The following is a 144,179-nucleotide window of genomic DNA, read 5'->3' as shown; positions in this document are numbered from 1 at the left end:
GTGGTGCATCTGCCAATTCTGGTATTCTATGACGAATGCCAATCGAGCTGCATGCTGCTGGGCAGTGAGCTCAGGGCCCATTAGAGGACATGGGGCCCTTGGGTCACCCTCATGAAGTCTTTCTGGTTGTTTGGTCAGAGACATTCACACCAGTGGCCTGCTGGAGGTCATTTTGTAGGGCTCTGGCAGTGCCCATCCTGTTCCTCCTTGCCCAAAGGAGCAGATACTGGTCCTGCTGATGGGTTATGGACCTTCTATGGCCCTCTCCAGCTCTCCTAGAGTAACTGCTTGTCTCCTAGAATCTCCTCCATGCCCTTGAGACTGTGCAGGGAGACGCAGCAAACCTTCTGGCAATGACACGTATTGATGTGCCATCCTGGAGAACTACCTCCTGGACTACCTGTGCAACCTCTGTAGGGTCCAGGTATCGCCTCATGCTACCAGTAGTGACACTGACTATAGCCAAATGCAAAACTAGTATATATATATATATAATAAAGGGAAAGACCAAGCAGACAGACATAGGGATTTTATACAATACATACAAGTAGAAGATCTGAACCTAGGATATGTGAGGAATGACTGGTAATGTTGAAATATATTAGTGTAATTTGTGGCATGGATACCTTTTCACTGAGTACTTGATGGGCATTTGTTTTTCTCGTTTCAGACCGGACCTTGTCCAAGTGGTTACTTTTGTCCCCTGGGTACAGCCCACCCTTATTCATTTCCTTGCCCCACTGGATCATACTGGAACAGCTCTTTAGGTCAAGGTGGTGACACCTGCCTGCCATGCCCAGCTGGCTTTTACTGCAAGTCAGTTGCCACCGAAACACCTGCAGTCTGCCCATATGTAAGTGCCAGGGTGCCATTAACATTTTACTGCCTTGTTGACCCTTTTGAATGATTCTGTCTTCGCTGCACACTGTGATCTCTTATCTTTATTGCAGGGGTTCTTTTGCCCTCAGGCAAGTGCCCATCCGGTGCCATGTGAAGAGGGTAGCTATGGTGCCCACCTTGCTCTCCAAAGTAGCTCAGAATGCTCTGCATGTCCAGGTGGAAGATTCTGCAGAGGAACTGGCTTGATGGAGCCCACAGGATACTGTGAGCCTGGCTTCTACTGCACAGAGGGGACAGTCTCAGCGGTATGGTAATGGGTAAGACTGTGACCACTTTCTTTGGTTCCCCCTATTGGTCTATCTAATGCACATTTGTCTTCCTGCAGACCCCAGTGGATGGAGTTTGTCCAGTTGGCAGCTATTGTCCTCTTGGCTCAGCCTTCCCTCTCCCCTGCCCACCCGGTACTTTCAGTAATGCTACAGGGCTTGACCAGCCTCATCTCTGTGTAGCATGCCCCCCAGGGTAAGGAGATGTCTTCAGGAGTCAATAGCAAGTTCTAGAATTTACCTTACTTGTATTATTATGACAACTAAGCTTAATTTTAAGAATCAAAGGAATTGTCTGCTTTGTCTCATTGACTTCTAAGTATCCTGTACCTCTTGCATTTATAGCTGCTTTTAAGCGGGGCTTGACTTTTACACTGCCCAGCCTAGCTAGCATTTTTTGTGGGACCCACACTGGGCCTGACTTGGAATAGCCATTTAACCTAATAAGTTTGTCTTTGGGAATGTGAGAAAAAAAGTGACGTGTCCAACAGAAAATTCACAGACCCAGAGTAACTTCACATGAATCCTTGACATTGGATCAATGTGATGGCAGACCTTACCCGTTGTACCACCATGTCCTTGGATCCCTTTCAGTTGAATCAACATCATCTGGCGATCCTGAAATGCCATTTCATGGTACAGGAGAACTTCATCAGCAAGGGTTCAACTGCCTTTAGGACAGTACCTTCTGGATATCTCCTGACTCTATTGAACTGGTGCAAAGCTTTTGTGATTGTAGTGGCCTTCTATTAATGCTCTCCTTGAGCTTGTGCTTGATAGCAGCTGTTGGTTGAAGATGGTGCTTTCTAAAAGTTCTACCAATGTGTTTCTTCTATAGTTCTTTTGCCTATCATTACTTCTCTCTAATGCAGCGTTTCTCAACCTTTAAGTATTTGCAACCCGAGTTTTCATAACAGTTTTAATCGCGCCCCCCCTAACATTTTTTTGAAATGTAGATGCATATTTTATTACACCTACTTAACTTTTATCGACATTTATCTAACTCTATATTTATTGTTCTAGTATCAGAAGGTAGTTTAAGTTAATTTGTTTTGATTTCAACAGATGTTTTCTTTTCACATCTTGACGCCCCCCTTTTTGTTACTTCGCACCCCCCTAGGGGGGACCGCCTCACAGGTTGAGAACCACTGCTCTAATGGGACAATTGCCTCTGTGGATGCCTTTGGTGCTTCTGCATTATGCACTGCATTGGGACACTCTCCCAGTATGATTTGTGCCCAGTGGAGTATACCAAGTGCTTAGACATTGGACTTCTGCACCTCAATACTCTTCCCTGCACTTATAAATGAGAAAGTCCCTTGTGGGGAGGTTATTATGTGTTGCATTTTTCTCTATCTTAATCCCTTTCACTGACCCCTTTAAATTGGCAAAGTGTTCATTGGGGGTTTGTTATGTTGTGCTGTTAAAATGGGTCATCCTCTTGTATCTCAGTTGCCCTCTGTTAACCATCCTAAATGGGACCGTGCCCCCAAGTGCTATCACATGGTTTAGAGTTTATGCTCCTAAATGGCAATCTGCTAATGCTCACACTTGTCATAGCGCCCTCTGATGGTTACATAATGCTGCTATACACATCTCATTGATCTTCTGTTACCTGCTCAACTGTCATGGTACCCTCCATCCAGCAGGGGGCGTTAGCTCCCTGGGAATGAGTTATTTTGCAATTGCGGCATGTTACATAACCTGAAAGTATATAGATATGAAATAAAAAGGCAATACCCCTCCCTTAGTGATACGACAGTAAGAAATCATGTAGGAGAAATAACTTAGCTTTGATTAATGTCGGCTTACGCTGCATAACAGATGAAGGAAGCCAATGGCAAAACCCAGTTTGGGAGTGGGGACCTGTTGTGTAGAGTCTGCCATTTTCGTCTTTGCAGTGGAAGGATTTTCAAGATAGGATGCCACTATCTCCCATTTGTCCGTCGGCTTCAGAGGTGTGCCAGGCAATGTTCCAAGGCTTTATACTCTTTCTTCACGTGCAGGCCCCCACTTAGGCGAACCATGCTATTCCAAACAAGGCAAAAGAGGATACTTTGACAGGCAAAAATAGTATACAACACTCCTCAGTCTGACTACCCGGTTCTTAGTTCTGTCCATCTGTCTTATCTGATAATGCATGTCTAGCAGTTCCTATATGGTGAACCCCTGTGCTAAATCTGGCTCTGTGTCAACTGTGCATGTGAGTAGAAAAAGGCAGATTTATAAGATATATTTGCATAGAGTAACAGTGACATATTAAACTTATGCTTATTACACCCTCTGAAGGTAACGATTCTACTAAATATACAGTATATCATGTTGGTCTTCTATTAACCCTCTCAGTTGTCTTAGCGCCTGCTGGAGGCTGCATGGTGCTATTGTATGACTTTTTGTGGACTTCTATAAACTTCCCAGTAAAGACAGTACCCACTATAAATTACCTAGTGGACTCACATTAATCTTAGTAGTTTTCTGTTTCCTTAGAAGACGTCCTGTTCATTTTCTATAACCCTCTCCGAGGAGCTCCTTTACCTTAGCATTTTTAATTTAGCATTTACTGATGATGCAGTGTTGCCATGTTGCACATGTGTTAAACATGCCATTAATAATTTCAATGTTTTCTGTACCCATGTCAATAATCTTGAAGTTGGAACTGAATTTATGAAAGCGCCCTATGGAGGTTATATAGTGTTATTGCGCTGTGCTGTGCTTCTGCAGGTTAGGGACTTTCTATTAAATCTCTCCTATACACAACCTCAAGTGCCATTAGGAATGTGAGTCTTGTTCACCTCAAAGGCCTTCCTTGAACTCTCACAATATAGCAGCGATAAGCAGAAGACGCCATGTTCTTTTACACAATATGAAGCTTCTGTATCTCAGTGGTCTTCCCAAGTGACTGACTCTCTTGGGTATGATTTTTACATTTCAGTGCTGTTCTCTTAACCCCCTTAATATGGGTGCCTTTTGGAGGTTACCTGGAGCACTTTTATGGTACAGATGCATTTCCCTGCCGCAAGATGCTGGGCACCCTTGCTAGTGACCGTGACCTTTAAAAGTCTTCATACTCATTGGCAAAACTAAATCTTTTCCACTGTGATGTCCCTCCCTGATGGGCTCTGTTCATGAGATACTGAGCCTCATTGATCACGACCATTACAAGTCCACTTTTAGTCAGTTCCAACTCTGTTCCATTATGATGCGTTTTTAGCATGGCAACATGTTCAGTAACTTTGCATTGACTGATGTTCTTTTGTCCTCTTACAGGTTGTACTGCTCCGGGTCAAACAACTCCTCTCCCACAGGTCCTTGCTCCCCTGGCTATTTCTGCAGTACTGGAGCCTCAACACCAGACCAGCATGAGGTTGCAGTGGGCCATTATTCTCTACAAGGGGCATTCAGGCCTGAGCCATGCCCTTTTGGCACCTTTCAGCCTGTGAGTCCCAACAGAAATCATTTGGGTTTGGGCTAACCTCCCATATGTGTCCTAGCAGTGAATATTTGAACATGAGGTCTCCACCTGAATTCTATGATTGTGAGGTTTATTCCAGATGACAATATCCCCTTCTGTGAATTTTTTTTTTTGTACCCACCTCCCATGAATTCTTAGGTTCTAGTTACCTTATTATTAAGGTTTCTTTTTTTTGTTTTAAAGCAAATCATTACCTTTTCATTCTTGGCTTGATCTGAACTTAACTTCCAGTAGACTTAGCCTTGGATGCACTGCCCCCCAGGCCACTTGTTTAAAAGGGACCTGTCAGGCTGCCACTGCCATAATCAGAACCACCAAATGTTTTAATTTCTCATTGTGCACTCTTCAGTTAGGCTCATCCCACAGAAAGACTCAAAACTCGGACAGACTCCCCTACCGAAATCTACTGCTCTCCTTCTCTGGTAACTAACTGGGGAACTTCTTCATGTTCTTCACAATGCTGCCTCCTAGAGGCATCAAGAAATATTGTACATTTAGTGCCTCTTAGACAAATGCACATTCGTTTAGTGTTGCCCCCTGGTGTTCAATACTTCTCACTGCATGGAACCCCCATCTTTAATATCTTAAAACTAAGGAAGTTCCACAAACAAAGTATAATAACCAATCCATCAAGTCTAGTAGCTAAGATCTCCCAGTGTCTCATCTGGATACTTTTTAAAAGTTGTTGAGATTTCCCCTTTAACTCAGCAGTTCTCCCAGAATGCTCTAAACATTTTGCTTCTGGCTTCCTCTCCTAAGTGCACTTCCCGTCTTTTCCACCAGGTGCCCTCGAGTACTGATCTGAGCGCAGCTCCTTTACTGATCTGGTCATTTTATTTAATGTTTGTTAACTGGCAGGTAGAAAGCCTCACCCCATGCTCTTCTCATTCAGGCTGCGGGACAATCACTCTGCCTGGACTGTCTAAGAGGTCACTTCTGTAACCAGACTGGTTTGGACCATTCACTGCCTTGTCCTCCTGGCCACTACTGCTCTTCTGGGAGCATTCTGCCAACGGCATGCCCAGCGGTGAGGATAATCTTGATAGCTGGCACCTCTCTATGAATGTCACTCTTTTTTTTCTTAATGCTTTGTCTAAATGGCCCCTCTTTTGAATTTTCCTTTCCTCTGAGATGTGGACTTTACCTCTTGTGGGTCCTCCAACAGCTGATTACTCATTTCAGATCTCACTTGGGGCTGTGGATAGAAGCGTGCTAGACTGCTTACCAGTTTGGCATAAGAGGGCACAGTCTGACCTCAGCAGTTATAGCCTCAGACCAAGCAATGAAGGTCTTTGGAAGTTTGTCTTTTAAGACATGATATCCTTGATCAGAGCAACTCTGTTTCAACTGAAAAACGCTCTTTATGGCCTACACAGACTCTAATTTCCTTCTCTCTCTCACACAGGGATCTTACTCTTCTGTGGAGGCCGCCGAAGCAGCTGACTGGTGCCGGCCCTGTGACACCGGAATGTTCTGTGACCGAGCTGGGCTGACCGCTCCCAGCGGCTATTGCCAGCCTGGCTTCTACTGTGGTGGAGCTGCCAACACCCCAGAACCTGTAAATATAATAAACATGGAGTGGATGAGAACGTGTATGTGTGTGAGGGATCAACTATTAGTGTGCATACGTGAAAATGTATTGTGTGCAGGTGGGCTTGGGGAACAATAAATGTGTGTCTGTATACCCCAGTGAGGACGTTACAGATATTTGTGTGTATATGCGTGCCGGTGAGTGCAGGACTGGCTATATGAGGGCTGAAAATGTGTGTATGTCTGTCTTGGTGAGGCTGGTACAGCTATGTGTGTGTGTGCATTTGGTAAACCATCTGAATATGTGCCTGTTTGATGACCAGCTGTGGACATCCATCTTCTTAGCTTGGATGTAGCTTTAGTTTTCGTTTCTTTCGGACCCCCTTTCTTGTTGGCCATGTTTATATATGCTTGCATATACTGTAGTAGTGCCCCTCAGGTTGGATAAATACAGGATATCTCAGGATAATAAGCAATAATATGAAAAATAACACCGCTGTTAGAGGAGCTCCGCTTCAGATGTCCATCTCTCGCAACGGACGAGACCAATTAGACATCCATCTTCTAACCTGTCAGCCCAGTTCAGGGTGTTAGGGAATGGGTGTCCACTGGTTGTTAGCCAGGTGCCAACTCTGCCATATGTGTCCATCCATGATTTTGTGGTGGCTCATTGCAGGGCTCATTCATTCACACACCTGCACTCATTTAAATCATCCATGTTGGTGGTGTGTCAAGAAAACCCACACAGACACAGAACATTAGAACATTAGAACACTCTAGACGAGAACAGGCCATTCAGCCCAACAAAGCTCGCCAGTCCTGTCCACTTGTTTCCTCCAAGAAAACATCAAGTCGAGTTTTGAAAGTCCCTAACGTCTTACTGTCTACCACACTTCTTGGTAGCTTATTCCAAGTGTCTATCGTTCTTTGTGTAAAGAAAAACTTCCTAATGTTTGTGCAAAATTTCCCCTTAACAAGTTTCCAACTGTGTCCCCGTGTTCTTGATGAACTCATTTTAAAATAACAGTCTCAATCCACTGTACTAATTCCCTTCATAATTTTAAACACTTCAATCATGTCACCTCTTAATCTTCTTTTGCTTAAACTGTAAAGGCTCAGCTCTTTTCATCCTTCCTCGTAATTCAACCCCTGTAGACCTGGAATCAGCCTAGTCACTCTTGTCTGGACATTTTCTAGTGCTGCTATGTCCTTTTTGTAACCTGCATACCAAAACTGCACCCAGTACTCCAGATGAGGCCTCACCAGTGTGTTAGAAAGGTTGAGCGTCACCTCCTGTGACTTGTACTCCACACATCAAGGCGCTATATAACCTAACATTCTGTTTGCTTTCTTGATGGCTTATGAACACTGTTGGGAAAATGATAGCTTCGAGTCCACTATGACTCCTAAATCCTTCTCATAAGGTGTACTCTTGATTTTCTGACCGCCCATTGTGTATTCAAACCTCACATTTTTACTTCCTATGTGTAATACTTTACATTTACTGACATTAAATTTCATCTGCCATAAACCTGCCCAAGTCTGTCTGCTGTCTAAGTCCTTCTGTGATGATATAACGGATTCCAAATTATCTGCTAATCCACCTATCTTGGTATCATCTGCAAACTTAACCAGCTTGTTACTTCTATTCCTGTCTAAATCATTTATATATTAAAAATAGCAGCGGTCCCAGCACTGCCCCCTGCTGGTCACCACTCTTAACATTGGCCAATTCTGATGAGTTTCCTCACACCATCATCCTCTGCTTCCTGTGTCTGAGCCAATTCTGCACCCATCTAAAACATCACCCTGCACTCCCACTTCTTTTAACTTGATGCCCAACAATAAATGTATTTCTGATAAATGTATTTCAGATAAATAATATCATAAGCTCCACTTTGATCGTATGCTTTTGTTGCAACCTCATAGAATTCCAACATGTTAGTAAAACACAACCTCCTTCTTCTGAGCCCATGCTGACTGTTCAGAATAACTCCTGTCCTTGCCATGTGTTGCTCAATCTTATCCTTAATAATTCTTTCCATTAATTTTTCTGTGATACATGTTAAGCTTACTGGCCTATAGTTGCTTGGATCTGCCCTGTCACCCTTTTTATATAATGGGATGGTATTTGCCATTTTCCAGTCCTTTGGAATCTCTCCAGTGCTCAGTGACTTCCTAAAAATATGTGTCAAGGGTTTATATCTGCACTCACTAGCCAACTTAAGAACTAGAGAGTAAATATCATCTGGTTCTGGTGATTTGTTTGATTTCATCTTCTTTAATCTGAGCAGCACTTCTCCCTCTACAATTTTTCAAATCCCTCAGTACCACCTTAGTAGTCGTGTTTACCTCTAGGAGGTTATCCACTTGCTCACTTATAAACGCCTCAGAAAAATATGAGATTAGGGAGAACAAGTAAACTAATGACATGACCCGCTGGCAGCTGTGTCACTGTGTACACCTCAGAATGTCTAACAGTGGGTGCAGGTTACCTCAGTGAGGGGGATAAAGTTCTCAGCATGTGTAGAATAGCGTAAACTGCACGTGTGTGTCAATAGGTTTGGCGTTGTGAGCACCTGTATTGATGTGATATATGGGTGTCTGTGTGTGCCTTTGCCCGGCTGGTGCAGGTAGTACCAGTACTCTTGTCACATGCATGCCACTCCTGGTATGTGTGTGTGCATTTGATAAAGAGCATATATGTCCTCATATGTGTCTGCATAGAGTGTTATGGCTGAGCCGTTCTCAAAAAATTAACAGAATCTTGAGACTGGGAAACAGGGTAACAAGGTTGAAGTTGAAGGCGGGAGTCATTCCCAGGAGGATAAGAGTTTTAGTGCAACAAAAAAGATAACTGTTAAGCAAACCCGTAAGAGGAAAGGACACACAAGAAAATGAAAACCAAAAAATTAGAATATAAATGTAGGACACTTTGAGAAGGGTTTTTTTTTATCCAACCATGGATAACAAAATACAGTCCCACCTGTGCATAACGTTGCGTATGGAATCACACCCCTGGCAACCAGGACTAGTATCCTGATGTCAAGTTCATCAAGATAATTCGAAATGACAGACAAAATAGTAAACAAAGTATGTAATAAAAAATATATTTCCTTTTATTCATCATATGGAATAACTACAGAAGCTAATCCCAAAAGTACTTCCAAAAAAAAAAGAAAATGAATAAAAGCCTGGGAAGTCCAGAACATAATGTTAATAATAGTGACATTCATAACATGGAGGGCCTCCTATGTGTGTACATGTGGTAATGTATGTGTGTGTGGGTGAGCCCACAAGTGCCTGTGTGCAGGATCTTTTAACAACGTCTAACTAATTAGTTGAAAATCTCATGGCAGGTGAACAAGGCATTTGGAGATGTATGTCCTGCAGGGTATTACTGTCCTCTGGGCACAAAGCACCCCTTTGAGAATCCATGCCCACCTGGTACCTGGAATGAAGGTGTAGGAGGGCAGAATGCAATGTCTTGCTGGCCTTGCCCCCCGGGCCTTTATTGTGGCAGTGCTGGTTTGACTCATCCCTCTGGGCAGTGTGCTGCAGGTAAGCATATATGTGTGTGTGTGGTTTCTGTGGGTACAGTGCCAATGCAGTGCCCAGTACTTCTTTGGAATTCTAGTCAGAGTATCTATACTTTGTAATCATGAAACACAAAAATAGAAGAAAAAACAAGAGAGTGCTAGGGAAGGGGACAGATTGAGATGAAAGATGGTGAATATGGACCATCATCACCATCATCATCATCAGCAGCAGCAGCAGCAGCTAGGTGACCCCTATGCTTCCAGAATCAAACATTAGGAGTGTGTCCACATGGCTGCTTTCTTTGTGACTCTTTTGTGTTTGGTTCCCCATTGGCCAGTGTGGCACACCACTAGCAAGCCTGTCCAAAATGACCATTACATGTTCAAAGCACACAACTCAGTGGAGAGACACAACAAACTTCAGTTTGTCTCTTTTCTCCATCCATGTTCCCACCAGACCAGTCTTTTGTCCCCCACATTGGCACTTAGTTAAAGGCTGCAGCTCTTCTTCTTCTTTGTTTGGTGTTTATTTGTGGTGCTTCCCTCTAGTGATGCACAACTGTCATTACATGGTCTTGCCTCACCACTGACAGACGTAGTCCTCTTCCATTAGTAGTTTTTGTTATAAGTAATCAGGTTCCATCGCCTGAGTAAGGGTGGTCCAGCTTGCCTATACCTAGCAGTCCATTGTGGGTTATTTTAGGGATGCTCTGATCAGGTTTTCTTAGGGCCTATACTGATTACTGATTCCGCATCACTAGTATTAGCAGATTCCAATGCCATTTATTTCTGTCTTTATAGTTTTATTATATTTTTAAAAGCTCTTGCATAATCAGCTGTGTAGAAGCCTGATGTTGAATGCTAATGTGGTATTTTTACAATTAAACTGCAGGACACAGATGTTACCTGCTCATTTTATTTATTAACAGAGCAAAAATATTTAATGTTAATATTCAATGACCATGAAAACACTAAAATAAATAAAACCCTCTTATAATACATAGTTTTAGAAACATATAAAATATGTACACAAAACATTTATCTATAATACGCAAGGATCGTCAATCCATTAGGAGACATAGTATGAGCACGGGGTGGCATCACCCGAGCAGCATCATTTGTAAAAGTTAAGGGATGCCATTTTGGTGAGTGAAGGGGCACACGCTGTGCAATCACCCAATGACCCCCCATTCCCACCATGTTGTGCTATGAACACTGAGGGGTGCAGTTTATGAAAGTTAAGGGTCACACATTTCATACCTTTAGGTCCTCTCCCAATCCTACTCAATGGGAACCAATGGGCACCATTGGTAGCTCAAGGGGTGCACACTCAAGACATTGATGAGGAGTGCTCCATTTGAGTTTCGGACATCACTAATAATACATATAGCATAAAAGGAAATAAGATGTCTTAATTACAAAATACAATTTTAATAAAAAGATCATAAGATTTTGATCAAAGGCTAACAAAACTAACAAGTTCACAATTAAAATGGACAAAGTGGGATCTTAAGCTAATAAGCCTGTTGTGTACTAAGCAGTGAGGGCAAATTCTTCTTTATCTTTCTTTATTATTATCTTTTTAAATTATTAATTCCAGTCCCATTGTGTTTTGGGTGCGGGCTCCGCCCCTCTCATAAATATTGATGAGTTACCTTTGCGTGGCAAAAACGTATATTCATGACTTTTTTCAGCATAATGTTATTTTATCCACTAGATGGCAGCAGATAACTGTCCCGAGAGTTAATTGGACTTTATGCTGTTAAGCGGATCATCACAATTTAAAGAAAGTTCTGACTGCAAAACTACGTGTGCACTTCCTCAGTACCGTAACACTTTGGGTAAAGGAGCACTTGAATTAAATCACCATAAATCTTAGAAAAGCAAATGTGATCAGCCAACTTCCCAAACACTGAATGACTCCTGTGCAGAGACGGATTTTTGTCTTACATTTTCGGCTTTGCTTTCTCAGTTTTTGCTTTCCTAGTTTTCACCTCAGACAGTTTATATTTGTCATGACCTGTCTTCTGATACGTTTTGTTCTTCTAAGCTGCTGTCGCCCCATGTGCTTGGTACATAATGATGGTCAAACTATTTATGGACATAAATGAGCCCAGCATCAACACAATCAAAGTGATCAAATGGTGTACCCAGATGGTGTTTTGCCCAGAGGGTACTGGGTGGTCTCGTGGCCTGGAATCCCTACAGATTTTATTTTTTTTCTCCAGCCTTTGGTGTTTTTTTTTTTTTTTGTTTTTTCTGTCCACCCTGGCCATCGGACCTTACTTATTCTATGTTAATTAATGTTGACTTATGTTTATTTTTTATTGTGTCTTCTGTTTTTCTATTCTTCATTATGTAAAGCACTTTGAGCTACATTTTTTTGTATGAAAATGTGCTATATAAATAAATGTTGTTGTTGTTGTACAGTGGCACCCCATAATGTTAGTCTTTGCATGACAGAAATATGCATGTAGAGCTATAAATGGGAAATATTACCTAAACAATTTAGTCCAGTATTCTTTCTTTCTTTCTTTCTTTCTTTCTTTCTTTCTTTCTTTCTTTCTTTCTAGGATATTTTTGTAAAGGAGGTTCAAAAACTGCCAGACCAGAGGACAGTAAATGTCCCAAAGGTTACTATTGTCCCCTTGGCTCAGCATCTCCCCTTCTGTGCCCTGATGGCACTTCCTCCAATGTCACAGGTAAGTAAGTGTCCTTCGTGGCCCTCTGCCTTTTTGGCATCTCATGGTGTCTACAGCACGTATCGATTAGAGTCACGTGAGAGAACAGAGAGACATTAAGATGAGCTTTGCTTTACAGGTGTTGTTAATCAAATCAATTAATCATATCTTATCAATTGTCCTTTTAAGAATGATTATTGTTTTTGCTCTCCCTAATAATGTTATATTTCCTTGTATTTGTTAGCATTATTTTTTCATTACAGAATCACCACTAACACTCAGAGGTTTATCTTGCCATCTGTAATTTTGTCTTTCCCTTGCAGTTCAGCCTTCTTAGTGTCAGTGGTTTGTGTTTTAGGTCATTTCATTGTTAACAGTTGCCATAGAGGCTGTCCCCAACCCACATGGGCTCCTGGCACTGTTTTGTCCTCTCAGTTTGCCCATTACTTCCAGTATTTGTCTCCATTATGCTTCAGGTCTAGCCGAATGTCTTGATTGCCCCCCGGGATTCTACTGCTTGGCAGGACAAAATGAGCAGCTTTGTCCACAGGGCCATTACTGTCCAGGCAGCACCGGCCAAGATATACTTCCTTGTCCACCTGGCACTTTCAACTCTGAGTTTGGTTGCAGTCAATTGGAGCAGTGCCAGCTGTGCCCTGCAGGTACTTCTATTTATCCTTCTGCTGGTTAGTTTGGATGATGATGATGTCACCTTCTGTGCTCTTATGGTGGGGTGGCATATAACACTGATTGACACTTTTGGAAATCCTCAGGGATGTATTGTCACGACTGGGGGCTGCCTGCTCCATCGGGACTGTGCCAGGCAGGGTACTTCTGTTTAGCAGGTAACGTGACGATTGGAGAGCATGTGTGTAGCAGTGGGCACCTGTGAGAAAGTGCAAATAAGTCTGTGAAGGTGTGTGTGTGTGTGTGCGTGTCATCTCCATTGTTGTGTGTTTGCATACAGAGCTGGCAGTCACATGCATGTCACCTGTGGGCATCAGGCTGTCCATGTAGATGTGTTTGACTAAATGTCCAATAGAGATGTCCTATGTGTGTGACGGCTGTGCGAATTAGTGGGCATGCACGTGAAAGATGAAGGCATATGCCATATGTCTGTCATCAACAACATCGCGCCATGTGCGTTTATAGTACTGACCAAAACGATGAAACGCCACCATCGTTCTTGGTTTTTCATCAGCCTGTTTTACAGTTTTAAGTGACGGTCCGAGGAATGACAAATCCGCTTATATAACGTCGTCTGAGCGAGTTCGTCGTCTGCCTGGTTTCTTCGTCCCGCGTGTCAGCTTCCACTGCATTAGTTGCCATGCTATTTTTTTGTTATCCATCCACAGTAAGTGGCCCAGCCACTGTAGCCACTTCTGTCTTATTATGCCACTTGCTGTTGGTTGAGCTGTTCTTGCACGCACCTCAGTATTTGTAATTTTCATTGTCCAGTTAATCCTGAGGATGCGCCACAGACGTTGCTGGTCAAATGCATCTATTCTGTGTGTCATGACTTTTGTGGGTGACCACGATTCACAGCCATAGGTCAGTACTGAGGTTATAAGCGAATTATAGAGCTGCAATCTTTCCAGCCCTTGTCCACCATACCAAAGGCGGAGGTGACAGTGGCCAATCTGGTAAATATTTCTTTTAGTAGTGACCCATCGTCCATCACACATGAACCGAGATAGTTGAAGTCGTTCTCTGTACCTGTGAATGAAGGTGTGTGCAGGGTCATCTCTAGCATTTGTGAGACCCCCTAAGAGGTACACCTGTTTTGGGATCTGCAACCAACCCACCATCAATATAACCTTATCTACAGTGAAACCACAAGGGGGCACCACTGAGCCCCAAAGTCCAGACACACTTATGCTCCAATAAAGGGTGTCATTGAGCCCCAACACCTTCTTTACAAGAATAATAATCAAAAACACACCAAGTACAATCCCCCCTCCTCCAAATGCCTCCCGACTCTGACTCTGTATTAAGACCGACCTGGGAATTGCTTCCAGTCATACAGAGCACTTCCAGGTCACGTGAAAACCAGGGCAGTCAACACCCCCCGCCCCCAGACAGCGCCCTCTGGAAAACCCCAAAGACACCAACAGAGTTGCATTTCCGGACTCCATTTCTCATGCAACCCTGTGAATGTCCCAATCAGGTTTAGCCACCCTAAGGAACACTGCCACCTACCATATGGGTGAATGACCTGCTCCTGACGAGTCCTTCTATTATGGCTTCCTGGCCGGGTATGAAACCCTCTGTTATCCCAGCCAGGATGCCTGCCCTCCCTCCTTGGCACCCACTACAGTATATAAACACAGCCTTCAAAAAGTATTCAAACCCCTTGACTTTTTCAAACATTATGTTATGTTGCATCATTTCATCAATCATTTCATTTTTTTCCCTCATCAAGCAAAACTCAATAACCCTGAATGACAAACTGTAAACAGGTTCTTAGAGATTATTGCAAATTTATTCAGAATAACAAACTGAAATTTCCCATTGACACAAGTATTCAGACCCTTTACTTAGTACTTGGTTGAAGCTCCTTTGGCAGCGATTCCAGCCTGGTGTTTAGTTTGGGTCTGGCCTGACAATGCTGCAGACACCGGGATTTAGAAACGTTCTGCCTTTCTTCTCTGTAGATGTGCTCCTGTTCTGTCAGTTTTGCACATTGTTCAGGAGGGATTCTTCCCTCTTCTTCATGGCAGATCTGACAGAGTCCTCTTCTGAACAACAGTTTTCAAATGGTGACACATATCACATTATACACACCCAGAACAGTCCAATCTGGGGCCTCACAGCCCTGAATATGTGTATGACTCATGAGTGTGGGCATGCTGCATTGCTATATGTCTTGGCGCACATACAGTGGTGTGAAAAACTATTTGCCCCCTTCCTGATTTCTTATTCTTTTGCATGTTTGTCACACAAAATGTTTCTGATCATCAAACACATTTAACCATTAGTCAAATATAACACAAGTAAACACAAAATGCAGTTTTTAAATGATGGTTTTTATTATTTAGGGAGAAAAAAAATCCAAACCTACATGGCCCTGTGTGAAAAAGTAATTGCCCCTGAACCTAATAACTGGTTGGGCCACCCTTAGCAGCAATAACTGCAATCAAGCATTTGCGATAACTTGCAGTGAGTCTTTTACAGCGCTCTGGAGGAATTTTGGCCCACTCATCTTTGCAGAATTGTTGTAATTCAGCTTTATTTGAGGGTTTTCTAGCATGAACAGCCTTTTTAAGGTCATGCCATAGCATCTCAATTGGATTCAGGTCAGGACTTTGACTAGGCCACTCCAAAGTCTTCATTTTGTTTTTCTTCAGCCATTCAGAGGTGGATTTGCTGGTGTGTTTTGGGTCATTGTCCTGTTGCAGCACCCAAGATCACTTCAGCTTGAGTTGACGAACAGATGGCCGGACATTCTCCTTCAGGATTTTTTGGTAGACAGTAGAATTCATGGTTCCATCTATCACAGCAAGCCTTCCAGGTCCTGAAGCAGCAAAACAACCCCAGACCATCACACTACCACCACCATATTTTACTGTTGGTATGATGTTCTTTTTCTGAAATGCTGTTTTCCTTTTACGCCAGATGTAACGGGACATTTGCCTTCCAAAAGTTCAACTTTTGTCTCATCAGTCCACATGGTATTTTCCCAGAAGTCTTGGCAATCATTAAGATGTTTCTTAGCAAAATTGAGACGAGCCCTAATGTTCTTTTTGCTTAACAGTGGTTTGAGTCTTGGAAATCTGCCATGCAGGCCGTTTTTGCCCAGTCTCTTTCTTATGGTGGAGTCGTGAACACTGACCTTAATTGAGGCAAGTGAGGCCTGCAGTTCTTTAGACGTTGTCCTGGTGTCTTTTGTGACCTCTCGGATGAGTCGTCTCTGCGCTCTTGGGGTAATTTTGGTCGGCCGGCCACTCCTGGGAAGGTTCACCACTGTTCCATGTTTTTGCCATTTGTGGATAATGGCTCTCACTGTGGTTCGCTGGAGTCCCAAAGCTTTAGAAATGGCTTTATAACCTTTACCAGACTGATAGATCTCAATTACTTCTGTTCTCATTTGTTCCTGAATTTCTTTGGATCTTGGCATGATGTCTAGCTTTTGAGGTGCTTTTGGTCTACTTCTCTGTGTCAGGCAGCTCCTATTTAAGTGATTTCTTGATTGAAACAGGTGTGGCAGTAATCAGGCCTGGGGGTGGCTACGGAAATTGAACTCAGGTGTGATACACCACAGTTAGGTTATTTTTAACAAGGGGCAATTACTTTTTCACACAGGGCCATGTAGGTTTGGATTTTTTCTCCTAAATAATAAAACCATCATTTAAAACTGCATTTTGTGTTTACTTGTGTTATATTTGACTAATGGTTAAATGTGTTTGATGATCAGAAACATTTTGTGTGAGAAACATGCAAAAGAATAAGAAATCAGGAAGGGGGCAAATAGTTTTTCACACCACTGTATGAAGTGTGCACAACTGTGTGTCATCAGAGTGTGCGTTTGTGTCTAGCTGTGTCTTTGTCAGTCAGACACAAGGCATGTCTACATCACACATTTAACCAAAGGACTGCTTCACACACCTGCGCCCACTTTCACACAGATCTGTTTCATTGCACATGTTTGTTGGTGTGCGCCGCGCCATGTTCATGCTTGCTTTTCCTTGTAAATGTGTGCCTGCCACTGTCAGTGCCCATTGTACCTGATGGATTTCATTCTGCCTTAGGGATTAACTTCATAAACCCTGATGGCAACATCAGTACAGGTGTTGGAGGCCCATGTCCTCGTGGGCACTACTGCCCAACTGGCACTAGTCTGCCTATGCCCTGTCCACAAGGCACCTTCTCTGACCGGTGAGTCCATTGTGTGTGCAGTCTTTTTAAGATGCTAGTTGGTTGAAATCTTCATTTCTTTTTTCAAATTTCCCTGAATGTTACAAAAGAAATGAAAAATCATCCCCTGTTCGCAGTGCCCACTTTCTGACTTCACCCTGTTTTGTGCTGTTTCTGGGACAGGCTTCATGTCACAGACGTGTCTGGATGCCACTCCTGCCCACCTGGGTTGTTCTGTGGATTGGAGGGGTTAAGTCGTTCTTCAGGTCCATGCAGAGAAGGCTTTTACTGCGTCTCGGGTGCACAGCTTGAAACAGGTACTACAAGTCAGTTCTTATACTGCTGTCTGGATCTGGGGTCTCTGTAAGCTGATAAAGCTGCACAATGGGGTAGTGACTGGCACAACTGTCTCACAAATCCATGGACTTGTTGTTCAGTACTGTCCAGGTGAGTTCTTCTCTAGTTCCCCCCACATGCCAGAGATGAATGAGTTTAGCTAACTGAAGACTTTAGATTGGATCTTTGGGAATCAGTGTTGGGGGATGCCATGTGATAGACTGGCAACACATCCAGGGTTGTTTCCTATGGTGATCCTGATGCGTTCAGAATAAACCGGGACCTCTTTCAACTTCAAAATGGAAAAGGTTAATGAATAGGTACTGATTGGTGAGATCTGCAGAATTTGTCTTTGTAGTCTGTTTTAGAGTTTTTTATTCTTTATGGAAATTTGATGTTCCAAAATGGCACAGCATGTGCCTTTTCGTGGCTCCCTAATCCACCCCAGGTGCAGATCATATATACTGTAGCAGGTGTATGCAAGTGTGGCATACTAGGCTTTCAGTGAGTAGCATAGCTACCGCCACAAGTCTAGTGACCTGGTTGTAAATTCCATATCTGGATATGTAAAGTCAACATGTCCTCTTGGTGTTTGTGTGGGTTTTGTTGCTGGTACTCCAGTGCAGGTTAATTTAACAAGTGATGCCAGCTTGGCTTGTTATGAGCGTGTGTGTGAAGGTTATTGATGTATTGGCATGCTCTCTAGGGCTGGTACCTGCCATCATTCTGCTTTGACCTGAGTGTCACAGGGCCAGATATTACTCAAAAAGTGAGAAAACAGTGGATGCAGATAGTATTCTGACCCCTTCTCTTTCTGCACACTTATTGTGTTGTACATTTAATTTTAAATGCATACATTTTTCATTTTTGCCCATCAACCTACATTTTAAATGCATACATTTGCCATTTTTGCCCATCAATCTGCATTCAATATCCTATAATGATGAAGTGAAAAATATTTGGAAATTTATCCATCCATCCATCCATTATTCAACCCGCTATATTCTAACTACAGGGTCACTGGGGTCTGCTGGTGCCAGTCCCAGCCAACACAGGGCACAAGGCAGGAAACAAACCTCGGACAGGGTGCCAGGCCACCGCAGGGCATGCACACACCCACAGCACAATTTAGAATCACTAATGCACCTAACCAGAACCCGGAGGAAACCCACACAGACACGGGGAGAACATGCAAACTCCACACAGGGAGGACCCAGGAAGCAAACCCAGATCTCCTTACTTCGAGGCAGCAGCACCACCCACTGTGCCACCGTGCCGCCTTGGAAATATATTAAAAATCAAATTCTCTCATTCATAAAAGTATTCAGATCCTTTAATTCAATATTTTGTGGAAGACCCTTCAGCAGCATTCCAGTGGTGTCTTCTTGGTAACTCTCTACAAGCTTTGCAAACCTGGATTTAGGTGGTTGATCTCATTCTTCCTGGTAGATCTGCTCAAACTCTATTAGATTAGATCTTCAGATCTCTCCACAGATGTTCTATAGTGTTTAAGTGTAGACTTTGGCTGGGCCACTCAAGGACAATTAGAGACTTGTCCCAAAGCCACTCCGGTGTAGTCTTGGCTGTATATTTCTGGACATTGTTGAGCTGAAATGTGAACTCTCACCCCAGTTTGAGGTCTCGGCCAATCTGCAGCTGGTGTTCCTCAAGGACATCCCTGTATTTGGCTACATTCCCTCAATTCTGACCACTCTCTATGTTACTGCCACTGAGAAGCACCCCCATAGCATGATGCTGCCACCACCATGTTTCACTGTAGGGATGGTATTAGGCCAGTGATGAGCAGTGCCTGGTCCAGTGCCTGGAATTCTGCCCATAGAGTTCAATTTTGCCTCATCAGACCGAAGAATCTTTCTCCTCATGCTCTCAGAGTCCTTTAAAAGCCATCATATTCCTTTTACTCTGTCTAGCCACTCTACTGTACCTTAAGTGCCTGATTGATGGAGTACTACTTAAATATTTATCCTTCCAGCAAGTTCTCCCATCTCAGGAGAGGATTTTTGAAGATCTGCTAGAGTGTACATCGGGTTTTGATCACCTCCCTGACCAGGTTCTTCTTGTGTCAAAACAGTGCTCCTGTTCCTGTGTGGTTTCCCTTTGTGACATTAACCGCATATCATTTATAAATTTAAGGCATCTGATTGTAATCAATCTGTAGCAATATAATGGTCCACAGAATGGCCAAACTATTCCAAATACCATAGCTGCTTTAGCATCGTTACTCTCAGTGCACCACTCAGAGTATTTTAACCCATTGTATCTAAGTGTGGTATCACAGCTGTACAGCAGCTAATTGGAAAGCTCTACAGTGGATTGTTTCGAGAACCAGTAGGACTAGCGGGATACAACTTCTAGCACACGCTTCCTCAGCCATGAGTACAGTCTATTTGAACTTATTCCTTTCCTGCAGGGACCTTAAAGTTCAGAAACAGTTTTATCCCAAGAGCTATAAACGCACTCAATCAGTCTGCCACGGTAGAACTTTTTGTACATAGAATTACAATTACCTCACTGTATACTTGCCCTACAACTGTAATATTGCACAACCTGAACCACTTTATGAACCATTTGCACTATTTACACTATATGTACACGTATGTTGTACTCATGCTTTCATATTATATTGTAACATATCGGATCTCATTGCACCGTACAATAAAAATAATGGAATTCAATTCAATAGAAGAGAGCGTGTATTTACAGATGATAACGACTGGCTTCTAAGTCAATTTAGATTTCCAAATGCTATCTTCTTGGAGCACTTGATATCACTTTTAAGATGAAATGCATTAAAATATGTATATTACATTATACAAATACATTTAAGTAATGTATACTGTTAATAATTAAATGTGTGTGCATGGTGGTGCAGCAGTTGCAATGAGCTGGTGCCCATCCAGTGACTGGTCCTGCCTCGTGCATAATGCTTGCTGTGACTGGTGCGAAACTTGACGGATAGCTGAATGGACTTATTAGACATGTACTATGAAGCTATTTCAATGTTCCTTAAAAATTTTGAAGGATCAGCGTTCTAAGCTTACAGATGGTTTGGCATTTATTACAGAGCTTGTTGTGTGGAGATTGGTGACGTGGAGAAAGAAAAGGAAGGACAGGAACTGGGGATTAGTACATTTGAAAAAGACAGTACTACTGCAATAAATTACTTCATCAATGGTTGCTCACACCCCAGCAAGCATCTTACAGGAGGCAGAAACAATCCCTGGATGGAGCGTCAGGTCATTGCTACCACTGCACCACCGTGCCCCCATGTTTAATACATACTTTAATGAATTTCATCATGAAAATGATATCAAATATACATCTTAAAATTTCAATTGCTCAGAGAGCTGTAATATCATGAAGGTAATGTATTCTGTGTCCTGTTGGTGCAAGAGAAAGCCCGTTTAAGAAGCATGTAGTGATTAATACATATAGAGCACATAGTAGAACACATACAATACAAAGCATTTAACGTGCAACTTTAGTTACGTTGAGATCTGAGAACCTCTGGTAAATTAAACATTGATTTTAAGATTAAGTTTACAACGTTTCTCTTTAATGACAAAATAAAATACAAGATTAATGTGGAAATTTCAAGATTAAAGTCAATATTTTGACCCTTATTTCTCCACTGTGTCCCGATTTTTTTTTTCTTTTCTCTGTACCATAATATGCATCTGGTGGGCTACGACTCGCCTTTTCATGGTGACTTTAATATCTAGTGCGACTTTCTGAACTTAATCTTTTGAATGTCTCCGCCACTCTGTATTACTCAATCAACTTCCTTTTGTTGTTTATACCACTGCTTAAGCCAACAAATAGTATAGTAGTATAGTAGTAGTTTTTCCTTGCCTCCACTTCACAAATGCTGAAATTCTTTGTTTCACATGCTTTTGTCATTGTCTTTTAACCAAACATTGGACGGAAGGTAATAGTTATATTGATTTGCATAATAAAATATGCAAAATTCTGGGCTGGGAGGAGTTGGCGTGGGACGGCAGGCGTGTGCATGTGTGTTACATTTCACTCATGGAGCGGAAGTGCGTGGGAGTTGACTTACGTGCAGTTTTGTGCATCTGAATTTTTTTGTGCGTACGCACATTTACACTTTTGTCCATACACCATGTTTTAGTGTGAGTTCTATGCTCATCGTTATATGTTTTCAAACTCCTTTTTGTTCACAATTTTTGGAACCCCTATAGTATGTTTCTAGGAACACTCAAGGCTTTAGAAATGTTTTTTATCCCCTGGCCTTGATGTATGCCTCACCACAGTTTGATGGTGGAGGCGCACAGAGACTTCTGACTTCATGTTTTGTTTTTTGTCCTGATATGCAGTGTGAATTGTTGACCTTTTATATGCTGGTACATGTGAGCCTTATTATGTGTTCTCCAGTCACAGGTGGACTCTTATCAACTTCTCAACACATCTCAAGAAGGTTTAAAGCAAACTGGATATACCTGAGCACGATTTGCAATTCCACAGCAAAGGGTCTGAATACTTATGGGAAGGAGAAATTTCAGATTTTAATTTTTAATAAATTTACAAACCTTTCTGAAGACCTGTTTGCACTTCGTCATTATGGGTTATTGAGTGTAGATTGATGGGAAAAAATGGCAAATGTACCCATTTCAAACAATAAAATGTGTAGAAAGTGAAAGGGTCTTTATGGATCTTCTGTGTGTATGACGCTCTTTTGAACCCAGTGGCTGTAAATTTGTTTATTTTTATTTAATGACATGAATGTTTAAAGTGCTCATGCTTCTCCTTTCCTTGTATTTGCAGGAGTAGGCTCTGAGGGTGGCCTCTGTCCCACTGGCAACTATTGCCCTGCTGGTAGTGCCAGGCCCATACCCTGTGCTGCAGGGACCTACAACAATCTGACGGGTCAGAGCAGATGCCCTTCATGCCCTGCGGGTTACTACTGCCCAGAGAAGACTGATGACTACAGCAGATATCCATGTCCTGCAGGCTTCTACTGTCGAGATGGTGAGGGAAAATGTCAAGAAAAATGTGATGGCTCGATATACAGTGGTACCTCGGTATACATCCTTAATCCGTTCCAGTTCCTTTGACTTATACCAAACAGGGCGTATACCAAACAAATTTTTCCCATAAGAAATAAAAGGAAAATCATTAATCCGTTCCCATGAAAAAAATCCTATTGTTATTGGCATATTATACATTGATGGGGTTGTATAAAATAATTTAAGCATGCTTAATACTAAAATACATAAATACAAAAGAAATTAGTTTAATAAATGAAAATTTTACCTCAATTTACTTTTTAATAACGTCTTTGTTTTTCACAATCGTAGATATCATCGGTCTCGGCATATGGTATGCAGTAGCCATGTCCCGGATACGCATGCCACCTTCATACTTTTCAACAATCAATTCAAATTTACACGAAAAAACACAAAATCACATGAAAATTCACAAAGAGTTATAGTGCTGGTTGTTCACCGAATGCTAGGAACTGGTGCACTGATGCTCGTGGGCAGTCGTGGCTTTCTCTCTCGAGAGAGAGGTAAACAAGGGTAGTGCGTGGTGTTCTAGCATGCAAGTCGTATTCCAAACAAAGGTTGTATACAAAGCAAGATTTTTCGCGTCCAAACAGGTCGTATACCAAGTTGGACTTATTCCGAAGTGGACGTATACCAAGGTACCACTGTATTTAATTTTTCATAATAGTTTTCTTTAGGTTTTTTGCTTATGATGATTTCACAGATATTTAGCTTTGAACTCCAACATTATTTCTTATAGTTGAAAATATTTTATATCTTTTGTTTAGACGCCATTTTATTTCTCACGGGTGTTGCCATTTTAGGGAACTTTGTTTAAAGTTACTATGGCATTGCCAGACTCGCACAACCAGAAATGTGCAGCACATGACATCACAGGTGCAATGGAATGAGGGTCGGTATCAGCTATTTGAGGATTTTTCGAGTTTGCAGAGAGACCTCAGATCTTTGCCAGTGCATTCAACCATCTATTTAGTCTGTAGGGTTAATGAATTAATACTTCAAACTTTTGACTGCAGTTTCGATTGATATTTAGCCTCTAACATCAAATAGTATTGACTAGATGTTCTGACTGACATTTGTTATTGACTACACCTTATCTTCTGGTCCTTAAACAAATGAACTGCCTCATGTGTCTGTGGTATAATTAATGGGGACCAGAGTGGAGTAGAGAGATGACGGCCTTATTTAGACAAGTAGTGGACCTCTCCTGGCAAGGAGTAAAGAGTGCAGAGTGGACCTCAGTAAAGAGATGGAGGTCACCTCTTCTGCAGACCTTACAAAATGGGTGGCATGCCTCAAAGTAGAGGGCTGTGTATTGGACCTTAGATGGCAAGGCATCTTTAGTTAGACTAGTAGTGTGGACATCAGAGCCATAGAAAGGGTAACACAATTACATGGAGCATATGGCACATGCTAAGTAAATACAGTGGCATCAACAGGTTGTAGCACAATGGCTTATAGCTTGTGCGGAGGGTGTTATCAGATTTACGTAGCAAGGAAGCTGCTACACTTTTAAAATGAGGGACGGATAAAGTCAGGCCAACACCTAAGCCCTACCGAATTTCCACCCTGCCTCCCGAATATTAGTAACACCCAGGAAAAAAGCCCCTTAAGATTAAACACACCAAAGACACAAATATATAAAATGATCCTTATTTACTAGAATAACTACTTACAAATCCAAAAAATACTAAATACATCCCACAAACAAAACCCCTCATGACAATGACTACAGTCCTGAAAAAAAAAAAACTCCTTAATGTAAATGATGGGGGTGATTCTGGAAATGGAAACTAGGATTCAATGATGGAAAGAAGTGCGGAACACTCCGATTAATTAAACTGCTTCCCAGAATATGGATAGTGAAATTCTGTCCTACCACCGGAGTCCAGGAGAATAGTCTTCAGAGGCACGCCTCTTATCCAAGAGCATCGAAGGACTGGATTGGGAGGAAAAGAACCCACCGCCGTCCTTACCTCTGGTTGCCGAGTGCCGTCCTTCTCCACTACGAATGTCCAGTAACTGAAAATGTTTAGGAGCTGCTACGGATTAGAAAATGGTCCACTCGAAAAGTCCCGCCACATCCTTCTGGTTTTATTGGTAGTGCATACAAACCACAAACTACAAATCCCACAAGCCCCTCTGCATCAGTGCAAACCTGTTTAAAGACACAGACCCCAATTTACGAACAGAAATCAGTGCACCCAGTGTTGTCATTCACATTTAACAAACTCTCAACAGGACATACTTACATAGAAACAAAAACCCCCTATGTGGGCCCGCTACAAGGTAAGTGGCAAGGTTCATATGCTGTAGAGTTAATTAAGACAACAGTGTGATCCTCAGTGAGAAGGTGGCACAGCCTGCACCAGTAAGAATATCACAAAAATATCACAGTGACATGGACCGCCTCAGTACCTAGGTGTCAAGTCTCACATGGCACAGAGCAAGTAAACACAGTGACATCAGCGTCATTGAGTAAGTGGCAAGCCTTATGTGGCACAGTGGAAGTAAAAACAGTGGCTTGAACTTCAGTCTGTTTGTGGTATGCTTCATTTGATTTACTGGAAGTAAGCACAGTGTCATCCACATCAATATGTGGGCAGCACGCCTCACATGGCACTGACTAAGTGAACACAGTGGCCTGGATCTTAATAGGGATGTGGCAGAATTCACATCATGCAACCACAACAGCGTTTATTTCTATAGTATTGATTTGCATTCTTGGTATGAAAAACTGCTTTACAAGATGCCAAAGTGATAGTAACAAGAAAAACAAATTAAATTAGGTAAAAATTAAAATGAATAAATAACAAAAATAAATCCATACAAGCTTACATAATATCTATATATATAATTCACTAAGTCCATGGCAAGCAAGACGCACGCAAGACAGAGCCCCGCCCAGCAAAGACAGAGCCCCGCCCAGCAACAATTCACTAAGCGGCTGACCATGGCACGCAAGACAGACCATGGGATATGCACAACAGAGCCCCGCCCACCAACAATTCGAGTGAAAGCATTTGCGAAGAATGTTTTCATTAATCAAGAATATATGATTCACTACGCGGCCGACCAGGGCACACAAGAAGCAGCACGCAAAACAGACCATGTGATACGCACAACAGAGCCCCGCCCACCAACAATTCACTAAGCAGTCGACCATGGCACGTAAGACAGATTATGTGATACGCACGACAGAGCCCCGCCCACCAACAATTTGAGTGAAAGCATTTGCGAAGAATGTTTTCATTAATCAAGAATATATGATTCACTAAGCGGCCGACCAGGGCACGCAAGAAGCAGTACGCAAGACAGACCATGTAATACTCACTAAGCAGCCGACCGGGGCACGCAAGAAGCAGCACGCAAAACAGACTATGTGATACGCACGACAGAGCCCCGCCCACCAACAATTCACTAAGCAGTCGACCATGGCACGCAAGACAGACTATGGGATACGCACGACAGAGCCCCGCCCACCAACAATTCACTAAGCAGTCGACCATGGCACGCAAGACAGACTATGTGATATGCACGACAGAGCCCCGCCCACCAACAATTCACTAAGCAGTCGACCATGGCATGCAAGACAGACTATGGGATACGCACGACAGAGCCCCGCCCACCAACAATTCGAGCGAGAGCGAAAGCATTTGCCAAGAATGTTTTCATTAATCAAGAACGAAAGTCGGAGGTTCGAAGATGATCAGATACCGTCGTGGTTCCGACCATAAACGATGCCGACTGGCGATCCGGCGGCGCTATTCTCATGAACCTCCGGGCGGCCAACCAGGAAACCAAAGTCTGTGGGTTCCGGGGGAAGTATGGTTGTAAAGCTGAAACTTAAAGGAATTGACGGAAGGGCACCACCAAGAGTGGAGCCTGCGGCTTAATTTGACTCAACACGTGAAACCTCACCTGGTCCGGACACGGAGAGGATTGACAGATTGATAGCTTTATCTTGATTCTGTGGGTGGTGGTGCATGGCCGTTCTTAGTTGGTGGAGCGATTTGTCTGGTTAATTCTAAATAGTTACGTGACCACCGAGCGGTCGGTGTCCAACTTCTTAGAGGGCTGCTGTCCAGCCCCGTCCCTCGCTCTGGGAGGTGGGGGCGCGGCGGCGGTCCTCCAGTTTTCAGTCGCGGATAATTGTATGTTGCTCTCTCCAAAGTTCCATCCTTTCATTCACTTACAGTCATATCCTCAAACCCACCCCATTTGGACAACTGTGTCTTTCAGGAAGTGTTCACCCATCAAAACATAATTATGTGGCGTATGCTACGCCATGGATTGGCTAGTAGATATATAATTTAGTAGAAAACTAGTGTCCTCAAATACAGTATTATATTATAAGTCTCTACAAATGAGTCAGATGGTAAGGTTAGAGGACTGAGAGGACAGAAGAAACAAACAAACAGTCAAAAAATACTCCAATTAAGCTCAGGCTGGCTTGGGCCTACTCATGAAAATGACCAAAAATCATCAGAACGCCTCACAAGGGAAGGGGCAACCGCTAACCCCTGGCTGGTAAAAAAAAGGCAAACAAAAAAAATCTTTATATAAGAAAAGTTTATTTCCTAACTGTAATTAAAAAACTCAAATGAGCAAAAAGAAACAAAAGGCAGTTGTAAGCAACAAAGTCCCAAATACACAAATCCTAGGAGAAACCAAAAACGAGAGCAGAGAAAAACAGAACAATAACAAGAGCACAAAACTTTCAACACCTTCGCCTGAGCGCATTCAAATGAACCACAAGGGACCACATTACCCATAAGCCCTTATAAGGCTGGGGTGGTCACTCCGCAGAGATAAATAGGTGGCTCCACCTCTTGGGGAACCACTCACAAAATACAGGAGACATATGAGAACAGCAAAACACACCCTGAAATGAAACAATAACTAAACAATATATAGGTAAACAAATAATAAATGAACAGAGAAATATTATATAAAATAATGGAAAATAATAAAATATAATGGAAAGAAAGCACGAAAGACAGCAAAAAGTAAATGAAACATAAGCCGAGAGGATTCCTATCTTAACTATAACAAGGAGTTGTTCACCAGAAGATATATACATTTTAGGTAATGAACACATTTTAGGTAATATGCAAGACTTTTAAAAGCAAAAGCAATCCTGGATGCTAAGCAGCATGAGGCTCCAGCTTTGCAAGTGTTGTGCTAGTGACGTCATGGTCATCACCTAATAACGGGAGCTCATGTCCCATCAACCAGTCTCCAAAATGCCACCGTACCAGTAAAACACAATATAATAAGCAAACAAAAGATAATATTGCTCCAGAGAAATAATGTACAGCAAATACCACAATCAGAAAACTCTCTGGACTAAGTAGCTTTCAAAAGAACACCATCTAGAATCCAAGGAAAAAAGTCCTAGCACAAGAAATACATTTTTAGAAGTTTCCTGACTCGTAGCAAAATGACCTTTCATTGTCTTTGTTGTTTCAGGCACATGTTATGCCACGGAGTTTCCATGCCCCCGAGGGTACTACAATCCTGAAGCTATGACCCAGAGCCTTGACAGCTGTCTGCCATGCCCACCGGGCTACTACTGTGAGAAAGAGAGGCTGACCGCCGTGTCTGGAAAGTGCAAAGAAGGTTAGGAGCGCAAGAGAACAGCAGGACTCAATGCAGAACAGGTGCAGGCCAGGATATGAATTGAGGGCTCAGGCACAGCAACACAGTACTATGAAGAGAACAAGAAATAAATCCAAATTAAAAAATAATCTTTACAATTTGGAATAATTGTGGCGATAGCCAAGTTCAATTAAAATGAAAAACGAACATTCATTTAACCTATTGTGGGGTACAGCCCAGACACAGACAGGTAGACATGATGGTTTCACCTCACATACGTTTATTTAGACTATTTATATTCACAAAAGTGAGCACAACCCAGTGCCGCAGCACCAATCACCCCTCAAGTCCAGGCCTTCTCACTATGCCTTTCACTGTCTGTGGTCCGCCTCCACTCCTTTCCTCTGAGCTCTGTCCTCTTCCACCCGACTCCAGCCATCGTATGGAGGGAGGCGGCCCCTTTTATACATGCCCGGATGGGCTCCAGGTGTTTCCTGGCACTCCTCCGCGGACACTCCCCTGTGTGGCGGAAGTGCCGGCAGCGCACCTGGAAGCACTCCGGGTGTCCCCAGTCTTCTTCCCCCCAGCACTTCCGGGTGTGGCGGAAGTGCTGAGGTCCAGGGCTCCAAAGGCACCGGGGCGCCCCTTGACGGTGACCACAGGCCCTTACAGGGTTGAGCTTCAAAGCTCTGTACCCGTGGTCCCCAAAGCAACCAGGGTGGTCACCCCCACATGGTCTGGGGAAGGTGCAAGCCCTCCTCTGGTCCTCCTGGGCGTCTCGGCCAAGTCGCCACTCCAGCCATCTCTGACACTATTAATTAAAAAAATAGGATAGCAGAATCTCTCCTGGCAGCATAGGACAAAGAGCAGGGTACCAGTCAAGCCAGGCTCACTTGATTCTAAAAGCACATGTTTGGGGTTTGGCGGGGAACTGGAGAACCCATTGGAGGCCACGAGGAGAACATGAAGACCCTACACATATTTTGATTAGGCCAGGATCTGAATTAGAGATTAGTGATCTTTATTGTCACATACACTGTGAAAATATTTGTACCACAGTTTGCATTGGGGATTGTATATGACAGGAAAGAATATACAATCAATAAGGCAATAAGATGATGATGCATAAATAAATACCCTAAATACGACTAACAGACGAATGGCATAATGTACATAGTCCAAAACAGAACTGTGCAGACATGTAGACTGCATTAAAGAGTAGTGGCGAAAAGAAATGTGCAGATGGCAGTCCACGTGTCACATACAGCAGAATTAAACAAAAACCAGCAGGTGGGTACAGTACAGGGCAGGTAAGACCAGGTTACTGAGAGATCAGTGATCTTATGGCCTGGGGGAAAGAAGCTGTCCACGAAGTGTGTAGAACGTGTGGTGGGACTAAAGTAACAGAAGTGTAAACAGAAGGTGAGCTTAGATTGCCTCCATCGGAGATGATGAACTCAACTCTCCTTGGACATCTGGTAGAGTAGAACCTGTTGAAGGTCAGAAGCTGTACAGACAGTCATTCGCTGGAGATTGTGATCTTGGTAAGTCACGTTACCAAACCACATTGTGAAACATCCGGCCGGGATACTTCAATAGGGAAGTGGTAGAAGTTCACTAGAATGTTCTTTCCCATCCTAAAGCTCTTTGGCTTCCTCAAGAAAAAGAGTGTTTGCCACACCTTTTTGAGAATGCAGTGGGTGTCAATAAATCGCAAAAAGGTAATCGGTGATCTGGATACCCAGGAACCTGAAGCTGCTAACTGTCTGAGCAGGCAGAAGGGAAGTAATCATAGGGTCAACGTAATGCAGTGGGCAAAAATAAGAGTTTTTTAAATTGTCAAAAATTAGCACTTCAAATTAAAAAAATAAAATTATTAAACATGTACAATCGATGCCAAATAGTTCTGAGAAATGTGAACTTGAACTTGAACATATACCAAAAACCCACATGTAGAAATCCAGATGTGTTCACACTATGTGTCTTTAAATTTTGTGAAATCAGCCAAAGTGATCAATTGGGAATTAAAGGCAAAAATGTTGTCCATCGTGAGCAGACCGTGCTTTTCATTTCATCTGTTTGTCTGTCTGTATGTCTGTCTGTCTCCTTCTATCCTATTGGATCACATTTCAATTCTGCAGGCTGGTTCTGTGTGTCAGCTGCGTGGAATGCCCAGCCCTTTGACCTGGACAATTACACCAATGCTAACTGCCTGTGCCCCGCCACTGCCACCGGAGGGAAGTGTCAGGAGGGCTACTACTGTCCAGAAGGCAGCTCAGAACCCATCGGTTGTCCCCCTGGAGCTTACTGCAATGGGTCAGGTATGTACACCAGGGTCAGTCAGGGGGTGTATGAGGGAAGTTTTCTTGGCTGCTGAGCCCAAAGCTGGCACCAGGAGATAAAAGTTTCTGTGTTGAAATTAATGCATTGTGTGTGACCCATAGGGCTGGCCATGCCAAGTGGACCCTGTGCTGCTGGCTACTATTGCTCAGGTCGAGCTGCTCGTCCTAAGCCCACAAACCACATTACAGGAAACATCTGCCCAGCTGGCACCTACTGTGGTAAGATTATTTCTCCAACTAGCTCGACAGCGAAGTTGGCAGTGTTTGCCCAACTGCTGAATAACAACAGAAACTCCACTTCTTTTATCTGAGCTGGCGTTTAGCATTGAATGACAAAAATGGAACCTCTCCAAGTGTGCACACATTAAGCAGCTCATATTCCATTATCTTTACCTTTTTGTCTGCAGGTTCTGGCTCAGTGGAGCCAATTCTGTGTCCAGCTGGCACCTTTTCCAATGTGCAGGGTCTAACAGCTGTAAATGAATGCCAAGCTTGCCCTGCAGGTTTCTACTGTGATGTGGCAGGGCTAGTCATGCCCAGTGGTCCATGCCATGCAGGTACGTCAGAAACCATGAGCTTGGCTCATTTGATGAGATTCTATCCATTACTCACACACTTCTTCTCCTTTCATCATTTCAGGGTACTACTGCCCACCTGGCCAGCAGTTAAGTACAGCTTACATCTGCCCGACTGGACATTACTGCCCAGAGAAGAGTCCAAAGCCACTCATCTGTGAGTCAGGATCTTATCAACCACTACAGGCTCAGGCTTCATGCACACCATGTGATGCAGGTAACCTAGAGGACCATCTAAGACATAACTAACTATGTGGATCTGTGTGGCCATGTCTGTCTGAATGAAAAATTTCCCTGGATGATCCTCTGGCTGGTTCAGTCTCTGATGTCTTATCAAATGGCCAACTTCAGACGCATCCATTTCCACTCATCTTTGGTCTCTGTTTCCTTGCCCTGATTTAAGACCCCACTTAATGACTTTAGCCCCTCTTCACACTCAAGCCAAATCAATCTCTGTCATTCACCATAGCCTGAAGTGGCGTGTGTCTCCACCATCATCATGCACCTCTCTACATGATACATTCAAACCCCCAGGACACTATCAGCTGATGCCACCCTTGCAGAGAGTCATTTGATATGTAAGCATTCTCAGACCTCCCTGGATCACTCATGGTTTGCCAGTTTTCTTTAGGGTCCCACCCCACCATGACGTGGGCCAGTCTTGTCTCAAACTCTTAACAGCTAAGGTGAGATGCCCACTCCTTCCCTCTTCAGAACCCCCTGACTGACATGAGCTCTTCCTTCTTGCCTGGCTGATTTCCTAACCCTGCTATGGAGTTGAGGTGCACTACTGCTCACAAGTCACAACATTCCAGGTTTTAAATTCAAGGGGTACATTTTTTGTTTTAAATCTTGATTGTCTTTTTTAGGTTACTACTGTGACAACAGGCAAGGACCAGTCAGTGATGTCACCCTGTACCCGTGCCCTCAGGGATACTTTTGTTTAGCAGGAACTCAGTTTGCCACCCAGTTTGGATGTCCACCGGGGTCATTCAGTCCTCAGAAAGGGCTGCAGGATTCAAGTGGCTGCTTCCCCTGTGCTGCCGGAAAGTTCTGCTCAGAAGTGGGCCTGGCAGCACCTACAGGTGAGGAGGATTTTGAGTCCTAGGGTACATCCTGCACAGTCTTAATGCAGGCCCCCTCACTGACTGTGGCTCTCCTGCTTTTACACCTCTGTCTCATGATAACCTCCTTTTTTTTATCTTTTTTTAATTCCAGGTGACTGCTGGCCTGGATTCTGGTGCAAAAAAGGATCTCAGATAGCAAACCCTGAAGAAGGTCCATCAGGTGGACCCTGCCCTCCAGGACACTACTGCCTAGCAGGTGAGTAGTATGTTCATATCACAGAAGTACACTAGAGATGTGGGACAAATCATTAATGGGTGTCATTCACATGGGTAAAAATGGGCACCAATAAGGTACTCTAAGAAAGAGGAGAATTTATGATAATTTATAAGTGAGGTAAAGTGATTTAGGAAAAAAAATCACTAATTTGTGACACTCTGGGGGAGTCACCTGGGACAAACTGGGAGTTAGTGGAAGGTGACAAAGGGCCAGACTGGCCATCTAGTCTGACTTAGAGGCATCTTTAGGTTCACATTTACTTTTATAATATTATAGTGGTGGGCGACATTTGAATGCAGTGGGTAGTACTGCAGCATCACAGCTCCACAATTCAGGGTTCAAATCTGAGCCCAGTTTGAATGTTCTCCCTGTGTTCCTTGACATGTTACAAAGCCAACAGCTTTGGTATTCTCATTATACTATAAGTTATTTCCTGTTCAAGTTCTTACCGTCCATCCATTATCCAACCCACTATATCCTAACTACAGGGTCACGGGGGTCTGCCAGAGCTAATCCCAGCCAACACAGGACACAAAGCAGTAAACAAACCTTGAGCACAGTGCCATCCCACCGCAGCCATCCATTATCCAACCTGCTATATCCTAACACAGGGTCACGGGGTCTGCTGGAGCCAATCCCTGCCAACGCAGAGCACAAGGCAGGAACAAATCCTGGGCAGGGCACCAGCCCACTGCAGGACACACACACACACCAGGGACAATTTAGGATTGCCAATGCATCTAACCTGCATGTCTTTGGACTGTGGGAGGAAACCCACACAGACACGGGGAGAACATGCAGACTCCATACAGGGAGGACCCAGGAAGCGAACCCGGGTCTCCTAACTGTGAGGCAGCAGCGCTACCCACTGCGCCACCGTGCCACCAAGATCTTACTTACTTATATAATTTTATTAAATTACTGTGTTTTAACCAAGATTAGTAGCCAAATGGAGAACTTATTTCAGTTGCTTTTCAACTTTCATCGATCAATATTGATGTGGATTTTATGCTAATGTTGTTCATTTTGTATTTTTACTTTTCATTTGGTACATTTTGGGTACTGCTCTATTGGGTATACTTTTAAAATTGTTAGTCACAGTCCCTCCGCCATGAACTCACATCAATGGATGCCATCTCTTGATGTTGAATCTGCTGTCCCTGAAAGCTGTTGAGCCACAACAAGCCTGTTTGACCTTCATTTTTAGCTGCAAGACATTGTAAAGTGCTGTTAAAAGTCAGACATTTAGCATAGTCTACTGACTAATGTACAGTAATGACATTCTGTTATCACTGTTATTCTTGAATATGACTCATTGTTCCAAAAATATTTCCTAAACAAAATGTGATATCTGACTCTTTGATAAAGCATTTAATTCTCCAACTTTCATGTCAGTTATTTTAGTCACTGATCGCACCTCAGTGTTACACCATATGTACATTTTCTAACTCTGTTATCATATAAACCACAATAAAGCTGCATTTTTATGGTTGCAAAGAGTCTGGAATGATTTTTAAACACGCACCGCTCGTGCTAACACCCAGTCGTCATCTTGGTCATTCCCAGTACACTTTGTTGATGTTATATTCCAGCCAGGGTGTTTTCCCTGATTCAAGGATGTCATTCGTTTAATTATTCTTTATGTAAATTTAAGCTATTTTTCATATTATGTTATTAATTCAGTTTTTGGTTTTGTTTGGTCTGAATTATATATATTAATTATTTTACATTTTGTGTTGTATAAAGACTATATGTAGTGTGTTTTGTGTCTGCCCTGCCTCCTTTATATGGAGCCCATGGAGGCAGGGCCACCCAGTGACACAGCTGAGGTGACTGTCCCAGCTCTATACAAGGCAAAGCTACTAATCAGGTAGCAGCGTCATGTGACTGAATTTGTTGTGACCACAGGACACACTGCTAGAACTGGGACAAGACAGAGTCAGTGGCAAAACTGAAATCTCCATAGAGAGACTTTTCAATGCAGCCTTTTCATTTCTTTTTTTGCCTTTTTCAGGGACACCCTATCCTCTGCCTTGCCCAGTGGGCACAATGTCTAACAGCACAGGTCTGAAAACCTCAGAGGAATGTCTTCCATGTCCAGGTGGATCTTTTTGTGGCAGATCAGGCCTCACCAGTCCATCAGGGCCTTGTTTTCCAGGGTATGTACTCTCAGTCTTCTATTGGTTTTGTTTGTGGGTATTTTCATTTAAGTGGTAGCTCCTTCATAAAGCAGAAGTTCCATAAAAATGCTTTACACTTCTTTAAAGATTTGCCATTTTGGTTTCTGATGATCTCTCATTGTCTTCTGGAATCCAAGATGGCTGCAATGTAGGGACGTTTTCATGATGACTGACACCATATACATGCATGAATGAAAATTGCACAGGCTATTTTCCCTGTTAAAGAAGACGTGGATAAAGTAAATTCATCAGCTCTCCTGATGTTTACAGGAAAAGCCTAATATGTCATGGAGTTTGTTGCAATTTGTATGTGTTTGCCTGTGTACTTTGACTGTTTTAGGGATACCTTTAATCCTTTAATGCTGCGCCTCATTCACTTTTTCAAACATTTCGGTATTCATTTTATGCTCATTTGGAGCTACTTGGCTTAGGGAGGCACTCGTTTATGGTCATTTAGTAAATGAAGCAAGTCCTTGAGGGTTGTTCCTTTGAATTTGATTTTAGAGGAGCGTACGGCCAGATCTTAGCACAACCAAGCTAAGCTAAGACCCCCAGACCACACAGAGTAGAGTAATGAAGAAGCTTGAGGGCTTTGAAATAAGTATAATACTTAAACAGCCAAAAGGCCTACAAACCGCTCAGGACACAAGTAAGAATTTGTAATGCTGCACAATGTTTTCCTGTTGTGCTTCCAGATTTTTTTGCTTCCTGTTGCATTAAAACTTACAGAGAATAGCAGCTCCTCTTCAGGCAAAATATGCTTTACAGTTTATGTGGATATCCCTTAGTCTTTTATTTTTCAATATGCATTGTTATGGGGGATTTGAAGACTAAGGAACAATAAGTTTTTAATTTTTTTTTTTAATTATTTTTAAGTAAAGGGCGACACGGTGGCGCAGTGGTAGCGCTGCTGCCTCGCAGTTAGGAGACCCGGGTTCGCTTCCCGGGTCCTCCCTGCGTGGAGTTTGCATGTTCTCCCGTGTCTGCGTGGGTTTCCTCCGGCGCTCGGTTTCCTCCCACAATCCAAAGACATGCAGGTTAGGTGGATTGGCGATTCTAAATTGGCCCTAGTGTGTGTTTGTGTGTGTCCTGCGGTGGGCTGGCACCCTGCCCAGGATTGGTTCCTGCCTTGTGCCCTGTGTTGGCTGGGATTGGCTCCAGCAGACCCCCGTGACCCTGTATTTGGATTCAGCGGGTTAGAAAATGGATGGATGGATGGATTTTTAAGTAATCTTGTTCTTCTGTAGCACAGTTTTGTTTTTCTGGGGGAGTCACTAAGACGTGAGTTGCAGTTGCTAAACTATGTCACCTGAACATCATGTCATGTGACATCACTAGCACGTTGCATTGGGCTGTTGGTTGAAGGTTTTGCATTCACTTTAAACATTTACTGTTCTGTTATGTGTTATTTTTGAAAGTCCGGTTAATCAATTAGTTTTTGACTCTTTTGAAGTCTAATGTCTTGGCACTGGTTACATTTTATTTCTCTGTTTCTTGAATTACTGTTCTATTACTTGACTTGAATCTTAGTATTTTAACTTCCTGGTTGAGGACTTTTGGTTGCCATTTTGACTATAATACATCTCTCAATTCTAATGTCCAATCCTATGGCTGCCTCTCCTATGGAGTCAGCACCCTCTTTTTGCTTTGCAGGGCTCTCTTTAATAGTTGCAGCTATGACAGTGCTGTGTTGTGGTAGGGTCCTAGGGAGACCTGAGTCTCACCCTTATATTGTTTATTATGCAGACCATAAGAGAATGCATCAAATCCTATACGCTTACCACACTGTAAGTGTATGGGCAGGGGGGGTGTAGAGGTTAAGGCTTTGGACTTCAAACCCTGAGGTTGTGGGTTCAACTCCTGCTACTGACACCATGTGACCATGAGAAAGTCACTTGATCTGCCCTTTGCTCCATTTAGAAAGCCAAAAGAAATGTAACCAATTATGTCATAAATGTTGTACAACATAAGTTGTCTTGGATAAAGGTATCATGTAAATATAGTTCAACACTTCCCCCATCTTATTGCAGGCAATTAGGACAGACAGGAGGACAAGTTACACACTTATTCTTTATTATAGATAGTAAGCTTTAATCTTTAAATATACGGTAATATATCTAGTGCCATAAACAAATCCAAAGAGGCTTTGCAAAGCATACGACCTGATAGTGCTAGAGGAGCTCTTTCAGGTGGTGCATAAACTTATTGTAGTTACACTTGATTCTCTTTATGTGATGTTATCTACTGTTGAATTCTGCTCTGTACTTGTAATATTTCTATTGCACTATTGTATTGTATTGAGGATTACTTGTGTCCTGTTCTGTGTATTGTATCGTATTGACCCCCTTCTTTTTTGACACCCACTGCATGCCCAACCTACCTGGAAAGGAGTCGCTCTTTGAACTGCCTTTCCCAAGGTTTCTTCCATTTTTTTGCCTACAGGGGTTTTTTTATTGGGAGGTTTTCTTTGTCTTCTTAGAGAGTCCTGGGTATGACGTTAATCTCCATCCAGCCCTGCATGTAGGCCCTCCAAACTGCAGGGAAAGACCTGGGGGTTGGTGGCAGAATTGACCCTCCAGCCACCATAAAAAAACCTCACACTGTTCCACTCCATCTGAACTAGTGTGGTGCTGAGGTGTCACCCATTGCATGGCTGCACTCGGGTCCTAATCATGGGATCCTGAGTTGGTTTGTCATGTGGTGGGTGCAGCAATGCGCAGTATCTGTGTGTGCTTCTAACCTCCTCCTCCTCCTCCTCCTTAGAGAGTCAAGGCTGGGGGGCTGTCAAGAGGCAGGGCCTGTTAAAGCCCATTGCGGTACTTCTTGTGTGATTTTGGGCTTTACAATAATAAATAGTATTGTATTGCATTTCTCTTCAGATCACCATCTGGACTGCTCTCCTCTTTAGGACCTTATCTAGTCTGTTCTCTTCTTAGCCTGCTCATCATCTGACTTTATATAAGTTTCTTCTTTAGTGACGTGTTCCACTCACATTTGCTGGAATCATAAACCTAAAACCTGTCTCTCCTCCTTCAAAATGTCTTCCTGTAGGAGGAAGGAGTATTTCAAGGTCCAACCCCTCCCCAGTCCCAGTACTCTTGTTATCAAAAATCACATTCCTAAAAGCCTGGTTGTTTAGTGAGAATAATTACAGTGGCCTACTTCTATGTTCCTTGCAATTTGAAATTATATTATAGAAACATTTGCAGTATATTGTTAGACATTAATAATAAAAAATATTATTCATCTTTATTTTTATTAGTAACCTTTTTACTACATATTATTCACTGTTACACAAATCCAAAAAAGGCATATCTGATTTGAACTCTTTTCTTTAAAATTTTGATAATGTTGGTTTTCCTCATTTCAGGTTTTACTGCACTCGTAATGCTCAAACTCCTACACCAATGGATGAGCACACTGGTGGCCCTTGTCCTGCTGGCCATTTCTGTCCCCTGGGCAGCAGTAAGCCAGTTAGTTGTCCTCCAGGCACCTATACTTCTGAGAGACAAGCTTCTGAGTGCCAGATGTGCCCTGCTGGGAGCTACTGCATTGATGGGATGAGGCCCTTGTGGTGTCCAAAAGGTTTGAGACCATCTTAATCTTGCCAGTTAGTTGTTGAGGCCTGAATGAATGACCAGAATTGTAGGAGTTCATATTAGTGGTGTTGGATTCTCCTGATCAAGACACAATTGCAATGAACCAGTGACAGGGAGCTGCAGCCTTTCCCAATAATATTGACTATAAAGTCTTGATCTTGTATTAAGGGAAAATTTTGGCAACCACAAGTGCCATTAAGGCATCTTGGAAAAATGTATTTACCTTCTCCTACGAACCAAAGGCAGCCAAACTAATGGTTTATATACAGTATATATATATATATATATATATATATATATATATATATATATATATATATATATATATATATATATATATACAGTAATCCTCGATCAAGGGGTTGTGTTCCAGAACCCCCCGCGATAGACTAAAATCCGCGAAGTAGAAACCATATGTTTGTGTAGTTATTTTTATATATTTTAAGCCCTTATAAACTCTCCCACACTTGTTAACATTATTAGAGCCCTCTAGACATGAAATAACACCCTTTAGTCAAAAGTTTAAACTGTCCTCTATGACAAGACAGAGATGACAGTTCTTTCTCACAATTAAAAGAATGCAAATAGATCTTCTCTTCAGGAGCAGTGAATTTCAGAGGGAGAGAGAGAGAGAGCTCGCAAAGAAAAGCAAACAATCAAAAAATCAATACTTGTGCTTTTAAGTTTGCAGCGGCATTTTTTAAAGGAGCGTTAGTATCTTCTAAGCAAACAGCCTCTGTGCAAACAGCCCCTCTGCTCACATCTCCTCCGTCAGGCGCAGAGAACGTCAGAGAGAGAGAGAGAGCGAGATTAAAGCAAACAATCAAAAAATCAATCCGTGTGCTTTTAAATATGCCGAGCACCGCAATAAAGCAGCATTTTTTTAGAGGAGCGTCGGTATCTTTTAAGCAAACAGCACCTCTGCTCACACCCCCTCCGTCAGGCGCAGAGAATGTCAGAGAGGGTGAGAGAGAGGCAGAGACAAGCAAACAATCAAGCTCCGAGCGGGATGCATATCTTATAGCATTGAGGAGTTTTAGTTAATATGTAATACATGCTCTGATTGGGTAGCTTCTAAGCCATCCGCCAATAGCGTCCCTTGTATGAAATCAACAGGGCAAACAAACTGAGGAAGCGTGTACCATAAATTAAAAGACCCACTGTCTGCAGAAATCCGCGAACCAGCGAAAAATCTGTGATATATATTTAGATGTGCTTACATTTAAAATCCGCGATAGAGTGAAACCGCGAAAGTCAAAGCGCGATATAGCGAGGGATTACTGTATATGGCATTGGTAGTCTGAATCACAATCTGATTGTATGGGTGGTTACCTACCAGGTAACGCTTGTGGTTGATCTGCAAGCCAGCAAACATCCGCCACGGTGCCCTCTTTCAGTTGCGAGAAGCAGATCATAGATGTTGCAAAGAGTACGCGGCACGTGTTTCGCCCTAATTCTGGGCTCATCAGGCGTACACACTCACTGCACCCCCTCTCGGGAATTGAACCTCGGACGTCAGCGGCGAAGCCTCTAACGTTGCGCCATGGCGTGTGGCTCGTTTATTTGGCAGCATGTAGATCTGGGTAATTACATTCATGGCATTCGTAGTCTGAATCACAATCTGATTGTATGGTTGGTTACCTACAAGGTAACGCTTGTGGTTGGTCTGCAAGCCGGCAAACATCCACCACGGTGCCCTCTTTCAGTTGCGAAAAGCAGATCATAGATCATATGCTCATCAGGCGTACACACTCACTACACTGAATCGAACCTCGGACCCCATACAATCAGATTGTGATTCAGACTACGAATGCCATGAATGTAATTACCCAGATCTACATGCTGTCAAATAAACGACCCACACGCCGTGGCGCAACGTAAGAGGCTTCACCTCTAACGCTGACGTCCGAGGTTCGATTCCCGAGAGGGGTGCAGTGAGTGTGTACGCCTGATGAGCCCAGAATTAGGGCGAAACACGTGCCGCGTACTCTTTGCATTATTTGACAGTAAAACTTTGCAACATATATATATCTGCATATATCTGTCGGTGTATAATAGGTTTCTGTTCAAATGTTCCTACTGTAACCAAAGACAGGGTTAAAGACTAAAAATGACCATTCGTACACCCCTCTTAAAAGATATCTTCTAGGCACATTTTTCATTATATTACTGACCTATCAGGGCACCTTCCTGGGTTATTTTTTAATAGCTTTACCAACACTTACAATTTCATCTCATCTGCAGTGGAAAAAAATATGCAAAGTGGGACGCAGATAGAAAGCATGCTGCAAGCATTTCATGGGTGCTTCTTCATTGTTACACTTCATTGACCTGGGCACATGGCCACCAGAGGATCTTCAGAAAGCTTGGCTTTGCTTATGGAGTTGGGGAAAGTGAGTGCAGATGATGTTAACTCTGACTGCATATGAGCAGTGTGAAGTGGAACTGGTGAGGGAAATGTGTAGACAGACAGCAACGCAAGGCCAATACAAGCACATGCTGCTGCAAGGAAGGAGACCAAGAAAACGGTACAACAACAGTGGAAACATTTTTTCCTAGAAAGTAATATTCCTTGCTTTCCACCCTAAATAATTTGGATAACCCTCAAAAATCTAATTTTAGAGTTATTCATTTCAAAGTTGGAAAATCATATTAGAAACAAATTTTAAGCTGACATCACGTTATGCAACTTCTAGCCATTGGGTATGTCAAACTTAGTGACCGGTTGTTGATTTCGTTGCTGGACCATGTCAGTTTACATGACTGAAAATTGCTGGGCTTGTCAGATTTCATGACAGCATGATGACTTCCCAGCACAGTCGTGTTGGCCCCTTTCTCTGGCAGCCAATAATGTACAGTACTGCCTAATGGAGCCTATACCGTGTGAAGGGTTTACAGGTATGGTGAGCTTAGCCAAAGTCTCTCCTCTTTATTTTCCATTCTGCCGGGGTGCATAAAATTCGAGACTTTAGTCAGATGACCGTTGATTCTGTTTGTGAGGTCCAAAACACCTGCATTCCCTATTCCTTGTTGCTGCATTGTATGCATTGTACTTCCAGATGAGCATTCATTGGTGGTCAGCTCTCATGTACACAGAGCCCACCCCTGTGGATTAGTTGGACCGAGTCACTAAGTATGTCACATTAGGTGACTGGCCTTTACGGGAGCACACGGCCAACTGCCTTTGACTCTCTAAGATCATGTAAATGAAGGCCATGATTGTAAATTGGCACAAAACCCATCAAATGTGCTATGGCCTTTAGAGGCACTTTTGCTAAACTGTATGTAAAACGAAACTCTGTTGCTTCACTCATCACTAGTTTGTGTAGAAAAGCAAATTGGAAGAATTGAGAAGATATTTTATGTTTGATGCAAGAAGAAAATTTCAATTAACAAATCAATTACAAATGTGACCCAAGTAGCAAATATGACCCCCGTGTTCAAAATGGATTCTAGTAATTACAAATAAGTCTTACTTCTGTGCCATGCAAAATTATGGAAATGCTGTACAATAAGAAATAATTAATTGATAAAAACAACATGCTATATAACAGGCAACATGGGTTGTGTTGTTGAGAGGAAGATCTTGACAAACCAATCTTTTAGATTTTTGTGAACAGGCACCTGCAATAGTTGACAAAAGCAAAGCATGAAACATAATTGATTTTGACTTTCAAAAAGCCTTTGACTCAGTCCCACACCTAATATTAATTCTGAAACTTGTAGCTGTAGGCATCAGAGGAAACCTACAAAACTGGATGTCAAGGTGGTTAACCAGCAGGAGACAAAGAGTATAGATAAGAGGAGAATGCAGTGGGGTCATCAGTTGTGTTCTTCAGTGGTCTGTCCGTGGACTGTTACTTTTTCTGATTTAAATTAATGACATTGATTTTGTTATTGTTACAAAACTTGTCAGATTTTCAGATGACACTAAAATTGGAGGGATGGCACACGCTATGGTGGCAGCAAAAAAAAAGAATTCAAGCTTTGGAACTGGTGGAGCACTTGAAAGATGCAGTATAATGTAGAAAAGTACAAAGTACTACATTTGGGCAGAAGGAGCATGAGGTATTCATGCAAGATGAGGGACACTGTCACACAGCTAGCAACCTCTGAATAGGATTTAGGAGTTTATGTTGACACAACATTTTCACTGACTAAGCAATGCACAGAAGCATTTAAAAAGGCAAATAAAATGTTAGCTTATATCAAACAAACTGTTGAATTTATGTCATGGGGTGTTATGCTCAAACTACTGTATATAATGCACTAGTAAGGCCACATCTGGAGTCCTGTGTGCAGTTCTGGTCATCACACTACAAGAAAGACATAGCAGCACTTGAAGCTGTGCAGTGGAGAACAACCAGGAGCATCTCAGGAGTTAAGGACATGTCCTACTGTGACAGACTCAGTGAGTTAAACTTGTACAGTTGTACAGTTTCGAGCAGTGGAGGCTAAGTGAAGACCTCATCCAGGTCTTTAGAATTCTCAAAGGGATTGGTAAAGTAGATCCAAGCAGAATTTTTTCAAATTAATGGTGAAACGCCTACTCGAGGACTTAAGTAGAAAGTATGGGAAAGTGCATTTAGTGCTCAAGCCAGGAAACACTTCTTCATGTGAGAGGTGTAGGAATGTGGAACAAACTATGGAGTCATGTAGCTGCAGCAGAATCCTCAACAAACTTTAAGAAGTAGCTAAATGAGATATTGGGACATCTTAGCTATTAGCTAAACAAACAAGCCTGATAGACTGAATGGTCTGTTCTTCTCAGTCAAATTTCTTGTGTTCTTATGTTCGATGATTGTTTTACCATATAAATTGTGAATCCACTCTTTCTAGTAAGTTAATGTTAAAATGAAAGTCGTCTGTCTGCTGCACCTTCAGCAGTACCCAGAGATCAGCTACAAGGTCATCAACACAGAGCCCACCACTCTTCTGTGCTCCAGTAACAGGGACATCTCCCCGACACTCAATCTAGTTGCATTTTCCTCAGTTAAGGCATCGGGCACAAAGTGACTTGCTTACCTGGAGTCACCTCCTAACTTTGATACTCCATTATGTTTGACAAGCTTTGAGTGTCAACTTGTGGATGGCTGATCCAGAGTAAAAAGGAAGATTTAGAGGAGCCATCATGAAATAGTATTGAAATAAAAAAATAATAATTAAGATTTGCCGAGGCCAGGCACAAAAGTTATCCAAAGTCACTAAACAAAAACAAAACTCAAATAACAAACAACACAATAAACATGAGCACGGGGCACTTGATCAACAGATTTCATAAGGACAAAATGCACAGTGTTAAAGCAAATGACTCTTTTCAGGCTCTCCTCTTTATTTCCTTTGCCTGGTCCATCATGTGACTATAGCATGATAAGTTGCCAGGCAACAGATGGAGATGGGCGGGGCCAGATGAAAACTACATATGAAGGGCTGGGCCAGTGGAGGAGTCTGAACTCCATTCTGAGCTAAGAGGTTTTTTGACTCCCATATTCCACTTCTTCTCTTCCTACTCCATTGATCCCTGTACTATCACTCCCTCTTACATCCTTCAGGAGGTTGAATGCTGATGTACTTGCTTAAAATTTAATCTGCAACACAGTAAAGTTTGTAGAAAATCAAGGGGACTGAATACTTTCTGAATCCACTGAACAACACTCTTGTAATCCATTTTAAGGGTCTCCCCACACTTTCTCAGCAGTCTGCAATTTTTAAACATGAGGTCCTTACTTCACATAGTCCTGCCCATCTCTTGCCATTACATGGCAACACCTTCCATGGAACTATGTGATGAAAGTCATGAGATCTAAGAAGGGGGCACCTATATTTAGTGCTTTGTTCTAGTGGTGTGTCATATTGCCTTTGTGAAAGGCGTTATAATTATCCATCAATCCATTTCCTAAACCACTTATCTAGAGCAGGGTTGCAGGGAAGCTATGGAGGAATATTTCGGACAAAATGAAATAAATAAATAAATGCGTAAATAAATAAAAGTACTGAGAAATGTGAGCATAAATAAATAAATGTGTCATGAAATGAGAGCCTTAATAAATAAATATGTCATGAAATGAGAGCATAAATAAATAAATGTGTCACGAAATATGTTTTTCGTTGCTTATTTATTTATTTATTTCATTTTGTCCGTAACATTCCTGCAAACCGTCATGAAATACGGCTTGAAATAAAACGGTCACTTTCACTCGTCAAAGTTGAGAGGGTGGGCTCTAACACGCCCTCTAGTTACTGATTGGTGAATCGATAGCACAAGAGTTAATTAGAAAAATACTTACTACTGCCGATGAAATGGATTCTGCCGAAGATATTACGTATTTCAGAGAGAGAATTGAAGATTTATCGGAAGAAATTACAATGTTGGCGGCCCTTTTAGAACTGAGTATTTGACCCTTGTTTTACGAGTAGAAAGTCAGTTGCATATTCGCAGCTACTTTTTCAAACAACTGTACAGCTCTGATCAGTGGCAAAGTTGTTCAGTTCAAAATATTAGGTGGAGCTGCTTTGGGCATTCCATGTCAAAGTACCTAAACTAATACAGCCGTTGCAGCTTACCGTATATCAAACTGGCTCATTCGCCTTGTGATCGTCTTCTCTGATACACCATATAGATCTGCAGTCTGTCGTCCTTTTAAACCGCATAACAGAAGGTGTTCTATTGACTCGGCTGGAAGTCAAAGGATGGACGTCCAGAGCAGGGTACTGCATCACCTGAACTGGAGTGTAGTAGAGTCCGTTCCACCTGTTCTTCGATAATTTCAAAAACAGTTTAATCTATATCGGAGTCTAAAAGGGCCGCCAACATTGTAATTTCTTCCAATAAATCTTCAATTCTCTCTCTGAAATACGTAATATCTTCGGCAGAATCCATTTCATCGGCAGTAGTAAGTATTTTTCTAATTAACTCTTGTGCTATCGATTCACCAATCAGTAACTAGAGGGCGTGTTAGAGCCCACCCTCTCAACTTTGACGAGTGAAAGTGACAGTTTTATTTCAAATCGTATTTCATGACGGTTTGCAGAAATGTTACGGACAAAATGAAATAAATAAATAAGCAACGAAAAGCATATTTCGTGACACATTTATTTATTTATGCTCTCATTTCATGATACATTTATTTATTAAGGCTCTCATTTCATGACACATTTATTTATTTATGCTCACTTTTCACAGTACTTTTATTTATTACGCATTTATTTATTTATTTCATTTTGTCCGAAATATTCCTCCATAGGAAGCTGAAGCCGATCAAGTGTAAGCCATCCTGTTACAATTCAAGCCATGTTTAATTATAGGCAGCAAGTTCATTTTGAAATAAATGAATAATTAATAACCCTAACAGTGAGTATGCAACACCACTGGTTAGTACTCCACTTTGCCTTTTGCAAATCTCATAATCGAAGAAAGTGACTTCTAGCAACCTCTCCAAAGCTCTTCTTTCTTCCTCTGCGCGTGTTCACTTTCCATAATTCTTTTTTACTTATTTCAGGAGGGTGTTGTACTCTTTGGTCACTTATGCATTAACACTCCTCCAACATATGTGGTCACTGCTGGCCAGACGAGTAAACTGGCTGACCCTGCATGCCACTTAGAAGATTTCAGCCTTTTCTCGTCTTACTTCCCCTCTTTGTTAAATGGCCTGGAGCTCAGCTTTGTATGAAATCCTTTCTAAGAGCTAATTGCTTTATTTTATCACCTTGCCAGGATTTTACTGCCCACCAGGAACTGGATTTGACTGGAAACCCTGTTTGGTGGGGACCTACAGTCCTGAACCTGGGCTGTCAGAAGTTTCCCAGTGTCGCAAGTGTGATGGGGGAAAGTACTGTGCCCTGCGGAATGCCTCTCGGGTCACTGGAGAATGTAGCCAGGGGTTCTACTGCTTACTGGGATCCACTAGCCCTCACCCTGACCGAGATGTTCCAGGTAGCAACAAAACTCTTTAGTTGATCGTTTAAAACTGCAAATGGCAATATTAAAGACTTGTGATCTTGTACCCCACCTGGTCCAGAGGAGACTACCCAGTATTGACCGAGCACTTCATTCAGTAATGAAATCCTTTAGAATGAATGGCTTTAGGAGCAATAAAGCATCAGTTATTTGCTTACTGTTGTGAAAGAACAACAAAGACATTGTTAAGGACCTTGACATACTGTAGTGGCAAGGCAAGTCACGTTTAATGTCAGGTGCACTCAGCACAAGGAAATTCTTACTTGCATGTGTCCTCAGAGCAACTGACAGAAATGCAACACAAAAAATAAATAAATACAAATTATAAAGAGCGTGCAACATATACACCAATCAGCTACAACATTAAAACCACCTGCCTGATATTGTGTAAGTCCCCCTTGTGCCACCAAATTAGCTCTGACCCATCAAGGCATGGACTTCACAAGACCTCTGAAGGTGTTCTGTGGTACCTGGCACCAAGACGTTATCAGCAGATCTTTTAAGTCCTGTAAGTTGTGAAGTGGCACCTCCATGGATTGGATTTGTTTTTCCAGGCATATCCCATACATGCTTCACTGGACTGAGATCTGGGGAATTTAAGGCCAAGGCAACACCTTGCACTGTGTGGCAGGGCTCATTATTCCCTCAGGGAATACTGCTGCCATGAAGGGGTCTCTAACAATCTTTAGGTAAAAGTAACCTCCACATGAATGCCAGGACCCAAGGTTTCCCAGCAGAACATTGCCTCGAGCATCATACTGTCCCCGTCAGCTTGCCTTCTTCCTATACCATCCTGCTGCCATCTCTTCCCCAGGTAAATGATGACACACACACCCGGCTGTCCACATGAACTGAAAGAAAGCTTGTTTCATCAGACCAAGCCACCTTCTTCCATTGCTTCATGGTCCAGTTCTGATGTTCATGATCCCATTGTAGGTGCTTTTGGTGGTGGACGGGAGTCAGCAAGGGTGTTCTGATTGGTCTGCCGCCCCATAAGCTGTGACATGCTGCCTGATCTGAAACTTTTCTCTCATGGCCAGCTCTAAGTTTTTCAGTGATTTGTGCTACAGTAGCTCTCCTGTGGGATTGGAGCACATGGGCTTGCCTTCGCTTGTCTCATAGCAGTGACTGACTAACTGATTCACTAGAGGTGACCCTTAGTTAGTCTAAAGTGTGGTCATCTGTGCTTTCTAAGACTCATAAGGCCAAGCTAAACATAGGTCTAATTTGTACTGACATTGTAATAACTGACAGATTCACTGTCATGGCGGCTTTTTAAACCTTTGTGCAGGTTTATTTACCTGACACTGGCTGATGTGACAAAAAAACACTATATGAGCACCGACCCGACACAGATAGACACGGGAGGCACACTTCTAAAACAATTATTTATTTTCTTTGTCTGTGGGCTATGTCTTCCCCGGACCCACAGACACAACACAGTCCCCACATCACAAAAGCAAAACACAAATCAAATCTTCTCCTTCTTTCCTCCACTCCTCCTGGCAGCTTTGTCTCCCAACTCTGGCTCCTGGAATAGTGGCTGCTGGCTCTTTTTATAATGCACCCGGATGTGCTCCAGGTGCTTGATGACTTCATTTCCGGCAGCACTTGCGGGTGTGGCGAAAGGACTGCCCATAAGGGCTCACCAACTCCAGCTGCAGCAATCCCAACAGGGCTACACCAAACTCCTAACTCCCATGAAGCCCTGCGGGAGTCAGAGACACTGCTGCAGCCCACTTAGCATCCCGGGGGAGGTAATATACTGGCCACGCTTGCTCCCCTGGTCCTCCCAGCATGGAGGCATCCTGGCTGGACAAGGGCCCCGGCCGCACACTACACTGACTAAACAGATACACTCCAGGAATCCTCTAGGGTAGTGTTTCCCTACCTTTTTTCTGTGGTGGCGCACTTTTTGTAACACAAAAGCATCCCAAGGCACACCATTATTCTACTAACTACAAAAACATTAAATCTCATACACGTGCTAAACTGACGGAAAGTACGGGACTACCAGAGAAGCCAGTAAAAAAGCAGCTCTGAGATCAGCGTTCACAGATACAACACGTTGTAAGCACTTTTGTAGAATCTCCCAGCTGCTTCATTCCTGTCTACCTCAGAGGCAACATGTATGCCCACTATCCACCAGCCCTGTGAGACTTGCTGGCGACCACATGCCCAAGCAGATGAATTGTAACAGCCAAAGAGCTCGGAGTGCCGTGTCTGCAACATTGCGATTGTGGAGCTGCTTTTATGCCAACTCCTCCAGGTAGTCCTGTCCTACTCAGACAGGTCTTGCCTACATACAGTGGTGTGAAAAACTATTTGCCCCCTTCCTGATTTCTTATTCTTTTGCATGTTTGTCACACAAAATGTTTCTGATCATAAAACACATTTAACCATTAGTCAAATATAACACAAGTAAACACAAAATGCAGTTTTTAAATGATGTTTTTTATTATTTAGGGAGAAAAAAAAATCCAAACCTACATGGCCCTGTGTGAAAAGTAATTGCCCCCTGAACCTAATAACTGGTTGGGCCACCCTTAGCAGCAATAACTGCAATCAAGCATTTGCGATAACTTGCAATGAGTCTTTTACAGCGCTCTGGAGGAATTTTGGCCCACTCATCTTTGCAGAATTGTTGTAATTCAGCTTTATTTGAGGGTTTTCTAGCATGAACCGCCTTTTTAAGGTCATGCCATAGCATCTCAATTGGATTCAGGTCAGGACTTTGACTAGGCCACTCCAAAGTCTTCATTTTGTTTTTCTTCAGCCATTCAGAGGTGGATTTGCTGGTGTGTTTTGGGTCATTGTCCTGTTGCAGCACCCAAGATCACTTCAGCTTGAGTTGACGAACAGATGGCGGACATTCTCCTTCAGGATTTTTTGGTAGACAGTAGAATTCATGGTTCCATCTATCACAGCAAGCCTTCCAGGTCCTGAAGCAGCAAAACAACCCCAGACCATCACACTACCACCACCATATTTTACTGTTGGTATGATGTTCTTTTTCTGAAATGCTGTGTTCCTTTTACGCCAGATGTAACAGGACATTTGCCTTCCAAAAGTTCAACTTTTGTCTCATCAGTCCACAAGGTATTTTCCCAAAAGTCTTGGCAATCATTGAGATGTTTCTTAGCAAAATTGAGACGAGCCCTAATGTTCTTTTTGCTTAACAGTGGTTTGTGTCTTGGAAATCTGCCATGCAGGCCGTTTTGCCCAGTCTCTTTCTTATGGTGGAGTCGTGAACACTGACCTTAATTGAGGCAAGTGAGGCCTGCAGTTCTTTAGACGTTGTCCTGGGGTCTTTGTGACCTCTCGGATGAGTCGTCTCTGCGATCTTGGGGTAATTTTGGTCGGCCGGCCACTCCTGGGAAGGTTCACCACTGTTCCATGTTTTTGCCATTTGTGGATAATGGCTCTCACTGTGGTTCGCTGGAGTCCCAAAGCTTTAGAAATGGCTTTATAACCTTTACCAGACTGATAGATCTCAATTACTTCTGTTCTCATTTGTTCCTGAATTTCTTTGGATCTTGGCATGATGTCTAGCTTTTGAGGTGCTTTTGGTCTACTTCTCTGTGTCAGGCAGCTCCTATTTAAGTGATTTCTTGATTGAAACAGGTGTGGCAGTAATCAGGCCTGGGGGTGGCTACGGAAATTCAACTCAGGTGTGATACACCACAGTTAGGTTATTTTTAACAGCGGGGCAATTACTTTTTCACACAGGGCCATGTAGGTTTGGATTTTTTTTTCTCCCTAAATAATAAAAACCATCATTTAAAAACTGCATTTTGTGTTTAATTGTGTTATATTTGACTAATGGCTAAATGTGTTTGATGATAAGAAACATTTTGTGTGACAAACATGCAAAAGAATAAGAAATCAGGAAGGGGGCAAATAGTTTTTCACACCACTGTAGCTTCTCCCTCTCAAGTTCAGCCCCAGGAACGCTACACTATTATTTCCACGTCATACCTTGGTAGCTGTTTAGGTGTACCACTGTGCCGCAGCACACGGGTTGAAAAACGCTGCTCTAGGGTTAAGTCACTGGCAGTCTATAAAGCTTATTAAGACCAAACAAAACACTGCTTCAGTTCTAGTTCTGTCCTAACAGAACTATTAGTTGTCTTCAAGTTGATCCTCATTCTGAATTGTCTTTGGTTTCTTTAAATGACTGAAGACCAAACTTGACACGTGTCACTAACTGACTAATATGTCGGTGGCTCTTACCCTAGTCTTTTACCCTAACATTTTCATCAAACGTTTCTTCCCTAATAGCCTGAGCCTCTAATCCACACTGAGACAACAAGCTACTCCAAAGTTTCTCATGTCATGAAGACAAAGCCTCTCTGCATTCATTAATAAGAGCCTTCCTCCCAACCAAACCAGATTAGTATGGCAAGCCGAGGGCTTCTCAGTAAGTCACATGCTGTCCTTTCTGAATATTCTTGAACAGAGAGCCCACTTTGGTGTTTCCTGAAGTGCACTGCATTTACCTCAGCCTGGATGTCTCAAAGCAAAAAGCACTCTACAAAACATAGATTTGTTCTGTTTTAGGGGAGGCTGGACCCTGTCCTGCTGGTCACTTCTGTCCACCAGACACTGCAACTCCAATCCCTTGTCCACTGGGGACATTCAATGGCAATTTAAGGAGTATTTCCAAGGTGGGAATTTTTTATCCAATCGCAATATTGCTAGATGTAAGCAAACCCCTATGGATGACTAAATGTCTCTTGTTTTTCAGGACGCTTGCTCCCTTTGCCTGCCTGGTTACTTTTGTGATTCAGTTGGCCTGTCCATTCCAACAGGGAAATGCCAGGAAGGATTCTTCTGCTCCTCAGGAGCCATAGCTCCCAGTAGTCAAAACACAGATGAACGAGGTGGGCTGTGTCCGAAAGGTGAGCAAAAGTCAATAGTTTTAGGGGGATGAATGGGACAAGCTGTGGCATCCACCTCCCAGAGTGCACCTCTCATTTTCAGGAGCTGACGTGACTGTGTGCTCTCGGTGCTGAGACTCACTGGCTGCTCTTTCTTCCTTTTCAATAGTCTGTGTTTCTTTCCTCCATAGGACACTTCTGCCTGCAGGGCACATCAGTCCCCCAGCCATGTCCAGAGGGAACCAGCAGTACACAGAAAGGTCTGGCAACCTGCGCAGCATGTGACAAAGGGTACCTCATTTAAAACTCTAAACATCACTGGGACGTGATCAGCTATTAAATATTGAGGGTGGTCTGTCCTGATGGCACTCATTCTAGAATTGACTCTGGCAGCCCGCAGCTAGAATTAGCAGGTTCATATAAAGGATGGATGGCACATACGTCCTCTTTTTAGACATTTTACACTTTGAGGTGCATTGGCATATAATGTGAAAGGCACCTGCTGCAGTTGCCATGTCTGTGTATCTGTCTGTCTCAAACAATTTGGCTCTGGGTGGATGGATTTTGTTGAAATTTGGCAAAATTTTTGTTGACATATTTCAAATACAGTGTCCTGTACAAAATCCTCATATTTCAACGTCACACAGAATGTCTCTCTGTGTAGACGATAGATAAGTTTGCAAATGTGCTAATGCTTTTCAATGGGAGATTTAGAAATTTCAAAAAGTTGAACAGCACGCTATATTTGAAATATCTTAAAGACTAGGGAGCTTTGCCCCTGCTCGCTTCCCTCGCCAACCCCTGAGCCAGCGCTATGTGCAAATCACTTTGCAGTTCTGCCACTCGCATATGGGGATGTGGATGTACAATTTAAACAGATTGCTATTTTCTTGGGAATTGTTACATATGCATAATAGACCAAACTATTTTACATTACAGTGAGTAATTAAACCTACTAAAAAATGTAAAACGTAATAAATTGAAAGAAAATTATGTTTCACGTTGCATCAGAGGTATTCCTTGTGTTATACGATTTTGTTCTGTTTGACTTCGAAATTAACGCACAAATATTTTCTAACAGGAAACGGTTAACATTTAAATATAAATGGCATGTCAAGATCTTCTTTTGTTGCCTAATATTATCCGGGGAAGATGTACTACATTACCTTTCTTGGATACATCCTTCTTTGAACAGTAACTCAGGTGGTGGAAGACTGGGTGATGTTAACGGTTGTAGTTATTCTTCAGGATATTGTAAGTTGATGTTTTCATCTTCTGCACCAACACCACCGACTGTTTCAGCATAGTCTATTAATACGCATTTAACCAATTTGCCATGTAATCGATCAACAGTTTTCACATTAATTTGTTTGACTTTATTATTTCTCGGTGCTAGGATTGCCTGTGTACTCATTTCTTCTGTTGAAATTCTTCAGTAAGATTTAGACATAATAAGTCTTCTTTAATTGGGAACTTAAAGTGAGGAAAATGTTAAAATTTATAAGAGCTGAGAGAGCAGGAACTGTGTCTGTCAAAAGCATTCACACGAATGAGAGGTGAGAGGACTGTGGGCATGTTCGAATGTGGTTGAGAGGAGGACGGGACTTGGAAAAATCTCATGGCCAAAGTCTCGTCTCGCGGGACTTGAAAAAATCTCTTGGAAAAAGTCTTGTCTCGTCTCAGGATTTTTTTATATAATAGAGAGAAAACTGAAATTCCACAATACTAATTATTAATTGGGAGCCTAGTTGTTTATTGTGAACAGACAAAGAGACAGGCATTAAGGGCAACTGCAATAGGTGCTTTTCATATTATATTATATTATATTATATTATAGAATAGAATAGAGGTATGGAGTAATGGTTAACATTGGACTTCAAACCCTGAGGTTTTCAGTTCAAATCACATGACTGACACTGTGTGACCATAAGCAAGTCACTTCATCTGCTTGTGCTCTAATTTGAAACATAAAAGAAATATAACCAGTTGTATCTCAAATGTTGCAAGCCACCTTAATAATAATACCAGGAGGTGCTATGCAGATCAAGAGTGAAAGAACAAATCTACTAAAGAGCATACAAAGTGTTAGAACAGGGTAAAGGCAGTGTGGTGTTGTGGTTAAGGATTTGCACTTCAGCCTCTGAGGTTGTGGGTTCCTGTCCTGCAGCTGACTCTGTGTGACCCTGAGCAAGTCAATTAACCCGTCTGTCTCCAATTGGAAAAAACAAAGGCAATGCCATCAATTGTATCTCAGATGTGGTAAGGCATCTTAGATAAAAGTGTCAGCCCAATAATTGAACTTACATAATACATTTTATTTACATAGCACCTTCCCCATGTTCAAAATGCTAAGTATACATGAACACACCTAAAGACGCTAATGAAAAATTTAAATAACGGAGGTAAAAGTTTAAAAACCAGAAAAAGTATGAAAAAATTAACAGTTAAAAATGAATTTTTAGGGAATTTATTCATACAGTTGGAAACTTTATTTCTAATTCCCTACCATCATACTGTAAATAGGGAAATGGCCGATGACTTCATGGAGATGCTACTTTCTGTCAAGAAGTAAAAAGGTAATCCTGCAATAACATCTAGAAGTCTAGAAGGCTCCATAACTTCCTCTGGAGTGGCGGTGCAAAGATTAACCAGAAGAAGAACCTGAAGAGAAATATCATCTATGGGAAGAAACGTCTTCTGCCAAAAAAAAAAAAAAACAAATAAAAAGCTGCCTGAGACCACCAGGACAAGCCTGGAGAGATCAGGAAGTCTGATCTCTGGACAGAATGGCCCAAAATTAAACTATCTGAGTACAACGAGTTGGAAGCCTTGCTGTTTCTTATGAACAGACAAAGAGACAGGCGTACAGGGCATCTTCAATAGGTACTTTTCATAAGCCAACATGGCTTACCACCAACAAAACCCTATCAAATACGGAGATCAAAATGTCCTTACATGGGATTGCTTATTTTACTCTAGCCGTTACCAAGCTGAGAGCATTGAGGAAATCATGAATTCTGAGAAATGGCAATGAATTCTTGAAAAGATTTTAAGGCCATTAGTTTGGGAGTTTAAAGTGGATATTTCAACACGATACTGGTGGTACGGCCAGCAGCCAAATCCCATGCACTTCAGAATAGGTGATCCACCTAAAAATAAGCATTTTTGATAAGCCAGTATGTAGAAGATTATTTAGGAAAAGCTTGGTTGTTGCTGGAAGAGGTGTTGCAAAAGCTAGCAGGGGGCATCTTCCCTGTGGCCCCAGTGCAGTGACCTTCAGATGAGGTGTAAAAACTGAGGTCCTAACTCTTGGTGGTCATAAAAGATCCCATGGCATCTTTTGAAAAGAGCAGGGTGTCCCCCAATGTCCTGGATAAGTTACTCACCATGGCTTGGTCATTCTGGCCCCCCAATCACCTCCTGCCCTTTATTAGCTAACTATCTTTCTCACTCATTCATCAATTAATAACTAATGTGTGGTGAATGGATTGGTGCAAGAATGGCTGCCTCTTGCATCATCCAGGTGGAAGTTGCACATTGGTGGTGGTTGAAGTCGCTCTCCACTGTCTATGTAAAGCACTTTGAGGTTCAGATGAAATTTCCAATGATGACCACCTTGAAGGGCTCACTAACTCTCAGGACTGTTTTATTTATTAAACAGGTATTTCTGCCCCCAGAACACCTCACATTACGAAGATAAAGAGTGCCTGGCAGGCCACTATTGTCCTACAGGGACTAAATTTGGGGATGAATTTCCATGTCCCATGGGAACCTACAACCCAATTCGCAGGAGAAGCAGTGTACAGGAGTGCCTCTCGTGTGACCCAGGTGATTAGAATTCTCTTTACCCATTTAGAGAGAAGAACTTTGGCTTTCTGGGTGCAGTGTCCTTCTTGTGTGGTCAAAAGGAGCTAGCTTGGTACCACCTGACATATTACTCATGAGTTGGAGTGAAGACGAACAATTACTGATGTCCATTTTTCATCTTCTTATTTTCTTGTAGGGTTCTACTGTGCCACACCTGGGTCATCAGAGGCCACTGGCTACTGCACCGCTGGATACTACTGTCTGGGCGGAGCTGTGACACCCTTTCCTGCTGATGGCGTTACTGGAAATGAGTGTCCCCTAGGTCATTATTGTCCAGAGGGCTCCAGCACTCCACGGCCCTGTCACCCTGGCCACTATAGCAACAAAACCAAAAACACAGCTCAGTCTGACTGTCTCCCATGTCCCTCAGGTCTGTGGCCAACAAAGAAATGCTCCTCTGGGGAGAGTGGTGGGTAATGGCATTGTCCAGTAGACTCTGTGGCTGGGGGGAGCTAAACACAACTTTTTTTATAAACTGACTACAGGCGGCAGGCACATTGGTAGACTACACAATAGTTCTTTATAGGAGATTACAGTAATCCCTCGCTATATCGCGCTTCAACTTTCGCGGCTTCACTCTATTGCGGATTTTAAATGTAAGCATATCTAAATATATATCACAGATTTTTCGCTGGTTCGCCGATTTCTGCGGACAATGGGTCTTTTAATTTATGGTACATGCTTCCTCAGTTTGTTTGCCCAGTTGATTTCATACAAGGGACGCTATTGGCGGTTGGCTTAGAAGCTACCCAATCAGAGCATGTATTACATATTAACTAAAACTCCTCAATGATATGCTTCCCGCGCGGTGCTTGAATGTTGGCTTTTCTTGGTCTCTCACCCTCTCTGACATTCTCTGCGCCTGACGGAGGGGCTGTTTGCCCAGAGGATACGGACACTCCTCTACAAAATGCTGCTTTATCGCGGTGCTTCTGTATACTTAAAAGCACGTATTGATTTTTTGATTGTTTGCTTTTCTTATCTCGCTCTCGCTCTCTCTGACATTCTCTTCTCTGCTCCTTTGAAGAGAAGATACTATTTGCATTCTTTTAATTGTGAGAAAGAACTGCCATCTCAGTCTTGTCATGGAGCACAGTTTAAACTTTTGACTAAAGGGTGTTATTTCATGTCTAGAGGGCTCTAATAATGTTAACAGTGTGGAAGAGTTTATAAGAGTTTAAAATATATAAAAATAATTATACAAACATATGGTTTCTACTTCGCGGATTCTGGAACGCAACCCCCGCGATCGAGGAGGGATTACTGTAATACATGACTGATCAAGGAGGAGATGTCCATTAACTCAAGGAATGCATTTCTAAAGGTGCCAAGTTTTGCATTTTGAATTCAAAGAGGACATAACTGATTATTGAATTATCAATAATTTGAACCCATCCTCAGTGAGACCCTGTGCAGAAAAGGTAGTAGAAGTTCACCCCATAATTCAGCTATTCAGAAGTGGCAGGCAGTGTGATGTGATGGTTAAGGCTGTGGGGCTTCAGACCCCGCTACTGACACCGTGTGACCCTGAACAAGTCATTTCACCTGCCTGTGATCCAATGAGAAAATCAAAAGAAATGTAACCAACTGCATCTTAAACGCTGTAAGCACCCATTCGACAAACAGCAACATCAACAATATTTATTTATATGGCACACATGATGTAGCTCAAAATGTTTTACAGGATGAAGAAAGAGAAAAAAGACAAAATATAAAAAATAAAATTAGGCAATACTAATTAACATAGAATAAAATTAAGGTCCGATGGCCAGGGAGGACAGAAAAAACAAAAACAAGGCCACAAGACCACCCAGCCCCTGCTAGGCATTCTACCTAATTTCAATGATCTCAATCGGTCCTCATGGTTTTCAGGCTTCACATGGAAGAATTTGATGATGATGATGATGATGGTCATGTGGATCCTCTGGCCTTCAATCTATCAATGTAGGGACAGCACGGTGCTTAAATAAAATATAATAATATGATAATAATATTATTAATATAATAATCATAATGGCAATATGATAAAGGTGCCAGCCAATAAAGTAAATAATAATAAAAACTCATAATGAAATAATACAAATCCATTGGGGAATCTCACCTCTATAACAAGCCATAGTGCTCAACAAGCATGTTCACTGCAAGTGTCGAAGCTTAAAAGTCATCAGCAGTTGCAGTTCCTCAGACTGACCTCTGGGGGGCAGTATTGACAAAGATTGTCAGGTGTCTGTTTTTACCTTCTCACAGGTGACTTCTGGGTTTTGGACATGTATATTGATATCATTGCCTGGCAATTGGCAGAATAAAACTGAGTGCTTTGTGGATGAATGGGGCTGTACTTGCCCTCCATGTTCTTCCCCTTTTCCTGGTGCAGCTAACTGGATAAAACTTGCTTTCTTACAGGCTTTGCTTGTGCTGCTCCTGGTCTAACTAGCCCTTCTCACACTTGTGAAGCTGGTTTCTTTTGCCCACTTGGCCAGGAGTCTAGCAGGCCAGATGTGTTCCTGTGCCCAACAGGACATATGTGCCCAGCGGGAAGTGCGGTGCCAGTAGCTTGCCCTCAGGGGGCCTACCAAGATCAGCAAGGACAGGTGAGAAGATAACAGTCTGCTCACAGGTTACGGGCCGTATTGACCACCATCACGTGTTTATCTGTCTTTGTACCTACAGGCAAACTGCAAGCTTTGCCCACCTGGATTCTACTGCACAGGTGGCATGCCAGCGCTTCAGTGTCCTAAAGGTCATTACTGCCCCCCAGGTGTGTGAGACTCAGAAGTTATGTGTATGGTGAATTTATTGAATCAGCTGGAGATTGGGGGAGGTGGTAATTCACCATACAGAAGTGACAGGCCTGGCACATGCATGTTGCTCCTGCTTTGACCCGACCCTGGCTTTTCCTACTAGCAGCTTGATGTGCAAATTAGTATTTTCTTCATGGTAGACTGTCTGGAATGTTGTTTGAATTGTTGTAGGTACCAAGTCAGCTGTGCAATTTCCTTGTCCTCCTGGCACCTTCAGCAACAGAACTGAGATCTCCGACCATACAGAGTGTGCACCCTGCGCCCCTGGGAAATACTGCAGTTCGGCAGGCTTGGCTGAGCCCACAGGAGACTGCATGCCAGGGTGAGAACTTATAGTGTACTTTTAATGCCAGTGCTGCTATGATTTGGACTCAGGAGTAGAGCAAATGAGGGGGTGAGGTCCCCAGATAGCATAAATCCTAACTCTACTGGCCTGCTTTGGCCTACGAAAGGAGCCAGAGCTTTAAAAATAACTGAATTGTCCTAAAATCTCAAAGTACCTCTTGAGGTTAAGAAAAAAAAATCTTCGGCTGGAGAAAACAGCCCTCAAAATAATTTTCAGAAATCTAAATGTTTATGTAAATATAACAAAAATTGTCAAAGAGCCAAAAAAGAGGCCAAAGGAGCTGCCTGAAAGTCAGTCCAATAAGAAATGAATTCCATGATCCTAAACTAGCTGTCCCCCCGCGGCTCCCATGCATAGTAGTGAAACAGGACAAACTTTAAAACTCAATGCAAAACAAAGGGGTATCGCTAGCTAAGCAGAGGTAGACCGACTCCCCACTCCTGACGTCCCGCTTCCTCCTCCCCTTGGCCCGCAGCCTCTGTCTCGGATTAGCATGAATATTTCATTCCAACTATGATTCTTAGCACGATGAGAGAAGTCACAAAATGAATCAGAATGTTCAAGCAAATTCTAGAAAAAAAACTCGATCTAAATCCATTAAGTAGTTCTCTTGTGAAAAGCGGACAGACATACAGACAAACAGCCATTGGATTTTATATAGAGAGAGATGAAAGAAGAATCCAAGAAACAGAAAAAGTAAGCAAAATCACTCTCGAAGACTTCAGTAAACTCCATAATGCGCCACTTCTGAGCCCTCGACTGCATTGTCTTAAATAGCCGGAGGGGAGCAGCGATGTCTGGAGACCCCACCTCTTGGGGTACCACCCACAAAACAACATAGGAGAACATTACATAATGCTTAGAAACACAATATATCTCAATTCAATAATTAAAGAAAGTATAATCAATGAAACATACTTTCTGGGCAAATTTTAGGACCATACTAATACTGGGAAGGGCCTCCTTCTGCTCTCAGTTCTTCGTGGCATGGATTACATAGGATAATGGAAACATTCCTTTGAGATTCTTGTCCATGCTGACGTCACACGGTTCCTGTACTTTAATGCTGTGAATCCCCCACTCTATCACATCCCAAAGGTGTTTTGTTGGATTCAGACCTGGTGACTGGAAAGGCCACTGAGGAACATTGAACTCATTGTCATGTTCAAGAAACCATTTTGAGGTGACTTTTGTTTTGTGACTGAAAGTAGCCATTAGAAGATGGGTAAATTGTGGCCATGAAGGGATGCACATGTTCTGCAACAATGATCAAACAGGACATGCCATTCAAGTTTTGATTGATTTTGTATTAACCAAGCAAAATTATGTCAAGATAACATTGCTCTCGTCGTTACACTGCCACCAGCCTGCACTGTTCACACAAGACAGGTTGTGTGAATGGATTCATGCTGTTGGTACAAAATTCTGAGCCTTCCATCAGTGCTGCAACATAAATTGAGATTCATCAGACAAGGCAACATTTTTCCAGTCTTCAACTGTCCAGTTTTGGTGAACCTGTGCCCACTGCAGCCTCAGCTTTCTGTACTTGGCTGACAAGAGTGGAACCCAACATGGTCTTCTGCTGTTGTAACTCATCTCATCTACCTTGAGATTCAATGTGTTGAACATTCTGAGATGTCTCTCTGCTCACCACAGAGTGGTTATCTGAGTTACTGTAGCCTTTCTGTCAGCTCAGACCAGTCTGGCTGTTCTCCTCTGACCCCTCTCATCAACAAGTCATTTTGGTCCACAGAACTGAGTTTCACTGGAAGTTTTGTAAACTTTAGAGACTGTTGTGTGAAAATCCCATGAGATCAGCAGCTACAGAAATACTCAGACCAGCCTGTCTGGCACCAACAACTACGCTCCAGTTGAAATCACTGAGATCACATTTTTTTGCCATCCTGGTGTTTGATGTGAACATTAACTGAAGTTCCTGACCTGCATCTGCGGGATTTGATGCATTGCACTTCTGCCACGTGCATTGGTTGATTAGAAAATTGCATAGATAAGCAGGTGTACAGGTGTCGCTATTATTTTACATAAAAGAAAGCAAAATACAGAAAAAATGAAACGTGAAAACCTAAAAAACAACAAAAGCAGTAAATACAGTATACCAAAATAAATTTAAGTCAGTATAATAATCCCAAAGAGCCATACTAAATGCTAGAACATGTTCACTGGACACCACCTGTCTGGGTTAAATTAAGGCATTGATGCTGACTACACCGAGCCAAATGACTCACTAGGCAGAGTTTCTGTGCTTCTAGGTGGAGACATTAAGGGCTTGCCAGTTATCACTTTGGATTTATGCCCAGCTGGCAGAACAGCACATCCTGCACTCACCTTTATCAGGGATGTGATGTGCCAACGGGCTCACCCTATAGTCCTGTGGTTTTCAATACAGTTGGCTTCAATATTGTTTTCATTTTAAATATCATTGGGCTGCTCTGGCACAGCCCTATCTTGGCACCAGTATGTAGTTCAAGTGGCTTGAGTGCCAACTCTTGTTAGGCAGATTTCACTCCCTTACGTCCTTCTCCTTCCACAGATACGTTTGTTTCCTTGGTTCACTTACCGCTCGCCCACTGGATGGACTCAGTGGGAGAAAGTGTGCGGCTGGCTTCTACTGTCTGAAGGGTGCCCATCATATGATGCCTTGCCCAGTGGGAACATTTGGCCCTCAGGAAGGTGAGGCCATGTCCAGCTTTTAGAACAAGTCTTTTGGTCCTCTACCCTCTGTACTGTGGTACTTACAGTATGTCAGACCACCTTCCATACCATATGGGTTATCACTCCTTTACCTGGTACACTTTTCCTTATGAGGATTCCCATTTACTTATCTTATGAACTTCTTTACATCCCATGTAGGTAAATTACCATCTTCTAATCTTTTGGACACACTTTAATACCATCTGAGTTTACCCTCCAGTAGCTGGAACACTCAGTCCCACGTAGGGTGCCTTGCACCATATACCACACCAACCTCTTTTATCTGGGAGTACTAACCACCAGCTGTGAAAGGGTGTCACATACAGGGAAAAAAACATTTAAAGTCTACTAAATGCCCCAAAAAAGTGGGCCAGGCCCTTACCCTAGGGTGCCAGACTCCAACTTCTACCTGCAGGCTTTGGCCTACACAAGCTCAAAATGGTGAGCTGGCTTCAAAAGTTTAAATTATCACTAATATTTTAAAAATATGCAAACAAATGCCCTTAAAGGGTGGGGGTGGCCATAAAACTTTGATTTGTTGAGACATCCCAAAGAGCAGCATAGTTATAAATGAAAACATTTATTGAAAAAAAAAAAAAGTAGAATATGCCAAACAGCATATGGGAAACAAAGATTTTTGTATTAAAAGCAATCTAAAGCAAACAAGTCCCAATTCAAATTACAAACTGCGTAATAACAGAAGAGAAACATCCATCCATCCATCCATCCATCCATTTTCCAACATGCTGAATCCGAACATAGGGTCACGGGGGTCTGCTGGAGCCAATCCCTGCCAACACAGGGCACAAGGCAGGAACCAATCCCGGGCAGGGTGCCAACCCACCGCAGGAAATATCCATAAAATCAGAAATATTAAAGAAAAGCGATACGGACAAATGAACTTCTGCCTCACCCAATGACAACTGTAGGGAAGCCAGGGCCGGATTTTCCTATAGGCTAACTAGGCTTCAGCCTAGGGCCTCAAGATCAAGAGGGGCCTACATTCAAATTGTTAGCAATTTGAACAAACTTAAAAATGGGAGGTGAAAGGGCCTCGTAAGTGGAATAGCCTAGGGCCTCTTTTCATCTAAATCCGGCCCTGAGGGAAGCCATTGCATCCACCAGAATATAAAGATAGAGGGCGGTCTCTCAGGTGAGATGTCATGGTGGCCCCGCCTCTTGTGGCCCCACCCACAGAACACAAGGCACATATACTGCACAAACTTAAGATACATTAAGGGTACGTAAATACTAAATATTAAACAAACGTAACAAAAATTAAATGAAAACATGAAAAAACTCAAATTTAACACAAACAACTATAAATCAGAAAATGCACATAATCCTGGTTTAAACACAACACCAACCCACCTGATACACCCACTTTAGTTTCCTGTGATCCACTTGTGCCAGCCCCATTTACACCAACTTTAAAAATCATGTGGGTTTCTCCTCACCACCCAATCCCACTCTATCCCAGATATTCCCACTCCAGTACATGACTGGTGTCTCACACTACCATCACTTACAGCAGCTTCAGTCTTTATGTCACTCACTCTTCTACTCCACTGTCTCCTTACTGTCCTTTCTGTGTCATTCTTACTTTTATGGTATCTTGGCATTAGCCTTACTTACTAAGCATGTCCTTCTAGGTGCTGTGTCTGTTGCCGACTGCTTGATATGCCCTTCTGGCCATTACTGTCCACGTTCGTCCAAGTTATCTTCTCTTAGCTCATTCTGCTCCTCAGGAATCACTGCAGCAGCAGGCGCTCTCAACGCTACAGGTAACCTTTGGTTTTGAGATTCTGCAATGTGGTGGGTGGAAGACGGTGAGCGGTCAAATACAACTCGGTCACCTCAGATGCCCTTTTATTGAGTGTCCCCAGTCCATGTCTTTGTCCATGTTTTTATTTAGTTTTCATCTGGCTTTCTGATCTGTACAGATTTTGGGGTTTTTGAGTCCTAAGTACCTTATTTTTGTATGTGGTTTATTGGATTGTGGAACAGCTGTGACAATCGAGTTACATCTTCACTCCTGCAGTGCAGGCTGAGATCTGTCTCACACAAAGAGCATCGCTTGAGAACTCTTTAACATTCTCTGTATCGTAATCAGACAAGATGTTCACAGGTGCTACACTGGCTAGCACTGCAATCTTATTTTGTCAGGATTCTGGGTTCAGTTCAGGTTTCATTTGGACTTGTCTATGTAATCCTCCAGTAAGCCAAGTGACTGCTTGGAGCCCAATGGCTAGAAGAAGGCCCCAGTCCACACAGTGAAGATAGATGGCAGTCCTAAAATGGGCACAAGGGATTAGAGAAGCAAACGTCCTATGCAGTCTTAATGAACAGCTGTTACTCTTTCAGCTTCCTCGCAGACTTCCAGTCCATCATGTGAAGAAGTAGATGGGCACACCTGTACCACAGTTAGTGTGTTCCCACTTCCCTGCCCGGCTGGTACATATCGCCCAGAAAGTGGGGCAATCCAGGAAACTGACTGTGCACCCTGTCCAGCTGGTAGGTTGTTGCCCACTTTATCTCTCTTCTTCACCCTCCTCGATTTACTCACTGAACGCTCAGGTGCTGCTCATCATTGCTTGTTTTTGAGCTCTTTAGAATGCAGAAGGTGGAGTGCCATGGCTTGTCTCCTGCTGTCTATAACATCTCTTTCCTGCTTTGTGCTATCTGCTCAGGGTTTTATCAGGATCTTCAGGGGCAGAGTGGGTGTAAAAGCTGTCCGCCTGGATTTTTCTGTGGTATTCAGACCCTGGCACCCGTAGGAGCTGTAAAGCCTCAGCTTTGCCTGTTTGGCTACTTCTGCCCTGGTAAGACAGGGTTCAGCACCAGGTACCCCTGCCCCAAGGGAACACTCAGCCAGCACCAAGGACTGACCTCTGCAGGTAAAGTACTGTGTGATCTCAGTCACATTTAAGTCATTAAAACAAGGCTTGGTGGAAAGCACTGAGACCTAAAGGGGATGAGGAGTCTCATGAAAGATTTGACCTTCATCTACCTTTTTGACAGGTAATTAAGAGGCATTACCCTCTTCCTATGAAGTCAGTAGATGGATTGGGAGAGCATAGGGGTCATGAGGTCATGATATCTATGTAAAGGTCAAAGGTCCAAGTCTTTACAGTCCTGGTGCCTCTTGTCTTGCTATATGATTGCAAGACATGGACGCTATCCAGTGACCTGAGATAAAGACTGGACTACTTTGGTACTGTGTCTCCTCGGAGAATCCTTGGGTACCATTGGTTTGACTTTGTGTTCAATGAGAGGTTTCCCATGGTGTCCTGAATGAGGCACATCACCTCCATTGTGAGGGAGTGTCAGTTACAGCACTACAGCCATGCTGAGGATCCGGGTGGCTGGACCAGGCCATGGGGATGCCCATGTAGCACCTGGTTGCGGCAGATAGACAGTCATTTCCAGGGTGTGGGACTGGACCACATGTCTGCCTGGGGGGTTGCCAACCAGGATCCCAATCTGTTTTGCCATGTGGTGGGTGCGGCAACTCGCTGTACCAGTGCATGCTCCCTGACCTTATCTGTTCCTGCGTAGAAAAGTCTACAAAGGTTTTGTCAATTTGCTAAGCAGAGTAGGAATTTTTGGAAGGTACCAAGACCCATAAAATTCAAACCTTAACACAGAAAACCATATGGAATGGACAACACCATGGAAGTCCATTTTGAAGTGCATCTATTCTTTTACAGTAATCAAAAGACATCATACTGGGTAGAAAAGCCTGCCAAGCTTTTGTCAATTTAATAAGCAAAATTCAAATGTTTGGAAGGTGCTAAGACCTGTATAAAAACCAAATGGGATGGATAATGCCATGGAAGACTTGAAGTGCATCTAGTATTTAGTGCATCAACCAGGGTAAAAAAAGCCTAACTAACTATTGTCCTTTAAGGTCACAAAAAATATGGGTAGACGCTACTGGACACCGTCATGTGACACTTGACGTCCATCTTGTCTTTACCAAAACTGGGGGATATGTTTAAACACAAAGTCTACACATGTTTTGTTTAATTATTGTTATTTCATTATTTTTTAAAAATTTATTTGCTGAAGGAAGGACTGGTAGAAAATCAAAAATGAATTCATAGACCAAATGAAATGGCGGCCATTATGGTAGACAAGACACCATGTAGTCTTTAATAAAAAATCCTAGACATCATCATGGATAGCTTTTGTCCACTGGGTCACCACTGCAATGGATGCCAAAAGAAGGCCAGCCTTAGTGTTTGCCCTCTCCTAATACTTCTACAGAGTTCTCAGTCAACTTTTCTTTTCCACAGCGGGATGCTCACCGTGCCCACCTGGTCATTTCTGTGACTCTGAAGGGCAGATTCAGCCCAGTGGACTTTGCTCACTCGGTTTTGTCTGTTGGATGGGAGCCCAGGAGCCGAGGCCCAGTGATAACATCACAGGTGCTGTCTGCCCGAGGGGAAGCTACTGCCAGGATGGGCTCATCAAAGGTGAGTTCTGGAGAAGGTTAAGAGTTAGCATCCAATGGCTTCAAGTGAACTGGTGGATACCTTGCCAGGCCTCTTTTCAGGTGGGTGCTTTCTTATTGCAGGGGTGTGCTATGCCGGTTACTACTGCGACTTAGGATCTGGCCGGCCTGATCAAGGCATCTGCCCAGCTGGGTTTTACTGCACCAGTGGGACTGAATCTCCCATCCCTTGTGACATAGGCACTTATAGCTCAACTCCAGGAAGCACACAGAAGGAAGACTGCAGACTGTGCCCAAAGGGGCACTTTTGTCAAGGTTGGCATTGCAGACTCCAGAGTGCTACAAACAGCTGTTTTCTTCTTACCTGTGAAATAATGTGACTATTGTCCCTTCTTAGCTCCTGGACGTACCAATCCAGATGGCCTCTGCTCAGCAGGGTTTTACTGCCCTCCAGGTCAGACCTCACCAAAGCCCATTGCTCACCGCTGTCCGCCTGGACATTACTGTCCAGCCGGTTCTGCATCTCCAAAGGCTTGTGAGAGAGGGACGTTCCAGCATGAAGCAGAGCAGGAATCCTGTACCATCTGTCTGGAGGGTTACTACTGCCAGCCGTCTAATGGTAAGAAGGCTTATCTTGGGAATTTAAAGCTGAAGGTTTGTTTTATTGTGGAAAGATTTCCTAACTTTGTGATTTAGACCCACACACATGTTCTCAATCCCACCTCTTATTCTGTTATTCTTGCACTCACCTGGCCTGGAAGGGCACACAGCCTGCAGCCGCAATACACTTCCACATGGGACTAATGGATCTCATGCACACCCGGAGCTGACTGCTCTAGTGCCCGTCACTTCTTCTATCAAAGGGGGTCTCCTCTTTATTCATTTAGCCCCCAGGTGGCAGCAGAGATCAAATATTAAATGCAATAAACTTTTATTCAGCCATTATAGTATCTCACATTCTTAAATAGTCTTAAAGTGTCAGAGGAAGCAAATAAAAAGGTAGTGGGTGTGGCAAATCGCTATGCGACCTGGCGATTTGAAGAGCTGCCATAGATGATGCTGGCCGACACACCCAACGTGTGAGGTGTTAAAAGTCTCTGCGAGTTTGCATTGTTGTGTCTTCTTGGGTCTTCACTCTTCTCCTTCCTGGTGCATTTCACCTAGCGGCTGCTCCGAGTGCCTTGCATTTCGACTCAGGATCATGCGTTAATCATGACAAACCTGAAGGCCATCAGATGACCAATCAGCCTCAGGAGGTGGGGCAAGGGGCGTCAACAGTTGAACAGTTTGTGTGGCACACAAAGGGCCAGGAATAGAGAGGACAGAGCAGAACTCCAGCTTTTGGTTAGTTGTGTAACGTTTCACAAAGACTTGGGGTTACTGTGTGCCCTTCTGTGTGTTTTGAGATAGTGAAATTAAAATCGTTAAGACTGGCATCATTCCAGGTTCTTAAATATTTAGATTGTTTTGTGTTTAAACTGATATTAATAGCTAGAAGGGGAACTTATTTCAGGTTTATCTGAAAATTACGTGGTAACTGCAATGGATAGAAGTTGATGCAATACAACACATTCGCAATGGCTTATGGGTAGTTCAAGCACGCACAATGCAGCGCTCTGCTGTTAGTCCAGTTGAAGCCGAGGTCAAATGAAAATGGACGCTCCGCTGTGGGATTGCACCATTGCTGAACAATGTGCCATAGTGAGATTTCTTGGGGCCGAGGGGGGGCAATCCGTTGAAATTTACTATAACTGACTCTGAGGTAACTAAAACATGTAAGATGCACAAACTTTCATCTCTATTTACTAAGACCCCCCTATTGCACCTGAGCGTGGAAATTTTATGGCTTGTTGAGATTTTTGAAAAGGCAGGATTCCAAAAATGGCTGGCTGAGTTAAGGTGGGCATTGCCTGCAGGCTGATCTTTCCTTTTATTATGACTCTAAAACTTTGTCTTTCCTACAAAAACCTGTCCTTGTTATTATGATTTATGGATTTGTTTTTGGCTGAAGTGCAGTTTTTAACTACTAAGCTTTTCTCCTTTTCTCCTTTATAGACTCTGGAGTGGTGAGCCCCACACTGTGCCCTGTTGGCTATTTCTGCCCGCCTGGCACAGGCTTTGCAAATGGTTGGCCTTGCCCAAGGGGCACCATCAACTCTCAAATGGGGGGAGTGAGCATCTCAGACTGCCAGCTTTGTCCTGCAGGTGAGCTCAGTGGGTGTTACAAACTGACCTGCTTAACCCACCCCACCAATACCCTAAACTGACCTGTGCCCCCATATCCATGCAGGGATGTACTGTTCAGCTCCAGGCTTGTCTGCCCCATCAGGTCCCTGCCAGGCTGGCTTCTACTGTATGGCCGGTGCCATCAGCCCAAATTCGACTCAGTACAGGGTAACACTGAATTTACATTCTGACACACCACTTATGATTTGGGTGGTCTTCTTAAATGTCACCTTACTGTATTTGTTTTCCAGGTTAAATCTGAAGCTGGGGCCATCCTGGGTAGTGACATGTGCCCTGAGGGTCACTATTGCCCCTTGGGATCCAGCCACCCAATTCCCTGTTCTTCTGGAACCCTCTCCAGCTCTCAGGGCCTGCAGGAGGTGTCCGAATGTTTGCAGTGTCCACCGGGGCACTACTGTGACCGACCTGGCCTGACTGATTTACGAGAGGCAGGACTTTGCAGCACTGGGTACCCCTCCTATCCCTCACATTCTGTCTGCTTGAGAGTAGAAGAAGCACCTAATGCAGCCAATTAAACATAACAAGCACAGCGAGACTCCATAACCGAAAGACTAAATGTGCACATGCGAGTGTGTGGGGAAGCGTTAGGCAGAACACTCCCAGCATGGCATCCTAATGCCCACTCTTTTTCATTTTGCCTTTATCCACAGCTTTGTCTGTATTGGTGGAAGTGACAGTAACCGTCCTATTGATGGCCTTAAAGGTTATCTGTGTCCCAAAGGATTCTATTGTCCTGCTGGATCTGCCATTGAAGTGCCCTGTGAGCCTGGTACCTACAGCCCAATGCCAGGGGCTAGCGTCTGTCTTCCGTGCCCCCCTGGCACTATGTGTCACACTCCTGGCACGAAAGAACCCATCATTTGCTCCCCAGGTGAGGATTTAATTTTGGGGTTAGTACTTTGGAGCTCTGGCCTCCAAATCAGGAATCTTATACTGGCATGTGCATTCTTTGACTAGACTGGTGTTGCACAAGGGTGGCATGGGCCTCAGCATGACTTACCTCTGGTGAAAGGTTTAGAGGTATGGAGAGAGACAGTGATATTGCCTGAGTGTATGTGCTAGAGGCGAATTGGAAGTTATGTTTCATTGTACTTTGCTCAGACATTCTGAAAAGTGAAGCAAAATGACTCCTTTTGTTGGGAAACTAAAAAGATTACAATATGCAAGCTTTCAAGGCAACTCAGACCCCTTCCTCAGGCAAGATGTCTCCAAATTTGCATGTTATAATATTTTTAGTTAACCAATAAATTGTGTCATTTTGCTTGGCTTCTCATTACATCCATAATGGCTAACATGGTTCAACACCCTAGTACTCAGACATTCTGAAATAAGTAAGGCGAACTAGAAAGGAAGCTGACAATTGTAAATGATCTGGGCTTATTGCAGTGAGCACTGGCAACCACTAGAGGCTGCTATGACCTAAGACACAGCACCAAAGCCCCACTTGCTCATGGTGGCTGTACTGCAGGCTTACAAAAGCACCATCAGCTACTGGAAGCTGTCCCATCACCTTCCTTGGCCTTCCACAAGCCACAGATCGTGCCAGTCTCTTGGCACCAGCTGGCACACTCAGACAGCATGGATAATGCATTTGCTTTCCATTTTAGGTCACTATTGTCCAGTGCAGACAGCTTATCCATTACCATGTCCAGCAGGCACAATGAACAAGATGGAGGGTGCCCTATCGATGACAGCATGCGTGGCATGCCCAGCTGGATCATTCTGCAGAGGGGAAGCTAATCATCAACCAGATGGTAAGGCTAACGGTCTATCTGTCTAGTGGCTGGTGTACTGAACAAAATAAATATGGAAGGCACTGAATATCTATCTGACTTGTACGACACCCTCTCTATCCAATATATAATGCCTTTTGTATGTACCTAACACGTAGTGACTTTCATATCTTTCTATGTGTTTTTTTTTGTACAGTGACTTTTTTATGTAATACATAATGCCTTTTCTCTCTTTCTCTATGTCACGGGTGTCAAACTCTGGTCCTGGAGAGCGGCAGTGGCTGCAAGTTTTCATTCTAACCGTCTTCTTCATTATTGACCAGTTATTGCTGCTAATTATCTTCTTTTGCCATAGTTTTAATTAACTTGACTCAGGCTTCTTAGTTGTTTCTTTTTCTATAATTAGCAGCCAAACAATAAAGAGACACAAAATGTGCCGCCACATGACCAGCTCATCTGTACTCATGACACAATATCTGAAAATAAAGAAAGTTGAAGGTCTCCGTAAGGCTAATGTCTCAGGTCACCAAAACATGTTTGTGATGTTTTAGGAAAAAACAAAAAATCAACAGTTTTGGAAAAGTCTGCTGTGGCAGATTGAGAGCAGCAACAAGCCATGGAATTAAATAACGGTTTTAATTAACACCAAGAATTGGCTTCTGATAAAGAAACTGGTTGGAATGAAATCCCTGTTTAGCTGGTCATCTGTCAGCTCGTTTCACATCTCATTTCTGCTTGGCTGTCATTTAATGAAGAAAATAATAAATTCAGAGGACTGAATCTTTAAAAACGCGGCTATTCAAATGAAGGGAAAAGGAGTTAATTAGCAGTAGAAACTGGTCACTGATTAGGAAAAGGGTTAGAATGAAAACCTGCAGCCACTTCCGCCCTCCAGGCCCAGAGTTCAACACCCCTGCTCTAGGTATTATATAGTGCCTTTCTATCTATCTATCTATCTATCTATCTATCTATCTATCTATCTATCTATCTATCTATCTATATAGTGCCTTTCATATCTATCTATCTATCTATCTATCTATCTATCTATATATCTTTCTATCATCTATCTATCTATTACTATAGTGCCTTTCATCTATCTATCTATCTATCTATAGTGCTATCTATCTATCTATCTATCTATCTATCTATCTATCTATCTATCTATCTATCTATCTATCTATCTATCTATTATATAGTGCCTTTCATCTATCTATATCTATCTATCTATCTATCTATCTATATAGTGCCTTCACATCTATCTATCTATCTATCTGCCTTTCACTATAGTGCCTTTCATATCTATCTATCTATCTATCTATTATATAGTGCCTTTCATATCTATCTATCTATCTATCTATCTATCTATCTATCTATCTATTATATAGTGCCTTTCACATCTATCTATCTATCTATCTATCTATCTATCTATCTATCTATCTATCTATCTATCTATCTATCTATCTATCTATCTATCTATCTATCTATCTAACTCTATTATATAGTGCCTTTCATATCTATCTATCTATCTATCTATCTATCTATCTATCTATCTATCTATCTATCTATCTATCTATTATATAGTGCCTTGCAAATCTATCTATCTATCTATCTATCTATCTATCTATCTATCTATTTATCTATCTATCTATTATAGAGTGTCTGTATTTTATTGACCCTTCATTATCTATCTATTGCTGAATATTGTGCCCTGCTACTAAAGCCAGTCATGCCAGTTTTTATATTTTCATCCCCTGTGTTGAAGGTGGATTTGACAACTTTTTGTTGAGGGTGAGGAGTCTTTATTGGATGACAATATGGGGCCTGTGCGTTTATCAGTGGTTGTTCCGACTAAATGTTTAATTCACATATCAGAGCAAAGACTTTGAGTGGCATCATAATTTGGATGCAGCTCTCCCTCGCCCACCGGTGTCCTCTAATTTGTATATCCAGATCGCCAGTCCTCCAGATGTGTAGCTCTCTGAAAACGCTTAACTTTTGCGTGTATCAGATTCATTTTTTCCAAGAAGAGCATACCACTCTAAAAAATGTTGTTTTGCTCTTTGCTCCCAGGTCCCTGTCTTCAAGGATATTTTTGCCAGGGTGGAGCGACTGATGCTGTTCCTTTGGCCAGTGAGATGTTTCCTAGGAATGGCCTTTGTCAAGCAGGTCACTACTGTCCAGAGGGGGCACTCACCCCAATGCCATGCCCTTTAGGAAGCATCCGAAACAACACTGGTAAGAGCGAATACAATGCAAGCACCCTAATGGGAGGCGTCAAGCATTTGATCCACCAGTGTTAATTTTCTAGCACCTTTCATTGAGCACACAATCACAAGTGCTTTACAGTCAGAGTAAGAGTTCAATTCATGTTAACTAGATAAAAATCAATTATTAAACTTCACGGTTTGTCTGCCTATGTAGGAGGCTTTTACAAAAGATGGTACAATTATGTTTTGCCATGAGAGAAAGTGTCATTTGAAACCAATAGCCAGGTTGGTAGGCATCAGGGTTCTTCCCCCTTGATCCTGCCGGCTCATTAAATCCCCCACCCAATTCATGTTAAATTCTGGAGCCAGCAGGTGGTGCTATGACCAAGACCCCCATTCCCCACCCTGCGATTCTGAGCTATTGTTTTCTTTACACTAGGTGGCACCTCACTGGAGAGCTGTTTGCCCTGCCCGGCAGGTCATTATTGTGCCAGTGAAGGTCTCCAAGTGCCAAGTGGTTCCTGTCTCCCAGGCTTCTATTGTCCAGCGGGTTTTTCTTCTGTGAGCCCTAATGCCTTCTTATGCCCTAAGGTGAGAAGTCTGTCACGTCTCGAGTCAGCTGCCACTTCTCCATTCTGTCTGGCATTCCTTCTATCAGTGCACTTTTGTGATGGGTGACAAGATAGGAACTGTATGTGATAAAAGTGAAAGATGTGTATTGTCAACAGGAGGCGCTACACCCCAGGTCTGTGCAGCATGCTCCAGAGGACAGCCCTCCCAAAGCTTTACTGTGCTCTCTGTCCTTCTGTTTATTAAGAGGTTCCCTCTTAGCTGAGCGTCTTTGAGGCTGTGCACCTTTTTTCACTTTTGAATTGCCACACAGACACTCACTGCTTCTCCCACGCAGAGATTTTTAAGTGCCAGGTAGCCACGATTCTTAACCCCCCTAACAATAACCGCCATGTCCCGTCATTTGTCATTCGTATGTTGATGAGTCCCTGCAACAAGTGAATGACTCGGACAGCCGGCACTTGCACCCTTGCTCCTCAAACCCTCGACTATATTTCTAACCTGCCTAGGTAGAGTCTTGCGTAATATCTTGGTGCACCTGGACAGGCGTCATTCCATCCCAGGGTGAACACACACTACTCATACACTCGTACATATTTGGGCCAATATAACATTGCCATTTCACCTAACGTACATGTCTTGAACTGTGGGAGGAACATGCAGAGGACATCCGGGATGCAACTATTCTGCCACAAGGTGGAAAACCTCACCACATTGCTGTAGTTTGACGATTGTCAGGCCAAAAGGTGCCATATACAGAGCACCCTGTTAACCACTGTATTGGACAGGTGAACTGGGCTGTTGCAGAATCAACTGGCACCACTAGGGGGAGCTCTAGTATGTTACAGAAAACATAACTGATCTCCCTGGCTGGTGCTTAAAAGCCACTGCTGCCCAAACCGTTGATGGCAGACTCAGAGTGACGTGCTGGACAGAGGTTCAGCTTGGGACAGGGGGTCCAGTGTGAGGAAAGTGATGAAGGTGGTCTCGAGGAGAGGTTAATTGAGATGGGTCACTCCTCTAGGCACCATATCCAATAGAGAGGGTGCAGGGTCCATCTTGTCTGGTTCGGTGGGGCAGCCAAGGTTTAGTTTTCCTCTTTTTGTATTTAACACTTTTTTCCTTGCATTTTACTATCTCGTTTTCCTTATCATTGTTAATAAAATAAAATCCTTTTAAAAAAACAAAGGCGAACAACCAAATGAAAATGTAACAGCAAAAACAGAAGAAAGTAAAAACAAATACATGTTTATTTCTTTTGGCTTCCTTGTTGGTATTATAGGTGTTTGGTGACTCAATAGCACCCCCTATCTTCCACACTAAATAGCATCTTTCACAATTAGAATAATTTGAGACAATATTTTACAAATGTCATGGGCAATGGTCTACAGGCACAGTTGTATTGAGGCTTTTCTTTCTTTCTTTCTTTCTTTCTTTGCTTACCTGATCACATCATATATTCCATATACTTTTTTGATAACAGACTCTGTGAATTCTCTCTCTTTCTTTCTTTCTTTCTTTCTTTCTTTCTTTCTTTCTTTCTTTTTCTTTCTTTTCTTTCTTTCTTTGCTTACATGATCACATCATATATTCCATATACTTTTTTGATAACAGACTCCGTGAATTCTTTCTTTCTTTCTTTCTTTCTTTCTTTCTTTCTTTCTTTCTTTCTCATTCACAGTGCCAGCCTACTGCATTATCTGTGCCATCTACTCAAAGGCACCATGTTCCCTTTTAACTTGCATGCTACCTGACCTTTTTCTTCCTCAGGGTCATCATTGTCCACCTGGATCAGCAAGCCCACTGCCTTGCCCTGCTGGAGAGTACCAGCCTAACCGGGCCTCAGAGGTGTGTGTCCCCTGCCAACCTGGATACTTCTGTGAGGAGTCAATCGCTGGTGATCCTCAACCCTGCCCACCACACACTTACTGCCCACCTGGTAAGCCAGTTCATTTGTTCTTCACTCCAAAAGGCTGTGTGGTATAGTAGGTAAGGTTTTGGACTTGTGGGATCAAATCCCTTTATTGACACCATGTCACCCTGACCAAGACACTTGTGCTGCCAGTGCTCTGAATGGAAAAATAAAATAAATGTAACCAATTGTATCTCAAATGTTGTAAGTCACCTTGAATAAAGACATCAGGGGAAAAAATGATAATTATAAAAGCACAGCAGATGAAAGCCTGCGGGTCCCGTGGACACGTCAGAAGATTAATAATCTAACAAGCAGGGGATGCCTTTTCGTCTCTTCTTAGTCTTTTCTCAGTTTGGCCTTGATGAAGAAGTCACATTTAAAGTGGACTTGGGGGGTCTTTTAGTGCCAGCTCAGCCTTTTTTGGGGGGTTATGACAAATACATGGAACACTCCAGCTTCATGATGACATTCAAGGGAACACCGATCTGTGCAACATCAGCAGAGTAAGTAAGATTATCCCTGCAGTACTACTCTTTACAGACAGGTGGCGCCTGCATGATAAGAGTGTAGTATTGGTAGGGTTTAAGGATGAGTACAGGGGGTACCCAGTAGTTTTTAAATGTAGCCTAACAGCTTGGGCTCTGCTTTCTGCATCTCCATGGGGTGCAGTGCTGTGGTGTTTATTATGCATACATTTAGCCAAATGTAAATGTTGAGAAGCTTACAGAAGGCCATGTGTCACACTGACTGTTTGTCTACCTGTGTACAGCCACCAAAGTCCCTCAGCTCTGCCCCAATGGCACCTTCACTCCTGCCCACGCGTCAGGTCTGCAAGAGCCACACGATTGCCTGCCATGTCCTCCAGGGAAGTTCTGCAGGTGAAAAGCTTTGCTCTTCCTTCTTATTTATTATTTTTATTTTTTTCAGGGAAATGCGCATTACATGCACATGTCCTGTTGTCACCCGTGGTCAATGGCACAGAAGGTCTGGCCCAATGGCATGTGCTCTGTTATGGAAATATGCTGCCCTGCAAAAACAATGCCTACAGGATATCGAGGGCAGAATTTCAGTTACGTGCAGTGTGACAGGACTCAGACCACACAGAACAAGATTTGGGGGCAGCCAACCATGTCATTGAAATGGGCTGCCAGAATGAGAAGTTGGTTTTGCAAGTCTTTACAGAAAACTGGTAGGCAGAAAAAACATGGTGGGCAGTGGAAATTACGCTATCAAACTGGATAGGAACTGGAAGAGATGTCATCTGGGCAAGAACAGGAAGTGATGTCGTTTGGGCGATGACAGGAAGTGATGTCGTTTGGGCAAGGACAGGAAGTGATGTCATTTGGGCAAGGACAGGAAGTGATGTCGTTTGGGCGATGACAGGAAGTGACATCATCGGGCCCAGGCAGAAATTCCCTTATTCGATCTGGAGAAGAGAAAGTGAAAGGATCAGTGCACTCTGTCATCCCCTGGTCCGGTGTGGAATTATCCATTTTTTGAACTCTTTAGCTGCCTCCCATGTGCACGTGTGTGACAGCAGTCAATGACGTACATGCTGTGGGGGACCAAAGCAGGGCTTTAGGTGGGAGTGCAGCTCTTTACTTGTTTTCATGTTTTTTTCTTTTCTATTCAGACGAGGACAGATACAAGGGAGCTGCGCTGCCGGCTTTTTCTGTCTGTCGGGGAGCTACGAGTTTACTCCACATGGCCCCTCCATGGCCGAGGTTGCAGCCTGCCCACCTGGAGACGTCTGTGCGGGCCTCTGTCCAGCAGGTACCAATCTCTGCGGGGGGCCGACCGACAGTCAGTTCTCTTATCCATTGTGTGATCCCAGCATGTGAAGAATGTCAGGGTGTGTGGAGTGTGTAGCCCATCTGCCATTCCTTTATAGTGGCAAGGCTGATGCAAGTACATGGTGCCCACATCCCAGATTTGGTTAATCCCATCCATGGTTGGTTTGTGCTATATGCCCAATGCTCCAGCTCCTAGACGCCCTGAAAAATAAAGCAAATTCAGAAAATGGCTGGGAGGAATGAATGGACAAATTGATTAGACTGGCTGGTGGGGACATTCAGCTGCCCGATGCTTTGCCATATGGCCTCCTGGGCTTTCATCTCCTTTGTTTTGTTTTCTGTTGTTTCACACTTGGAAATGCCCCCCTTATATCTTCTCTTTTCTCCTCCTCAGGATTCTACTGTCCTGAGGGAACTGAGGAGCCACTGGCGTGTCCACCCAACACTCTCCGCTCTCTGCCCGGTGCCAGACACAAGGTTGACTGCCTTCCCTGCCCTTCCGGCTACTGGTGCCATCAAGGCAAGTGTGGAGACATTCTTTAGAGAAGTTCGTGTCCAACCCTATGTGCCCACAAAGAAATAGAGGACAGAGAACACTGAAGGATGATTGTTCCCTCCATCTCTCATATTGGGTGTTGTCCTCTTTCAGCAAGTTAAAAAGGTGCTCTGGCATTTTAGTGGAAAAAGTAGGGTGAAAATAACACAAGGTCATTATTATGAATGGATGCTGTGGCTCTTTTAAAATATGGGCAAACCTGAAGGGTGAGGGTCTTTTGAGATACCATACCCCTCATCATGTCTATAACCAGCACTGGTCACTTACTCCTTAACACACTCATGACTTACTGAATTTACTCTTCTTCTTTGTTCTTTAACAGGAGACCCTGAGCTTTACCTATGCCCGCCTGGGCACTATTGTGATGGCATGAATGAGACAAATCCTCAGTCGCCAGCCGGTCCTCGAGAATGCCCACTTCACACCTACTACTCCGAACCTGGCGCTGACAGCAAGGGAGCCTGCAGACGCTGTCCTCCTGGATTCTACTGCAATACCACAGGTCACTGGGTGTGCTCTGGGGACAGTTAGGGTCGGCAGCGCTGTGGTGAACGCCCAACCCATCCCATCCAAAAGGCCTTTCAGTTCAGTTTGGTTTTACATTACATTTGTTTAAAGTAATGCATACAGTAGGTGCCCTGTCTATACATCAGCAATTTGTTTTATAAACACAGCCTGTCCAGAACAGAGATACGAATGAGGACTGGGATTGAAATTCTTATGTGCATGATGCCAGTCTGGTATTAGGGTCTACATCTTACAGTGCCAATGAAAAGCATTGGTCAAGACACATAAATAGATAGATAGGAAAGGCACTATATAATAGATAGATAGATAGATAGATAGATAGATAGATAGATAGATAGATAGATAGATAGATAGATAGATGTGAAAAACACCATATTATAGATAGATAGATAGATAGACAGATAGATAGATAGGAAAGGCACTGTATAATAGGTAGATAGATTGTGTGGACACTAGAGGGCACTGTCGCTCCTCAAACCCAACAGACAGACAAGTTAAAAGCACCAAGACTTGTTTAATTCTTTGTTTAAATTCTTCACAGTGCTCTTCACCACCACAGCCACAAGTAACTAAGCAACAGTGCCCACAATTATTCTCTCTCTCTTTTCTCCTCCACATCTCCCAGTAAGCTTTGTCCACCATCCACCCAACTCTGGATCATCGACTGGGTTTAAGGCAGTCCTTTTTATATTGTCCAACCCGGAAGTGTTTCTGTTCTTCCACCCACCTGACCTGCCAGCACTTCAGGCGGATACCTTATGTCCTCCGGTTCATTCACAGCACCCCCTGGCATCACCCACGGCACCCAACTGGGCTGAGATACAGAACTCTAAGTCCCATGGTGTCTTACGGGAATCTGGGCACCGCTGCAAACCAGGGGAGCTGCCCTCTAGAGTCTTCGGGGAGGCAGTGCCCTAAAGAAGCTGCTTTCCCCAATCTTTCCATATCCTGAGTCTTCCCTTCCCTTCCAGCTACTGGTGCCGGAAAGATAGATAGATAGATATGAAAGGCATTATATAATAGAGTTAGATAGCTAGATAGATAGATAGATAGATAGATATGAAAGGCATTATATAATAGAGCTAGATAGATAGATAGATAGATAGATAGATAGATAGATAGATAGATAGATAGATAGATAGATATGAAAGGCACTATATAATAGATAGATAGATACTTTGTAGATAGATAGATAGATGTGAAAGGCACTATATGATAGATAGATAGATACTTTATTAATCCCAAGGGGAAATTTACATACTTCAGCAGCAGTATACTGATAAAGAACAATATTAATAATAGAACTAATTCTGTGACTTCCACCAGTGATGATTTAAGGGTGTCATAATAATAAGTTAATTCTTATGTGATCAGAAATTTGGTGTTTCCTATTTTTAATTATTTTAGACCACTTGGCAGAGTTCTATTTTTACATTGACATCAAAGAGTCTTGTTCTGTTGATCTGCGTGAAAAACCTAAATGACAGATCACCAAATACCTGGTTGGAGAAGCCTGTTATGCATATTATGACTGAAATTTAGGGTCATCGCTTACATTTCTGGAAAGGGGCAGCACCCTGGCGTACTTACAAGGCCAAGTTTGAAATCACGAGGGAACAATAGCACTGTCTGAATTTATTGGGTGGGAGAAGGCTGGCATGTACAGTGCCACTCGGTAATTTAAAATCACCTGTCAAATATGTGGATTGCGGATGGAGCCTGGTGCATAGCACAAAGTTTGACAATTTGCATCTGGATAAGGGTGCCCTGAGGTCAGGGATGGAGAAGACATAATGGCACCCAACCTGCTGCTCCTGAAGCACAAGCTCACCCAACCATGTAATATCATAGGCACACCAGAAGGAGGCAGAATGCACAAAGCTAAACTCCATCCCCCAAGTATTTTGTAGTGGTATACTTTGGCGCGCCCTCCTGTGTTACACCAGTTATACATTCTGAATGGGTAGACAGGCTGGGTGTTCGGGTGAACAATGGGTTCATCATTGGCACAATTATCTTAATAGAGAAATTGCCATTGAATTAGCTGCAGATGAACATTAAGGCAATTGAATAAAATGTCAAACGTGCTCATGAAAACAAAGGCTACAGCTGAATGGTGAAGCTAAAATGTACTCTCCCGGCAAGCTGTCTTCTTCTTTTCTTTTCAGCTCAGTTTCACTTACCTAGGATTCTTTCACAGCATAGATTCTCACGTTCAGATTGCTAATTTAATAATTGTAATATTTGCGTTAGCTGTAAGGCAGCAGGGTAGCACAGTGGTTAGCCCTGCTGCTGCTTCACAAATCCTGCGTCCATGTGGAGTTAGCATGTTCTCCCCTTGGCACTCCAGTTTCCTTCAAAACATCCACAAAGATGTGTGACTCCAAATTGGCCTCGGTGTGAGTGTGTATGTGTGCGTGAGACAGTGGGCCCTACATGTTATCAATGTGGCATCACAAATGGCAGAGTATTAAGGCTTCAAAGCACACAGACCAGATGAGTAATGGAGGACCTGCCTCCCAAAATCGGTTTCACTGTAGGCAGCCAGACCATAAACTCTACTAGCATCGTTTGGCCTTCCCAGGCCTCAGAAATTGAGAACATGCTTTTAAATGTCCAACATGTATAAAAAAATAACTTAAAGGGAATATTAAATCATAGCAAAAACTAAGACAATATCAAGCAAGTCTGATCCTGAGTGAATCCGACCTGTCTTACAGTTCCAAGAATCCTGATCTGATCTTCTGTCTGTGTGGAGTCTGCATGTTCTCCTTGTGTCGGGGGGATGTTTAGCTTTCAGGTTAGCTTGATTGGGTCTTGTGATGACAGCGTACCTGGACCGTTGGTGAAGGCGGTCAGAGCCATTGATAGCTTTTAAGGTCAAACAGAGATCAACTCTGGAGCTAGGAGGAATCTAAAATAACCTTCTGAAATGCAGGCTTGTCTTAGCTCAAGTTACGTCTCTGCTGCAGCTTTTGAATCAGTCAGCCGTTCCACCAGTCTGAGAGCGAAACACCGCAGTGTTAGTCCAATTAAGTCACTCAGTATATCTGTTCTCTTCTCTGCAGGCATCACAGATTACCTCCACCATCCCTGCCCACCAGGGTTCTGGTGTAGTGGATCCGGAAGTCCCATTCTGTGTCCACCAGGCACCATGAGGCCTGCACCAGGAGGGGCCACTGAAAGTGACTGCACCCCTTGTGCTGCTGGATTTTACTGTCCGGATACAACTGGAACAGGCCAGCCAAACCTATATGGGGTGCCCTGCCAAGCTTCCAAAGAGTGCCCACCAGGTAAGGGAATTGGTCATTCTGAGCGCTTGTATTTTGGAGATCAATTGGATAATGATTTGGGGTCTGCTGACTAACGGTGAACATCTCATCAGATTGTGATACTACTTTATGTTGACAGTAGAACATTAGAACAATTGTTGGACTGAATGAAGTCCCATTTGTCTAAAATAAAATCAAGCCGCGTTTTTAAAGTTCTTAAAGTCCTAATGTCCATCACACTACTCGGTCAGTTAATACATGTGTCCGAGGTTCTTTGTGTGAAGGAAACATTCTAACATCTGTGCCAAATCTGCCCTTCAACCATGTCTCCATGTTCAGCGACACTTGAGATGAGCACCTCCTAGCATACACCGCACAGGTCCTGGTAACCACCCTTAACATCACCTAATACCATATAGCACAGTGACCACTTGGCACTGCTATGATTGAGATTATCAAGATCATCATTTCCTGGCTCATACAATTCTTCCATTGGGGTAATAAAGTCTACCTAACCTAACCCTAACCCTAACCCTAACCTACTTCAACCCTAACCTGATCCTTTAACCAGATCAAATAAGAATAAAGAGAAACTTTTAAACCCTAATTAAGGACAGCAATTCCAGTAATACCAATGAAACATTTCAGTTGGTGAGTTCAGCATTCCACTCTATACACCAAAGTCCATGCAAGTGTTCTTGTGGGTACCCATCCACTATCAGAAAATTATAAAAAGTTCAAAATTGTCATCAACAATATTCAGTGGATATATTATTTTATCTCTCATTGGTAACACTGCTGCCTCTCACAACGAGGAGACCCAATTTACATCTTGGATCCTTCCTGCAGGGGTTTCCTCTCACACTCCAAAGACAGACAGGTGAGGTGGATTGGAGATGATAAATTGTGCCATAGTGTTAGGAGTGTGTGTTCACCTTGCGGTGGGCTGGCGCCCTGTTCCTGAGATAATTCCTGCCTTGTGCACATTGCTTACAGGGAAGATGGAGCTCATCACGGCGACTTTGCTCAAGAAATCCATTCAAATGGTGAACTTTATTCACAGGGGGTACTCCTCTCGCATCCACAAAGGTGGGCAGTTTGGGTTAACTGGCAATTTCAAACTGGTCCCTGAGTGAGTGCGGGTTTGTGGGGTGAGTGGACCATGTGATGGACCAGCGTCCTGTTCCTGCCTTACATTCAGTGCTTCCAGGAAAGGCTGCATACCTTCTGGATCCCTCAACTGGATTAAGGATTCTCTAGACAAAGCTGCCAATCCCAGATTGCTTGGTGCCGTGTGCCCTGTGCTTCTATAATAGAATTTAATAAAACATACCCTCCAATGAAGTGGTGCATGCTTCAAAGTTGTGTTCAGTCTTTCATCCAAATACTACCAGGAGAAACAATGGCTCCCACAATTCCTAAACTGGAGGGACAAGCTAGAAGATGGATGGAGTGATGGATGGATGGATGGACAAGGTTCTATCCTAGACTAGTTTTTTGCATGTGACGATTAAGTATATTCTATAACAGTTTGACCTAATAATATAAAATAATACGTTTCATTTAATTAAGTTGTGTTCTTTTGTAAAGACTAGGATGCTTCACCCCCTGCTCACTTCGCTTGCCAACCCCCCTGCCTGTGCTACGCGCTAGCAACTTCGCGTCTCTGACGCTTGTGTTACTGGATTTCACTTTCACCAAACAACCAATCTTTTAATTCCCGCGGATACGCCTCTTCATTAGGAAGTAACAGTACTTTTCCCTGATGGCAACACAAATTTGACGATCTACAAGTCTCTGACTTAAAGTTTAAAGCCAAACAATATCTACATACTTCTGTCATATCACTTATGTCCATATATTTAATCTCTTTTCGCTTTTACCTTTTCATCAATATCGCATTGAATTTTGATTCCATGTTTGGAATTACATCGTAACAACGCATCGTATAACTGCCTATGAGTGCATATCGTTTCTTTCTCTCTCTACAAGAAATGTGTCTGACAATAGCATTTACACGAATGAGAAATGATTGAACCGCGTGCGTGGTTATGTGGGCAGGACTTTTCCAAATCTCTTTGCATAAGCTCTTGTCTCATGGGGCTTGAAATTTTCTCTCGCAGGATTTCACATTCACCAAACAACAAATCTTTTAATTTTCGTTGATAGGCCTCTTCATTGAGAAGAAACACGACTTTTCCCTGATGGCAACACGAATTAGACGATCTACAAGTCTTCGACTTAAAGTTTAAATCCGAGCAATATATTCGATCTCTTTTTGCTGTTCCGTTATTTCACCGAGTAATAATTTCCATTTGTTTGCACTAATGCTATCTTTACTATCATTTTTTTGAGACTTTCGAATTTTCGTACTTCCATTATCTCTAACCTGCTCTGCATGTGTACCGCGGCAACGTTTTTGAATTCTTTACGACGTTCTACTTTGTCATCTACTCTTTGTCTTTTATTTCCAACCTTGGGCGTAGTTAAATCTCTTGGCACAAAGACTCGTCTCGCGGGACGTGAATGTGTCTCTCTGAAAAAGTCACGTCTCGTCTCCTTCCAAGATTGTTTTTTATAATAGAGAGATGTTTTCAATTGAAAAGTGGAAAATGCATAATTTTTCACCTCGACTCTCTCAGTAGCGTGGCAAAGTAGATCCATGGAACTTGTGAGAGATGAATGAATGAACTGATGGCTGCACTAAATACATAGGACAAATGTTTGCAGCCTTAACCGTATTGATCACAGAGGTAAGGATTTGGGGTAGCATGGTGGCACAGTTGTAATACTGATACCTCACAATAAGGAGACCAGGCTTAACATTCTCGATCCTCCTTGCATGGAGATTGCATGGTTTCCCTGGGCTCATGTGGGTTTCCTTCCAGAGTCCAAAAACATGCAGATTTGGTGAACTGACCTTGCGAAATTATCTCTGAAGTTTGTGTGAGTGTGTTCAACCTGTGAGGGGTTGGTGCCCAATTTACAGAGAGTTTTGCTGCCTTATGACTGATGACTGACTTAATGTCCCTGCAACACTACATTGGATAAGCGGGTTAGGAAAATGGATGGATGTACGGGTAGTGTAATACGTGGTACGTCTTTCTTTACATAGGCTTTCTTTTTTCACTCAGGTTCCTCCTACCAGTTTCTTGTCTAATCCAAGGTTCTGTTGTTTCTCACTTGGCCTCTTTTTAAAGATGGCCCTGCTAATCTGCTAATCATCCACTTCATAGTGTTGTGGTTGGACAGAGGAGCGTTTTCAGCAGTAGACTGACTAGCATCAAGTGCTTCACTGAACCTCACAGGAAATCCTTCCTCCCCTCAGCCATCAGACTCTGTAACTCCTTTTCCGGTCACTCACTCACACTTTAAGCTATTAGCCTTTTTCTTTATTGGATATCCAGGTGCATTTTTTCAAGATCTTGAAATGGGCAACATACTATCTGTTCTTGTGCAATAAATCGTGTGCTCTTCGCATGAGAATAACCTTATTTGTTCTCAAATGTGCAATATTAACTTAAGGTGCAATACTCTGTACTTTAGTTTGATACTTACATTTATTATACTTTATTCATATTTATATCAGCGTTTCTCAACCTTTAAGTATTTGCGACCCGAGTTTTCATAACAGTTTTAATCGCGCCTCCCCGCCTCACATTTTTTTGAAATGCAGATGCATACTTTATTATACCTACTTAACTTTTATCGCCAGTTATCTAACTCTATATTTATTTTTCTAGTATAAGAATGTAGTTTAAGTTAATTTGTTTTGGTTTCAACAAATTTTTTTTTTCATATTTTTGATTCTTGTTTTCTTTTTTTCACATCTTTGCGCCCCCCTTTTGTTACTTCGTTCCCACCTAGGGGGGCCCGCCCCAAATGTTGAGAACCACTGATTTACATGATTACTTTATACTTGCTCTTGGTGTAACATGTCCCTTGTCTGTTGTTAAGTTGTAACATACGTAATTTACTTCGGGATTAATAAAGTTTTTCTGATTCTGATCTCTACTCATAATGTCATCAGTGGGCACCACACTGCCTCCTAGTGGCTCTGTCTCTTATTTCAAACTGCAGACAAATTTTACACTTTGTCCTAAGCACACGTCCCCTTATTTCACCCCATGTCCGGCTTTCTTAAGCACTTTGCCCAAACACCATCTTGTCTGTCATTTCTTTATCCCACCTCCTTTTGATCACCTTGTTCAGGAAGTTGAATTGCCCACAATGAAGTGTCCTAATGCTAAATGAATGGCTGAAGCTTGTGATCTCTTTTCAGGTTCGGTTTCTGAAGTACCCTGCAGGGCTGGATTTTACTGCGGCCCTCAGACTGGATATCCAGAGCCTTGTCCAGCTGGCTACTTCTGTCCAGCAGGATCGGACTCCTATGACAGTGGGCCCCAAAAGTAAGTATTAGTCATACCCATAAAGCACTGCTCAAGATGGAATGTACATACAGCTTAATGTAGAGGGAGCTGTGGTTTTAAATGTTTGATACATGGGACACTCAAGCTTTTTATTTTATTTTGAAAGCCTACTTTTATATCAGGTAGTGCAGTGATAATACTGCCACCGTGCAGTCACAGACCAGGGTTCTTGCCCTGAGTCCTCCCTGCATGGAGTTTGCATGTTCTCCCCGTGTTTGTGAGGCTTTCCTCCGGGTGCTCCAGTTTCCTCCTACAGTCCAAAGTCATACAGGTTTGGAGAATTGCTGATACCAAATTGACCCTATTGTGTGATTGCGGTGTGAGTGGGTGTGTGTGTTCACCCTGTTAAAGACTGGCACCCTGTCCAGAGTTTGTTCCTGCCTTGTGCCCTATGCTAGGTAGAATAGGCTCCAGTATCCATCTGTTCAGGATTAAGTGGATTATAAAATGACTGACTGACTTTTATATCTGAAAGGTTTATGAAGGTGTGAAATGAGTTAGTGGTGGTAAATGATCAGCCAATTTATGTTGTCTTAATGCTGAGAAATGGTAGACAGTCCTACAAAGAGGACAATTTCATTTATGTTAGGTAGAATGCCCAGAGGGGCCTGGGCGGTCTCGTGGCCTGGAACCCCTGCAGATTTTATTTTTTTTCTCCAGCTATCTGGAGTTTTTTTTCCGTCCTCCCTGGCCATCGGACCTTATTCTTTTTCTATGTTAACTAATGTTGTCTTTTTTTTGTATCAGTATACTACTGCTAGATTATGTGAATTTCCCCTTGGGATTAATACAACAACAACAACAACAACATTTATTTATATAGCACATTTTCATACAAACAGTAGCTCAAAGTGCTTTACATATTAAAGAATAGAAAAATGAAAGACATAATTATAAAAAAATAAATCAACATTAACATCGAATAAGAGTAAGGTTCAATGGCCAGGGGACAGAAAAACAAAAACTCCAGACGGCTGGAGAAAAATAAAATCTGTAGGGATTCCAGACCATGAGACCGCCCAGTCCCCTCTGGGCATTCTACCTAACATAAATGAAACAGTCCTCTTTGGATTTAGGGTTCTCACGGAAGGGCTTGATGATGATGATGGTCACGTAGACTTCTTCCTTTTAATCCGTCCATCATTGTTGGAGCATCATGAAGCTTTGAGTAGGTGGAGGTGGCGCAGGCCACCACCACAAAGAAACCGGAAAAAGAAACAGAAAAGAGAGTAGGGGTCAGTACGATTTTAGAGCCACCATGAATAGTTATTATGATGAATTGAACATACAGAGTATCAGGATTAAGTTAAATTACGATTAAAATGAAGTTATTAAAAGGCCATGTTAAAGTAATGTGTTTTCAGCAGTGTTTTAAAGTGCTCTACTGTATCAGCCTGGCGAATTCCTATTGGCAGGCTATTCCAGATTTTAGGTGCATAACAGCAGAAGGCCGCCTCACCACTTCTTTTAAGTTTTGTTCTTGGAATTCTAAGGAGACACTCATTTGAGGATCTGAGGTTACGATTTGGAATATAAGGTGTCAGACATTCCGATATATAAGATGGGCGAGATTATTTAAGGCTTTATAAACCATAAGCAGAATTTTAAAGTCAATTCTGAATGACACAGGTAACCAGTGTAGTGACATCAAAACTGGAGAAATGTGTTCGATTTTCTTTTCCTAGTTAGGATTCTAGCAGCTGCATTCTGCACTAGTTGCAAACGATTTATATCTTTTTTGGGTAGTCCTGAGAGGAGTGCGTTACAGTAATCTAGTCGACTGAAAACAAACGCGTGAACTAATTTCTCAGCATCTTTCAGTGATAAAGAGGTCTAACTTTACTTATGTTTCTTAAGTGAAAAATGCTGTCCTAATGATCTGATTAATATGTGATTTAAAATTCAGATTACAGTCAACAATCACCCCTAAGCTTTTTACCTCCGTCTTGACTTTTAATCCTAATGTATCCAGTTTATTTCTAATAGCCTCATTGTATCCATTATTGCTGATCACTAAAATTTCAGTTTTCTTTATTTAACTTGAGAAAATTACTATTCATCCATTCTGAGATACAAGTCAGACATTGTGTTAGTGAATCAATAGAATCGGGTCATCAGGTGCTATTGATAAGTACAGCTGTGTGTCATCAGCATAGCTGTGGTAGCTCACGTTGTGCCCTGAGATAATCTGACCTAACGGAAGCATGTAGATTGAGAATAACAGCGGACCCAGGATAGAGCCTTGTGGAACACCATATTGGATATCATGTGTCTTCGAGTTGTAATTCCCACAACTAACAAAATATTTTCTCCCTGTCAGGTAGGATTCAAACCAATTTAAGACACTGCCAGAGAGGCCCACCCATTGACTAAGGCGATTTCTAAGAATGTTGTGATCAATGGTGTCAAATGCAGCACTCAGATCTAAGAGGATGAGAACAGATAAATGGCCTCTGTCTGCATTTACCCGCAAGTCATTTACTACTTTAACGAGTGCAGTTTCTGTGCTGTGATTTGTTCTAAAACCTGACTGAAATTTATCAAGAATAGCATGTTTATTTAGGTGGTCATTTAACTGCATAATGACTGCCTTCTCTAGAACTTTACTTAAGAAGGGCAAGTTAGAGATGGGTCTAAAATTTTCAAGAGCTGAGGGGTCAAGATTATGTTTCTTAAGTAGGGGTTTAACTACAGCAGTCTTAAGACAGTCTGGGAAGACCCCAGTATCTAGTGACGAATTTACTATGTCAAGAACATTATCAATTAGCACGCCTGATACTTCTTTGAAAAACCTTGTTGGTATCGGGTCAAGGACGCAGGTGGAGGGTTTTAATTGAGATATTATTTTTGTAAATCAGGTAAATCTATCCTAGTGAAAGAGTTTAATTTGTTTATAACAGGGTGTTGGGGTTTAGGGGGATCCTTAGTGTTGGAGGGATATACTATGTTATTTCTAATATCATTAATTTTTTGATTGAAGAATACAGCGACAGCCTCACAGGTTTCACTGGAAGCACTTAGGAGGCATTCCTTTGAGCTACCTGGGTTTAGTAGGTGATCAATTGTTGAAAATAAGACTCTGGGATTACTAGCATTGTTATTTATAATATTAGAGAAATAGCAGCGCCTCTCAAGACAGACAGTGTGATTGTATTCTGTTATTTTGACTTTTAATATTTCGTGGTGGATAGTAAGTTTAGTCTTCCTCCATTGACGCTCAGCTCTACGGCATGTTCTCTTTAAATCAGACACTCTTTGGGTCTTCCATGGTATAACAATGCTAGAAGATTTTTTCACTGTCTTTTCAGGTGCAACTATGTCAACAGCAGCTCTCACTTTAGAATTAAATCTTTCCACCTTACTATTTACATTGTCCTCGCTATTATAGCTGGCACTATAAACGGACTGATTGCTTAAAATGTTTGTAAGTTTTAAAGCTGCTGCCGAATCAAAGAAGCGTTTTTTAACAATATGCTTCTCATGAGTGTTTTTTATCATTATTTCTATATTAAAAAGTAGAAGAAAATGGTCTGATAGACCAATATCAATGATCTGTTTTATATCAACTTTCAGTCCTTTAGTAATCACTAAGTCTAATGTATGACCTGCTTTATGTGTAGGCTGATTTATGAGTTGTCTCAAATCAAAAGAATCCAGGAGGTTCATAAATTCTTTTACTTTTAGATCACACTGATTATCTATATGAAAATTAAAGTCGCCAACTATTAGGAGTGTGTCATAATTAGTAATTAAAATTGACATTAAGTCAGAGAATTCCTCTCTTAATAAAGTATCTATCTATCTATCTATCTATCTATCTATCTATCTATCTATCTATCTATCTATCTATCTATCTATCTATCTATCTATCTGTCTGTCTGTCTGTCTGTCTGTCTGTCTATCTATTATATAGTGCCTTTCACATCTATCTATCTATCTATCTATCTATCTATCTATCTATCTATCTATCTATCTATCTATCTATCTGTCTGTCTGTCTGTCTGTCTGTCTGTCTGTCTGTCTATCATATAGTGCCTTTCACATCTATCTATCTATCTATCTATCTATCTATCTATCTATCTATCTATCTATCTATCTTTTTTAATTTCTTATTTTGTCTTTTATTTTTCTTCATTATGTAAAGCACTTTGAGCTACTTTTTTGTATGAAAATGTGCTCTATAAATAAATGTTGTTGTTGTTGTCCTGTAAGAAAAGTCACTGGGGTCAAAAACCAAAAATGTGAGAAACCAGGAGTGTGATGCAGAGATTAAGATAGTGGACCTTAAACCCCAAGTCCAGAGGTTGAATTCTTGCTTTTACTGTGACCCTGAACAGCTTGCCTAGCCTGCAAGTTTCCTAAATGTTACTAAAAAAAAACAAAGAGTTGCATTCCATCCTGATGTTGCATTGTATAAAGGTATCTGCCAAATGTCCAGTAATAAAAGGTTTTATTTACTGTACTGGCTAGTGCAAGGTTTTTGGTTTTTTTTCTTGGACTTTGGACCATTGCATGAAGAGAATGCTCTGTCCAGTCAAGTGGGTAGACAAAACGGACATGTGGAATAAAAATCACCACAATCATTTGGGAAGAGGGCATTTATCATAAAGCAATGAGCCCAATTCACAAAATTCAGAAGTGACACATTGATGGATAAATCTCCTTTTTGTTTCTTATTCCACTTCTCTACTTTCACATCTAATAATAATAATCAATTTCTGAAATGAAAAAGAATCAATGAAAGCAATTCACAGAAGAAGCACCAAAACTGGAGAAAGGCCATACAGTATTTGTGAATGTAAACTTTATGATTTACAAGGTAAGTCTGTTAACTTTCTTATGCTAGTATAGTGGCCATTTCACCTAACCTTATTTTTCACATTTAACTTTAACTCACTTTGATTCACTAGATGTTGGTTGTCTTGCACGTGTGTATCGGGGTCGTCAGGATGGGTCTGATAAGTTCACCTATAGCACCTCGGGGCGAGAAGTGGCACGGTTGCTGATGCTGTGTCCTGTTTTCTCCACAGTTCTGAGCAGTTGCCAGGAGAGGAGGCATAGCCCCACCCCTATGGGCTTAATTGGCCCCACCCTCCTAGGTTCACAGCCCATAAAGACTGAAGGATGAAGCAAAGAGGTCGTCTTTTGACCCTTGAAAAACAAGAGAGAAGGAGCTCTCAGCTGTTACATTTGGTTTAATGTTAAAAGGCACATCACCATAACAGCAAGGACTAATTTGTATCTTGTTTTTGACTTTTCCATTTTAAAACTGCCAATTAAATGGGGAACTGCTGGCTTGGTACCCCAACCATTGCACCTGTGTCTGCCAAGTTTATCACACAGTATATTGTAATATAAAACAAATGGGGTAATTTAGCTGTAAATAATCATATTTGATCTGTTTACCTTGCAATGATTTATCTTTGTATTGTTTTAAAAAGTTTTTTCATGTTTATTGTACTTTAAAAGTTCCTTCCATGAAATACATAGACATACTGTATGATATTTAAACTTAATGTTCATATTGATAGTCAGAAAAAACAATATAATTGAATCACATTGCAGTTAATGTTAAGTTGTGCATGCTGACCAGGAGCAGGTGCCATTGCCTGGTCATTTTCCATTGAGGAGGGACAAGCTGCACTGTTTACTATCCACCTTTTTAAAGCTGATCCCTGTGTCAGTACAACAACAAAGCTGTCCCATCTAAAAAAGTCACAGCATCTGTCTTAAGGTGGCATGTAAACTTTATGTACTCACTAGATTTAAAATGTTGGCTAAAACATAAAGGCTGCTGTTGCATATCAAAATTTTGGTCCTTCTTCCCTTTTGATTGCTTTTGCTGTGCTCTTCATTATGCTTCATTAGTGGGAAAGCTGAATCTGAACATAGAGGGACACTAAAGAAGTTCTTCTTTTGTCATTCTGCCATTGTCTAGGATAATCATAAGAGTGTTTACCCATCAGTGACAACCCCCAAAAGAATAAATATGGAGGTTCAAAAAGGGCTGATAGGCCCAGATAAAGCAGACATACTTATGAAGCAGCAATTTGGTGACTGTGGTCAAAGTTATCTTGAGGATGTTCTGTCTGAATGAGGAAACATCCCATTATTGAGATGAACTTGTGGGCGGAGCTACTGATAGGATTTCAGTTCCCAGCACTCAGCTGGAGAGCACAGGGCTCAACGGGAGGAAGCAATGTACTTTAAAGGAGACTGCATTCAGCAGAAGGAAAGGATTCCAGTGGAACTGCTGGGGTCTTTCACATACAAAATCTCAATGTACGTGTGCTGAGCAGTAATGGGACCTCCTAATTACCATTGGATGTTATGCATTGAAATTCCATAATAAGGGAAATCATAGTGGGATGACTGACTATGCCACCCTTCCATGAAGGGAAACCACCTCACGCCACTGAATGTTGGATTAATTGCTTCAGCACATTGCCAGGATGATGACGAGTGCTGGATTAACATAACCCTGTAGATCATTTCAGAGTCTGTCACCGCTCCAGTTCTTAGAGTGAATGTCCCCTTAACCCACGTTTAACACTTTTTACTCTTCAACATTAAACTGTTCACCCATTGACTTCCTAAAGTTTATGTTCATTCTATTCCCATTTTCCACTGACGGTCCCCTCCTTCTTTTATTCCCAGGTGTGTTTTCCCATTCTACTGTCCTTCCAACAGTACACAGATGTCTCCTTGTCCTGGGGGGTTCCACCCGGTCAATGTAAGCGGTTTACGCGACTCAATAGAGAAGAGCTGCATGATATGTGATTTTGGGACCTATCGGCTGGGTTTGCCAGGAGAAACTGAGTGCCAGGCATGCCCACCTCGTTACTTCTGCCCATCAGGTGAGTTAGGTTTCTATTTCTGACATCTTCGACCCCAGTGCTAAACAGTGGAATCGGCAAATTGATGCTCATAAAACTGCATAAAAAACAGGTCAATCCTGAACACCACTCATGTCATGTTCGCCCTTTTCACTGCACCCCTACAAGTGAGGCCTTCTGAACCTTCTCCTTATTTTCAGGTACACAGAACTATCTTCTGAATCCATGCCCCAACGGACATTACTGCCCCGCTAGTTCCAGTGTGCCAGTGCCATGTCCACCTGGTTCCTATGGCAACAGCACAAGAGGCAGGAGTCAAGAGGACTGCAACCCATGCCCTGCTGATACCTTTAACCATCTGTTTGCTCAGGAGGCCTGCTTCCAGTGTGGCAGCTTCTCCTTTTCACTTCCTGGTGAGTCCCTTTAAAGTCTGTGACAGTGAGACTCTTGTCCACCTCTTCAACCCTCAGGTACCACTCCAGACACCGGATAAAAGTCCAAGACTTTTTATTAATTAACAATAACGTGCACAAAGCACCCGCCACACTACTCATAAACTAGATTAACAACAATGATACTCTCTCCTCCTCGCCCAGACACTTCGCCCCTCTACCTTCTAGCTCAGCTCAGTCTCAGGGCTTCCCCACAATCCTTTTATACACCCTGACCTGGAGGTGTTCCTGTCCAATCAGTCCACGGTTCCTTATTCCTTCCGGGTCAGGGTAAACAGTCCTTTTCTTCAACCCGGGAGCACGTCGTTCCTTCCTGTCACGTGACCGTGACGTACTCCCGGGTTATAGGGCACATAAGAGCCCCCGAGCCCCCCTACAGCGACTCCCAGTGGCCCCCAAGATATCCAGCAGGGCTGTGTATAAACACCACATAGTCCATGAGGCCCTGCTGGAACTCGGGGCACGATCCTTCTGTCGGGAGAGCTCCTCCTAGGGGTGAGGGCCGGAGCACGAAGCCGGCAGTCCTCCACAAGTTCAATTTGAGTAGGTTGTTGTAATTTGCCCTTGGACTATTTTTTAATAAACCAGGAGGTCTGTAGTGGTAAGTATTCCTTCGTCCCCAAAACAACAACAACAACAACAATAACTCTCACTTTTGAAAAAAGTTCCCCATCACCTCCCAACTTCTCTCTTTTTAAACAGCACCATCTACTGGAGCTTCCAGTATAGCATGTAATTCACAACACAGCATACAAAAGGAATCAACCATCCACTAAAGAAATTGGATACCCCCTCCAGTGTGGTAAAAAGACAATCTGTCCCCTATCCATTGTCCTGAAGCACATAACTGGATAGTTTATTTCAGATTTGACGTTGACGCTATAGGAAAAGAAGTTCTTTCTGCTATCCTTCTTAAATGTGTTTCCACTAAAGTAAAATCTACTTCTTGGAGGTCAGCTTGGATAAATGACTCTCAAAAATCAAATTAATTAACTTTGTTAAGAGGGTCTAACATTTTAGAACATATCTGGCTATTTTTAAGTTTGAAAAAGTAATTGAGTGCTCATATATTGCTTGTAATCTCTCTCTCTATATATATTTAAAAAACCTAAAGTCTGTCTGTCTGTCTGCTTTTCACGAGAGAACTACTTAACGGATTTTATTCAAGTGTTTTTTGTATAATTTGCTTGAACATTCCGGTTGATTTCGTGACCTCTCTCATTGTGCTAAGTATCATATTTTGCTTATGGTGCTGACTTATTTGCGCAAATCCGAGAGACATGCAGCAGGCCAAGGGGGAATGGTGCCCTCCTCACTCATGTGGCAGCCTTGTGGGCGTGTTCCTTACCTGCACTTAGCTAGCGAATGAGAGAACTACTTAACAGATTTAGATCGGGATTCTTTCTAGAATTTGCTTCAACATTCCAGTTGATTTTGCGACTTCTCTCATCATGCTAAGTATCATAGTTCGCTTGTGGTACTGATTTATTTGCGCGAATACGAGAGAGACGCAGTGGGCTGAGGGGACAGGGATGGAGCCCTCCTTACTCACTCGCCAGCCTCGGGGCGTCTTACATCCGCTTAGCTAGTGTACAAGAGAACTACTTAACAGATTTAGATCGGGCTTTTTCCTATAAGTGAACATTCTGGTTGATTTTGGAACTTCTTGTCATCGTGCTAAGAATCATAGTTCACTTGCATTAGCAATATATTTACGTTAATCTGAGACAGAGGCTGTGGGCCAAGGGGAGGGGGAAGCGTGATGTCAGAAGTGGGGAGTCGGGCAGGACCCTCCTCGCTGTCCTGTTTCACTACTGCGCGGGCAGAGCTGCGGGCGATGGCTAGTTTTATTATATCGCCTTCAACCCTTCAACATCTGCAATAAGATGCTGCAGATGTTCTATCAGATGGTTGTGGCGAGTGCCCTCTTCTATGTGGTGGTGTGCTGGGGAGGGAGAATAAATAAGAGGGACACCTCACACCTGGACAAACTGGTGAGGAAGGCAGGCTCTATTGTAGGCATGGAGCTGGACAGTTTGACATCCATGGCAGAGCGACAGGCACTGAGCAGGCTCCTGTCAATCATGGAGAATCCACTGCATCCACTGAACAGGATCATCTCCAGACAGAGGAGCAGCTTCAGCGACAGACTGCTGTCACCATCCTGCTCCACCGACAGACTCAAGAGATCATTCCACCAACACACTATGTGACTCTTCAGTTCCACCCGAGGGGGGTAAACATTAACATTATACAAAGTTATTGTCTGTTATACCTGTGTTGTTATTACTCTTTAATTTAATTTATGTGAATTTCCCCTTAGGATTAATAAAGTATCTATCTATCTATCTATCTATCTATCTATCTATCTATCTATCTATCTATCTATCTATCTATCTATCTATCCATCCATCCATCCATCCATCCATCGAGCCTATATGACAGGCCTGAACCCCAGGGTGCATAGCCACAGACTAAAAAGGCAGGCTTTCAGGCTTGCACAATTCTAAAATGGAGCTAAGGCTTTTAAAGTTTCAAAAAAAAAAAAATATCCCGACATTATGGAAAGATGATAGAACAGTAACAATTAAAACCTTTCCTCAAAAACAGAAATTTTCTTTTATATTTAACAATTTAATAAACAAAAAGGAAATGACAAAAGGCAAGGCAGAAAAAAGGCAAAACCTAAAGTAAACTACCACAGAATACAGTATATAATAAACAAAATGCAGGGATCAAAAACTAAGAAATCCAAAAACTGAAATAAAAAAAAACAAACACTTAGGAATCTGACCAAATCAACGGCAACACTACTGTGAGAGCAGCAGCTTCTCCATTTATACTGCTGGGCATAAATAGGTGGCCCTGCCTCCTGGGGCTCCACAGCTAGGAGACAGGGCAGTTGAAAACACTACTAATACAGTCATAACACAATAGAACATTATATGATAGTTAATAAACATAATTTCAAATAAATAAAATGCAGAAATAACAACCCTAAAAAAAGAATTCATAACAAAAGATGAACACTTATAAAACTAACAAAAATATTAAATAAATAAGAAATAAACTTCAGCCAGGACAAGAGCCCAAAAACCATAGCAACAACAATCAGGAGATGAGAGAGAATGTTGAGTTCAATATCAGGAGATCTGAGAAAATCAAGTTGTTTTTGTCAAATCACAGACCGAAGTCATGGAAACACACAAAGTCATGACTCTTTAAAATGATTTTGAAATAACTAACACATGCAAGATTTGGTGCCTTATCCAATAGATGAACAGGCTGAATGTAGCACACTGCCATCATAACATGTCACGTGACGCTTTCCTCTTTTAATGTCACTTGATCAGCAATGGTCTTAGTGACCACACACAGTATGGCTGTGCTGATTAATTTATTGTGTATTTTTTAGTGAGTTTCTGAGACTTCTTGGTGGCTAATCTGGGGATTCTGAAATCAAGAAATCTCATTTGGACATTTATTGTGCCCTACCTTATTTCCCAAAGAAGTTGTCATTTTTTCACTGTCTTTTCACAATGACATTTTGGATGTTGATGGCAGCGCCATATTGAGGTATTCATTTTGGCTATTGAGGTATTCATTTTTGCTGATGCCAAGGTCAGGAATGGGCATACCATGACGTCTTTAGATTATACCTATAAATGGATCTATAATGTGCCATTTAGACCTCTGTATTTGGAAAACCAAAAGACTTTATGTGTGTTTCTCTGTGCCTTTTGATCTCAGTTTTCTGACTTTCTTTTCTTGTTTATTTCTGATTCTTGTTCATGCTTCTGGCTTGGCGAAACATCAGATTGGCTCTGCACGTACTTCTTTTAGATCACTTTACATCTCCCGATCCTTTAATTAAAATTCTCTCCTAGTATGCCAGCACAATGGCCACTGCCATGCATAAAGAGCAATAGACTTGAGCTGTGGACATCCGGAGCTCCACTCCATTGAGGAGGTTGGCACTTTATATTATACTGTACATCAATGACAACACCTGCTTATAATAGAATTAAGATTAGGGTCAGGGGTGAGTTACATGACTCTAATGAAATAAACCAAGTGACAAAAATCTGCAATCCAAGTGACTCTCCAGTGGAGCTACTGAATCACGGAGCTACAGAGGTCTGCAGCCGGGCCCATCTCAAAAAGACCCACGATGACAGTTCCTGCTATCCAAATCATGATTCAGAATGGTGGCACAGAAACATCACAATGATGATGATAAAAAAAAAAAATAATCACAAGTTCAAAATGAAAATTAAATTCCTGAGCATATGCCAAAATGGATGAATCCAAAACCCCTGAAGCAAAGCACAGCTGTTATGAAGAGGTATGGCAGCTTCTGTCAGGACCTGGCATGGCTAGAATGTATTGAGCTCTTTTGCCCCTGGCCTTGCCTATCTGTGTCATTGTCATCTTAACCACATGACAATCACATGATAGAAGGGGAGGAGACATCTAAAAGGGGATCTTGGATGGTAGGGTTTGTCTAGCCTGGCAAACATTGTGAGCCCACTTTGGGCTCTGGTATTGAGCTCTATTGTGCCTTTTGGTCTCTTTCTCCTGATTATCCTGCCTTACACAACATTTGTTACACTTCTTTTGTGATGTCTCCAGTGCCAGTGCAAGGTTATTTTGTGCCCAACGTCAAGCTTATTAGTGCACCAACCAAATGATCGGTAGCTAACCTGTGCGGCTAGGTCCATGTGATCTGCACCCTGGCCGCATGTCTAAGGTGCCGGCCCTGGATACCCCTTTGAAGTCAGCTCTTTGTGATCTGCATGCTAATGAGGGTTTGCAATGCCAAGCACAACTTACAGTCTCCCTCATGCCCCAATTGGGTACATCTTGTCATTTCCCCTTCCATGTCTTCTGAGACTCTTCATTTAAGTTTTAGAATCTGAATATGATGGAGGAAGAGACAGCATTTCATCTCTTGTACCTTTGCATGAATGCCCTGCTAAACAGTTTTTCAGTCACTGAAGATCTCCTCAGGCAACCAACTTACTCCACTGCAGGATTCTTTACTTCTCCAAATCAAATCAGCCCTTTCCTCTTACAGATTTGAACCCTTGACTTATCTGAAACCAACAATTGTTGTGTAATTGATTTATGACTTGTGTTAAATCATGCAACTGAAGCCTCACAGCTGAGCAGCCCTTCTCCACTCTTTGTGTTTCATCACAGGTGCCATTTCCTGCGTATGCAATGGTTTGAATCGTGCCTTTCAGCCATCAGATGGCACCTGTATCTGTACGACTGGCTTTGTTTACTATGACGAGCTCGGCCAGAAAAGTTCTACAGGAAACAGCGACGCAGACTGTCAGCCGGAGGTGAGAGCAGCCATAGTTGTTTAAAGCAGGCCCACCTTCTGCTCCTGTCTAACTCAGTGGCGTAGATCGAGTTTGTGCCGCTCGGGGCGGGGTGCTGCTTCAAACTGCTGCCTTCCAACATATCTGAATATGTTAACCTATTTAAATAGAAAATTAAAATGACGTATAGAGACAAATGAAGATAAATTTTGAATATATTTATTAATATATAGAGAAACAGTAATACTTTTGCACATAGAATTATTTATAAGCATCAACTAGACAAGAATACAGTATAGAAACTCTGATAGGCTGTGTTCTAATTATTAGTTTAATATAATTACGCTGTGAAAACCAGAACCAGCGCAGTGTACAAGTGATAGGTGGGGATGATTTTTGTGCAGAGCAAAAATGCATTTGGATTGATAACAAAACGAAAATACTAGATTCTATCTTCCTAGAAATTATAATTGGTGTTTCTGTTTATTTTTGGTATTGCCTCATAAATTTCAACTGCTGTGTCTGATGGCGTCACAGAAGGACAGTCTGAAAATTATATTTGAAGCATTTGTTAATACAGATCAGAGAATTTTACTTTTTTCATTCATGAGTGATATTTTTCCGAACCCTGCTGCTTACACAGGAATTGTACTGAGCCTTTTGGCCAATAAGGCCGCCCCAAATAATGTGCTGCCCGTGGTGGACCCCCCCCTCCGCCCAGCCCTAGCTATGCCACTGGTCTAACTACCTCCACGTTCCCATGATGCTTAATTGGGTGACAATGGCAACTTCCTCCAAATAGTGCCACTCTGGCATAACTTCGTAAACTGTGTTTCATATTTATGTAATTGCTTTATTATTTAAAGACAATATTTCATATGATCAATTGGTCAATGTTTCATTGTTATATATTCAGATTATAGTTTGTTTTTGATTTTGACAAAGTATGTACTGCAGTGTTTCCTGCCTTGCGCCCTGTGTTGACTGGGATTGGCTCCAGCAGACCCCTGTAACCCTGTGTTAGGATATAGCAGGTTGGATAATGGATGTTTGGACAAAGCATGTAAGCTGCCAGTGTTTATATTCCATTTGTTTTTGTGGGTGGTTCCCAAGAGGCGGGGCCACCTGCCAATCACCATCAGGGCCTCTGCCCTTATAACTCTGGAGGGTCTCCCACAGTTCCTGGCGGTTCATTTCGAATGTACAAAGGAGTCGGTGAGTTTTCTTATATTTTTATCTATACTTAGTACTTTATTGGATTTTTTGATCGAATTACTCAGTCTTTTGACCACTCTTTAGATACTGTATTGAGACTTTGCTTACTTTTGGATTTACCTTTAGGAAACATTGTTTGCCTTTTGTGCTTTTCAGAGCTTAACAGTGTTACTGAATATTTGTCTTATGAAGAATGAATATTTTTATATTTGTGTTTGCCCTTGTTACTAGCTGGGTTTGATGGTTTCCCCCATTAGTGGGCATTTTTGCAACTACATGCTTTGACCGCTTCAGGACTTGGAACCTAGTCATAACACTCCATGTGTCCCATAGCTACATTCCTTGTGTTTTCTGTGTGGAACCCCAGAAGGTGACTACAACAGGCCTTTCAGCCCAACAAGCTTGTCCATCCTGTGACGTTGAGATTTGAAGGTCCCCAAAATCCTTCTCTCTACCACACTACATGGTCACTCTTCCACGTGTCTGCGGTTCTTCGTAAGAAAAAACAAAAAAACAGACAAAAAAATCTTTCTAACATTTGCGCGAAATCTGTCCTTAAAAAACGTTTGACTATATCCTTGCGTTCTTGATCCAGAGTTTATCTTAAAGTAACAGCTGGGATCCACACGACTAATCCCTGTAAACACTTCAGCCATGTCCCCTCTTAATATCCATTTTCTTAAATCAAAAGGTTGGACTCCTTTCGTCTCAACTAATAATTCATTGCGCTCAGTCCTGAATTAGCCTAGTCGCTCTCCTCTGAACTTTCTGTAGCACTACTATGTCTTTGTGTAATAATCATTTTGTGTTGGACCCTCAGAAGTTCATTACGAGTTGTGAAGTGCAGTTCATTTCTGTAAGGAACGTTCTGGTTTTGTGGATATTTTTGCTTCATTGTCTGGGATTACTGATGACCTGCCTTGTGTTGCCTTTTTAGGCATACCATTTTGCCTTATTTTTATATTTTCTAGTGCTTTGCCATTTTTGTATTTATTTATTGTTATTTAATACATCTGTTAATTATTAAGGAACATTGTTTTTTTGGCAAGCCAGATTTGTTGTAAGCCTTTCCCTTGAAGGGCATTTTTGAACCTTTAAAGTCTAAATTCCATTTTGGGCCTGTGCAAACCTTGAAAACTGCCTTTTCAAGTTGGGGCCAGGCAGTCTGGGGTGAGGCTTATTTCTGAATTAAATTTTTCTGGCTTTGGGTCTCCTTTTATTCCCTTTTGTGCAAATCCCTCATATTCAGATGACGGGACCCTTGTGCATTATGCATTTTGGTGATCCTCATCAATTCATTTCAATTGAACTTACTTAGACGTAAGCACTAGTCTAAATAGTTGGTGATTTATCATGGTCTGGGCCTAAAATGACGTCTAAAATAAAGATCCATGGCCCATTTGTTGCATAAAATATTTCCAAAATTTAGGGTACACATGAAATATGTCCAGATATTTTTAAAAAGTTTTTCATAAGATATTTTCATTCTGTATGTTGTAAAAGTCCTAGAAATGCAATGCCATCCACTGCCCCCATCACAAGATCACAAATTTAGGGAATGTTCCACAGTTTTTGTTAATCAAATTTTTATGAATTAATTAAACAAATTAATAGAAATCAAACACAGAGCCATAAAAAGCATCAATAAATAAAAAAACAACCAGCCTACAGCCTTGGGTACTGCTGGTTTGTAGTCCCAAATGTGGCACATCACCTGCATTGTGAGGGGACATCAGTTTTGGCATTACGGCCATGTGGCATGATTACCTGAGGGTGATCCAACTTGTAGGATCCTCATTGTTGAGGACCCGAGCAGCTGGACAAGGCCATGGGGACTCCCACGTAACAGCTGGTTGTGGCAGACAGATGGTCATTTTGGAGGGTGGGACTGGACCACGTGTCTGCCTGGGGGGTTGCCAACCAGGATCCCAAGCTGTTTCATCGTGTGGTGGGTGTGGCTGTACCAGTGCATGCTCGCCAACCTGACCTGACCTACAGTTCCAAACAAAGGGGACGAGTTTCCTGCATGAACAAAAAAACACTATGTTGATGCCAGGTCAGAGCTCTGATCCAAATGCTTCTAATCAAGCCACTAATCAAGCCACTCAGAGGACTGCCATGTTTTTCTTTCTTTTGATTGAGTGTTTTTTTCTTATTGCAGTTTGTTCTTTAAATGTAACAGAGTCCCAAGAAATGTCTTCACATGTGCACCTGTCTTCTTCTCTATCTCCCTCCGCTGTTGTTTGCCTTCAGTTGAGTGAGCGATGTGCATCTGGAGAAGTGAGGCTGGCCCACTCCAGGAGGTGCGTTCTTCCTGCAGCCCACCAGTGTGCATCTGCCTGTGGTGGCCGAAGTGGAAGGCTTGATGCAGACCTGGGCATGTAAGTCACCTTTTCCTGCTCAGTCAATTACTAAGATTACAAAAACAAAGGGTTGGGGATGTTTAGTTCCCGTTTAGTGTCATAGACTGACGCAATGAATAGGACTTTGCAGACTTGAGTCCAGAATAGAACTGACTAATACAGAAATGGTTAACATATGTATAATGAAACAACAGGAAGTGATGTAACAAGAAAGTGGCTGTCTGGGATCAGAGTGACATCATATGGAGGTGGGACCTTGAGGGGTGGAACCAGAAGTAACATCATAAGGTGTTCTTTAGCCAGACGTGATTATTAGACTGGTTCTTCAGCTGTTCTGTGGGTAAAAGAGTAGATAGAGTTAGAGTACAGCACCATCCCCTGGTCTGGCAGGAACATGCAATTAGCTGAGCCCGTGAACTGTCTCCCAATCACACGTGAGTGACAGGTTAAAGCGAAATATCTGGAGATTTATCCCTTTTGTGTATAAAACAGCAAAATAATTCTTTACGAGTGCAACCAGTGCTTATATCATGCCAGAACTATCCTTTCAGTAGAAGGCATGAGGTCATTTTTAAAGGAAGAGGAACCAGGAGATAAGACTTCAAGTCATAAAAATGGGCTGATATTTGTCACCATTAAATCGATACATCTAAACCAAAACATAAAACCAAAATGTAGTCGTAATTCAGTAGCTTAAGATCAAAACATTACTAGACATGTTCTGAATTGGTATTCATTTTTGAATTGTTTGAAGCATTTCCTGTGTCCTTCTTTGTGGTTGTGTACATTGCAGAACACAAATCCAGCACTTGCTTGCAGACACTGAATGTTTTTCAGAAAAGTTAAACATCTGTAACATCTATCAGCATTGTCATTATTGTGTATCTATGAGTGTAGCTATTTGGTGACTTTGCTTGTTTATGTTTGTCATGGTGTTACCAGGGAAGTGTGACATGTGACATCAGATGGGCGATGGCATAAAGGTCGCATCCTACACTTCTTCCTTACCTGAGTTTTGTAGCTGTGCACAAAGCCTCTCGCTAGTGGGGGCTTCCTTTCTCACTTTCATTTTTGTTAAAGAACCTTTAGCAATACAAACATCTATGTTGACTACTTGGATTTCAACCCATTGTAAATGTGTAGCACAGCTAGTAGTTAACACAATATAATAAAAAAGTCCAGAAAAGTGCTCAAGAAAATTAAACAACTATATATTCGATAACACGATATATCAAAAACAGAAAGAAATTAATAATATTCAACCTTATGAAAAACACATCAGGCTCAAAACAAATGTTACCACGAGACTCTTTGAACTTATTCATAAAGATGCCCGAATAATTTAGGATTACCAAATAAATATTCTATAAATAATAATAATCTATCTATTATAAAAAAAAATCTTGAGTTGTGATCAAGTCCCGCCCTCTTCTCAACCATTTACGGTTAACGGCCCATGCCCACGGTCCTCTCATCTCTCATTTGTGTGAATGCTTTTGACAGTCACAGTTCCTGCGCTCTCAAATATTATACATTTTTACGTTTTCCTCACTTTAAGTTCCCAATAAATGAAAACTTATTATGTCCAAATCTTATTGAAGAATTTCATCCCGAAGGTTATCAACAGAAGAAATGAGTACCACTGAGAAATGATGTGATGAAGTCAAACAAATTAACACGAAAATTGTTAAAACTAGGGAAATTAGTTAAATGCATATCATTAGACTATGCTGAGACAGTTGGTGGTGATCGTGCGGAAGATGAAAACATCAACTTACAATATCCCGTAGAATATCTACAACCGTTAGTACCGTCCAGTTTTCCACCGGCTGAATTACTGTTGAAAGAAGGATGTATCGTAATGCTATTGAGTAATTTATGTCTGAGTGATGGGCTATGCAATAGGACGAGGTTAGTTGTATTCAAAATTGGTGGAGCAATTCTGACATGTAAAATTGTAACAGGTGACAAGAAAGATAATGTAGTACCGCAGATAACATTAGACACCAAAGAAGATCTTGATATGCCATTCGTATTAAAACGTTTACAGTTTCCTGTTAGAATAGCTTTTGCTTTGACAAGTAACAAATCACAGGGACAAACATTCGAAAAAGTTGGTTTGTTTATTAGAGAGAAAGAAACGATATTCAGTCATGGGCAGTTATACGTTGCGTTGTCACGATGTAACTCCAAACACGGAATCAAAATTCAATGCGATATTGACAAAACGTTAATTCCAAATATTGTTTTTACTGAAGTTTTACAGTAAAAGTGTAAGTTTAAAAAGTATTTGTATATTAATTTCAAAGCTAAACAGAATGAAAATGTATAATGCAACAAATACCTCTAATACAACATGAAACATACTTTTCTTTCAATTTATTATGTTTTACTATATTTTAATATGGTTAATTACTCGCTGGAATGTAAAATAGTTAGGGCTATTATGCATGTGTAACAATTCCCATGAAAATAACAATCTGTTTAAATTGTACATCTGCTTCCCCATACGCGAGCGGCAGAGCCATGAAACAGCGCGCAGCCTCCTAGTAATAATAATATTAATAACTAGCAAAATACCCGCGCTTCGCAGCGGAGAAGTAGTGTGTTAAAGAAGCAATGAAAAGAAAAGGAAACATTTTGAAAATAACGTAACCTGATTGTCAATGTAATTGTTTTGTCACTGTTGTGAGTGATGAGTGTTGTTGTCATATATATATATATATATATATTTACACACACACACATAAACATATATATATATATACATATCTATACATATACACATATATACATACATATATATATCTACATATATACACACACATACATACATACACACATATATATACACACAAATACATATATATACATACATACACACACACATATATAAACATATATATACATATACATACATATCTACATATATACACACACAGCTATTTCGTATCAGTGCAATACGCTGTTTGTTAAAACGGTTGACTCTCGCTCTTACGTGCAATAACAAATCAAATCATTCAGTTGTCTTTGCTCATATGTCATTTTAGAGCTGGACGCCTGGCATCTTTTTTTGGCCACAAGTTCGTTTCTGTTTGGTGTGAGGTTCTGTGTTGTGGAGATTCTCAGGATGGATTGCAGGTGCTCATCAGTGAGGCGACTCCTGTGTGCTGTTTTGTTAGTCTTTATCACTGAGAAGAGCTTCTCACACAGATATGTGCTACCAAACATGCACAAGGTTCGAGCCGCATGTAGACGGACTTTTTTTGTTCTTCAAAGTCACCAAAGCGCCGTGCAAACTCAGTGCGCAATAACTCTAGCTTCGCAATAACTTGCAGCATCATAAGGTAGACTTGATTAACGCGTAAGTGTTCGCAAGGCAGCTGAAGCGCTGCATTATGGGATCTGTAGTTTATTGTGTTACCAGCGCTTCATATACCCGGCTTTAATAACAATAATACAGTATATAAAATGATCTCGGGCGGATATAATTACACGCCGGCCGGATGTGGCCCGCCCTTGAGTTTGACACATATGGACTAAATAGAACTTGAAAAGATATATTTTTCAAATGTGATCGCGCAATTCAGATAGAGTTGACGCCAAGACTACAGCCTGCATGCCTCAATGAGTCATCCTCCCTCGCTCTTACTTTTTACCGTTCATCTAATGAATACACTGAGTATGGCTTTACCAAAACAATCATTGATGGCGAATAAAGTATCCATTATTCGAGTATGTAGAGCGGGATATATATATATACATATATATATACCCGTATCGCAGCGAGAAGTAGTGTGTTAAAAAGGTAGAAAAGAAAAGGGAACATTTTAAAAATAACGTAACATGACTGTCAATATACAGTATTTGTTTTGTGAGTGTTACTGAGTGTTGCTGTCATCAAGGATTTGATTATCATTATTTCTTTCAATCAGGTTCGTATTTGTAGGATGTGTTGTGTTCAAGTTACATTCCGTGTTTGTCAATCGCTGTAAAGATGACAGGTTTCATTCATCGATTCGCTTCTTACTGCATCAATAAACAGCTCGTCTTCTTCTTTATCTGAGACCTGACACACTGCATGCACGGGTTTTTACACTGTCTTCCTTTAGCGGACATTGACTTTTTCCACCGTTTGCTTTGTTTCCGCAGTAGCTGGATTTATGAATATGCTTATCAGACACTTCATATTTTTTGCTGCCTTTTCAATTGTGTAATTCGGTTTTTGTTCAGCTCTTTGGTACTGTTGCTTTTATCTGTGCACTCGCCAGTTCACGTGAGCCACTCGTGTACATGCATCGAAGGTTCCCAGCTGTGCTGGTGCCATCTCGTGCTATGTCCATGGCTGTATTTAATGTTACCTTAGTCCTGGCACTTAAAACTTTCTCTCGCAGTTTCGCTGAGTTTGTGTCAAACACCACCCTGACCATCTCATCTTCCTCTCCATAAGCACAGTCCTTCACCCGTGAATATTTACCCGTGGCAGTTTGCTATTGGATTGCCGCTGACGGACGGCCTTATATGGGCAGGCACTAAATTACAAACGCCAGCGGCAGCCTGTCTATGAACTTAATTTAAAGTGTAGGTTTACATCGTAATTTGTTTCAGAAGTAGCAGAACTCATGAATATGGTTGTATATGTCACTCGCTCGCTTCTTATTGTTTCGCTGCCTTCTCAATTATATAATGCATGTTTTCTTGAGCGCTTTTTGGAGGTCTTCCTGGTTTTCTATGTACTGCGTGATTACGTGGGAGGCGTGATGATGTCACATGAAACTCCGCCCCCACGGCGTTGAAGCTCATCTCCATTACAGTAAATGGAGAAAAACTGCTTCCAGTTATGACCATTACGTGTAGAATTTCGATATAAAACCTGCCCAACTTTTGTAAGGAAGCTGTAAGGAATGAACCTGCCAAATTTCAGCCTTCCACCCACACGGGAAGTTGGAGAATTAGTGATGAGTGAGTGAGTGAGTGAGTGAGGGCTTTGCCTTTTATTAGTATAGATAATAATAATCCACATCATGACACCAGTGATCTTATCTCACTTCCTAGAACTATGAATAGACCTACAGGTCATTTCAAAGTTAAACTACAGAACATCTGACCAGAGGTGAAGTCCAACAAAGCTACAGTATATTAACAGTGTGCTGATGCCCCCTTCTGCAGCTGCAATGTCTCCATGGCTGCTCCTTTAGATTGTTCTCCCCATGGACCACCTGAAAGATCTGGTCAGGGTTTACACATCTCCTCTGCTCACACTTTCTTGTCTTACTCTGCAGTTGCCATTGCCAGGAGTACACTTCATCTGAAGAGGTCTGTGGCACCGCCTGTCAAGCACAGATGCCCAAGATCATTGCCAGTGTCACTCCCGATGGGCCACTTCAAGTGAGCCTCATGGACCAAGAGTCAAGAGTTATTAAGAAATTGGTGAGTAATGATCGGAAGCCTTGTTTGGAAGTCTTGATGGGATCTGGGGAACATATAACAACAAGTGTCCATCTTTAATCACAGCGTATTGCTGATGTCTTGGGCCCTGAAGGACCTTCTGAGAACCCCAGAGAAGCCCACTTCATTCTGTTTCAGCCAGCAGGGGTCTATGGGGTGATCCTTCTAGCCAACATGGAGATTGAAGATGTCCTGTCAGGTGTGTGGTGTGGCTCATTACACTGGGTAGCAGGGTGGTGGAGTGTGCAGGGCTTTCCAACTCACTAACCTTGGGATATCTCTTTCAGAGATGGACCCTGCTTCGAATGTCAAAAGGGGACGTAGCTACTACAAAAATGATACCCTTCCTGTCATTTCTAACCCAGTGATATGTGTGAGGCCGCAGACCATGCTTATCTTTCACATTAGCATTGACTCCATGAGTGAGTATTGTTGGCCTTTCCACCTTTATCTGCTGTGCAAGACTACCTGAATATCCAGAGAGGACACATTCAGCTCTGTCTGGGCTCTTACAGTATGTATCTTTGATATTATGGAACCGTAAACCACAAGGCAGCAGTGGTAGACAGCACAACTTGGGATTTGATTAAAGGAGTTTGGTCTTCATCACTGATTCCTTGTGTGATCCCGAGCGAGGGGCTCCAGTATTACAAATATAAAGGCGATTACAACATCGGAGTTTTGAGGCTGTACAAATACGCAATGGGCTTCCTTAATGGCAAGAATGGAGTTTAGGGGTGGCAAGTGAGGTGACTTCCCCAGGCCCCACGCCTAAGGGGGCCCCAATTTTGAGGTCCACATGTCCTGTTTGAGTGGATTTGTCAAGTTATATTCTCCAGTATATTTGGAGATGCTTCTAAGAGGAACCCTTATTATGGCGTTATTTCAGTGCCACTATTCTGAGCACACGTAAAAAAATATTGAGCGCACGTAAAAAAAGACTGCAAGTGCAAGTGTTGCATTTTGAAGAGAAATTTATTTTGAGCGTACAAAAGCTGAATTTGAGTGAACAAAATTCATTGCTGCGTGCAAAAAATGTATTTCAGTGTTTGCGCTTATCCATATACACACACACAATAGCACCCCCTCTCGCTCAGTTTTTTCATTTGCGCTTGCTCGCAATGTGTTGCTTGCGCTCACAACATTCTCTGCTGCGAGCGCTCAACTCTCTGTACACCGTTATAAGTGTGCCACAAAACCAACCAATCACAGACTTGGTTTCAAAAATTCTGATTGGCTCTTACGGTCTCCAATCAGCTCGCTAGCTGCTGCATTCCGGAAACAGTCAGTTGGCATGGTTGTATAATGCAACTACATTATACTACACCAACGATAGTCTTAACAAATAATATATTTTAAAATAAAATAATTAAAGATATTATCCGCAAACTGGGGTTTAATTGAGTTTAGCTGGATTTAGCTACATTTCGGACAGTTTCCGGAATGCAGCAGCTAGCGAGCTGATTGGAGACCGTAAGAGCCAATCAGAATTTTTGAAACCAAGTCTGTGATTGGTTGGTTTTGTGGCACACTTATAACGGTGTACAGAGAGTTGAGCGCTTGCAGCAGAGAATGTTGTGAGCGCAAGCAACACATTGCGAGCAAGCGCAAATGAAAAAACTGAGCGAGAGGGGGTGCTATTGTGTGTGTGTATATGGATAAGTGCAAACACTGAAATACATTTTTTGCACGCAGCAATGAATTTTGTTCACTCAAATTCAGCTTTTGTACGCTCAAAATAAATTTCTCCTCAAAATGCAACACTTGCACTTGCAATATTTTTTTACGTGCGCTCAGAATAGTGGCACTGAAATAACGCCATACCTTATTGCATATCAAGACTCAGAGTATACTTGCAATTTGGGTACTTTTCAAGAAGAAGCCATGTTAATTTCTGCCTGACACCACATCGCATTTCACACTGTCATGGTATGGTCATAAATTATGAGTTGCACTTTTTTAATAGATTATATCATTATATTTTGATAAAGTCCACATGTTATTGTGGAAAAATTTAGCTGAACACTGTAATAAGAAAATCCTGTGTATGTTAACATTATTTTTATTAAATTTGCGTGCACATTTATACAGTCCACACATACTGGTAACAGTGTTTGACGTAACCGGCCCCACATGGGGTTGGTCAGCCCAAGGCCCCGCACACTCCTAAGGCCGCCTCTGCTTAATGGATAAGGTGTGTAACTGTAGACCATAAGACTGTAGGCACATTTTTCACCAATGACTCCGTGTGTGACCCTGAGTAAGTCACTTCACTTCAAGGTTCCAGTATTAGAAATATAAAGACGATTATACTATTGAAGTTTGTAAGCTACTAGTCAGTGTGCTTCCAAAATGGCTGTGGTGTTTGTTTGTAAGCCATAATGCTGCAGGGTCAGTTTTCACCACTGACTCCATAGATGACTCGGAGCGACTCACTTCACCTGCCAGGGCTCCAGTATTATGACTATATAGTCAGCTATATCATTGACGATTCAAAGCTGAAAAAGTAGACAATGCACTCCCTTAGCAGCTAAAGTGTTTGACTGTAAACCATAAGGCTGCAGGCTCAGATTCCCCACTGACTTCATGCATGACCCCTTAGTGAGTCACTTAACCTGCCAGGACTTCTGCAGAACTATAACTATAAAGTTTATAATAACACTTTATATTATAACTTTTAATATTTGATAGTGTGGCACCCTAGTGGCTAAAGTTTTGAATTGTAATCCACATGGCTGCAGGTTCATTGTTCACCAGTTACACTTTATGTGACATCTAGGGGGTCAGTTCACCTGCCAAGGCTCTAGCAATAGAAATATTAAGTCCATTATACCACTGTGGGTCCTGTTAAATTGAAAAAAGTCCATTATTATACCACTGTGGGTCCTGCTATATTGAAACAAGTCCATTATTATTCCACTGTGGTCCTACTAAATTGAAACAAGTCCATTGTTATTCCACTGTGGGTCACGTTAAATTGAAACAAGTCCATTATTATTCCACTGTGGGTCCCGTTAAATTGAAACAAGTCCATCATACCGCTGTGGGTCCTGCTAAATTGCAGTAGCCAACTGTGTGGCCCTCTAGTGGCTAAGTACTTGACTGGAAAGATGCCACAGGTTCATCCTTGAGTGATCCTGTGTGAGTCTCTTTGCTTAGCAATATTCACTCAGTATTAAAGTATAGTCCACTGTACCACTGAAAGTTGTTGCCCTGTACTGGATAAGAGGCTTGACTGTAAACCATTTGACTTCTGGTTCAGTGTCCACTATTGGTGCCTTGTGTGACCCGGAACAAATCACTTCACTTCACGTTAAATTGAAACAAGTCCATTATTATTCCACTGTGGGTCCTGCTAAATTGAAACAAGTCCATTATTATACCACTGTGGTCCTACTAAATTGAAACAAGTCCATTATTATACCACTGTGGGTCCTACTAAATTGAAACAAGTCCATTATTATACCACTGTGGTTCTACTAAATTGAAACAAGTCCATTATACCACTGTGGGTCCTGTTAAATTGAAACAAGTCCATTATTATACCACTGTGGGTCACGTTAAATTGAAACAAGTCCATTATTATACCACTGTGGGTCCTGCTAAATTGAAACAAGTCCATTATACCACTGTGGGTCACGTTAAATTGAAACAAGTCCATTATTATACCACTGTGGTCCTACTAAATTGAAACAAGTCCATTATACCACTGTGGGTCACGTTAAATTGAAACAAGTCCATTATTATACCACTGTGAGTCCTGCTAAATTGAAACAAGTCCATTATTATACCACTGTGGGTCCTACTAAATTGAAACAAGTCCATTATTATTCCACTGTGGTCCTACTAAATTGAAACAAGTCCATTGTTATTCCACTGTGGGTCACGTTAAATTGAAACAAGTCCATTATTATTCCACTGTGGGTCCCGTTAAATTGAAACAAGTCCATCATACCGCTGTGGGTCCTGCTAAATTGCAGTAGCCAACTGTGTGGCCCTCTAGTGGCTAAGTACTTGACTGGAAAGATGCCACAGGTTCATCCTTGAGTGATCCTGTGTGAGTCTCTTTGCTTAGCAATATTCACTCAGTATTAAAGTATAGTCCACTGTACCACTGAAAGTTGTTGCCCTGTACTGGATAAGAGGCTTGACTGTAAACCATTTGACTTCTGGTTCAGTGTCCACTATTGGTGCCTTGTGTGACCCGGAACAAATCACTTCACTTGCCAATGGTTATTCAGAATTAAAATATACTCCATTGTACCACTGTAAGATATGGCTCTCTACTAGACAATGGGCTCGACTGAAGACAATATTGGCTTCATTTTAAATTTGCAGTAGTGGCACCTTGTGTGACCATGAGCAAGTCACTTCACTTGGCAATAACTATCGGATATACTCACGTATAAGTCGGGTCTTGAAACATGAAAAATCGATCATAAAATCAGACCCAGACTTATACGCCCGTTCAAATATGTGACGCTTATATTTTTTTTCACATCTTCTTGCCTCCTCCACTCTCTCACCAGTTTCTCAGACACATTGAATTTTGTGGCAGCAGCGCAGTTAACAATTTCTTTCGCTACTTCAATGACATTTAATTTAAAACCAGCTTCATATTTTCTTCTGATCGAACGTTCCATCATAGATAAGGGATGCTGTTACGATAAAGGTGTATGAAGATTTGAGATACAAAAAACACAAATCAGTGCAGACGTTGCTTCGGAATAGTTCAGGTATTACCATGTGGTCACGTTGGCACAATAGAGAGACGTTAGAAGCACCCACTGATACAGCGCATTACCGCACACACATACAAAAAAAAGGCCGTGTGCTCCGTGTTTACTCGCTCAGGTGGGCGTTAGCATATCATAATCCCTTGTACCAATAGCGTGAGTTTTCCGTATTCGACTTATATGACCGACATTATAAAATACCAGAAATTATACGGTAAAATCAAGTCCGCGAGTATATATGGTAATCAATATTAAAATATATTACTGTATACCCCATTATGCTTCTGTAAGATGTGGTCCTCTACTAGGCAATGGGCTCAACTGAACACAATATTGGCTTCATTTTAAATTTGCACTACTGGTACCTTGTGTGACCACAAGCAAGTCACTTAGCTTGCCAATACTTATTTAATATTAAAATATGCCCCAATTGTGCCACTGTAAGTTGTGGCCCCTTTACTTGGTAATGAGCTCGACTACAAACCATATTTGTTTCATTTTCAATGTCCACTGCTGGCACCTTGTGGGACCATGAGCAGGTCACTTCACTTGTCAGGATTATAGAAACAGAAATATCAAGTCCATTTCACCTGCCAAGGCTCTAATAACTGGAATCTAAAGTCAATCATTCCATCATCGACTTGTTCTTGCACTTTTAAGCAGAGTGGTTCCAATCTGGTTAAGCGGGCTATGCTGTAAATCGTAAGGCTGCATGTTAAATGACAACAACTGACCTCATCCTTGTGTGACACTGAGGAGGTGTCTTTACATTTCTAGAAACATGAAGTCAGCCTTTAGTAGCTTAGTGCATAATAATATAACAGTGTCACATTAGATGACGTTTCCAGTGATTTTCAGTCATAGCCTTCATTCAGTCATGGCCATATGGTCACCAGTAGAGGTTAGGAACTGTGCACGCGGTGCTGGCCCTCAGTCATTTTGTTATCGCTGCTCTGTTTAGATACATTTGAAAACTCACCAAAAAGGGGAGGGAGATGCCATTCAAGAGAGCATCTGATTGGTGCATTTCAAGTCCACAGCCTGCTACAGTAGATGCCATGTGGAATACTGAGGGGGATAAGGCCCAGGTTCTTCATGGCACTTGACCTGATTTGGCTGTGAGGACTCACTGAGCCTCAGAATGCAGAGAGTTTGATAAACATGGCTGTGTGTTAGGTCAGGCTTTCTTTCTTTAAGTAGATGAATGTAAGCTAGCAGGCTGATCTTGCCTCTCATTTCCAGATCGCACTCTGAGTCATTTCCCAGTGTATGAGAAGGACCATCTATTCAGTAGCAATCCCAGCTGGGACTTTGGCTCATTCCGAAGGCTGGGCCACCTGATCCTGGAGACACATTTCAACCTTTCCTGGTGAGGAGATTTGTTGTGGCTTTTGGACTAAGGTTCTTGTAGTTCTGGGCAGCAACAGGTCACTTTTAGAAAATAAAAAAATGAAAGGTGAGGGCTTCCTGATTTAAAAAGGTGGAAGTGGAATTGGAAAACGGGCAGTATCTGTAGTCATCTTGGCGACCACAGCTCAGGGTCAGACCACCAAGCACTGACCAGTGGTGCACCCGCTTCTCATGGCCTGTTAAGGGGAACAGCTGGTGGAGCTTCTTGACACCTCTTATTGTCCTCATCCACAGGTTTGCTCATGTGTTCACTGATGTGGGGCACTATGTGTTTCTCGATAATGCTGACCTGGACCGCAGCTGCTTTGTAGTCGTGAGCAACACCGGTGCCATGTGCCCTACTGCCATTTTCCAGCCATCGTCTCCCAATCAGCTGGCTCGCCATGGCTTTCTCAGACAACGCCAGCTCAACCTGACCCCAGACTGGGCCATCATTACAGGTACCACTGTGGCTAAGAAGATCTTCAAGTTGACTACATGGCTTTATCTCTTTCATTGTTATATGCCAGTCACATACTCCTTCTGCTGTTGACTATGACCCTTGTGTTTCATTATGCTTGTTGGTACTTATTGTGAAAGGCGCTATATAGAACAGACTGTGTTTTGCCAGTCACTGCTGCAGTGGGCCTCCTTAGATTGTCCCCCACATTTTCATGTCTGTTTTGGCTCTAGGTGACAATCTTGCAGTAGAGCCCAATGGAGGTACCATGGTCCCCTATTTTAGCAGCCCAGGTCAATCACACGCTGCCAGTGTAATATACTGGTTAAGACACTGGATTTTATTCTCCAAGTCTGTTGGTTCAGTTGTGCCAACCTGCCTGTGTCTTACTTGTAAAAAAAATTCAAGTGACCAGTCATATTATGTGATATCCCTGAAAGTCACCCTGGGTAAAGGTGGCAGCCAAATATGCAATGATGACAATGGATTCCTTATTATGTTCCTCCATCTGTGTTCTGGAGGGTGTGCAATGCATGCCATTGCCAGTACCACCAAGCACCCTGCATGGCCAGCTGTCTGGAGGGTCCTTCTTTTCTGAGGGTGTTTAGGTGGTCAGCAGGATCATGTGACCTCTGCTCTTCTTGCATCTCCTCTTGCAGGTGTGCTGGGCTGCTTGTTGCTGCTGGCCGCTGTGCTGACTGCCTCTGCTTTGGTGCTGAGACCCCATTACACCGAGCTGTGCCCAAAGTCCTGCTGGAAACCCAGATGGCGCAGCCTGGGAGAGCCACAAACCCGCCAGGGTTGTGCCTGCAGGGAGAGGTACCTGTGAAGGGCTGGCAGTCTGTAATGTACAATGGAGGTGCAGGGGAGTGAAGTGCCAATAAAAGTTGTGAACGGGGGTGATGGTCTGCCATTAATATTCTGAAGGAAACAAAATGACTGCCATTTCGTTCAGTGATACTTCTTCAAGAGTTTTGTATAACAGTGGATTTGTTTTAAAGGATAATCTGGGTGTGCCAGCCATTCATGTCCAATTTACAGAATTCATTGTAGGACAGGTTTGAAACCTTAAAAGCCCCTCAGTAGTCGCATCCTGATTTCCTGGGAATTGGGCCAGTGAAATAGATGAGCTCTCATTTGTCGTATGGTTAGCCATGCTGTCGGCAGCTGCGGTGACTCTCTGGAGTGTAGACTAAAGTCGTTTCGAGTGCTGGGTGCTCTGGTTAGTGGGATCATTCTGGTTGTTGGGTTCAATTCCTGTTGCGGTTAGATAATTGCCACAAGGTGTCCGATCAGAAAGCGAGGATGTCCGTTGTATTCATTATTTATTAAAAATGCAAATCCAAGGTGCTTATAAATCCATATATTCCTTTATACTGTATATTCAGGAAGTTATTTAAGTAATATCCACTTTTTAAGGAGGCACAACAATTCTGATTCAGGAACATTCTTGCACGTGAAGAATGCAATATGAAGAGTGTTGTAGATGAGAAGTTATTAGAAAAGTCTACTGGAATGGTTAATGAACAACAATAAGCTGAAATTCTGCTTGACAGGTGCCAAAATAAGCCCACCGCTTTCTCTGAAGATGGCTGATGCACCATTTCTGTGGAAGGTCTCAACACTGGATGGGGGGACAAAACTGTTTGGGTCAATCTCTTCAGGACAATAGAAAGCTGACCGATTGTACTAGAAGATAACTGGCAACCTGTAGAGGACAAATCAGGAAGTGCTTGCCGGGGAACAGTGGATCTTATATACAATTCCAGTTCCCATCACATATCTATGGGGTCTTCTACTGAAGACATGCAGGTCAACTAACTGGCAACTTTAAGAATATAACAGCTTTGACAAAGGAAAGGAGGCCATTAAGTCCCTTGAGCTTGCTTGCTCTGCTTACAGTGCCTATAAAGAGTCTTCACCCCCTTGGATGTTTTCGCAATTTATTAATATAAAAAATTAATTATTAATACATTTTTTGACACTGATAAACAGGAAAAGGCTCTTTAACAGATCTCTGCAAAATGGTCTAAGTTAATTACAAATACAATACAATACAATACAATACAGTTTATTTTTGTATCGCCCAAAATCACACAGGAAGTGCCGCAATGGGCTTTAACAGGCCCTGCCTCTTGACAGCCCCCCAGCCTTGACTCTCTGAGAAGACAAGGAAAAACTCCCAATAAAAACCTTGTAGGGAAAAATGGAAGAAACCCCGGGAAAGGCAGTTCAAAGAGAGACCCCTTTCCAGGTAGGTTGGGCGTGCAGTGGGTGTCAAAAGTAGGGGGTCAATACAATACAATACACAGAACAGAACAAATCCTTAATACAGCATAATAATAAAAATTTTAGAAGTACGGAGCATAATTTAACAGTAGATGATATCACATAATAAGATTTGGATATTTTTAGAGACCTGGAGACCTCATCCATCTAGCTACCTCCCCATTTGGCCATTCCACGGCTGAAACTTTGCTCCGATGAAAGGACCCCTCTTTCCCATGATTCCTGTGATCCTCCATCAGGGATGACTTTACCATAGGCAGGCAAACAACTTGGCAGGTGGGCCGTGGCACCAAGTGCCACATTTAAGTACTGAGAAGAGAAACAGAATAGGTGAGGGTTAGTATTCAATTCTGATTCTGAAGACCAAATGAGGTCTTACTTCCAAAAATAGGCTGCAAGGCTCCAGAAACTAAATCAGCCTGACCCCAAACTTGAGAAGCAGGTTTCATGGTGTAAGAGTACAGACACACCATGATAAGGAGTTGGGGCAACACACTGGTGACCCCCATATAGTTGGAGTGCAGCAACACCAGAGAAGACATACAATAATTGTGCAAATGTCTTTCCACGTGCAAGTTCCAAGATGAATTGTTTCAAGATCTTCTGGTCTTAAATTCTTTTTGTAGGAAGAGGCGGGTCCAGGTGGACAAACACTGGAAGTGACGTCAGAGGTGTTACAGCTGTTGATCATCTGGTCTGCAGACGGAGGAAGAGAAAAGGAGTTAGGGTACAGTGCCATCCCCAGGAGTGGCAGGGAATTACAATCACCAGAGCCCTTCAGCTGTCCACTATGTGCCCACTCATGACAATGACTTGCACGGACTAAAATAGACCAGACCTAAAGAAAATATCTCATTACAGGGAATGGGGAACAGTTGAAAACCGCACAATTACAGAGCAATATTCCAGTATATTTAAAGATTTTTTTCACAAAAGTTTTTGTGAACAAGCGAAAGAGCAAAACTGGGGCAAAAAAGGTGATGCCATAAATGGCAAATTTAAACTAACGCAATCCTAACTCCAATAATAATGCTAATCCAAAAACAAATACCAAAAAATCAAAAACAGAGAAAAAAACACTTACGATGACAAAGAATCAAAATCCAAAGAATCCTAGAGAAACTTGAAGAGTAATAATTAATAATTAGTACTGAGGTCTCCCACAGTCCAAAGACATGCGGGTTAGGTGAATTGGCGATCCTAAATTATCCCTAGTGTGTGCTTGATGTGTGGGGGTGTGTGTGTGTGTGCCCTGCGGTGGGCTGGCGTCCTGCCCGGGTTTTGTTTCCTGCCTTGCGCCCTGTGTTGGCTGGGATTGGCTCCAGCAGACCCCCGTGACCCTGTGGTTAGGATATAGCAGGTTGAGTAATGGATGGATGGATAGTACTGAGCTAATCTATATAGTCCTGGAGGCCGCCCCCCCCCAGCCTCAACGCAAAGGAGACATGGCATGTAAAAAACAGAGCTAATGAATGCATAAACAAAATATGTAATAACATAATAAAAATAATGGCCCCAGTGTGTGCTTGGTGTGTTTGTGTGTGTCCTGCGGTGGGTTGGCACCCTGCCTGGGATTGGTTCCTGCCTTGTGCCCTGTGTTGGCTGGGATTGGCTCCAGCAGACCCCCTTGACCCTGTGTTCGAATTCAGCGGGTTGGAAAATGGATGGATAATAAAAATAAAATATAATAAAAGGCAATACATAAGCAAAACCATAATAATATTCAAAAAAGGAAAGAAAACAAACATAATTTACAGGGTAACATTTCGTAAGATAAAGAAAAAAATAAATAAAAAGAAAAAATAAATGAGCCCCAGATGAGACCCTGGCTACTTCTTAACAGGGGTCTGCCTTTGGGTCTCAGCCCAATTAATGTTAAATGTCTATTAAGAATTCCTGCCACGTGTGTCTTTTAATGGCCTGTCACTGTCTGATTACTGTATATATTCGCCTATAAGACGAGTCTTGAAACCTGAAAAATCGACCATAAAATCAGACCCCGACTTATATGCCCGTTCATCTGCTTGCCTCCTCCAATCTCGCACCAGTTTATCAGATGCATCGAATTTTGTTGCAGCAGTGCAGTTACCAGTTTCTTCTACCACTTCAACGACTTTTAATTTAAAACCAGCTTCACATTCTCTTCTGATTGAACGCGCTAGCACAGATAAGGGATGCTCTTACGATAAAGGTATATTAGGGTGTGAGATACAAAAAGCACAAATCAGTGCAAACGTCACTTCGGAATAGTTTGGGTATTACTGTGTGGTCACGTAGGCACAATGCGTAGAAAAAAAAGGTTGTGTGCTCCGTGTTTACTTTCTCAGGTGGACGTTAGCATATCATAATCTATTGAATCAATAGCATGAGTTTTCTGCATTCAACTTACAGTATATGACTGACATTATAAAACACTGGAAATTATACAGTAAAATCAAATCCCGACTTGTCCGCGGGAGAACTTAAATGCGTAAGTATATACGGAAACTGGAAGTAAATGCTAGTGGACTTCTCTTGTGAAAATGTCAACTGTAGGTGTGATTAAACTGACTGCTGCTTTAAATGTACCAGTCTTGAGACCAATTCATCTGCTTACCATGGATCACAACATCTTTAATAATAACCATTTGGCATTCCTGTAGCAATGTCTGTCAGTTTTGTAAAAATCAGATCAAACTGTAGCTGTGAAAGTAGACCAAAGAGAATTAGATCTTTGATGTTCTTCGTTCTTGTTTGCAGTTTGGACTTCCATGGTACAACAACAGAAAATGAAGGTGAAGCTGTCATTTCAGCAGGTGTGGAAAAGCACTGGAAGCAGCTTCTTCTAGAAAAAGAAAAAGGATGAGTGACAGGAAGTAATAATCCCAGTTATGTCCATTTTCCAGGGCAGAGGGGTGGACTTCTGGACCTCGAAGACTTCAATGTACGCACCTTGTACGATAAGCTGGAAGATCAAAACCTTCATCTGGCTACACAGCTGGCCAAGCATCACACTGACACCCAGGCTTTCTATGACAGCATCACCCAGCATCTGGAGGGGCTCAAGGTGGGTATAAGAATCCCCCTTGGCTAAGTACTCAATAGTACATAAAGAAGAGTAAGGCCTAGGAAAAACCTTAACAACTTCATGCCATGTGATCTCACAATGTTTAAACCAGCAGTTTCTGATTTTCTATGCTAATGAACTGCCACGTGTCTGTGGCATGGACACCATTACTGTACCCCAAGTTGTGATTAACTAGATATCAAGATGAGGTGGCTGAAAGTCAAACCAGTCTAAGACTGGTGTGTCCAGCCTCAGAAAAAAAATGGCCGTGTAGTCACAGCTAAGTTCTTAGCTGTCATGTCTTGGAGTGGTGCCAACCAAAGGTTTTGGTATGTAGATGCCCGTACTCCAGGAATAATGTGTTTTATTTAATGTATTATATGTGTGTGTGTATCTCTGTGCTACCACTGTGACCTAGAGCTACAATAGGGTCACCTCACTTTTGCATATCCTAAAAAAGTTGGACACCAGGAAGGGCATCAGGCCATAAACATTTCCTTCTCCCATACCCCTAGGAGTTTGTGGAGCAATTACCCAACTTGTGAACCCAAAGAATATCAAAGTGACAGGAAGACAAAGAAGAGAGTGTGTATCCCTGTACCCAACCCTCATTTGTTTTATTTTATAATAAGTGCAACTAAAAGAATAAGTACATTATATGCCTTGATTATTGTCTTCTTGGTGCCATTTAATGATTCGGTAGGGGCAGAATTTCTTTTTTTTTTCCTGTGGCACTTAAACTGTGATTTTGCCCACTTAGCTCTTTGTTCTTCACCATCTCTTTGTCTGCTATGATTTCCTGTAGGTGGCAGCAGGTGCTGTCACACAAGGAGGGGCATGAATTCCCTCAGGCTAAGCACTCAAATGGTGGCCAAGCTGGGCAAGTCAAGTCTAAAATGGTAGAGGCTTTGGGAATAATGTGATAATGGGAGTGATGAAGGTCATGCAGAGGAAAACAAAATCCTGCTGCCTGCTGAACTAATAAAACATGCGTTTCTGGAGTTACTATGCGCAGAAATATAAAGGATGTCTGTGCCATTGTCAACATATATTTTTTTGGGGGGGAGGGCACATTTATTTGTTTACTGTTTCCATGACATGTGAAACTGAGTCTTTCCAATAGGCCTACCCCTGTGACACCTCACAGGCCTGAGGTCTACACTTATAATTTCTTAAAGGAGAGGGAAACTGATAAAACCCCTGGCCAAAGAAATTGAGTAATCTAACTTTGATTAAGTTAAATACGCATTATGTGTTTTATTAAGTTAAAGAGATTCATGTAAGTGGCAGCAGGGGTGGTCACACATATCGGCCATCCTACATATACTCTAGAAATGTGCTCCAGATTCCACGTCTTTCCCACTTCTTATGCTTCCATTGTCTGCCTTTGAGGTATAGTGGATTCCAAAAGTATTCAGACCCCTATTGTGTTGTAGATTTAATTTTAAATGGATACATTTGTCATTTTTGCCCATCAATCTACAGTCAATAAGCCCTAATCCATCCATCCATTATCCAACCCGCTATATCCTAACTACAGGGTCACGGGGTCTGCTGGAGCCAATCCCAGCCAGCACAGGGCGCAAGACAGGAAGCAAACCCCGGGCAGGACGCCAGCCCACTGCAGAATAAGCCATAATGACGAAATGAAAACGTGATCAAATTTATTAAAAAATAAAAAAGCTGAAATCTCTCATTCCCAGAAATATTTAGACATTAGGGGTCTTCAGATTTCAAAATTTTGCAGAAATTAGCTGGATAGAATGTGACTTTTGATAGGTTGAATGGTATCATCTAAATGATCCCGAAGCTTAATTTCCTTTCAGACAGCCTTGAACTCACGATCCCTCCTAACCCATTAACAGCTTCCAGAGGGGCTTAAAGTGGAGAAAGACAAACAAATTGTGATTGCATTCACTACACTGTTGGCACGCAGACTCATTCTGATAAACTGGAAGAACCCAAACTCTCCTCTTTTAAGTCAGTGGGAAACTGATGTGTTATATTATTTGAAATTGGAAAAAATCAAATACTCAGTTAGAGGATCCGTACAGACTTTTTTCAAAACGTGGCAGGATCTAATCAGTAATATTTTAAAATAAGTTCATGAAGCACAGAGAATGTATTAATTTAGGTATGTTTACAAGCCTTAAATTTCACGCCGTTTGGCTTGCTCTCTCTCTCAGGGGTGGGGAGCGATCTGTTCTTAACTCAATTTTTCTTTTTGTAAAAACTTGATTGCTTTGTATGGATTGCAATAAAATAAATAAATAAATAAATGATCCCAAAGCTCTGATGGCCATGCCAATATTCATTCTTTCTTTTTGTTTTGCAGTTTTTCTTTTGTTAGGTTAATTTGGTGCTGTTTTAGGGATTAGTACATTCTTTTTTAGGGTCCGACGTCTCATATGATCTTTAAAACTCACCCCAAGCTACCTCCTCTCACTCCTCTTCCTTCCACTAGGACCTGCTCCAGAGTTTTGATCCCACCAAACAGACTGAGCTGAGACACTGGGTGTTACTGGCCAGGAACGCTTCCCATGATGACTCTGGATCTTTGAGTGGACAGTCTAATGGACTTGATGACCTGCAGCAGCTTAAACCTGGTAAGAGAACAGATGAAGTTCAGATTGACCGATCTGGATGTCACGTTTGGAACGGAGCACACATCTTTTCGTCTTTCTTTACTGATTTAAAAATCTTCCCACAGATCTTCAGTCACAATGAAATTGCAACATTGGCTCCTATTTGAGAAAGTCCTGTCATTTTCTAACCCACGTAATCTAGGCCAGGGCCACAGCAGGGTAACTGTAGCCTAACCCAGTTAGCATAGGGCACAAGACATGAACAAACACACACACCAGACACCCTCAAGACACACTTGGGCCAATCTGGTGTCACCAGACTATCCATAGGAAACCCACGCAGACATGGTGAAAACACACAAAGTGCAGACTGAGAGGACGTGAACCCTGGTCGTCTTACTGCAAGGCAGCAGCGCTGCAAAAAAATGGAAGTTCTTTATTACCAATGGGAATCTCAGTGCTCACCAGCAGATGGCAACCTTGTTAATCTCATCGTAATCTATCCCATCTGTAATGTTCGTGCCCACCATTAGATAATGAAAATAATCAATCATATTATATAGCGCTTTACATAAACAGGGTGGAAACACCTCAACCACCACCAATGTGCAGCATCTACCTGGATGATACGACAGCAGCCATTCTTGCTCCAGTTTGCTCACCACCACACATTAACTATTAGGTGGTGAAGGCCTGAGAGAGAGAGTTAGCCAATTATGGACAATGGATGATTAGGGGGCTAGTATGACCAGGCTGTGTTGGGCCATTTAGCTATGACATCAGGAAACACCCTACTCTTTTCAAAAGATGCCTTGGGAGCTCTGACCACAGAGAGTCAGGACCTCAATTTTATGTCTCATCAGAAAAAATGGCACCCTTTAGCCAGCCTAGTGTGTCTGCCAATGCACTGGGGGATTGGGATCCACAGGGTAAATGACCCCTACTGGCTTCACCAACACCTCTTCCAAAAGCACTCTTATTGTTTAAACAACTCACTCGGGGTCACACGGTTATAACTGAATAACTATGCTATATTTTGTATAGCGCCTTTCCTCAGTAAACACCCTTTAAAGTCACTTTCAGGCACAGTAAAATACATTTAAAATGTCTTCATTTTGTGCCCTTATAATTTAAGGGTTATACGTAGTGAGCAACATGTTTCATTTTATATAGTGCCTTTCCTTTGTGAACACCATTAGTGTTGATTTACAGGTTCACTACAGTAGAAGCTCTCATAAGGTAAGCGTCCTGCTTGAGATGATACAGTGATTTAGTGCTGGGGTTTGAAAAAACTGCCATTTCATAGGACTAGGTGTTTACATTCCTAATTTAATACACGAGACCTTCAGCTTAGATTCTGTGGAATTGTAAAACGAGTGATGGTGCCTTTCTGGGTTATCAGGTAGGTGCTCCCCTTCCTCAACGTTTCACAGATAGGCCTACGATGGCTCCAGAGGGTTCAGCAATGAATCCTGGCGTCCCAGGCTCACCCCCAACATGCCATCTAGCCAGCTGAGGCCCAGCTGGAGTTCTTCCTCTTGAGCCAGAGCCACTGACTGCCCTTTGCAATGCTTGCCAGTGAGCCTGTCCGTGCACTCCCAACTCCCAGGGTAGCCATGATGTTGATAAACCCTCTGCAGCCTACCTCGACTGGTCCGACCTTAGTAACAACGGTTACAAGATCGGCGTATCTTAGCTTCTTGTGCTTGTAGGCCTCATCCGCTCCATCCTCCCATGGTACAGTAAGCTCAATGATATAGACGAGCTGGAGTGATTAAATATATATATATATACATATATATATATATATATATATATATATATATATATATATATATATACATACACACAGTACAGGCCAAAAGTTTGGACACACCTCCTTATTCAATGTGTTTTCTTTATTTTCATGACTGAAGGCATCAAAACTATGAATGAACACATGTGGAGTTATGTACTTAACAAAAAAAGGTGAAATAACTGAAAACATGTTTTATATTCTAGTTTCTTCAAAATAGCCACCCTTTGCTCTGATTACTGCTTTGCACACTCTTGCCATTCTCTCGATGAGCTTCAACAGGTAAGTCACCTGAGATGGTTTTCACTTCACGGGTGTGCCTTCTCAGGGTTATTCAGTGGAATTTCTTGCTTTATCAATGGGGTTGGGACCAGCAGTTGTGTTGTGCAGAAGTCAGGTTAGTTGGACGATCATTTATTTTTCAACAGGACAATGACCCCAAACACACCTCCAGGCTGTGTAAGGGCTATTTGACCAAGAAGGAGAGTGATGGAGTGCTGTAAATGGTCATGAAAATAAAGAAAACACATTGAATGAGGAGGTATGTCCAAATTTTTGGCCTGTACTGTATATATATATATATATATATATATATATATATATATATATATATATATATATATATATATATATATATTGGGGCCCGGACACAGACAGACGGACAACATAGTTCCACCCAACACAGTTTATTTACAAGTTATTTACAATAAATACGTGCACTCACAACCCCAGTGCCTCCAGCACCGATTCCCCCAAGTCCAGGCCACACAGTCCTGTGCCTGTCTTTTTCCTGGCCGCCTCCAGTCCTCACTCCAGCTCCGTCCTTTTCCACCCGACTTCCACTGCTGACTGGAGGGAGGCGGCCCCTTTTATAGGAACCCGGATGGGCTCCAGCTGCTTCCCGGCAATCAGTCCTAGCCACACCCCAGTGTGGCGGAAGTGCCGGCTGCGCACCCGGAAGCCGTCCGGGTGTCCCCTGTCGTCTTCCCGGCTCTCGGGATAATCAGGCACTTGGGCACCGCCTGGCGGTGGCCACGGGTCCCTACAGGGCTGGGCTTCCAAGCCCTCTACCCGTGGCCCCCAACATAACCAGGACGGACGCCCCCTCTCGGTCTGGAGGAGGCACAAGCCCTCCTCTGGTCCTCCTGGGTGCCTGCCCGGGCCGGGGACCACAATATATATATATATATATATATATATATATATATATATATATATATATATATCTATATATATAGTGCCTTTCCTTTGTGAACACCATTAGTGTTGATTTACAGGTTGACTACAGTAGAAGCTCTCATAAGGTAAGCGTCCTGCTTGAGATGATACAGTGATTTAGTGCTGGGGTTTGAAAAAGTGTCATTTATTTGATATAGCGTCTGTCATCTGAAGCTATTTACAGGTGCACTGCAGTTGTTTTAATATGTATACACTGCTCCACCTAAAAATAATAAGGGATTTATTCAGATCCACAATGTTTCCATGTAATTTATTTTATATAGTGCTGGAAATAAGATTAGAGATGTGGCAACAGCACTGAAAGACAATGAAGGAAGAGGGCAGCATGTGGAATATCCTTTAGGGAGCACTATTCCTTGTGTTCTGCCCTCACGCAACTTTAAAAACATTTTTTTAGTGATTTACGGTTTTGTAATCGAAAAATGAATTTTATGGGGAATTTCACTAAACTGCATGCAAAAGAAATCTTTGCTGTTGCGCTCATTACTCGATATAACTCGAGCACCCTAGCCAGAACTTGAACCACAGTCCAATGGTCAGGAGCTGGTAAAAAAAATCTGTAACATACTAAAAAAGAAAAGAAACAAACTGGAAAAAATAAATCATAAATAGCCAACAGACAAGGACAATCAGTAGCAGCCCAGACCAGTTGTGCCACTCCCAGCCTGCTGACTCTGACCCCTACAATGCAAACAGTCTGTGCCCCTCGGCTGTGTGCCAAGATGAAGATGAGCCTCCATAGAGTCACCAGTCCATTTGCTGCTGCAAATTCAGGAGCCGTCACTCTGCTACCCGGTCCTTCATGCAAACACGCCATGCTGGCTGGAGGTGCTGCTTTACATGCATTTCAGTTAGAAGGAACATCACAGGGTCAAAGTGAGGCACACTGTGTGGTGCATTAGCCATGGACGGCAACTAAAGGGGCTGGGCTGATTGTGATGGCACTGGCACTGTGTGTGACCCTTAGCAAGTCACTTGACCTGCCTGTGCTCCAACTAGAAAACCAAACATACATGCTGCAAATCGCCTTGGCAAAAGGTGTCAGCCAAATAGCTAAATGGTTTAGATCTGTATTTTATTAGGTTTATTGTATTCCTGTATGTTTTTAAGGCACCCTGCCATGCTGACTATACCATACTGATTTGAAACCCCAAATCCAAGAGTGTTGTTTATAACATGAAAACAAAGAGGGCACAGCACCAGACGTGGGGTGATGTGGGGTGATGTGCACTCCTGAGCCCTTTATATTAAATAAACACACTTATGCAAAAAAACATCTTGCTTAACGCTCACACCTCTGCTCGCACACATACATGCACATGCACAGCTGATTTTGGGATATGATCCCACTCAGCTCCAGGTTCTGGGTCCAAATCCTTGGTCCAGACTCTATCTGAGTGGAGCTTATATGTTCTCCCTGTGTCTGTGTTGATTTCCTCTGGGCACTCCAGCTCTTCTCCCATACTCATAAACCATATTTAGGTCAGGTTTCTACTTTGCAAAAAAGCAGCACGCTGAAGGAAATCCTGAACTGGAAAAACGGCTATGAAAACTAATGGACAGTTGGGTGGACTTGTAAACTTATACAGAGCCTTTCTCTCTGATGCCATTCCCATGGGTTTTATACATCTACTGCAGTTGCTCCCTTTTTTTTCACACCACTGCCAGGTGACAATTAATTCTTTGGTCCTCCCCCTGGCAAGGTGATTGTCATCCCCATGTATGCTATGGATGGATTTGTGGCCTCCTAACTTAACATCTCTTTCTTTTCAGCAGGAGACTCGCTTGCCCACTTGCTGGATACGCTCCTCATAAACGTGGCAGGACTTTACACCAGGATGAGCTCTGAAGTCAGTGCCATCACTCCGGAGATTCGCCAGCAGGCTGAGAGGAACTCCAGCAGATCAGCGCACTCCTGGGTAGGCACCACCAGTCTGGCCTGCCAGCTCTACCAATAGAAAGCAAAGGCTCACCAGTTCCAACATTCCGCTTGTGATTTCAGGAGCTGTCAGGCACGTCTCCAGAGCCAAGTCAAAGTCCGCTGCACAGAAGGCCTCAGGCTTCAGGTGGGTTTGTCATCTGGCTTGAGGGGGGAATTTGGCATTCATATCAGGTAGCGAGTAGTGGGACTACAGTTGATGCCAAAGGTTTGGAGAATGACACAAGTGTTGGTTTTCTGCTTCAGTGTTTTTAGATCTTTTTGTCAGATGTTTCTATGGTATACTGAAGTAGAATTACAAGCATCTCATAAGTCTCAAAGGCTTTTATTGATAATTACATGAAGTTTATGCGCAGAGTTGATATCTGCAGTGTTGGCCCTTCGTTCTTTTTCAAGACCTCTGCAATTCGCCCTGGCAGGCTGTCAATCAACTTCTGGGCCAAATCCTGACTGATGGCAGCCCATTCTTGCATAATCAATGATTGGAGTGTGTCATTATTGGTGGGTTTTTGTTTGTCCACCCGCCTCCTGAGGACTGACCACCAGTTCTCAATTGGATTAAGGTTTGGAGAGCTTCCTGGCCATGGACCCCAAATTTCCCCGCGCCACTTAGTTCTCACTTTTGGTTTATGGAAATGGCATTGTGGGGCACCAAACTGTTCTTGGATGGTCAGGAGAAGTTGAATGTGTGAATATTCTTGTGTTCTCTTGTTGCTGACAGCCTAAAGTGGGCTCATTTTCTGCATCTGCACCTGGGATCCTGATCAATTTTTCATCTCTTTTCAGGAGAGAAGCAGCGCCAGCGCAGCCCACGCGATGAGAAGCTGGCAGGCACCATCATATCTACGCCCCTCTTCAAGACTCTGATTGAAATCCACGAAGCTCTGAAGGCTAAGAAAGGGCTCTCCCATCCTGCCAGTTCCTCCATTGGCACTGCAGGGACTCCTGGTCAGTACTGAGGGAAAATGGGAAAAATAATTGAGGGAGAATCCTTGTTGTGCACTAAGAATGTTTTAAAACGATCATCGGGAGGTTGTAATATTTTAAATTGTGAAAGAGCTGTTGATTCTGAGACTGAACAAAGTGCACCCAAAGTGTACCCGTTATACTTAGTGTGTTCATGTTTGAAGCTGGGTGGCATGGTGGCTCCATGGCTACCACTGCTGCATCACATTTTCTGGCTTGTGAGTTCAGGTGTTCTGTTTTTGGTTTTTCCCACATCCCAAAGTGTGTGTGTGTATGTGTGATTGTGGCCCTTGGTAGACTGGTCTGATTGGATAAGTACCAGCTCCCAATGATCGAAGTTAAGAAAAATGTGTATGGTTCAATATACACACACACACACACACACACACCCAGTGACATCTGGCAATGTACTTGAAGCATGTAAGTCCTGAACAATTCCAAACATGTCCACTAGAGGGGGAAAGACCATCAAAAGACCCTGGCTAGTAACACAGAGAGCAGCGTAGCACTGTTAGAAATAAACATTATTTAGTAATACAAAACCACTCTGTAACAAAAGGAAGCTCCATGGAGCACAAAAGGCAAAAGGAATTTCCTGAACGTGAAAAGGCAATCTAAGGAAAACCAGTTCAAATCACAAATCTAACAAACAGTCCAAATACAGAGCAGAGAGGTCCAGTAAATTCACAATAAAAACACACAAAAGGCACAATAAACACTCGCTGTCACCCTAGTGCATTTCATTGAATTGCCAGGAACTGTAGGAAACCCCAAACTTTTATAGCCCCACCCCTTGGGGAACCACCCACAAAACACAAGGCACATAACAAAGGCATAGAGTCAAAATCAGACACAAAGAGTCATGTAAATAATTAAACCTCCAAAACCGGCTATTGTCGGTTCCCAATGCAATTTGCCAACACGCCGGAGCCGAGTATATTCGGAGTCTTACATTCATTGAACGCCGCAACCGGCTATAGCGCAATTTGCCAGCACGCTGGAAGCTGATCAGTTAGTGCCGTACATTCATTGATTAGGCAGCTCAAGACCACTGGCGCCCCCTGCAGCACTGCAGCCTCACTGTCCCTGGGATTCACTAGACTGGCCTGCAGTCATCCACGTTGGCCTCTGTGTGTTTGCGCTCAGCCAGTTCAGGCGCAGTTGGCTCGGTGATTTACTGAATTTCATCAATGGCATCAGTTGCATTTTGTAAATATAATAATAGATTTTTGATAATAGATAGTTTTTTTTTAATAGTTTTTACAGTTCTTGGGCAGTGTGGAAAATGATCAGTGTCGCAGTAACAGTGATGCTCTTTGCATGGAAAAAAAATGTGTGCTCCATTAAAATTTCACTTTTTCTTGGTTAATTGTGACATTTTCAGTTCAGCAAAAAAGTATTTGGCGTCCAGAGTGCATTAACACCTCCCCAAGTATGTGGTGGCTTAAGGGTTAACAAAAGAAACGTTAACATTAATCAATCGAAAATGAACAAAACAGACATTAAACAAGAATTTCAACTCCAGTGGTTGGAGAAAACCTGGCTGTATCACCGCAGGTAACACCTCACGACCCCACTAGAAGACACAGTGAAATGTCTCAAATAATACACAGGCAGTGTATGTGCCGGTGTAAAGAGATTCCAAAATATTTCACAGTCAAATGAAAAGAGAAAGAACAACAAAAGGAAGCTGCAGAGCACCATTGAGGAATTAACAGCACTGCAAAGAAGCAGGAGCCACAGGTTGTTTAAATAACAACCAAACCCCAAAACTCAAGAAGCAGGCTTTGGCCTCAACAGGCTAAAGATGGAGGACTGGCTATTAAAGTTCAAATATCTATATATATAATTCACTAAGGCAAGACACCCATGGAAAGCACACCGGAAGGGGCGTGGATTCACTAAGCCACCGACAAGTAAGACACCTATGGCGCACGCAGGAAGGAGCCACGCCCACCAACTCCAAGACCATTGGATACGACGACAACTCGCAGAGCCACGCCCACGAATTCAGACGCGATGACACAGAAAGAACAGCGTCATTTATATTCGTCTGTCGTGGAGGCCACATGCACCTCCGAGCCACGTTGACTGTTCATAGAGGCATGTTTCTCGCGGTGGTGAATCGCCATATGCAGCGTGTAAAACGGTTTGCAAGGGGTCTCCCATGGGATCCTTAAAACAATCCTTTACAACTGAGGTTAGAACACAATGAGTTTTCGGTTACGACGCACGACCGTGTGCACCATGGCAAACTGTTTTACACGCTACATACAGCAATTCACCGTGTCTTTCCAGAAGTGTTTAGCATTCAATAAATAATTATGCATGAGATTGAGCGTGTGTCTACCCGGCACAGAGAGGCGTGGGTAAGCCGTTGAACCCCATTCGGGCTGCAAACCGTGGAATTCCCACTAAGTGCGACTCATACGCTCCCACTGGTTGCGTCCCAATCCTTTGTGCACACCCCCCTCCCACCTCGCTGCTACCGTGGTCGGCTGTCTTGGTGGATTATATATAGAAAAGCAGCCAAAACCGCACAGAGCAATGAAACGTCTACGTGAGTCACAGGTGCATCTGTACTGTGTAAAGACAACAACGACTCCAGTGACGAGTTGGAGGTGGGCACATGAGCGGGCAGTGCATACTGAACAAGAAATCAGCAGACTAGCATGACGGAGGGAGCGGAGTGGACGTCCTTCTCCTCTCCTCCCGTTCCACCCTGAGCGGCGTGCACCCCTATCCCTCCGTCTGGCAGGAGAAGGCACGATGGCAGTCCACAGGTTTTCAGTCACGAACGATTGTGTGTTGGTTCGTTCCGAGCATTGTTACAATGTGGCTTTTCTTGCTGATTTATTACATTACCGATTTTTCAAATGTTAATTTTCTCCCTGTGCTTAAAAATCATTAAACAACCGGCTTGATTATGCGGCGTATGGTACGCCGCGGGTTGGCTAGTATACTTTAAATGTTCCAGATACACAAAAATGCACAAACATGCCCTTCAAGGAAGAAAACTGCTGCACACCTCTGGCTTGATAAGACAAGATGAACCAAGAATTTGTATAAATGAGAAATTTATTTAGATGCTAAAAAGAAATATAAACTGGTTAAAATGGCAAAATAAGGCAAAATAAATCTTTTAAAAAACAATTCAGGGCAAATAAGTTCAAATTACTAACCAAAAACATAATCCAGAAATCAGGAGCAAAATTTTATAAGACAAGAATACCCAAAGGAAAATAAAAGTCACAATCAACGAAGCTCTGAGGGACCAACACACCAGAAAAGGGTGGCTCTGGGTGGTCAATCAGCTCTTACGTCATGCTGTCCCACCTCTAGGGAACACAAGGAGAAGAGGCGGAAAACATTAATACACCACACATAGATTGTAAATAATACTTGAAAGAGTATCAAGAGAAATGACACTGAAACAAAAATAGCAAGGAAAATACTAATTAAAAATAATAATAATATAAGTTAGGAAGGACAGCACAGTGCCGCAGTGGGTAGCACTGCTGCCTCGCAGTAAGGAGACCTGGGTTTGCTTCCTGGGTCCTCCCTGCGTAGAGTTTGCATGTTCTCCCCGTGTCTGCGTGGGTTTCCTTTTGGGTACTCCGCTTTCCTCCCACTATCCGAAGACGTGTAGGTTAAGTGCAATGGCTATCCTAAATTGTCCCTAGTGTGTGCTTGGTGTGTGTGCCCTGAGGTGGGCTGGCGCCCTGCCCGGGGTTTGTTTCCTGCCTTGCGCCCTGTGTGGGCTGGGATTTGGCTCCAGGAGAACCCCGTGACTCTGTCTTTAGGATATAGCGGGATGGATGATGGATGGATGGATAAGTTAGGGAACAAACCCAGGTAGTAACATAACAGAGTCTTAGTGAAATTCTCACACTGGTCAGAAGAGGGCAGCATTTGCCTTTCAAATGAAAGAAGAAAACCCCCAGTGCTGCACCCAAGGACCAGGCTGGCACATTCTCTGGAAAATGGCAGCAAGGATTTGAGCTTGTGTGGTGTTCTGTGTGAAAAGAATAGTGAGCCACCTTTACGAGATGTGCCCAAAAGTGAGGTAAAGGAGGTACTACTGAAGATAGGAGCTGCTAGGAATTTAATGGTCAAGTGTTATTTGTGTTAAAGGTGTCAGAGAGGTCTTTGTAGAACCCCTGCTCACTTTACTCAGTCGCTTATTAAGTTTATTATATTGCCTCCAATGTGTTCAGGGGGCACCGGAAACTTAAGAAGTGCCAAGCAGTGTACTGTGAGGTGGCATATAGGCTGAACGTGGTCTTGTCTCATTTTTCTTCATATCAAGTGAACTTTGAATTCATGTTTTTGTGCCCACCATGCCACACAGATCTCTATGATGTGCCTTGCCACCTTATTGTCAAGTGGTATTTAGGTTTATCTATGTCATCCTTCTCATTTCACATGGTCTCTGTGAAGTATATTCATTATCAATGTATATTTCCCTAAATATAAGCAGAAGCAGGCCTACCCATAGCCCCCTGTCCTAAGGGGCGACATGACAACTTACTCTTAAGTGGTATGGGTTTTAAGGTCACACAGATAACTGGGCACCTTTAATCCTATTTTGTGACCTCACTTTTTTAAGTTTAGTTTTACCCTGGCACCAGGTACACAACACAGTGTCATCCTGGTCACCTTATTGCCAGGTTGATTTCGGATGTGACCATGTGTATACCTTTAGGGGGTCCATATACATTATTTCACCTTTTACCCATACATTCAATCATTAAATTGGAAGGGTCAATTATGGTCACTCATCTGCCTTACCAACAAGCATTACTGAGTTTCAATGGGCCTGAGTGTCAAGTAGCAGAGACCCCCCAGTCCGGTGTGCTCCTTTGCGGTGTGGATTAGTAATTAAAGGACACCCAATGAAAAGCTCTTCCTATCATCCATTCCTGATGTTCCAGTGTTGGAATATCCATTGAGCCCATCTGATGACGGTACCATCTCTGCTCTGTTTTGGACTCCGCTCATGGACAGGGGGCTGTTTGTTCATATTCCTGTTCTTCACACAGCTGCTGCTTTCAATCACAAGGTGACAAGGATGACTCCAGCTGTGACATGCATGATTTATGTTGACCAACCCTTTCTAATTCTGAATTCTATGTCCAGATTCCAAAGACAAGCCCAAGGCTCAGACAGAGGGCGACGTGATCCCGGCTGACCTCGGCGAGCTGAGCCCTCGCCACTGTGTAGTCTACCTGTTTGGCCGCCACGTCGTTCGCTTGCTCTGCAGTTCCTATAACTTTTCCCCAGTGACTCTGCTGTTGGCACAGACTCTTCCCACCGAGTTGGATGCCCGTCCTAGGACCCCAGAAGATTACCGCTCTTATTTCTCTACTTCTGGAGTTTGCTACTATGACAGATGCAACAGGATCTTGTATCTACACAGCTCCAAACTTGACAGCGTTGGGGAGTTCACTGTCATCTTACTGCATTCCCTGGCAGCAATGGGCGCCGGTAAGTGTTAACACCGTGAGATGGCTACCAGACGCATACCCTTGTATGACAGCCACTTTCCTTGTTCTTGTGTTCCCACATAATTGTTTACCAGAAAGAGGCTGCCATCAGTCTGAAAGCATGGGACAGTGCAGCTTTTGCTTGGAGTGCTCAGATCTTTATCATTTGACAAAAAGAACAAAACGCCTCTTCACTTTGGGTGCATTTCTAAAAAAAATCATTCATACTGCAGAGAATGCAACATGAGACGATGTGGCTTACTACACTTAATGAGCTCAACCCAAGATTCGGGCAAAATAAGCTTTTTTCGCAGAATACTTTAAAAACATGTAATATGACACTTACAATAGAAAAGGAAAAGAAGCGCCTTTGAACTAGAACACTGCAAGCAGGTCCAACAGGGTGCTTTTTTTGAAAGTGATAATCCATAAATGTGTTTAAGGTGATGATGGCTAGTGATGAGCACAAAGCAAAACTATTGTGCAAAATTTTCAAAATTGCTTATAGTTTTTAAAGTTGTTTGGGGGTGGAGAGCAAGGAATATTTGTCCCTAAGGGAGATTCCACAGCCCAACCCACTGTCCTTGTTGTTTGATTGCCCCCCAGTGCTGTTGCTGTTAGCTCCTCATCTTCCACATGGCTCCACAGAGTCTCCTCAGCCTCATGCACTGCCTGCACATTCACACTGCTGGTTGTGCCAGATTCCAATCATTGGGGGTTTACAGTAACAACATCTGTGCTCACTTTTCCCAAATCTGTAAACCCTCTACCCATTCATCGGTCCATCTGTATGTCTGGGTATCCATCTGTACAAAGAAACTTGTGATGTTTATGGCACATGTGCTCCTAAGCCTGCACTTGGTGTGTTTCCCATTCTTCACTTTTTCTCATTCAAATACAGAGTTTTAGTCATGTTGCTGATGATAACAAAGTTATTAACAGTTCTTTACATTTTTCTTTCGAAAATGTGTTTTCTTGCAACACAAGGAAGTCCAAGCATAAAGCCAAAGCTATACAGGAATGGCTTCAAAACAAAAATGAGAAAGTACTGGAGTGGTCGAGACAGAGTCCAGATGTCAATCCAACTGTGAACTGACAGCTGGACCTGAAAAAAAACCTGTCCACTCATGATCAACATGCAACCTGACAGAGGCTGAGCAGTTTTGCAAAGAAGAAGAAGAGGAAGAATTATCTATATATATAATTCACTAAGGGCACACAAGACAGTGAGCGCAAGCAAGGCTGAGCCCCGCCCGCCAACACTAAGACCATGGGATACACTGGACAGAGCCCTGCCCGCCAACACTAAGACCATGGGATACACTGGACAGAGCCCCACCCGCCAACTCTAACCCTCCTACCGAGTCATGGGATACGCACGACAGAGCCACACACGCCAACTGTAACCGTCCTTCCGAGTCCAGTGTCGCTCTCGAGGCACGCAACAACTCACCAAACACAGCCTCAGTCGCTTTCGTCTGTGCAAAAGTCCACATGCACCTCTGAGCCACGTTGACTTTACACCGCACGCAAGACAGAGAGCCACGATCGCCAACTCACAGAGTGCCGCCCGCCAACTCTAACTAAGGGCAAGCAAGACAGAGAGCCACGCCCGCCAGGTCACAGAGCCCTGCCCACCAACTCTAAGATCATGGGATACGCATGCATTTATTGTATAAATGGATATAAATAATTGCATGTAAACAATTTGCCAAAATCTGTTGTTTGTAAACGATACTGTTTAAAACGTTATTGTTTTTTCATCAGAAAACCGCCTACCTGTATTAGTTTAAATGGCACTTTTACCACTTGCAATAGGGCGGACGCGCTGACTTATCGTGTCGACTGGGCAACACAGTGAATGCGGCGTCTATCTATATATGTCTATGTTTTCCGTAGCCTGCTAGAGGAAGGTATTCTCTCGACCATTGGCATTGGTTTCGCTCCTTGCTATTTTCGTTATACTGCGACGGTGTTTTCCTAAGCCTTTGTTATACTGAATTCCTTTCTCACCGTTTTCCATTTCTGTTCTTACACCGCCGTATGCTACGGCAGGCTTTGGCTAGTTAATATTATTATTATTATTGTAATGAGCAAAATGAGACACATGAGCACAAAGACTCCAGGCTGTCATGGCTGTCATCTACTCAATACTGACCTGAAGGGGGCGAATACTTATGCCATTAGACATTTTGTGTTTTATGGTTCTGATTAATGTGGGCCCACTTTGCAAACATCCATTGTCACTCTGAAATCAAAGGGTCTTTTTCTGCTGATCACTGTCAAAAAAGCCAAACTACACCCACTGGGAGGCAATGTTATGAAACAATAAAATGTTAAGACTTCCAAGAGGGTGAAGAGATTCACTGTATAAATGTTGATGTTGGGCTGAGCTCTCAATGACTTTGCCTTTGAATTTCTGTCATTCTTATTAATCTTGACCCATTGGGTTGCCACCCCCTTCCCCATGATGCCCACCATATTCCTATCTGTCTGCTTTCACAATCCGAATGGCATTCTGTAGACTAAGAAGACTTAACAGAACTCACCAGACATTAGTCATATCTGTCCATCACTTGGCAAGTAATACTTAACAGTTTTTGGTGTCTCTTATTTCAAGTTTAATGGTGGTGGCACAGAGATTACTGCCAGCGCTCCACAAATCCCACTCCTGGTTGTAATCTGTTAGGAATCTGCATATCCTGTCCTGCCTCAGTGGCTTTTCCACTAGTTGCTTTGAGTTTGCTTCTACATCTCCCATTCTCAAGGTTCCAGAATGATCTGTGAGGTCAGAGCATTGCCCCTTAGCCAGGCTAGTCCCATGTCTTGTGTCTGGTGTCACCAGATTCCATGTGAAAATTAATAGGATCAATCAGGTATGGGAATGTAGTGCACGCACAAAGGAAGCTTTACATTTGTCTTTCTTTATAAGCCTCATGTTACATGTTGTGAATTTTATTCTTGCTTGTTTTATAAAGCTCCTTGTGATTGTAGTCGCACTATATCAAATTGTGGCAGGCAGAAAAAATGTCCAGCAGCATGCGACTTACCACTTGCAAAGTCAGAAGGCATCTTGGAAGCTGACGTAGAAGGGTCTGTTTTTACCTCATCTTCTTAAAACTGCAGGTTTGTCTTGGTGTGGATGCATAGCAACTGAGAGAGAAACTGGCCGACTCGCCGTCAGCAAATTTTTCGTCAGTGGCACAAATAAAGATGGATGCGCGGGCTCCCCTAATTTACTAGCCCTTTGTTATCCTCACCATCATCCATGTTTGAAACCCCCTGAGATAACCTCACACGTTCTTCACAGACAATCTCTGATCAAAAAGTTACAAAGCAGTTCTAAAGGATTTTAATAGAGTTACGCCTCCAGTGTCACACTAGTAAAAGTGTTTACTGCAAAAGGCACTATACAATAAAATGCAATACAATACCATTTATTTTTGTATACCCCAAAATCACACAAGAAGTGCTGCAATGGGCTTTAACAGGCCCTACCTTTTGACAGTCCCCCAGCCTTAACTCTCTAAGAAGACTGTGGTTGGGCGGTGGAAGGACAGAATGGAAACAGTCAGAATGTTGGGACACCAATCGTGTCGTTCTGTTTAATTGTCGCAAGACGAACAGACAAAATAAACAAAAGTAACAAATACAACTTCAGTGCTGTCCCATACAGGGACTTCTTTCACAACAATCAGTCCTTTCAAAAGTCACGGCTCTGGTGTGCGGCTCGTTCCGGTATTCTGGCAGAAGCCATCTTTCTCTTTGCTGTCACTTCCTTTATAGTGGTGTTTCTGGAAGGGATGGGGTTAAGTGCCCTTGCTGGGCAGCTTCTCGGAGCTGTGGGTGGGAAGAGGAAGAACAGGACAAGGACAGTGGTAGTCTCCCCTCTCGTCTCGACGGGCTATTGTTTACCTTTCCCCAGCCCTTAGAGGAGTCCTCTGATGCCCATGTGTAACAAAGACAAGGAAAAACTCCCAATAAAAAAACCCTTGTAGGGAGAAAAAAATGGAAGAAACCTTGAGAGGGGCAGTTCAAAGGGAGACTCTTTTCCAGGTAGGCTGGGAGTGTAGTGGGTATCAAAAAGAAGGGGGTCAATACAATACACAGAACAGAACACAAGTAATCCTCAATACAGTACAATAGTGCAATAGAAAATATTACAGAGTAGAAATTAACAGTAGATGATATCACATAATAGGATTTGGATTTGCTCAGAGTCCTGGAGACCTTAGCCATCAAGTTGCCTCTCCCAATTGGCCATTCCACAGGTGAGACAGCCAATCCGATGAAAGGACCCCTCTACCCGACGATTCCTGCGATCCTCCATCAGGGATGACTTTACCTTAGGCAGGCAAAACAACTTGGCAGGTGGGCCGTGGCACCAAGTGCCACATGTGAGTACCAAGAAGAGAAACAGAATAGGTGAGGGTTAGTATCAAATTTCATGTTACTTATGTTTTAGTGCTAATGACTAACAGCAGAGACGCAGTCTGTACAGTTAATCAGCAGCTCTAGTCAGGGTGTAGTGAGTAGTGAGTCTTCAACCGGGATTTGAAAGCTGAGACCGAAGGGGCATCTCTTATAGTAGCAGGCAGACCATTCCACAGTTTAGGGGTCCTGTAACTAGAAACTTGACCTCCTACTGTTATTTTATTAATCCTTGGAATCACAAGCAGACCGGCATCTTGAGATCTTAATGTGCGCTCAGGTTTGTAAATCATGATAAGTTCAGACATGTAAGCTGGATCTATATAAGAGAAAGTGACTGTTTATAAGAGAAAGTGACTGATTCATTTGACTACCTTTCTTTCTTTCTTTCTTTTTTTATTGTTGACCTCTTTTACTTTTTCCCCACAGATGGTCTTTGTTCACAAAGCCTTGGCACATTTCTTCAGAATTTCCACCGAGCTGTGTCGGCTGTTTGTCAGGAGCTCTTTCATGCAGGCTGCCACAGTACTGCCCCCAGTGGTGACACTCAGGTACAGTTGCAATGAACAAAACAACCTAACATACCATTTGGTAAGACCATGTGGTGTGGTGGACTGGTTTGACACCCTGTCTGTAATTAAAAGAACAGGAGATAGAGGTTGTTAAATGTGAACTTCACAAAGCCCCATCTACCTTCTAATCCACTGAGTACTCACTCTTCTTTTATCTCCTGTCCAGGCGATTAAAGCGGCATGCCAGGCCCAGTCTGCATTTAAAGACTTCATCAATGTTCGAATTCCACCAGAGCGCAGCTACTCTGCTAGCCAGCTGAGTGAAAGGTAAGCAGACTGAATGCCCCCAATTGGTGGTGGTGTCATGACTCTCTCTCAAGTCAAGTCCATAGTGAGGCAGAGGAAGAGGAGGAGGAGGAGGAGGAGGAACACATCAACTAGTTTTATTTCTTCATCTTTCAACCCTACCAAGGAGTCTTTGGGGCTGACAATGATTGCCACACAGACTGAGTCTGCAAGTGGAGAACCTAATAGGGACCAAAATGAACACTTAGCTAATTTGTCATTTCAGTTCAACTAGTAGGTGACACTAGGGTGTGGTGTACAGATGCTCCACCTCACAGAGCTCAGACCCACTGAAGTGCCTTCTGAATGATGGCTTGTGGTTTCTCCAAGTCAAAGCACACTCATTTACTAAATTTGCCTGCGATGAGTGTCTGAGAGAGTCAGCTCTGCATGGCACTAGTGTCCTCTCCAGGATGTCATCCTGAAGTCCTGACTTCACTCCTGATGTACTCCTGAGAATGTAGATGTAGACCACAAATCAACAAAATGGCAGATGGATGGATGGGTGGATGGATAACCAGCTGTCTGAAATAACAAACAGAAGGATGGAGTCACTGGCATTGGGGATGTACAGGTGGTCGGATGACAGGCTTGCTGTCTAAATGTGATGGGTGCACTGATGGACAGATTGACAACCAGATGGACTGATGGATGCATGGACAGATGGAACTGAATGGGTAGAAAGAAAGATGACCACATCTTTTCTCCTCATCCTTATCTTATTGCTATTTTTCCTTTCTTGGCATAACAAGCTTGAAGGATGGACGGATGGATGGATGGATGGATGGATGGGTGACAGACTAACTGAATGGGTGCATACCAGGACATACAGGTGAACTGATGAATATGCAGGACAGATGGATGGACAGATGAATGGGTGGAAACATGGATAGCTGGCTGAATAGACAGATTGGTGAGTGGACAGATAGATGACAAGCTTGTTTGAAATTTGCCCTTAAATGTTCAACTGTGTTTCCCGTGTTCTTGTTGAACGCACTTTAAAGTAGCGGTCTCAACCCACTGAACTAATTCTCATTAATTTTTCGAACACTTGAACCACGTCATCTCTTAGGGTGTACTCACACTAGGCACTTTTGTTCCATACCATGCCTAAGCGCGATTGTCCCCCTCTTTTTACTGCCCTGCTGGGATGCACTCACACTGAGCTTGACGATCTGGGCCCAAGCACACTTTCGTCACGACCACACAACTTTGTGTAAATCCAAAACAAGATCTGAACACCGAGTGACAGCATGCATGTCAAAATGAATTTCCTTATTTGATGGTTGCTTTGGAGTCGTGTAGGGCAGGATAACACTCTGCCCTCTTACACGTTTATTGAGTGTGCAGCGCAGTATTTTGCTGTTAATCGTGCTGCACATACCAGATTTTTACCAAGACAAATGATGTTAAGGGAGGTACAGTGGTGTGAAAAACTATTTGCCCCCTTTCTGATTTCTTATTCTTTTGCATGTTTGTCACACAAAATGTTTCTGATCATCAAACACATTTAACCATTAGTCAAATATAACACAAGTAAACACAAAATGCAGTTTTTAAATGACGGTTTTTATTATTTAGGGAGAAAAAAAAATCCAAACCTACATGGCCCTGTGTTAAAAAGTAATTGCCCCCTGAACCTAATAACTGGTTGGGCCACCCTTAGCAGCAATAACTGCAATCAAGCGTTTGCGATAACTTGCAATGAGTCTTTTACAGCACTCTGGAGGAATTTTGGCCCACTCATCTTTGCAGAATTGTTCAGCTTTATTTGAGGGTTTTCTAGCATGAACCGCTTTTTAAGGTCATGCCATAGCATCTCAATTGGATTCAGGTCAGGACTTTGACTAGGCCACTCCAAAGTCTTCATTTTGTTTTTCTTCAGCCATTCAGAGGTGGATTAGCTGGTGTGTTTTGGGTCATTGTCCTGTTGCAGCACCCAAGATCACTTCAGCTTGAGTTGACGAACAGATGGCCGGACATTCTCCTTCAGGATTTTTGGTAGACAGTAGAATTCATGGTTCCATCTATCACAGCAAGCCTTCCAGGTCCTGAAGCAGCAAAACAACCCCAGACCATCACACTACCACCACCATATTTTACTGTTGGTATGATGTTCTTTTTCTGAAATGCTGTGTTCCTTTTACGCCAGATGTAACGGACATTTGCCTTCCAAAAGTTCAACTTTTGTCTCATCAGTCCACAAGGTATTTTCCCAAAAGTCTTGGCAATCATTGAGATGTTTCTTAGTAAAATTGACACAAGCCCTAATGTTCTTTTTGCTTAACAGTGGTTTGCGTCTTGGAAATCTGCCATGCAGGCCGTTTTGCCCAGTCTCTTTCTTATGGTGGAGTCGTGAACACTGACCTTAATTGAGGCAAGTGAGGCCTGCAGTTCTTTAGACGTTGTCCTGGGGTCTTTTGTGACCTCTCGGATGAGTCGTCTCTGCGCTCTTGGGGTAATTTTGGTCGGCCGGCCACTCCTGGGAAGGTTCACCACTGTTCCATGTTTTTGCCATTTGTGGATAATGGCTCTCACTGTGGTTCGCTGGAGTCCCAAAGCTTTAGAAATGGCTTTATAACCTTTACCAGACTGATAGATCTCAATTACTTCTGTTCTCATTTGTTCCTGAATTTCTTTGGATCTTGGCATGATGTCTAGCTTTTGAGGTGCTTTTGGTCTACTTCTCTGTGTCAGGCAGCTCCTATTTAAGTGATTTCTTGATTGAAACAGGTGTGGCAGTAATCAGGCCTGGGGGTGGCTACGGAAATTGAACTCAGGTGTGATACACCACAGTTAGGTGATTTTTTAACAAGGGGGCAATTACTTTTCACACAGGGCCATGTAGGTTTGGATTTTTTTTCTCCCTAAATAATAAAACCATCATTTAAAAACTGCATTTTGTGTTTACTTGTGTTATATTTGACTAATGGTTAAATGTGTTTGATGATCAGAAACATTTTGTGTGACAAACATGCAAAAGAATAAGAAATCAGGAAGGGGGCAAATAGTTTTTCACACCACTGTATGTGCACCTTTTCTTGCCAAGTATAATTCATGTTCAAGTGTAAGGTGAGAGTAAAAACCTGTTTTTAAATCAAATGGTATTGAATGAAATTAGAATTGCGCAATACTGTTTTCTGTGCTCAGGCACATTTAGCGATCACACTGCTCCTGAATCCTACTAAACTGTGCTCGGCCCTCCTCTTCCAAGTGGGCCAGGGAATGGTACAGTTGGCCTGGGAGGGATCGATCACACTAGTCGAACAAAGTGGTCTTTGGGGGTGTTAAATGTGAATAAATATATTCTCGGCACCAAATGAGTGTGAGTACGCCTCCACTTGTTTAAGCTGAGCCCCTTAATTCTCACCTCATACCTCTTAGTCTTAGTTGCTCTCCTCTGGATTTTCTCTAGTGCTGCTACGTCTTTTTTTGTAATTTGGAGATCAAAACTGAACACAATAGTCCAGGTAAGGCCTCACTAGTGTGTTATGAAGCTTAATCCTAACCTCTCTTGACTTATAACTATATAAGTTCAACTCCTCTTAGCCTGTTTCATTTCTTCTGCCAACTGTCTTGATATAGACAGTGACCAGTCCACGACGACTCCCAGTTCCTCCTCATAAGGGGTGATGTCAAATTCAAATCTAACATTTCTACTTCCTAAGTGTAAGTCTTTACATTTGCCTACAATAAGTTCTGTCTTCTGTTCAGGTCCATGTAAAGATTCAGCTGAATCGACATTATCTGCCCTTCCTCCTAGCCTGGTGTCATCTGCACATTCAAACAGCTCTTTATTTAGATTCTTATCAGGTCACTTATATTTATTTAAAAGATCATCAGCCCCAGCCCTGACCCCTCAGGAACACCACCAGCTTCTGATAAGGCTCCTCTCACCATCACCCTTTGCGTCCCTTGGATGGATTACTAGCTGACTGCTTGAATGAATGGGCATATAGAAGGAAAAGTAGATGAACAAATGATGAAGGCAAACCTGGAGGACTGCTTGGCTGAAGGGTCAGGTTGATGGACTGAGTGATCGATGTTTGCATGGTAGCCTAACTGGATGGACAGAAGGATCTGATGGATGAACGGCTCACTGGATCGGTGCCTTGGTGGACAGGAACACGCAGATCAAAGAACTGATGGGCTTGTCTCACCTTAATAAGCCATAATGTACACATAGTTACTAAAGGGGGACGTTGTAGAATAGAGAAGGACAATAAGAACTGCCATCGCTAATGACACACTGGGCACAGGGCCTCTTATTTCCTCCCATTTAGCTCCCCGTCCTGCCAGTCTGGCACACTGCACATTCTAACATGGTCCATACAGTCATTTTGCTCTAGTTTTTATCCCAGCTCAGTATTTTGCTTAATCTTCACTTCTGTGTCTGTTGTCCTTATTCATCATGCAGACAATATGGCAGGGAGACTTCTGCAAGAATCAGCAATAAGAAGGTGTCCTTGGGGAGGCATTATGGAGAATTCTGCTGATGCGTTTATTTATATTTTGAGGCTGGTGGTGCAGGGGGGGAGGGTTTGGAGTTGTGTGGATAACTTGGGAGGCACCAATGGTGGGCACCACCGCTGTGATATCTATGGGCTGTGAGGAAACAATGCAAGAATATGGGCAGGTGCCTACCAAACTGATAGAAAAAGTAGTCCATATAGGCAGGTCTGGCATTCTGGGATAACTTTGTTTTCTATATGCCAGCACAGAGTGCCCAGGCAGGATCAAGACAAGATGGATACATAAAAATATCTTCCCTTAATGCCACCCCACCTGGGGAAATACCCATATAAAGCCTAGTAAATGTTGGGACTACAGGGGGGAATCTTCATTAAAAAAAAATGTGCCCCGGAACATTCGGACATGATGGAAGAGCATAGAAGGGAGATGCGGGTGGCAATGAGCATACCTTACAAAAAAAGCTTTGGGGTGACCACCAAATGAGGATGTGATTTCTGTTTGCCCTGAGTTGATGAGCAGGATTGGGGCATTCAAAGTCCAGGTAGTGGGCACCATGAGGCTCAACTTAATGCATATGTGGACAAGTGGAGAATCCCGAGTAACACAGCGTAGCGACCCCGTGGTATCACAGAACACTCAATTTGTCCTTCAAACGTGAGGTTTTTGTGCAGACACATCACTAGAGTAGCTTGTGATAGTCAAATGTGTACTTGGGATGCCGTACCTCTGGGGGGACTGGGCGGTCTCATGGTCTGGAATCCCTACAGATTTTATTTTTTTCTCCAGCCGTCTGGAGTTTTTTTTTTTGTTTTTTCTGTCCTCCTTGGCCATTGGACCTTACTCTTATTCTATGTTAATTAATGTTGACTTCTTTTATTTTCTTACTGTGTCTTTTATTTTTCTATTCTTCATTATGTAAAGCACTTTGAGCTACTTTTTGTATGAAAATGTGCTATATACTGCGGTGGGTTGGTTCCTGCCTTGTGCCCTGTGTTGGCTGGGATTGGCTCCGGCAGACCCCCGTGACCCTGTATTCGGATTCAGCGGGTTAGAAAATGGATGGATGGATGGATGTGCTATATAAATAAATGTTGTTGTTGTTGTTGTACCACTGCTCACCTGAAGGGGGTCTGCTCACTCTTTCAGTTATTGCCAGTCCACTCACTGGGTTTTTATCTCACTTCTTCCATTTACTTTATTCATATACTTTGGGTGGTCTCGGGGCTCCGCTTCCTATCCACATTTCTTTTACATTTTGTTACCCCAGTGTTGATGATGAAGACATTTTTTTTGCCTCCCTATGGCTATTTTAACGGATTACATTTCTCTTCCAGGCTACGAAGGCTCTCTGCCTACATGCTTCGTGAACATCTCAGAGAAGCGAGCAGAGAGCGGCGAAGAGTCGAGCGACACCAGGATGGTGAGCCATGTTGGGGACTGTTGTGTTAAGCAATGATGGCTGGAAAATGAAATGGAGAGGATGAGCAATGTGTCCTTATAATTGGCAGAATCTGATTGTTAAATACAATGTATGTCTGGTGAAAAAACAAAAGAAAACCTCAGGCTCATTTGAAGGTACTTTATTGACAAGAAGGGACTTTCGGCACTTAGTACTTGATACGCTCCTTAAGCATCACGCACGTGAATATTTGATTTGATTCAAACATCAAAATGATAAACTTACACACACATATACCAGTGCCGGTGCGAGGTGATTTGGTGCCCTAATCCCAAGCTTATTGGTGCGCCAACCAACTATCTGGTAGCTAACCCATGCGGCTGCCCCCCCCCACCCCCCGCCTTATGACCAGTGCCCTATGAATACCTAATTCCCCTTAATGGTGGTACCTGATATTTAACTATATTTCTATATGGACATTTGGCAACGATTCTCTCAGTGCTAGCGTTCTCCTCCACATTATCATTTTATCCAAGGTGACTTCCATATTTGAGATACACGCAGGTACATTTCTTTTGTTTGACCACTTGCAGCACAGGCAGGTGAAGTGATTTGCTCAGGGTCACACAGTGTCAGTAGCTGAATTTGACCCCGCCACCTCGGGGTCTGATCTCCAAAGCCTTAACCAATATGCCAACCTGCCTACGTGTTTTAAATATGAACCGAGAAAAGACAATTCTGGGATGCCCAGTGGTTTCAAAGAAAAAGCCATATCTGATTAATAACAAGAGAAGGTTAAATTAGGCAAAAAAAACAAAAGCAGGCATTGGCCAGAAGTTGACTGGAAGTGTGTATTATGCTTTTCTCTGTTGGAGATGCCACTGGTGTTTGGTGTGTAGTTAAAGAAGGAG

At 42.6% G+C, this 144,179-nt stretch overlaps 1 protein-coding gene and 2 long non-coding RNA genes across 3 annotated transcripts; all 3 read left to right on the top strand.

Moving 5' to 3' along the window:
* Positions 1-54,896: 54,896 nt before the first annotated feature.
* Positions 54,897-57,478, top strand: LOC120535956. Its single transcript, XR_005634994.1, has 3 exons — positions 54,897-54,932; positions 55,108-55,341; positions 57,375-57,478. It is a non-coding gene; the product is annotated as an uncharacterized LOC120535956 (long non-coding RNA).
* Positions 57,479-57,493: 15 nt separating this feature from the next.
* LOC120534928 (multiple epidermal growth factor-like domains protein 6) lies at positions 57,494-113,655 on the top strand. Its single transcript, XM_039762432.1, has 34 exons — positions 57,494-57,562; positions 57,642-57,729; positions 57,944-58,094; positions 60,670-60,809; positions 62,483-62,614; positions 63,195-63,344; positions 63,521-63,652; positions 65,129-65,308; positions 65,410-65,601; positions 65,684-65,905; positions 67,342-67,491; positions 67,577-67,680; positions 67,764-67,981; positions 68,184-68,404; positions 69,141-69,287; positions 71,337-71,501; positions 71,913-72,064; positions 73,814-73,982; positions 74,728-74,836; positions 75,592-75,731; positions 76,146-76,271; positions 76,630-76,809; positions 79,904-80,128; positions 84,390-84,516; positions 91,195-91,394; positions 91,574-91,786; positions 97,028-97,173; positions 100,621-100,748; positions 106,013-106,160; positions 106,245-106,377; positions 106,466-106,600; positions 112,157-112,283; positions 112,559-112,764; positions 113,423-113,655. The coding sequence occupies exons 1-34, from the start codon at positions 57,494-57,496 to the stop codon at positions 113,590-113,592; spliced, it is 5,295 nt and encodes a 1,764-aa protein (XP_039618366.1). The 3' UTR covers positions 113,593-113,655.
* An 11,912-nt stretch (positions 113,656-125,567) lies between these two features.
* Positions 125,568-126,522, top strand: LOC120535955. The gene is made up of 3 exons (XR_005634993.1): positions 125,568-125,636; positions 125,720-125,783; positions 126,443-126,522. It is a non-coding gene; the product is annotated as an uncharacterized LOC120535955 (long non-coding RNA).
* Positions 126,523-144,179: the final 17,657 nt, after the last annotated feature.

This window comes from Polypterus senegalus, chromosome 9 (assembly GCF_016835505.1).
Source record: "Polypterus senegalus isolate Bchr_013 chromosome 9, ASM1683550v1, whole genome shotgun sequence".
NCBI classification, from domain to species: domain Eukaryota; kingdom Metazoa; phylum Chordata; class Cladistia; order Polypteriformes; family Polypteridae; genus Polypterus; species Polypterus senegalus.
This window is presented reverse-complemented; position numbering and strand designations above follow the sequence as displayed.

Coding starts and splice junctions, on each gene's coding strand:
- LOC120534928 (XM_039762432.1), top strand. CDS start 57,494: ATGTGCCCAGCGGGAAGTGCGGTGCCAGTAGCTTGCCCTCAGGGGGCC. Junction 57,730..57,943: donor AGGTCATTACTGCCCCCCAG/GTGTGTGAGACT, acceptor GAATTGTTGTAG/GTACCAAGTCAGCTGTGCAA. Junction 112,765..113,422: donor AGACTGGGCCATCATTACAG/GTACCACTGTGG, acceptor CTCCTCTTGCAG/GTGTGCTGGGCTGCTTGTTG.